Genomic DNA, 144,179 nt, shown 5'->3' with positions numbered 1-144,179 from the left:
CATTGTACCATAACCAATAAATGGCCCATCATGTGGCAGAGTCACTGTTAGTGCAGATCATGGATGCCACAGTGGGACCCTGTAGGAGTATTTAGGACATCACTGACCTTACATGCACTGTGCCAAGGGACACGTTTGCCAAGTAGCTGAGTTCCATCCCATAGCCTGCACTGTTCATGTGTTGACAGTATATATGCTGAATAATGTTTTGGAAGATAGGAGAGACACTTGTAGTAATGTTGATCATCCTGAAACAATGGGATACACACCCTTGGACACCTGATGGCTGGCAGAAACATCAGCTGCCACTCAGGATCATTAAGGGACTTATATAAGAGCCCCCTGTGCCATTGTCATGGCCTGCACCATAGGTACAAGTTGGTGGATGACCACTCTTTTGTGATTTGAAACCACATTGTAAATCAGCCACCTTCCCATGCAGCACTTAGAGTGAAATGGCATGCAATGTGTTTTGCTGCAGGTCTGTCACCACAAGATACATAGCATGATGATGCTGACTCAGATGTAAGTGTCACCTAAAACCTGAGGGAGTGCCAACATCAAACACCACCCCAGGGGTGCCGTTTGCAGGTTGCAATTAGGAAATAGACTGTGATTTGAACTCATATGAATGTGCCATCCAATGCATGCTGCATACTGCTGCACACACAGAAAGAGCCAATTGGCCATCAAAACAGCATATGTATAGGGAGGTGTCCCTTCCTCCACAGATACATTCACCTCCACAGGGCAGTTAGCCAAGCACCCTAGTGCAAGGTTGATAGTGTCGGTGCACAGCTGCATATTAGCCATTGGCGCAGGGGACAACAAGAGGTTGCCTAGTAACATGTCACACATGGTGCATTCCTGCATTGTCAAAATGTTGCAGCACAGTGCTGCCAATGTTGGAGCTGTGTTGTACATTGTCACTTACTAATTTAAATGGGCCTAAGTGTTGCACTTCATCTGTAATGACACATGGCAAAATGGCTGGGATGTCCAGGCTCTGTAGTGCTACCATGTTGCCACCACCTGCTGCCATGGATCCTAAAATGCTGCAGAATCTGCAGAGGGACGTTTCACTTGCAACGCTTGGACATTTTGAAGAAGGAGGTGGCTGCCAATACAAAGAGACTGAAATATATTTAAAAAAACATCAAGAAGGCCAAACTAATAGTATCTTCGGAACTGTCACCTCCCAGTTCTGTCCCCTCCCTCCTCATTTTTATTCATGTTTTATAGTGAGTTTTAGGGGGTTAGTGTTAGGTATGTAGTTTAGACAGGATAAGTGGATTTGGGGTGGGTGGGTTGTTTACTTTTTACATGTTAATTGGTGGGTGGGGGGTCATGTTGGAGTATATACGTGTGTAAAAAAAGATATATATATATTTGTTTAGATTTAGTTAGTATATGTGAAGTATAAGTATATGTTGTCCTGCATGTGTCTCGTAACTTAAGAGGGGGGGGGGGCAATGTTTAGAGTGTGGTTTTAAATGTTAGGTAAGTTTAGCACAGGGTAGTTAGGTTTAGTTGTTGGTTAAGTATAGTTAGAATAGGTTAGGCTAGGTTTTATTGATTCTTTAGTTTAGTTTCATTAATAATAAAAAAAATTGGGTACTCCTTTACTTTTTGTGTCATATGCTTGTGTCTCAGGGTCTTCCATTGAGTGCACAGTGAAAATTGTGTGTTGGCCTAGGGATTCCGTCCAGCCTCCAAATCCCTTTCTTGACATGTTCATCACCTGTTTACAACTGAGCTGTCACACTGGCAGCAACAACACATCTACTTGTCTATGCATCTGCCATCCAGTGTACCCACCACTCAAGGTGACTATGTTTACTTTGTATTGGACAGGTAGGTATGGTAATTCAGCTGTAAGTGTTAGGGTCCTGTGTAGAGATGTTGGGCACTGTGGCACATCTGACAACAGCCTACATTTAAAATCTATCATGCAAAACTGGCCAGTGGCAATTACTGATGAGGTTAAGTGCCTCTGTTTCACATCAATATGCTCTACTGGTACTCCCAGATGATGGTATTGCCCAAGAACTGTTTCACAGCCATTCCTGCCATATTTAGTGAGTGAAGCATACATGTGATCTACATTTTTGACATACTCACTGAATTGTTTGTAGGGGATAGGGCCAGCATTGTCGTTTATCACATAGAAACGTTGTGTGTAGATATGTGCCCCCATATTCCTGCATTCTTTTACTGACACTCTGTGACTAATGACATGGTTACACACATCACAATTCCTAAGTGTAGTAGATGTGTCACAGTACACAAAGACGTGCTGTTTGTGTAGGAGGTGTTTATTTACAAGTGTCGTAGTGCAATATTTACAATGTCCAGGTCAGTGACCCCATTAGTCAGATCCATACAATTGTGACACAATACAAGTCCAGGGTTGAGGGACATGTCATGGGACATGCTTGGGTGAAGTGTTGTTAAGTGCAGAGGAACATCATTTGTCAATTTGTAGGTGAGAGACAATGACAGTCCATAGCAGACAGGTCAACAGTGTGTCTTGGAAGAGTGCACATATCCAACTGTGCTAACACTGTCATGAAATCAAGCACAGGACAAAGGAAAACACTGGCAATGTGGCATGGGCTGGTGCTACCGGTAACTCTTACAGGTGAAGATGATCTGTTCCACATCTTTATCCTCCAATGTGTGTGGTGTCTCCTGTGCCCTTGATGGTGGTGGTGGGGAGGGAGAGGGGACCCACACACACTTCAGTGGTTGGAGATGTGGACTCCCAATTCCTGGCAGCTGCCATCTGTCGAACAACATATGGCATCACTGCAGCAAGAAGGAGCTGCTGATTCTTGAGGATAGCAACAACATCCCTTTGGTAGGCAGCCATGTCTGCCCTGAGGGAGGCTACTTCCCGGTGCATGGATTCCAGCTTGTTCTCAATCACGCTGCTGCCAGTTTGGGAGGACAGTTGTTGTGGCCTCTCCCTCATGGCAGCAGCTATGTTCCTCAGACACTTCTGGACTACATGCATTGGACCGAGTCGTGGGCAGTGCAGGGACCCCCATGTAAGCACACTCGGAATGCGTACTGTCTGCCATGGCAGGCAGTGCTCATTCCAAGTGAGCTGTGTGTGGCAGCACTGGCCTGGGCTCTCTCTGAGAGCTGAAGTTAGTGCTGTTGCACTGTTTCTGCTGATTAACCCAGCAGAAACACCATAATACGGCAGTGGTAAGGTGGCAGGACTCAACTCATAATGAGGCCCATAGCTTTTTCTTTTAGGAAGTCTATGTAAAGAAATAGAAGTTTGAGAGTTTTTGTTAATTATTTGCTATTTTACATTTTTAGGTTTATTAACAAGAATGTTTTAGTTTTAATATAAGTTTCACTTACTAGGTTAGGTAGTTCTTAAGATGTATATATTTTTTTCTTTAACAATCTGGTGAGAGAATCCAGAAGAGTTTGCTCATCTTGCAGTGTTTGCCACTTTTGAAGTATTTAATTGTTTAAATTAGTGTGCCTTTTATATTGTTGAGTTAATTATTTGCCCGATTGCATTGGTTAAAGCTGTTTATACTATCATTGTATTGTTTTGTTCAGATTTTAGTTCGATTTTTTTTTCAGCTATGTCCTATGGTAAACACTAATTTACATTTTGTATGATATATAGTTTGATAGTATTGAATATAAATTTATGTATATATACGTATAGAGATAGATTATTTAGGTTGTTCTTTAGGTATTTGTAGTTAATGGTAACACTTTTCTGGGTTGTTATGATCTTAGGTATGTAATTTATTGGGGTGAATAGTGAAGATTTTGTTGATATAATACATTTATATGTAATTTAAGCATGTATATAAAATGTTTTATGTTTAGTTCTAATAATTGTTTTATGTAAAAAGTGATTTTTGCATATGTATTAACGATTACATATTTTTTTTTTGGCGGTAATATTTTAGTCAATATTGCGTGAACGAATACTTCTGACATTATTATTTAAGGGTTATGATATTTTTGTTTCTGATATGTGTGTTTTTGATAAAAATCAATATTTTAACAAAGATATTAGTGTTCTTCATATCTGTGTTTTACTAGTTAAGTATAGGAAGTCAATATTTTCTTTATTTACATTTAATGTCTGATATTTTTCTATTTCCATATTATATGCTTCAATATTATGTCAGTGATCCAAACATGGAGACTGTAGATTTCACAATATCAAATGTATTTAATATTTATCTATTTCTTTATCATGTAAAGTGCCACATTTGTAGGCCTTCATGTACAAAGATTCCATTTAAGGAATCATAAATTGCGAAAGATGAGGATTCACAATTTGAGATTCCTTAACTGGAATGTACAAAAATGGACTTATTAGACGTGGTTTCAATTTGCACATCGACTTCTAACAAATCTGTTGGTATTTTGAGAACCGACCTATGTATTAATATGTTGGTCCACAAAACACGGATTCGTAGAGGGTCGCAATTCAACCTACCTCATTAATATGCATGGGGTAGTTTGTAAATTGCAGCCCACTACATTTGGCTACAATGACAGGCATGTTGGCCTGCTGGGGTCAGCAGAACACCATGTCTGTGATTGCTTCTAAATAAAGCAATCTCACTTTTTTCAAATGTAGCACATTTTCCTGAAACGTTTAAAAAAGAAAGAAAAATTACACAAACCGTTTTTATGAGCAGGTAGTGATCTCAATGACCAAAGCCTGCTCATGAGAAATGTTTTTGTGAACATCCAAAGAGGGGAAGGGGACCCCTTGGGATCTCTTCTTGTTTGAGGATGGCTTACCTCCTCATTTGAGCAGATGATAAAATATTAATGTTTGTGACCGTATTTTGGTTGCAGAACATTAATACGTGGGGGTCATTCTGACCCTGGCGGTCAGTGTTAAAGCGGCGGCCAACCCGCCAACAGGCTGGCGGTCCAAAAAATGGAATTCTGACCCTAGCGGGAACCGCCAACACAGGCCGCCGCGGTCACCGCCAACAGCCAGGCGGCAGACAATGTACCGCCACCCTATCCCGACTCACCAATCCGCCACCTTTTCCGGGGCGGGAGCCCCGCCGATAAAAACACGGCGGAAACAGACATTTCCAATGGAAAACGCTCACCTCGACACACTCCACGCCGAATCGGGACAGCATGGAACCGGAACTCCACATCCTCCCAGCCATTGCCTTCCCGCTCTTCTTCCAGGATCACGAACGTCGCCGCAGACGACAACGGTGAGTACTGCACCTACGACACAGGGGAGGGGGGAGGAGGAAAGGTTACGGGCACACACATACGCCACACACCCACCCCCACCCTCACCCCCACCGAAATACCTACACACCAATGCAGATTAAAAAGTCAGAGTGACACCCCCAAACCCCCAAAACAAAAATGCAAAGACAAAAGGCAATGATTGTAAAAATAGAACTATATTATAGCAATAATTAAGTATAGCGAACTTAGCAATATATAAAGAATTATTACACATCTAGAACTAAATATATACAAGTAGCAAAAGTCCGGCACAGTTTTGCAAAGTTCAAATGTCCGTGGGCCAATGTGCAGCAACACATGGGCAAAGCCCACACACGAGATCGAGTCCATTGGAGAGAACACTGCTGGGGCATCACAAAAATAAAATACTGGCACCTCAGGGGGAAGGGAAGGGGGGGCACCTCAGCCACATGAGTCCACAACGCCAGATCCACGAAGGGCCTCCATGCCCACTGTGCCATCCTGGGGAGTGCAAAGCCACAGTCTCTCAAGTCTCACAAGTGGGTGGATTGCCCACTGTGCCATCCTGGTGAGTGCAAAGCCACAGTCTCTCAAGTCTCACAAGTGGGTGGATTGCCCACTGTGCCATCCTGGGGGGTGCAAAGCCACAGTCCATCAGGTGGATTACAGAGTCCACTGGTGATGGAGGAGGCATGGTGGGCAGAGTGCCTCGTGAAGCCCTGCCCGACACAGAAACGGGCCTGCCAATGGGCCAGCGGGGCTTGACAGGAGGGCCCAGCGGAGCGGTGCTTGAGATGAGGGCCCAGCGGAGCGGTGCTTGACAGGAGGGCCCAGCGGAGCGGTGCTTGACAGGAGGGCCCAGCGGAGCGGTGCTTGACAGGAGGGCCCAGCGGAGCGGTGCTTGAGATGAGGGCCCAGCGGAGCGGTGCTTGACAGGAGGGCCCAGCGGAGCGGTGCTTGACAGGAGGGCCCAGCGGAGCGGTGCTTGAGATGAGGGCCCAGCGGAGCGGTGCTTGACAGGAGGGCCCAGCGGAGCGGTGCTTGACAGGAGGGCCCTGTTCAGCGGTGCCTGTCTTGGCGGGGCCCTGTTCAGCGGTGCTCCTCACGGCGGGCCCTGTTCAGCGGTGCTCCTCACGGCGGGCCCCTGTTCAGCGGTGCTTCTCACGGCGGGGCCCTGTTCAGCGGTGCTTCTCACGGCGGGCCCTGTTCAGCGGTGCTCCTCACGGCGGGGCCCTGTTCAGCGGTGCTTCTCACGGCGGGGCCCTGTTCAGCGGTGCTTCTCACGGCGGGCCCTGTTCAGCGGTGCTCCTCACGGCGGGGCCCTGTTCAGCGGTGCTCCTCACGGCGGGGCCCTGTTCAGCGGTGCTCCTCACGGCGGGGCCCTGTTCAGCGGTGCTCCTCACGGCGGGCCCCTGTTCAGCGGTGCTCCTCACGGCGGGCCCCTGTTCATCGGTGCTCCTCACGGCGGGGCCCTGTTCAGCGGTGCCTGTCTTGTGTTTCGAGTGAACCACACCTGGCCAATACTTCCCGCTCAGTCAGCATCGGACCTTTCCGTTGCGGGGCCCTCCTGTGATGGAGTCCTGGGGCCCTGGGTCTCCTCCAATACCCCCGGAATGGGGCTGGTGGGGCCCTTATGGCCAGGTCGGCTGCTCCCTGCCTTTTGTGCTTTGCTGCCCTTGCCCTCCTTGGCAGACTCTCCGTGGCCCTTGGCTCCCTTACCCGATGTGGCAGGTGACGGTGCAAGGCTACCCTCCTTGGGGGCAGGCGTATCAGGCCTGTCGCACCTGCCCTTCAGTTTTTTGCTCCTCTTCCCAGGGGGGGGCTGGCTGTGCCTTTGCTGCTGGCCGATGTCCCTGCCCAAGGAAAGGGTGGACTCCAAAAACCAGGCACGACGTTCTTGGGAGTTGCTGGGCTGGTGGTGGCTGAGGTGTTTTGGAACTCTTACGAGATGGAGGGGGTGGGTCAGGTGAGGAAAAGAGGTCCACTTTAGAGAGGAATAGTTTTTTAGGAGCAATGGGAAGGGTAGCTGGAGTGGGTATGGGAGTGGAGGAAGAGGATGTGGTTGTAGGAGAGTCAAGTCTGGTGTCTTTGGGTGCAGGTGCTTGGGCCGGAGGCTGACGTGAGGTGGATGGCTGTTGGTTGGGTGCCTGCCTGCGTTTGTGTGGGTTGGAAGCGGGGGTGACAGACACACTGGGAGAGGACACAGGGGACGTGTACATGGCAGTGGGGGTGGTGTCTGCACGTGTGCGGACTGGTCTGGAGGGTGTGCTGGTGATGGGTGTACGGGCTGATGGTGGTGTGCATGCAGTTGTGAGTGTAGACGTCACAGGGAGGGAGGAGGGAGACGAGGAGGTTAGGGACACAGAGGAGGTAGTGGCTGTTGGCATGTCTGCATCTGTATGTTGCTTGTGTGAATGCTTGTGTGTTCTGTGGTGCTTATGTCTGGATGAGCTTCCCTTGGGTGTTGAGGTGTGTGCAGGCTGGTCTGTAGGTGTGGATGGGATAGGCAGAGGAACAGGGGAGTGGGACTGGGTGGAGGGAGTTAGAAGAGGGAGGCTGGAGACAGGGACAATCGCTGCCGTCAGTGCTGAGGCCAGAGCGTTGAACGATCGCTGATGGGCAGCCTGACCCGAATGAAGGCCCTCCAGGTATGCATTGCTTTGATGCACCTCCCTCTCCACACCCTGGATGGCATTCAAAAGAGTAGACTGCCCAACAATGATGGTCCTCAGGAGGTCAATGACCTCCTCACTGAGGGCAGCAGGGGTGACTGGGGCAGGGCCTGAGGTGCCTGGGGCGAAGGAGATGCCCACCTTCCTGGGTGAGCGGGAACGGGGCAAACGCTGAGGGGCTGCTGGGAGGGCGGAGCTGGTGCGCTGGGTGGCGGCTGTACCTGTAGTATCGGTGGGCACGGATGTTGCCGCCACCGCAAGGGAGCTCCCATCCGAGGACGTGTCGGTGTCACTGATGTCTGCACGGGTCCCCGTGGTGGAGCCCCCCTCGCCCTCCGTCTCACTGGTCATGTCGGAGTCCGTTGCATGGCCCTCCGGGGCCATGTGAGATGCAGCTCCCTCTTGCGCCGATGCCACTTCTCCTCCGCCTGATGATGCTAATGCACACATTCACAGAAAAACAAAGAAAATGGGGGGGGGGTGGAGAAATAAAGACAAGTTGAGTGCATGCATTGGGGACACCGTTGGCGGAGAGGACAGACACAGAAGCCCCCTGCACTACGCTGCGCACTTGGGGTACACTACTCATTCACTGGGACATGCCCTACAAGCCTATGGGCGACAACTGCCCACACAGAATACACAGGTCCATGAATAGCGTTACTAGGCACCCTACAGAGGTGGGGGGCGGGGGCACAGGACCATACCTCACGGAGGGGCCTAGCCTACAGAAATCGCCCTGGCCTAGGGATACCCACAGCCCTCCTCCCCCACCCAGGCACCTCCACTGCGCGCAAATATAGCTGAATGTGCTGGTACTCACCCCCTTGTGTCTGCTGTGATGTCCTCAAGCGCCCATCTAAATCGGGGTAGGCCACCGCCAGGATCCGGGACATCAGGGGGGTCAAGGTACGACTGGCACCCCTCCTAGGTTGGGAGGCCATCCCCAGCAGAGCCTCGGCGGTCTTCCTGCTCCCGCGGCGGATGTCCTCCCACCTCTTGCGGCAGTGGGTGCCCCGTCTGTTGTGGACCCCCAGGGCCCGGACGTCCTTGGCGATGGCACGCCAAATATCGATCTTCTGATGGGCTCTGACCTATGTGAAATGTACGGGGGGGAAAAGAAACATCATCACTTTTCTGCATGCTCGATGTGAGTGGCCCCCCTCCCCAAACTTGCCATGTGGCACATGCTCTCATCTGTCGTGCCATGCATTGGTAATGCGCTCCCCTCCCCTCCATCGTACATCCACCCCACTCATCACAGGCATTGCCCACTATGCATTGGCCCCCGTGTACTCACCTGTTGGTCTGGAGGACCGTAGAGTAGCGCATACTGGGGGAGGACCCCGTCCACGAGCTTCTCCAACTCTTCGGAACTGAAGGCGGGGGCCCTTTCCCCAGTCGCAGCAGCCATTGTCACTTCCAGACCGAGGTCACAGCAGCACTTGCAGTATAGGTCCTCTCCTGTGGATGCTCAGGTCTCGTGTGATTAAGCAGAGAGAAAATGGCGGTCACGCCCGCGGCGGTGCGTACCGCGGCGGTGCGTACCGCGACCGCCGGCGCACATCGTCATTGGCTCCTGAAACCCATAGGGTTCAATGTTAACCAATGCTGCTTTGCGCCGCGGTCTTCGACCGCCTACCGCCACGGCGTGCCACGCCAGCGCAATGACCTCACTTCACATTGTCACACTTCACAGGTCAGGCAGCCGCCATTTCAAGGGCCCACATGGCTTAATTACTACTGCGTCACACATGGCTAGGCCTTGCATCGACACTCATACAAGCTATTCAATCCAGAGAGATTTGTGTACTGTGCAGGCTGTGGGAACTTACCTGTGGGTTGATTGACTCTGTGCTCCATGTTGTCCTTCCTAGGCACCGTCCGCTGGGACTTGCGAGGAGACGGAGGAATGTTCCCGTGTACAGACCGCTGGTGGACCTGTCGACAATGGAAGAACAACATGTCATACTCACCTACAGACTCAACAGTGCCACTATACAGGAACTGTGTGCCCAGCTGGAGCCAGACCTGATGTCACCCATCCGCTAACCCACAGGGATTCCGCCTCTAGTGCAGGTGCTGTCAGTGCTCCATTTTTTGGCTAGTGGATCATTTCAAACTACAGTGGCCATTTCATCTGGGATGTCTCAGCCTATGTTTTCAAGGGTATTGTCCAGAGTGTTGTCTGCCCTGATGAAATACATGCAGAGCTACATCATTTTCCCTGAGGTGGGTGACTTGCCTACAGTGAAGTGTGAGTTCTATGCCCTTGGACACATTCCCAATATCATTGGTGCCATTGATGGTACCCATGTGGCTTTGGTCCCCCCAAAAGACAATGAACAGGTGTACAGGAACCGAAAAAGTTATCATTCGATGAATGTCCAGGTGGTCTGTTTGGCTGACCAGTACATCTCCCATTTAAATGCCAAGTTCTCAGGGTCAGTGCATGACGCGTACGTCATGCGAAATAGCAGCATCCCTTATGTGATGGAACAGCTACAGAGACAGCGTGTGTGGCTAATTGGTGACTCTGGTTACCCCAACCTGCCTTGGCTATTGACCCCAGTGAGGAATCCCAGGACAAGGGCAGAGGAACGGTACAATGAGGCCCATGGGCGTACTAGGAGGGTGATCGAGCGGACCTTCGGCCTCCTGAAGGCCAGGTTTAGGTGCCTGCATATGACAGGTGGATCCCTAATGTACTCACCAAAGAAGGTGTGTCATATCATCGTGGCCTGCTGCATGCTTCACAACCTGGCTTTGCGACGCCAGGTGCCTTTCCTGCAGGAGGATGGTCCAGATGGTGGTGTTGTGGCCGCTGTGGAGCCTGCGGAGAGTGAAGAGGAGGAAGACGAAGAGGACGACACAGACAACAGGGACAGAGTGATGCTGCAGTATTTCCAGTAACACACAGGTAAGAATCTACTCCTGCATTTTGTTATATCTGTAACAGTACTGGCTCTCTACTGTCTGACCTTTCACCCCAATGTATGGTAACTTAGTTGTGAATTTGCCTTCCTATTTCAGTGATCTGGTCCCCACGGAGTGCCCTCTGGTTTATTTCCCCATGGACTACCGCTGTGTGACACTGGTATGTTGTCATCACAATGTAATAGGACATTTTTGGTTGGTTATATCGAATACATTTGGTTTAAAAATATAAATAGCAGACTCCAGATGGTTTTTGTGCAATAATTGTGTTTATTGAAGTGCAAAAATTGGTGTATAGTTCAAAAAGGGTGATGGGTGATGGTGGAGGCATGTCCATGGCAGAGTCCAGACTCTCGTTCGCACAGGTGCATTGTCCATATGCCTGTGGAAGGTGGAGCAGGGGCAGTTCAAGGGGGACAGGGTGAACAAGTGGGACAGTGGGATGACATCCGGGGGGATCCGTGCATGGCGGGGGTCTTGACATCCTACTCTGTCTTCTTCCTAGGTCTCAGGCCTTTCTTGCGGGGTGGTTCATGTTCTGCAGGGGGTGGGGTCCGGGTGGGCCGTTGCTGTTGTGTCGGGGCCTCCTGACCACTAGCGCCGGCGGAGGTGGAGGGCTGTTCTTCCTCCATGCTAGTGGCAGGGGCCATTTGGGGGGCCACATGGTCCCGCAATGTGGTGACAATCTGGTTGAGTGCCACCACGATTGTACCCATTGCGGAACTGATGCTGCGCAGTTCTTCCCGGAACCCCATGTACTGGCCCTCCTGCATGGCCTGGATCTCCTGGAACCTGGCCAGGACCGTCGCCATCGTCTCTTGGGAGTGGTGGTACGCTCCCATGATGGTGGTGAGGGCCTCTTGGACAGTGGGTTCCCTAGGCCTGTCCTCCCTCTGTCGCACAGCAGCCCTCCCAGTTCCCCTTTGTTCCTGGGCCTCTGTCCCCTGGACGGTGTGCCCACTACCACTGCCCCCAGGTCCCTGTTGTTGTTGGGGTGGTGGGTTGCCCTGGGTGCCCTGTAGTGGTAGACACACCGCTGCTTGACCTGTCCTGGAGACAGAGGCATGGGCCCGCTGGGTGGGTGCTGTGCTGGGGTTTCCAAAGGGGGGTAGGTCTGCTGTGGCCTGTGGCTGCCTGAGGGGAACCGACTGTCTAGAGGTCCCCGATGGTCCGGGCTGGTCATCAGGTTCTAGGTCGACAGAGCTGCTGTCATCACTGGGGGCCTGTTCTGGGGGTGGGATGGACATTTCTGGACCCTCCGGGCCGGTGTGTTGGCGTTCGGGCCCTGCAGGGGTAAAAGAGTATGGTTATTGCTTCTGTGTGTGCCATGGCGTGCGATTTGTGGGTGCCCTTGTCCCCCAGTGCTGGCATTCCCTTGTGGGAGGAGTTGTGAGGGTGGTTTGGGGGGAGGGATGGGTATGTGCAGTGGTCATGCTTAGGTGATGGGTGTCCATGGTTTGTGTTGGCATTCAGGGGTTGGTGTTGGTTTGGGTGGGTTGTGCTGGTGAGACATTAGCAGGGAGGATATGTGCTGGGGGGTTGGGGGTGAGGGTGGGGGTGTGGGTTGGCATGCTGGTGGTTGGGGGGGTGAAGTAGTTGAGATTAGACTTACCAGAGTCCATTCCTCCGCCTACTCCAGCGAGGCCCTCAGGATGCAGGATGTTCAAGACCTCTTGCTCCCATGCTGTGAATTCGGGTGGAGTGGGTGGGGGTCCGCCGCCAGTCTTCTGCACAGCGATGTTGTGTCTTGACACCATCGTCCGCACCTTCCCCCGTAGGTCGTTCCAGCGCTTTCGGATGTCTTCCCGATTTCTGGGATGCTGTCCCACAGCGTTGACCCTGTCGACGATCCTTTGCCATAGCTCCGCCTTCCTGGCTATTGTGGTGTGCTGCACCTGTGTGCCGAAGAGCTGGGGCTCTACCCTAATTATTTCCTCCACCATGACCCTGAGTTCTTGGTCCGAGAACCTGGGGTGTCTTTGGGGTGCCATGGGGTGGTGTGGAGGAGGTGTGGGGTGGTGTTTGTGGTGATGAGTGTAGTGGTGTGTGGTGTTTTGTGCGTAGATGTAGTGTGGGGGATGATGTTGGGTTCCTGTGTGTGTTGTGGTTTGCGTTCCCTGTGCTCTCTCTCTGTGTCTTGCACCTTGTCTCTGAATTTCGATTTGTGGGGGTTTGTGGGTGATGTGGGTGTGTGTTTTATATCGTATTGATTGTGTGGGAGTGGTGTTTGTATGTGTATCAGGTGTGTGTATTTGTAATTGTGCAATGTGGCAGTGTTTTGTAGATGTGTGTATTTTGAGTGCAGCGGGGATACCGCGGTTGAAAGACCGCCGCGTGGATTCGTGGGTCGTAATGGCATGGGCGTATTTCTGTTGGCGTGACGGTGGAGGTTTGGTCATCTCCAGTTTATCGCTGACCGCTGATGTGGCGGCCTGCAGTCGAGGTCGGGTTTTTGGCGGTTTGGCAGTTGTGGGTCAGAATGACCCTGGCGGGTTACCGCGGCCGCGGCGGTGTTCTGGCGGTCTTCTGCCCGCGGTAACTGCCTTTTACCGCCAGGGTCAGAATGACCCCCATAGTTTATATATTTAGGCCCTTATTATGAGTCTGGCGGTCCTAAGACCGCCAGACTCACGTGGCGGTCGGTCCAGCCTCCACATTACGACTGTGATGAAAGCGCAATGGTTGCACCGCTGTCACTGCCACATTTGCGCCGGCCAATGGCCAGTCGGTGCTGGAGGTCTGAATCCACCAAGGCAGCACGACTAGCAGCGCTGCCTTGGGATTACAACCCCCATGTCCACCAGCTTTTGCATGGGGGTTCCACTACCATGCAAAGGCGGGCGGAGATGGGGGGCAGTGCAGGGGCCCCCATGGGCAGCCCTGTCGCACTTTTCACTGCCTGATTTAAAGGCAGTGAAAAGAGCGCCAGGTGCTGTCGCACCCAACGGACCGCAATATTGCCAGAGGCTCTATTACGAGCCTGCATCAATGTTGTGGGTAGTTACCCACTGGGCCAGCAGGCGGAAACGCTGTTTCTGCCCTCTGGCCCAGTGGAAAACTCATAACAGAGCCAGGGGGTGAAATACCAAGCTGGTGGTCTTCCGGATGCGCAAGTTTGCCAGGCGGCCTTCACCGCCCGCCAAACTCATAATGACGCCCTCAGCATCTGGAAGGGAAGCCTTTAACACACCTCTTCCAAATACCAAATTTGTATTTATTCTGAAACACAGGTAGCAATTCTGTAAGATTCAGTAACATGTTATCAAGTTGGTATTTGGGTTTGGTGAATAAAAGAAGGCCATTTTGCGGCTAGAAATGGTCTGATTTTACAAAAATCGAAGTCTTACTGACAGTAAAATTGCTTGACACATGAGTGCGGTAGACTTGTAGCTAGAGCAGCATGATGAAAGAAACACATTGAGTCTAATACAGTGGAGGTAGATGAAGGAGGCAGAGTGCAACTGAATACAAGGTGAAGTACCTACTGCTCTTGTTGATGACAAAGATCAGATGAATCATCTTTTTGACATGTTTTATTAAACTTTTCAGAAACTGGTGTTTTCTCACTGGGACAAATTATTTGAAAGGTACTAGGTCATTGTAACTAGCATTAATCACATTGATGACCATTGTTAGTTTAAATTAGAAAAATGCAGATCCTGTGGCAACAATGAGCACTGAAAAGGCTTTAGTTGGAATTGCTGATATTGTGTTTTTGTCAAGTTTGAATCTGGTCCACAAATAGTTAACTTATTTAAGGTGAACTATTCCAGTGTAAAGATAAAGGTTATAAAAAATGGGAATATATCAAAAGGCCTTCATACTTCTTGTCAGGCACGAGTTGCTCACAGTGTCAGATTGTCAGAGACATTTTGTGGGGTGTTGATTAGTAGCAACTTCCTGCTTCCAGCTTAATAGTGACAGATCTCTTTAGTTGATAGGATGGTTAACATGCCAGAAAATGTAAATGGTGGTAGGGGGTAACTGGATAATTTAGGTGAAATATGAATTGAAAGTACCCACTCCTGACAGACCTGAACTCATCACCTTCAGTGACATTGTTAGAAGATTTGAAGGACCAGTGATGCTTTCATCTTAACACAACTACATAAGCGTCACATGACAGATAGCAACACATATGTAAAATGGGCATAGACAAGGCTGAGAAGCCCAGACAAAGCAAATAATAAGTCGGTATAAAGAGACAGTAGGAGGGGACAAAACAAGTGCCCGATGCTAGACATTCAATGTGTGCTGGCTGACCCTTCCCATAAGGAAATAGTCCAAGCTATTCAGAATTCTAGGTCTTGCCTTGAAGCCAAGATAGACTATCTCATTTGAAGGTAATCTACTTAGAGCTGACACAAGAAAGCGTGCTGAGAGAGTACTAGTCACACAGAGAGAGATGGACACCTTGAACATGATACACAAACTCCAAAGTAAGATTAAGTTCCTCTCTAAGCTCACGCACTCTGGGAGCACAGACATAGGATGGAGAGGGATGGCCACACAGAAACCACTTAAGATTTCTGGGATTTCCTGAGCTAGCAGAGGGCCGGTCACCTGTGTGGTTCCTGGAAGAATGGACCTTAAGCACTACAACTATTTGCATTTGTTTCTATAAAAAAAAGCCTTATAGGGCATTGACACCACTTCAAAAGTCAGGGGCGCTGCATAGAACTATCATTGTGAGGTTTGTGAACTTTCATGACAAATCTAGCGACAAATCTGGAACCTCCATGCCCCTCTTTAAAGATCATCACTAGATGATATCCGAGATCCATACGCAAAAATATATTAAAACTTTGCAAATCTTTTCAGGCAGTGAAGCAAAAGCTATGGGAACTTATACTAAAAGTACATTTGTATATATCAACATAGCTGTCATACACAATAGAATGTCACACTTATTTACAGACTCAGAAGTGTTTAGGAAGGGCTGGATGTATGGCAAAATATAAAGTCAACATCCCCTGGGATCCACAAAGCAACATTAAAGGACACACAACCTTCACAAACTGCTGAAGATCCCAATACTTCTGGAAGATAGCGGACGATACACAGGATGGTGGTTGGAAATTAAGGCATGCTGGACACAGAAGAAACATATTGAGCCAAAACCAATAAAAAAAGCTTTGCAGCACTGAAAGAGACTTATCTTTCTTGCAGGACAGAAGTGATGGGGTAGCAAAGCAAGGAATAGCAAGTATGTCCACATTGTGAACCGCTAATTATGGACTGAAGTGCTAAGAAATGACACTTGGAGTACAGTACATTAGCATGGCGATTGGAGAATCATTACCAATTTTATAGTAGCAGCAATATTGTACTTAATGATGAAAGTGAGCCAGGGATGAGCATTGGGAGTGACAAGTGTGTCACACTGGAGTAACACAACATTAACTTTTCTAAGTGGTTTATGTGCATGGCCTTGATGGATTTGTCTCACTCTTGATGGGTTGGGCTACATGGGTTATAGAAAGACTGCCCACTTATAACTAAAATTGCCAACTACTGAGAGAGGTAGAGAAGTCGAGATGCATTGGCTAAAATTGAAGTAACTCATTGTTGACTGACAGCAGGGTTACAGTGAAACTGGGCCAACTTTGGTAAGGTGGGACACCTACTAGCCCGTTGGGCAGATGACCAGAGGGGTAAGGTGGCACAAGAAAGTTGTGTAGTGGGGAGCATGAGCAGGCAAGTAAGGGGAGAGAAAGGCATAACCAACCAATAATGTTTGGATGAACTCACATGAGGTGTGATACTGATGACCACTACTACAAAAGAGGGTAAGGTGGGACACCTGCTTGCTCGCTTGGCAGATGACCAGAGGGGCAATGTGCCACAGGAAAGCTGCGTAATGGAGAGTACAAGCAGGCAAATATTGGGAGAGAAAGGCATAACAAATAAATAATGCTTGGATGAACTCCATGAGGCGTGACACTGATGAGCACTATTATACAAATAGGGTGCACATGAGCCAGACAGCAAAATAAGAAACAAAGCTAGATCTTGAAGGGAGATATGCATCAGTATATGGCCCATTTGTTGTAAAGCAGATATGTCTCATCAATGAGTATATGCCAAATCTGGGTGAAGAATATTTTTCTATGACACACTGAATATTGTGGTACAATACGTTGATGTAACAATGATTATGGCTGGGTTACATGAGCAGTGAGCCAGATGGGATGAAGGATAGCTGCTCTTTCCCCGAACACCAGACTGAATTCAGGAATGACGTAGTCATTTTGTGCAGTAATGGATCAAGAATACAGAAAGCCCACCATCTCAGAGACCAGGGGCCAAATGTATCAAACATTTGCATCGCCCTTGTGCCACACAAGGCGACGCAGGGGGATGCAATACCTTAATTCAGATTTACCAAGCCTCTCAAGGCCATCCTGCATGGCCTTGTGTGACTTGTTAAATCTGGTGTAATCCAAGACAGCACAAGTTGCTGCAGTGCTTTACACTGCATGGTGAGGACCTTACATGGGTAGTGCATAGATGTTCCCACACATCCACCATGTATTCTTTTGCATTCCTAGATTTACCAATACTGGTAGACCTGAGAATGTGTCAGAATTGTCAGGCTTTTTCCACCAGAGGTGCAGCGAAAAGAAATATCTTTATTTCTCCTCATAGTTTCCTCTTTCTAAAGGTACTGCATTCTGTAGCACCCTTAGAAACAGGGAAATGCTGCAGACAATTGTTTGTTTGCAGGTAGGTGCCCCCTCCTAAACAAAAGCAATCCTGCCTACAATGCAAGCATTATTGAACTATGGAGCATGGGTGTCCGCATTGGCGCAAGGCAGCACATTGTGCGCCAGAACAGGGAGAGGATAGAAATGTGCCATATAATGTTAAATATGGCAAATTCCCGCCCTCTCCCTTTCACACATCGCAGTGCAGCAAAGTGTCTTGCTGTGTTACATTGCGTGAAACCTTGATAAATCAGCCTCCAGGTTTACTTCTGCTACTTGGCAGTAAAGGATCCCAGAATTATATTTTGTTTAAAGAGGATGATTATTACAAATATAAGGGTGCAGAGTAGCTTGGCAGAGTAAAAATCAACCATTCCCTTCTGTAGTTAATTTACATTGAAGACCAACTTCTGAGGCTAGAAGCCCTACCTAACCATGCCTTTTGACTCGGCATAAAAGACATTTTGATTTATTTTTAGACTAACTGGGGAACGACACATTGGGTAACAGAATGTGAAGTGTTAAAAATAGTTGTGTAAGGGGAATGCACGGCTAACATATATGAGCTAACATATATGAGACATAAAAGTTCTGCTATATACTCAGCCACTTCAACCAATATCTCCTGAAGGTCCCAACAGTTTTAGTTGTTCATTCTGTTAAAGAAATATTATTTATAAAATGTGCGCCCTAATATAGTCATGGTCTCTCTGATACTTCAAGGCTTATGATTGTTGTACTTGCCGATTAGAGTAGATGTTACAAAATGACTATAGAATCTCTATAGGTACATTTTTTACTCATGCAAGTCTTCTTTGGAATTCAGCTAAAACGCGCCATGGCTTAGCAGACTTCAGCTGCTGTGATACGAAAAGTGGAACTATTGAGTAGCTTGTGTGGTTCCTTGCTCTTTCACTCAATTACCATCTTCATATGTTAAATATTGCAGAAACCACCAGACTGTGTGCATGGTGAGTTTTTAACAAGGATCTTGGACCTTGTACAACATAGGTTGCCATTTTACATAGCAAAAAATAATTCTTTAAAAAATCGCTATCATGAAGCCAGCGCTAATGCTTGTGTTTGTTTTTATAAAAAAAATTAAAAAATGGTGGAGTGGGTTGGGGATGAGGCAACACAAAAGGGAGGGATGAAGTCAGAGAAGGGGGAATCAATCGGACAATAGAGGGCCGGTAGAAGTGCTGGGGCAGCAAGCTGACAATGAAAGATGGGCGGGAGGGGATGGGGAATCAAGCTGACCAAGGGAGGGTGGGCTGAGAGAATGGGGAGGAAAGCTGATAATGGTGGGTGAGAGGCTCTGAGGCAACAAGCTGACAATGGAGGTTGTGGGAGATGCATGGGGAAGCAAGTTGACAACGGAAGGCGGGTGGGAGTGATTGGAGATGCAAGCTGACAACTGAGAGCAGGCAGAAGGGGATGTGGCAACACAAGGACACTGGAGCGTGGGTGGAATGTGCTGGGGAAATATACGGACAATGATGGTGGGCGGGGGGGTCTGTGAAAGCAAATGGACAGTGGAGTGCAGGTCAGAGGGCTGGGAAAGCAAGATGACAATGGAAAGTGGGTGGAAGGGATTGGGACAGCAAGCTGACAATGGAGGGCTTTGGGCAGTAAGCTGACAATGAACGGTGAGCGGGCAGTTGGCGGGTTAATGAGGCATCAAGCTGACAACGCAAGGGCAGGAAGGTGCCGTGGAAGCAATTGGAAGATGTGCGTTTGGGACTGGGTGGAGCCAACAGACAAGAGGGTAGTGGGAAGCAAGAACAGCAAGGGAAGGTCAGCGAGGAGGAAACAATACCTACAACTGAGGAAGGCGAGAAAGTTTAAGGACACAAGTAATGCGTTTATGCTTCAGGGGAGGGACAAACCCAAGAGGAGGAAAGAAATATTACGCCAACTAACAAATAGGAAGCAAGAAAATGAAAGTGGCAATGAAACCAATGGGTGGGCTCCAAGCCCACTGTAAGCTAACAAAAAGCCGTGCAACAGGCAAAGGCTTTCTTAGTTGACCTAAACGCTTATGGTGTCTGTCACAAACTGCACTTTGTAGTATGTAAAGTAGTGCTACAGTAGCACTCTCACTACAAAATGCTATTCACAAAACTCTAGACAGAGATCTCTGCCTCTTCTTTTGTGTGCATAGGTCTCTGTTGCATTTGCAAAGACCTTAGCACATATCGATAAACACTTTAGTAATAAATATAGGAGGGGCCAAGGGGATTGGCTGGAAAATGGGAAGTACTTTCTACTAAATTAGAATAATTTAGGGAAATGTAAGGAGAGGTTTGGGGGTGTTACTGCTAATACAAGCACAAACATACAAATGAGCAAAGATATTACCTATTCACAAACTATACTTCTAAAGTTACCACAGGCCTAACTGTGAGAAAATTGGAGTAAGTCAAGCACCACACTTAAATAATATATGTATTTTTTAAAGAATAATAAACTTTAATAATTTCCCCAATATAGGCAGACAGCCCATGGGTCCACCATGAGGACAGAGTAAATTACTCTGTCCTCTGTCCCCATGGTGGAGAATTTATATATGACTGAGAAGCAGGTGGTCATTTATAAAGGCATTGGCAGAAAAAGCCATCACAGCGGTTCCTGTCAATGCATTTTACTGTTTGCTGCAGAGCTCTATCGAAAGAACGCAGCTCTACAGCAAACAGTATTCTTTTTTTCTTTTCAAAACCATAATCTCAAATGTTAATTTTGAAAAAAAAAGGTTTGCTCCCCTCACCATGGGAGGTTTCTACATTAGAATGGTTTTATTGTCCCTTACCGTCAGGTTTCAGCTGGCGATAAGGAGCAGTAAAATGACTACATGCCCACCCATCTCAATTGGGTGGGCAGACATATTGCCCTGGGGAGTAAGGGCCATCTAAGAAGTATGGCCACAGCAGAGACAGAGTAGTCTCCGCTGTTGCCAAACTTAACGTCCGCTCTCAATTAAGTTTGGCAGGGGACCACTATATTGGCCGTGGCAACAGAGTACCCTCTCCACCAATATATAAATCAGGCCTTAACTGCGCAAAGTTACTAGTAGTAATTTTACACTTGTAAATCCTGTTGTGGGAGGTTCCATCCCCTGCTAACGGGATAGATCCTCCTACAGCTGGAGTCCACAAAGCTGTGGGTCTCTGCAGCTAAGATTGTAAAAAAAAAAACCCTGGTTGGAGTGACATTGACATTTTAATATTTAGGTCTTAGCCATTAGACTTTTGGATACCAAAGAAAATAAAAATGTGTTGATTAAATGCTGACAGTGAATTATATTAGCAAGGTACGGAAAGAAGTGGGGGGTGGAGCTAGCTGCCATGGAGTAAGCAGCTACACTGCACTGCTCCTCTATTGGCCCAGGGCTCTTACCGTTACCTTGTCCTGGTGGCTAGCATCCCACATAGTGGAACTGACCTCCTGATATCCTGGGAGTGACAGGGAGAAGTGGGCAGAGCGAGAGGGGACCTCCGGAGTGATTTTTCCCAGGCAGCGATGAGCCACAGGCCGTGCCCTGCTAAAATGGTGACATAAGACCGCAGTAACGGATTGGCAGCGCACGGTGATTGAGCAGCAGCTGCTGAGGATTGAGGTGGAGCAGCAGTGACCAACCAGCTGCCCTGAGCACTGAATTGTATCCGGGGCAGCCCTTGCAGGAAGTGTGAGCAGAAACTGTCCACCACAGCCGTGACCCGCCTGGCTGCGGTGTGTCTGCCTGCTGTAGCCTGCGGATCATGCTGCCTTCCCTTGCACGGCCCACCTGGATCTATCCCTCCATTTATTGTACACAAGCTGGGCCAAAATATGACGCTCCCCGCTATAGGAGATATGGCAGGAGCGACACAGACCACAAGGTGGGGGACTCCAGCACTGACTGCCGGACAATATACCCCCTTAGGATGCTCACAACGACTGTTGACCCCCCAACTCACATTAGAGTACTCACACACCCTCCACTGCCCACCTGACAACTATTCTCCTGCATGCTGGGGGTCACTGTGGTGCCGGGGCACGAACACTGATGGGCCTTATGAAGGTCTTTGAGTCCAAGAAATTCTGATGAAAGTCCCGGAGACCGCACCTTTGCCACAACAAAGGGAACCATGGAATGTTGCTCCCCTGGACCTTGGGAGAGCACATATTGTGACCGCTCATTGCTGAGTCTCTTGACCAGGACACCTTGTGTACTGGCGAATTGACTGTGGGGACCTAAAGCGCGAGGCTGCCGGGGACACCGATTACCCTTGTTTCTCACTACTGTTTGCTGACTTGGTGGAGTGGGAATTGTTGCACACTTCACCTGACAGCGGGGACTCGGTTACCGGAGAGACCTGCCTGAACCTACTCTTCAGTTTACCTGACATCATCTCTCACAGCATCAGGAGAGGCTGGGGGTGACACCGGCGGGTCTCCACCCCTGCTAGCATGGGGCAGACACACAAAGCCAAAGAGGACCCCTGCAACCTGCCAGCCGAGTGTATTGGGCACTTCACCCTGGCCCACAATGAGAATGCTAACCCTGGAGATAAGCGGGAGAATGCTAATCCTGGCCGCAATTACCTCAACTAGAGAGGCACCGGAAAGCAAAATAGACTCTGTGGTGATGGATCTGGGACTTCTTCAGGATCTCCACAGGAAGTTCACTGTGGCAGACCTGTAACCTGCTGCGAAGGAGCACTGCACCACAGTCCTTGGTGTGATTGACCAAATCCACACGTTGAATTCCAGAATCAAGAACTAGGATGGCAGGGAGTGCCACAATAACATCAGAATTTTGGACTTTCAGAATGCATTGAGGGGAACTCGATGATCTCCTTTCTAGAGTATTGGCTGCAGGATGTGGTGGGTCTGTATGGCTTATCCTTGATTTATGCCATGGAGCAGGCCAATAGGGTGCCAGTCAGATCCCTGTGCTTCGGATGCATTGGAACGGCAATGTTATTTTTTCATACTCTAATGGAGGCATGGGAATCGATCAGCACATGTGACACCTAAGGCAGCCACAGGACTGGACAGCTTGCGGAGCAGAAACAACGAAAAAGCCCTCACCATCTCAGCAACAGGTCTGGGCGGGCAGAGACCAGGCTTTGGGCGTGTCGGCAATGGTGAGACACCGCAGAGGGGACTGCATGAGTATAGCTACATCCAGAAACAATACAGGATCTGGTACAGACAGTGTTCCCTTTCCGAATGAGCCCTCGTGATGTAGTCATGATAATCATATGTGCAAAGGCATTCAATCAATTCAAAGAACTCCCCCACTCTTGTTGTCCTAACTTTCCATGGCTCTGAGGCACCTTCAGTATGGAATTCCAATCATATCAGGGGGGTTTTGTGAGTCAGGATCTCTGCATGGGTCTGAGTGCGGATCCCTAAAATAGTTGAGATACAGTTTTAAATGTCTCACTCTCCACTAACAGGAAAGAGGCCATGTCTGTGTTCTCCCTGAAAAAAATCCCAATTGCGCACCCAGTGCTGTGTTATAGTTGTGGTCATCCAAGTCTGCTACATTAAGCTTCATGTCCAGGATAATGGGTTTAGTGTTCCTCCAAGCTAGAGATAATGAAGAAATAATGTGATTCCTCTCTGAATTTCATCCTCATAATCGCTGCATGTTTTGCCAAAAAAAAAAAGGACATTGTCGACTTTAGCTCACTTGAGGCCAAGCTCACTATGGAACCCAAAGAGAGAAAGGGAATCTCCTTTTAGTTACAAATCACAGGTGGTGAACAGTCGAAATGTCTGAGAGAGAATTGGTAAAGGACGCAGAGAGCTGGAGGATTAGTGGGTCGAGGCAGGGATAGAGCCAAAAGTGCTGGTGCCAGTGACTGGTGCAAACCAGATACCTGCATAGAGTGAACTACACACCCAGATAATTGGATCAATGTAGATTGGCCAGAGAAAGGACTGACCCCAATGCAGGATGCAGATACGCAAAATGATGCACATGATTTAGGATTATCCTATTTTAAAGATTTACTGGTCGCAGGACTATAAGACATTGGGCAAAGTGGTCATAAGGTCAACTGATATGGATCCCAAAACATACATTCCTTAGTCTGATGGACTATATTGCTAATATATAAGGAAAACGTTTATGCACTGTGACACCATATATATATAGTTAAGGTGTTTGTATAGCACATCTCCTCGACTGAATTATTTCATGGTCTTTGTAATTATGACCATTCAAGGACAAAACAGCCCACCAAAGCAAATATATTTGATGAGAATCACACATTTCCTCAAATGGGAAAGCTGGAATTGGAGCCACTCCTTCCTGATTACACATTGCAAAATTCAGCTACAGGATGGTTATCACCTTTTGTGGTTGTATGTCACATTATCGAGGTCAGTAATATCAACCTACATATATATCAGCTCCAGAATTTCAACAACTTCATATCTTCTAGGTAAGCATTTATAGGGAAGTGTAGATTTACTGCTCTTAACTCCACGTCTCCTTATATTGGCAATGTGTTGGCACTTGACATTGTGGGGTTGATATAAATGTAGGTCAATATTAATACTTTGCTACAAAGAGCTGTGCTGCAAATGTTGCATTTAGACAGTTGCAGCTTGCGGGGCTTAAAAGGGGCAGCGCGTGGCGGGGGAGGGTGGGTTGCAGGGATAATAATAAAATAGTAAACAATAAAAACGTACCTGCCTAGCTGCTTCTTCTTCCTGGTCACAGGAGTCACTGGCTCCCACCCTGCACTGTGGCCAATCCTCACGCTGCTCAAAGCAGTGTTAGGATTGGCTGGAGTGCCCAGCCAGGGCGCTCCCAGGCAGACTGGGAGCCTGTGCCTGCTCTCTCCAGCCTGGCATCAAAGTGCCAGGCTGGAGAGAGCACAGTGCACATGTGTGTTTGGCTGGCCCGTGACAGCCAGCCAAACACATATGCGCACTGATGGGAGTGCACAGCACTCTCCCCTCGACCCCGTCATCCCCCATGGCCCGCCCCTTTAACAACTAAACAATAATAAACATAGTTTATCATCATGTCTTTGTTGAAGGTTTGCAGCAGCTGCTGCTGGCGGGAGGGAGACGCTCCTCCACTGTAGCGGAGGAGCCACCGCTGCTTACAGACAGGCTGCCATAGTGGCACTGAGACCCAGACAGCAGTGTGGCACTTACCAAGGCTGCAAGATGGCACAGAGAGCCAATATGTCCAGGTGGCACTAACAGACAGTCTGCCAATGTGGCTCTGAGCCAGACTGTTTATGAGGCACGGAGTTTGACTTCCAAAGTACCAGTCAACAGAAGTGAAACTGACAGACTACCAAGGTGGCACAGACGGCCAGAATGTGAAGTGACACTGAGAGCAACACTGCTACATGGCACTGAGAGTCAGGGTGCCATGGTGGTACTGGCAGCTAGATTAGTTCACTCAGTAAGCAATAGGGACTTCAACTACAAAATTTGCATTTGCATGGAGTGGATCACAAATTGCGCACCAACCTTTTGCAAATGGGAAACAAGTGCTAACCAACCTATGTATTAATAGGTATATTTATGAAATTGTGAATTGTAATGGTTTGCAATCCGACCTACCTCACCAATATCCATGAGGTAAGTTACAAATTGTGACTCACTACGATTGAATGCAATCACAGGAATTGTCGTGTTCTGTAGTCGGAAGAGCAACATGTCTGTGATCGCGTTTAAATAAAGTATTTTTAATGCAGCCCTTGTTAAAGGAACAGGGCTACATTTAAAAAGAAAAGTGTGTTTTGTTTAAAAAGTTTGTTTGAAAGCTGGCAGTCATCCTCATGACCACTGCCTACTCCTCAACAACTTTTTTTCCATTCATAAAAGGGAAGGGGGGTCGCAGAAGAACCCTTTTCCTTTGTGAATGTGTTACAAACCCAACTTGAGAGTAAATAGTGTTTCAATGTTTTGCAACTGGATTTTGGTTGCACAACATTTATAAATACCACAATGAAACATTATTTGGAAGGGATGCCCTGAACATGCCCTTTCAAAATAGGAATTTGGTATGCCTTTCTAAAGGCATTTTCCAATTCGGAAAGATGATACCAAATTGCAAAATGGGTTTAGTAGATTTTAAAAAGCCATTTTGTGGTCGCAAACACTGTGAATTCGTGAATCTAAGACCTTGCGACCGTAAAATGGGTTTGTATCTTAGGCCCTCGTTTCGGAATATATAGAAACATGTAATAATGTCTCTTTTCAGTCCTTTCGCGTTTGAACTTGACAAACTTACTTGTGCTCGTCTTTATACACGAAAGGAGAAAATAAAGAATCGCACACTTGTGAGTTATCCATGGTAATACCAGATTCTTGTTACCATCTCTATTAATTAACCAGCAGAAACACTGCTACTTTTCAAAATACCAAGCAGAAGGTTTTGTATATGCCTTCTATTGTCTGTGTCAGTGTTCAAAACGATATCAAGCAAATGCATTTTGGGAAATGTAGTGCTGAGTACAACAGCCTGTTATTTTACTAACAGCATTAAAAATGCCACCCATTTGGTCTTCCCTTAGCAATGGTTGCGCCGATACAAACCTGGACTATGGGTTTGGTCAAAAATGGTGCACTTGCATCACAAGCCTTCTCCCACCTCCCCACATACACAACACACAAAGACCCTTGAGCGTGGAGGAGGGATTGTGCAGTTGTTGTAACTGTGATGTTCTAACAGCAGTCCATCAGAGCTGTGCACAAAAAACGGAGCAAATTTGTCAAAGTTGATTTTGCTTTACCAACTCCAAAATAGCCTTTTCCACCAAAAATAGTAACACATTAAAATCATCCAGAAAAAAATGAAATGGAGGAAACACAACAACTCCAATTATGATAAATATCTCCACTTTTGAACTTCCACAAAAATCAGCACCTGAGTTTTGAAAGTAGAAATTGTCAGCTAAAGGCCTGTTGACATAAACTGCCTGGGAAGGTGCTTGTCATTTTGAGGACTACACTGGTGGGAAGGCACGGGAATCTAGGACCCAGGGTGCACAGGTGACCAGCTAGTCACTGAACACTGCTTCCCATTTGGCGATGGGAAGGCAGAAAGCAGAGAGGGCGAAGGATATTCGGGGACAGAGCAGCACAGCGATTGTATGAACTAATGCAATGCTTCTCAAAATTTTGAGTTCTGTGGACCCCCACTTTATCATTACTAGAACCCAGGGACCCCCACTGGATCATTATTGGAATCTGGTGACACCCCACTGAGTCATTACTGGAAGCCAAGGACCCCGGCTTATACATTGCAGATGAGTTGAACTGCAAAACAATACACAAAATAATACAGAAAGAAGCATTCATAAAACAAATAGACAAATGATAACACATTTTACTTAATTTGCAAACAAATATAAATACAAAACTAAAAAATGTAATTTTAAGAAGAAGGTTGGGCATTTTCTAAATTCTGTTGAAGCCACACATCATCCATGCTGTATTCTCTTCGATGCACCTGCACTGCTCCCACGAATCAATCTTAGGATAATAATTACATTTTTTGCTCTCCAATTTCAACATTCCTTTGCATTTACAGTATGTTTTAAAATTTTCAATTGTATATTTAGCCACTTTATTAATCTGTTAATAATATTAAATTTTCTAAGTAGTTGAGGACCCCCTGAGGAAGCTTCGTGGGTTTCATCACCATATTGCGTAGTCAAAAAATATGTTATTTGGTTCATACTTTACAGCAGTCAGTACCATTTTGCAGCTGAAAACTTAACGTTCACATTTTGTCTATACAGATTAAATTAAAATACACACAATATATATATATATATGTATATATATACTATTGCATAACAGCAATTACTACCTCAAAAAGAAAGTAGATGAATAGTATGATTAACTTGTGTAATATGGTGTCAACAAGCCCCTCAGTGCAAGTCATGGAAGTTTACATTAGTCCAGCTTCAGGAGTGCTCAGCTCTTTGTGATGGGACAAAGCCAGCACCATGAAAAATGCACGGTTTATCCCACTGGAAAGGAATAATTCAGCACTATAGAAATGATCACAGATTGTAATGTTTATGTGTGTTTTCCAATATCTCCAACAGTTGTTGAGAATGCTTAGCAGCCATAAAAAAGATGAATACGTACTGATTCCTTTGACGTTACACTCAACTAATAAAAATCATGTGTCCCGTAAGCAGGCCTCTGCTGGTGCTTCTGGGTGGAGGGGACAGGTCAGTAACAGTAGCAGGACAATTTACTGCTTCCCTGATCCTACAGGATAGCATGGCACAAACAGGCACTTTTGTGAACAGCTGGACCTACACAGTGAAAGGGAACATTACTACGGTCACCAGAATGCCACCAAACTACAGCTATTCCAATCCCAGGCTGTCCTTTCTCACATCATTGTTTTCAGGTGTGTGTTGTACAATGTGTCCAGCTAAACTGAGCCAAGAATACTGATTTGTTAAATGAAATTCCATCTATGTGATAGGGAAGTCAACTTCACAATTTCCCATCTGGGGTAGAAGGCATGACCTGACATTGCCGGAAGCTGGTAACTGGAAGTGGTATTTCCGGAAGTGACATCGCTATTCAGAAGTGATACCAAAGTAACGAGGAATGACAAAAACAAGTATATGGGTATACAGACACCATATCAGACAATTGTCAAAGATTTGATATAAGATAAGGAATGTATGGGAACCTACCAGGGAGAGCTCTCTTTCCAGGACTATCCCAAACTCTAATTATTGGTTGGCGTTGTTTATATCTGTTTGCATTTCTTAAATTCATGGGAAATCCTTGATTAATTACTTGAGGTGCTAACAAGGAGAATTACTCAAATACCCAACATATTTCAACCCAGCATTTCCTGCATTACATTTCTCAAAGGTGGGCATGAGCTCACACACAGATGAATTTATATTTGCATGAAGATTGTATTTCAACCACCTGAAGATTGTTGACTATGCTCACCGGTAATAGCATACAGAGTCCGATTAGAAGGGCAAAAAATGTTGTCTCACTTGGTCCGTGGCTAATCATAGACAGAACTTGATCCGGCAAAGCGAAGAACTGAACGCTTGGATGCACACAAGCAAACTGGGATAATCACTGTCACTCTCCTAAGACGTGCCATCTCAGGAAGAAGAATGCACAAATGGTGACTTTGTTCACCCAACAGTGCTTCAGCTATCTGCTGAAAAGAAGTAACATCATGTCTTTCCTGTTTTACAATGTTTAGAAACATGTCACCATGGTGCTTCACTCTGTTTTTGTTAAAAATCGATCAGCATTGCGCTATACAAATACTACGTATCTACATATATATATATAAATATATATATATATATATATAGAGAGAGAGAGAGAGAGAGAGAAAGAGAGAGAGAGAGAGAGAGAGAGAGAGAGAGAGAGAGAGAGAGAAATCCCACATATTTGCAGCTGGCTTTTCTCATTATAAAAACTTCTCCGTTTTGGAGGTAGGATCGCACATATTTGTACTGAGGAGTTCCAATAAGTATGCTAAGTGTGCTGCCTATCACTTCCTAAAAATTCTGTCTTATTCTTGAGAATGGAATACTTGTAGCCACTCAGGTTCGCTAAATTAAACTTTCAAACAACACACTCAAATAATGCTATGTCATAACAAAAATAATATTTTTCCATATCTCCCAACGGCCACTACTGACTAAGGTACAAATAATACATTCATATATTCATTGTAAGTGGAATTTGAGAACAGAAAAACAATTCACTCAATACTGTTAAAAAGTTATCCTTATTTCTGAATATTCAGTTGCAAAACAGAATATATATTATCAGATTTTTTTACAAATGAAATGGACTTCTGTTTTGCTTGCAACTTCCTTATTTGTTTTACATACAAATATTCAATATATTCAATTCGTAGGACTGTTCTTAGTTATTCACACCTTTTTCAGTAATGGAAGCTGTGCTTTCTAAATAAATGTATATTCACTGATTAAAATAATTACTTGTAATATTGCCAATGATGTTCAGCCTCCCTATCAAGGGTGTGCTATTGGAAGATAAATTGATGCATACATATGGACCACATGACTCATATAGTGTGATGGCTAATTTGCTAGTGGTGTGTGCCCTGAATATTGAAACGCAGTATCAGTGGACACAATATTGAAGACAGAATATCAAAAATATAATATTAACAAGTAAGTAGGCATACCTTGTCTATACTAAACTCCACATATATATATATACATACACCTAAGCAACGCATATATTTCAAGGCACGTAGCTGAGGAGTTAGGAATAGAAAATCTATATTTTTTTTCCTTTAGGTACTTACCTTTCGATATTTTGTTATCCAATTTTCGGTCCTCAATATTCTTTTACCAAGATATTATTGCTATTGATATTCAGTGGTACAATCTTACCAGCTCCAATCTTATAGTTTCTATCTCATATTTCCACACCTATGATTGTTCCAGTGTGTGTGTTGCATGGCTGCTGCAATTGAGTTTGGGATTTTGCTTCTGTAAATCCAAACATATGCTGAATGCATTCGGTACATTTTTCTAAATGTCTATATATCTTCTGAACTACAAAACTGTCCCCAGAGCGTTTCTTTCTTTCTTAAAACGACTAAACCAGAGATCAGTGCATAGATGTTGGGAAGGGAGCCTGTGATCATCCACTTGGACCTACGTCACTTAAACTTTCCACTGGTGCAAAAAAGAGGAAACAACTTTTTATACACCATTATTTTTTTTCATATTGAATAGGGCTAATTATGCTACAGACGTACAGTACTTTACAGAAGGATGTTTGCATCAGAGAATAATGTGAAAACACTTATTAAATACAACTAACACATGCACTGCACAATAATCATTTAAACGTGTAAACTAGAATTTGACAGAGCAATACAAAGTGGAACAGTGCCCAAAAACTCGGCATTGATTAATGCTGTTTTCCATGATTTTCTGACATTATGGCATTTGGCCCTAGTATTGTCAACCATAAACAATACCAGTTTATCTCTCTTGCTCTATTATCGGCTGCAATGTCTCGAGGACTCGTCTGCCCACCTTGCTCCAAGTTAGAAGGCAAAGACCGCATCTCACCTTACTTTTATTGTGCAAAAATTCAAAATTAGATTTCTATTTCACCAATGTCTAGTTTAAGATTCAAACCATATTTTATTCGAAAATTTCACAAAGGTTTTTTTAGGCCTAAGTGTAGATCATTGTTACGCTGACTCATACATTGAATTTACTTTCCTACCCTGAATCCGTGAATGTTTGTTTTAGGTTGTATTTTTGTTTGGTGCTATTTGTAAAGTATAAGTTGTTCTTTTAATGTTTTTTGTTAATTCTATTTCATTGTTTGATATTGTTATGTTGGATATCGCTTAAGCTTTATAAATATAAATGAATTAAATAATAAAAATAGTGCAGCATGCTACATCCTTTGTTTTTCTTCTGTCTTACTGCTGAGTACTGTTTCATTCAAAAACAAACAAATGAGTGACGGGTTAGCCGGTACTCAGGGTGTCACATGCCGGAACTTCTTGCCCATGGGCATCAGAGTCACACTGAAGCACTTTTAATTCAGGAATTTGTTGAAAAATAACTTATCATAACTCTAAACAATGGAACAAAAACCAAACCAATCAACAAATCTAATAATGGCATATATGTTCCTCGGCACAGGTATCAAAATTCTGGGGAATTAAAACTCTATAAAACATTCATAAAATCAAAACAAGAATGGCTACACACTCAGCCATAGGAGAGAAAGTAGCATGAGTGTTGCAATTGTCTTTACAACAAACACAAAGAATTCACTGCATTACTGCAGAGTCGGGAAGTCAACAACATATGTGTTGAGCAAATTAGCCAGGTGTCCAAGATCTTGAAGATTTCTGTAGTATGTTCCTTCCTGTGCCTCCTCCAGGTAACAAACTTTCTTTGCTGTAAAAATGCACAGTTGTATCCAAAACATTAAATCCGATTGGTTGCTGAGTCACTACTGGCATCTCAACAAACAGCGTATATCTTTACCCAGGTTCTGCCGCAGTCAGCTGACATCCAGGTAATATCACAAGGCGTGATCAGGGTCTTACGTGCAGTGAGGAGGGACCTAGTGGTGGCTGCACAGTGCCCCTTTATGTTACACCACAAAAATGTTAGACTATGAACTTGGTCAGTAAATATGACTAACATAATCCCCAATAACTTTAGGGTAATGTTAAGCGTGAAAGTCTCCCTATATGTGGTAGATCACTTCAATTAGTAGTTCAAAACCTCACTTCAATTTGTAAACGTACAATATTTGATGAAAAAGAAATACTCCAGTTCTCAAGTCGGAATACACTTTTTCTTTACACGTATAAACATGACACTGTGCCCCTTTATAATACTGGTTCATTTCACATAGACAAACAACATTTCACAAATAAAAAAGTATTAAAATATTAGACTGCTCACATGGCCACACTATGGTATTCCGAGGTAGTTCAGAAGCAAAATGTGCTCACAACATGGAGGTTTTGTATACTCTGCCATTAACTAATGGATATTGTTTCCCTCCAGCCTTCCTTCAACTAGACATGTTTTTAACATTTTTTTAATGTTTCTTTTTGCTATTGTGTTTCCTTTTTAGAAACGTTTGTTATTTTTTCAAATGTCTATATTAGGAAGAAATTGTTTCATGGATTGAGGTTTTCACTGGTGTCCCAAAATCATCCTCTCGTTCCTGGGGTTGTGAGTCTTACAACACCTTCTCCAAGTGATATAAAATGAACTTGAACTATGTTTGAGAAGGTGGTAAATTATAAATAACACAAATGACCTTGTTATTCTTGCATGTTTGTCAGTTTGAAATTCTGTTTGATTATGATACTCTCCACATCGAAGTCCATATTTTCATTGAAGATTTGTCCTTTCAAGATTGTGGAATATAGAACTTCCAAATACTGCCTTTCGAACCTGACCTTGCTTCGTACCACCATCTGCTCTGGAGATCTGGGTCTTCATAGAACATTTCCATCTTGTTCTCTCCTTTCACGGATCCAATATGATTGGCTCCCATTGAAATCTGAAGGAATATAAGATAGGAGTATTATCAATTGTTCTCAATACCATTTTAATAAAGTATACTTTTTCCGTGGAATAACATAAACATAGTTGGCCTCTCACTTACTTTCTGGTACCTTCACCAACTTTGTCTATGACTTTGTAGTCAGTTTGCCAGGCTTGACATTTTGTGCACCACACAGGAAAACTGAAAATGTCATTGTTGCACTATTACCAAATGGTTCATTCAGGCTTGAGTAAGTGGGCAGTGAATCTGGGAAACTACAGTCTTTTGTCATGTTTCAAAATGTATAAAACCTTTAGGTTCTTCAAAGTAGTATTTAGAGACACATCTTACAAAACACTGTAACCAAAGTGTACCCACTTTAATTTATAATTTAGGTGAAGTATGGTATGCAGCAGTTAGGTTCTGGCTACTTCTCTGGGCCTATGATGGCTATGCAAAGGGCACTATCAATGGGAGTTGTGGGACCAAGAAGAAGACAGTAGGGTCAAGAGAGCATACCAGTGCAGTGGGTCCCATGGGGCAGGAACCAAGAGGAAAAAAAATAATGTTAGTCCTAGTATAAAAGTAGATCAGAAATGAAAGACGACTGGACTTTTTCTCTCCAAGGAGAGTGCTAAATGACACAAGATTACAAGACATATCCGCTTACATAAAAAAAGTCTTCTGACAGTGCTCCACAAATACAATGGATCATATAGTATCTAAGTAAGAAGTTTAAAAAATGTCAAAACCCTGTTGTGAGAATCGAGAAGAAATAGGAGCGGCAGAGAGGAAATATGGTCTAGCAAAAACTGTGGCATCTTCGAAAACTGACAAAAGCAGTAATGCAAAAATAAAAAGGTTGATAGAGAGACAGAAGTATGCATTCCAAAAAATATGATCACTGGAACAAAAAGTGAGGTCTAAGCATTACATTCTATGTGAAGACCAAGCACAGGCCAGCAAGGACAGATGGACAACTGTACTGGCCATCATAAAAAATAAATAAAATCAGAAAATGGGCAGCTTGGTTCTGTAGCAGGAAATAACAGGCTGAAAGAGAAGTTTCAAACAAGCCTCCTTCTAGATATCAACCAAGAAACTGAAATCATGACGACAGCCCTCGAAACGAGTATGTAAGTCAGCATCATTTGCCTGGGAATACTAAAGGTGACAGTAGGGAGTAAACGTACAAGTTACTTACCTTCGGTTACAAAATATCTGGTACAGACATATTCTAGTTGCAGATTCCTTACCTTAGAATTTCCCCCAGGCTTCAGACTGGATCCGGCGATTTTTCTTCCAGCAATACCCGTGCGCGTTGGTAGGTGGCGTCGGTCGACTCTGTGGGCATCGTAGTCACTGTGATGACATCGGGATTAGTACATAAACGCCGCCTCAGCGCAGTGACGTCAGTTTCTTTTAACGGCTTTCCATGGCAAAGCGCAGAGCTGCTAAGAACACTGGGATTGGTGCGCCAGAGCTAAGGACCTCAAGGGGGAATCCCTATCCCTAGGGATCAGTCTGCAAGCGGGGAGGATGGGTGGGTGGGTAAGGAATCTGCATCTAGAATAATTCTCTACCAGATATTTTGTTACCGAAGTTAAGTAACTTGTACATCTGATAGAGACTTCTAGTTGCAGATTCCTTACCTTAGAATAGATACCCAAGCAATGCCATCCTCGGAGGTGGGCTGCGAACCAAGATCATACTAGAAAGTCCTGCAGGACTGAACAACCAAAGTAGCCATCCCGACGGATCTGACTGTCCAGGCAGTAGTGTTTAGTAAACGTGTGCAGGGATGCCCACGTACTTGCCTAGCAAATATCCAGGACAGGAACTCCAAGTGCTAACGCAGTGGAAGCAGCAGCACACAAACCCTCAGGGGGCTGCTTCTTGGCCAAAGCGTAGCACATCTTGATGCAAAGAACTACCCATCGAGAGATGGTACATTTTTGCACCACTTTCCCTTTCTTCGCACCCACATACCTGATAAAGAGTTGATCATCCACCCAGAAATCTTTAGTACAATTAAGAAAGAACACCAAGGCTCTTTTTGGGTCCAGACAGTGGAGTCTCTCCTCCTCATGTGAAGGATGTGGGGGTGCATAAAAAGTAGGCAGGGTTATGAACTGGCCTACATGAAAAGGCGTAACAACCTTGGGAAGGAAGCAAGCCTTAGTGCGCAACACCACTTTGTCAGGGTGCACAGACAAGAATGGAAGTTTGGACGAAAGGGCCTGAAGCTCACTCACCCTGGAGCAGAAGTGATGGCAACAAGACAGTCTTGAAAGTGAGGAGCCGTAAAGGGCAATTGTGCATCGACTCAAAGGGAGTACACAATAAGTAAGTAAGGTCAGGATTGAGGTCCCACTGAGGCATGATAAATGGAGTGGGAGGAAATAAATAGGTGAGACCTTTTAGAAATCTATTCACAATAGGAGATTTAAAGAGTGAGGACTGATCGGGTACCTAAGAGCAGCCGAAATTGCAGATAAATACCCTTTAAGAATCCCTAAAGCAGAGCCCTGTTGGGCCAAATAAAGAATGAACAAAAGAAAATCAGATAGAGGGGCAGAGAGGGGATCAACAGATTTGTTGGTGCGCCATGCTACAAATTTATGCCAACAACAGGCGTATATCGGTTTGGTGGAGAGACGCCTGGCTTCCAAGAAAACATCACAGACTTCGGGTGGAAGATCAAAAGTTGTCAACTGTCGCCGCTCAATCTCCATGCATGAAGGCGGACATTGGACCGGTTCGGGTGGAGAACCATCCCCTGCTGCTGCGACAGAAGATCCGCCCGAAGAGGCAGTCTGAGTGGAGGATCGATGGCCATACTCAATAGCTCTGGATACCATACTCTCCGTTCTCAGTCCGGAGCCACCAAGATGACTTGGGCCCGGTCATTCCTGATCTTCTTGAGAACTCTAGGCAGAAGTGGTATAGGCGTAAAGGAGGCCCGAGTTCCACTTGAGACAAAAAACGTCTCTGAGCGAGTGCCGCCTTGGAAACTCCAACACGCAAAACAGCTGACATTGCACATTCTCTACAGAGGCAAATACATCTAACCAAGGGTCTCCCCACCGCTGAAAGAGATCTTGCGCCACCTCCGGATGGAGATGCCATTCGTGATTGGCTGTGCATCAACGGCTGAGTTTGTATGCTCTGGCGTTGAAAGAACCCGCCAGATGTTGAACCACCAGGGTAATGCCTTGATGTTCCAGCCATGTCCAGAGGCGTAGTGCTTCCTGACAAAGGGTCCAGGACCCTTCTCCACCCTGTTTGTTACAGTACCACATGGCGGTAGTATTGTCCATGAACACCTGCGGTACTTTCCCTTTGAGAGAGTGAAGAAATGCTTTCAACGCAAGCCTGATCACCCGGAGCTCCACAAGATTGATATGGAGCCCTGACTCCGCTGGAGGCCAGAGGCCTCTGATCTCCGCCTCTCCCATGTGGCCGCCCCAACCCAGAAGCGACACAGCTGTCACTATAGATAGATCTGGCTGGGGAAGGAAGAGGGATCTGCCGTGGACCCAATGCCGATTCCAAAGCCACCACTGCAGGTCTTTCACAGTCCCCTCCGAGATCTGGACCATGTCAGAGAGATTCCCCTGATGCTGCGCCCACTGGAACTTCAAGTCCCACTGCAGAGCCCACATATGCCATCTAGCATGTGTCATTAGCAGCATGCAGGAGGCCATGAGGCCCAGCAGCCTCAGAGTCAGTCTCACTGAAACCCAAGACAGAGGCTGAAAGATCAGAATCATAGCCTGAATATATTGGAATCGCTTTTCGGGAGGATAACCCCAAAACTGCACTGTGTCCAGAACAGCTCCAATGAAAGGAAGCGTCTGAGAGGGACTCAGGTGTGACTTCAGCACGTTGATAGTGAACCCCAGCGTGTGCAGGAGGCTCGTCGTAGTCTGAAGGTGGGAGATAACTTTCTGGGGTGAGTCCGTCTTCAACAGCCAGTCGTAGTGGTAGGGAAAGACTGAGACCCTTAACCTGCGCAGATGAGCTGCAACCACCGCCATCACCTTCGTGAACACCCGAGGGGCGCTGGTAAGGCCGAAGGGGAGCACGGTAAACTGATAGTGCTTGTGACCTACCACGAATCGTAGGTAACGTCTGTGGGTAGGCAGGATGGGAATGTGGAAATAAGCGTCCTGCAAGTCCAACGCTACCATCCAGTCTCCTGGGTCTAAGGCTGACAGAACCTGAGCCAGGGTGAGCATTTTGAATTTTTCCTTCTTGAGGAAGTAGTTGAGGTCCTGAAGGTCTAGGATAAGACGTAAGCCCTTGTCCTTTTTCGGCACCAGAAAGTAGTGGGAATAACAACCACGACCTACTTCTGACACAGAGACCTTCTCTATAGCTCCCTTGGCCAAGAGACCCACGACTTCCTGGCGGAGAAGTGCCAAATGACCCTCTGGAAGTTGGTTGATTGATGGAGGCATGGTCAGTGGGGCAGATTCAAAAGGGAGGGAATAGCCCTTTCGAACTATCTGCAAAAACCACCTGTCTGTAGTGATGGATTCCCAGTGGGGCAAGTGATGGCGAATCCTGCCGCCAACTGGATCAGAGTGAGGGGACGGACTTAGAGGGTTTGGAAGCTGCAGGGGGAACAGGGGTGGACTGGGCAGACCTCTGGTTCCCTGTCTCACGCCCACGTGGGATTACATGTCCCTGGCCAGGCAGTGGTTAAACAGCATGGGTGGCACGGTGGATGGGTGGGGGACGTGACAGGAAGCTCCTTCCATGGCCACAAAAGGGGCGCAAGGTGAACTGCTGGAGGTGAGGAGCAGTGGAAAGACCGAGGAACCGAGCCGTAGCCCGGGAGTCCTTGAATCTCCCCAAGGATGAGTCCGCCTTTTCTCCAAAGAGACAGGAGCCATCAAAGGGCATGTTTTTAAGAGACTGTTGGACATCCCCCGAAAAACCAGAAGTACGCAACCAAGTGTGGCGTCTCAAGACCGATCTGCCCAGAGAGTCGGTTGTGTCGAGCCCACATCGGATTGTGAACTTTGCTGCATCTCTCCCATCGTTGACAGCTTGGGAGACAATAGCACGGGCCTCCTCCGGTATCTGCGGCAGAACTTGCGCAACCATATCCCACAGAGAGTGGGTATAGCGGCCCAAAGGGCATGCGGTGTTCACAGACCGCAGCCCGAGACTGGAGGAAGAAAACATCTTCTTCCCAAATTGTTCCAGCCTTTTTGATGCCCTATCTGAGGGTGCAGAAGGGAATGTGCCTGAGGAAGAGGAAGCCTGGATGACAAGACTCTAAGGGGTGAGGTGTTGGAACAGGAATTTAGGGTCGTTTGGGGTGGGCCAATGGCAGCATGCGATAGTCCTATTCACAGGAGCCCCTGTGTTGGGTTTGGTCCAAGTACCCAAAGGGACATCGGTGAGGGCTTCATTGAATGGCAAAAGGGGCTCAGATGTGGAAGCCCCTGGTTGAAGCACCTCCATCAGGAGATTGGACCTGACCTCTACAGTAGGTAGCTCAAGGCCAAGGACCTCAGCCGTCCTACTGACCACCATAGCATAAGTCGCTCCCTACGACGTAGCCACAGTAGGAGGAGACAGCATGCCAGCGTCTGTAGAAGTGTCCAGTCATCCAAACTGACCAAATGAAATCTTTCATGCCTAGGATATTCCCTATAGATGTGAAGGTGGATTAATGGATGCAACCATTGTGCTGTTTGAGGAAGAAAATAAATACCTTGGACACAACACTGCACATAGGCCCTCATTATGACCTTGACCGCCGGCGGGTGCCCATGCAGCCGCACTCCCGCCGCGGTCATTATGAGATCCCTGCTGGGCTGGTGGGCAGAAACCTGGTTTCCGCCCGCCGGCCCAGCAGGGATCTCGGCTGCAACACAGGAGCCGGTGGTGTTGCGGCCGTGCGACGGGTGCAGTTGCACCCGTCGCGCTTTTCACTGTCTGCCATGCAGACAGTGAAAAGCTGCATGGGGCCCTGTCAGGGGGCCCCACGACTCCCCGTACCGCCAGCCTTTTCCTGGCAGTTCAAACCGCCAGGAAAAGGCTGGCGGTCAGGGACTCGTAATCCCCTGGGCAGCGCTGCCCAGGTGAATTATCACCGACGGGGCAATTGTGGTGGGAAACCGGTGCTACTGCGGCGCTTCCACCGAGGTCATAATTCCCGGGATTGCACTGCCAGCCTGTTGGCGGTGCAATCGCCACAACAGCCCTGGCGGTCTTTGACCGCCAGGGTTGTAATGACCCCCATAGTGTTCTATCTAATGCTCCTTAATTAGAGCTCCATCAGCTTGGAGATCAGAGCCTCAAGATGAAAAAACTATCACAGAATGAGGTACTGAATGAGACACTGACAAAGAAAAGGAAGAGAGTACCCTTTTCTGTTTGAGCTCCAGGTTCAAATGCTCATTGGCTCAATTCCTCCCTGCCTATGCAATATTCCTCAGTTATACTCCCTCAGGGGAAAAGCGCTGGAAGAACACCTATCAAGAGGGATGACTATAGGGCTAAAAAGGATGAAATCAAAGCCCTCTGAGGTCCTGAATATAAAGCCCTATATCTCAATTGCTGAAACAATGAAAACAACTTTGGTGAAGCAAACACCCATTATGAGTATCCCAAATCAACATTTTTCAAACTCCAAAATGTTTCTGCCAAACTAGGGCATGACCATCAATTTCCAGTGGGTGCATGGAGTGATATGTTACACTTACAAGTTTGCTGTGGTCTCAAGACGTCATCACCACTAGTAGTAGTTCTTTCCAACATATCACTATTTCTTACCACACTTTGATTATCCAAGACTCCTCAGGCTTATCCTGGACCAAAACCCAAGATGACCTTGTGGTTGTTTATCTGTGCGCGCCCCTCATGTCTAGGTCTTGTTTCTGCTCTACGCGCTTGCTTACAGTAGCACCCATGCATGCATTGGCCGCCACCTATAGCAACAGCAGCAAGACTTATGTCAGTGTCCCTCTTAATGGATGCACCTTGTTGATCATTCCCATAGCCCACTGCTGCAACTGTTCCACGGTTCTTTTTTTCCGTTTGATGCTGAGCAGTCATACGAGATCCATGAGTGGCTGGCACTGAACAGTGGGAATGGGAAGCAAGCAGCTAAAGCAGAACAGCAAGTAACACGCATTGGCACAGGCAGGGTGCAAACACTGGACAGCCACAGAAGGTGGACAGCAAAGCGCCAGTCTTTCCGGTTGGAATTTGTTGCTGATACCAGGACTGGCGCTGCTGTTGCGACCACTCAGACTACCCAGACTATGAAACGATGCAACTTTGAGGCACATCCCCCTTCTGTCTGTGGATTATTTTTCCCATGTATTGCATTGAAAGTCAGAAGTAGGTCCCGCAAGATTTGAAATCCTGAGGAGACGGTTAATGATGCTGAGAGGAACGTGGTTACTCCAACCAGCCCCTGAGACAGGCACAGCCTCGAGGATGAAAAGAAACTATAAAGAGGCAACGACTGCTGCTGACAGGTCAGACTCCCGAGGGGTGATGAGGACTCTATACAAGACTAGTAGTAATAGATATGAAAACCTAGTAGAGCCGCTGTGAGCAGCAGGTATCTAGATGGACGTCTGCAGTGGACAACATGGAAGGTGGCGCAGTACATGATAATATCAGAACGGAGAGTTTCAGGAATATTATAAAGCTCTCTATACAAAATAAACCTCTCTAGCCTATCTCCTTCATCCCTGAGTCTGACGTCTTCGGGATCAGGATGACTTCTTGAGAGATTTATCCCTGCCCATACTATGTTATTCAAAAATACAAGACTGGAGAAGATCTTACACTGGAAGTAAGTCAAACAGCTATTGGTGTTCTTCTTTCTAGTAAATTCTTGGCTCTAATGGTCTCCCAGAGGAATTATTTAAGTGTTTATGGGACAATATTGGTCCTAAGCTTTTATTGCTGTTTCAAGCAGTGCGGGTTGGGGGATATTTGCCATCACTGTGTTAGAACACAAGCAGGGTAACCCATCTGTTTCCTAACAGTCAAACAGACTTATCTCCCTTTTCATAATGGAAGGGCAACATTCTTGCTACAGCATGCCTCATTTTGGGCCTTTGGAAATATGATTACATCACCTACTTACTAATAAACCTCCAGTGGTTGCCTTTGCTGGAAAGTATACCTTGAAAACTGGCTGCAAATCTGTCACGTCCAACACCCATGCCTATCTGTCTCACACACTTACCATCTCTGGTAACCTGAGACAAAGAAGTGTAAAAAAGAAAACAAACAAGACAACAGGACATTTCTATCCATCCAGCCAGGATCTAAAGCAATATGCCAGCATCAATCAGGACTGCTCCAACCCTGCTCCAATATAGCAAACAGTTAAATAACACTACTTCACAAAGCAGTAACCGAACACTACTGTTTCCAGAAACCTGCTACCTCTCCAATCACGCGTTGACTGTATCCTTGCCTCTGGCCAAAAATAACACATACATAGATGCATATAATAGGGACTACAGACAGCTGCATGGGTTGGCCAGACCCAACCACTGGCAATGCCAATTGATCTGGCACTGTCCACCAGCCTTTTGACTTTGTCAGTGTTTGTTTTATTTCATCATTGTGTCGACGAAACTTTGAAAGGTACTTTGTGCGTGGACATACGCCTTGTGCAAGGGGAGAATGCTGTTACTCACAAAAAATGTAGCCAGTGGCTGAAGTGAGCTGACCCTTTGACCCATTCTGCAACGGACAGAAGACAAATATGAGTGACACAATAACAGACCAAAGTTTGAAGAGAACTAACTGAATGCCATTATATGTAAGTATATTGTATATATAACATTAGTGTGATCAAAAGGTCGTGCTCGGGCCAGACTTAAAAAAAACATTAATAAGGAAAGCAAGCATTAGCATGACAGCAAACAAATAAGGCTACCTATAGCCAGATGCTCAGAAGCAGCTTTGAGGAAATTCCCCTTCAAACAAGCATTTGCAATGCAATGGGCACGAGTTTGCTCAAGTTAGAGTTATTAGTGTTGTAAATTCCTACCTGGACTTTTCTTGCACTTAATTTGAAAATGAAAAGTAAAACAGTTGACATAAGGGAGCCGAGTCAAAGCGCCACGGCCAGCATGAGCGCGAAGGAGAGACACAAAAGGAAAAAGAGGTTCGCTCGCAGTCAAACTTATCAGCAAAGGTGCAATCATCCATGTAACAGGGTCAATGGCCAAGGCTGTAACCTAACTGCCCCAAGTAAGGACAAACGTAAAGTATTTATCAATAATAAAGGATTTTTGAAAGGCAAGCCCACGAGTACCAGTGATAGTGAAGGGCATGCTGTGCCCATTGTTAAAATGCCACCGAGATTACAACATGTCAGAGCGCTTGCGCGCCCCACCTAATACAAACGAAAGAAAAAAAAAATCAACTAAGTGGAATAGGTGATGCAACACTGCCACCTACTGGGAAAATGGAATACAATATTAATATTGGATAAAACCAAACTTGTACGACACTAGAGCATAAATTGAAACAAATGATGGGTTCCAAAAATGAATCACTATGGAATTAATCGTGTGAGATTAATGTCAGGGTAACGACTGGATAGAAAATAGGCACACAGAGGCCTCCTTACTTTCTTGTATCTTTTTCAGGCAACCCCTCACATTCCCTCTCAATTCTTTAAAACGAATAAATCAATAACAGCTTTCTTTATTTGGAAGTTTCAGACCCCCCAAGGCGCCTTAGCTTGTCTTAAATGGGGTTATATTAGGCTCTAACAGATAAGCAGCCTAGCTAGTTCCACCCTGAACTTTGTGAGATGTCACATTGATGCCAATCTCTCTCCTTTATGTAATGGAAACCCTATCAGAAAACCACGTCTGCATAAGTTTCATCAGCGGGAGTGTTTAAACAAATATCAGTCTCAAGGCCAGTTACTTCTTGGTTTTGAATTACTTACACAAGGAGTTGTAGACGCCATATCTTAATTCCCTTTCACCTTTAAAGCAAGCCCTTGCGCTCAAAGATTATAACTGGCCCTGTGGCGCAGCAACGTAAATGGAGAGGTCTCGCGACACCTTCACTTGATCTTCCATAGCAGTCACTTTGTCAAACTTAAGAGACTTTAAAGTAAAGTTAATATCCCACAGGTGTTTTTAAAAATATTTATAACTTTGCTTTTTTATCCTATCACGCATTGTTGGGTCGGCCGCATTTGTAGCTGTCTAGCAAGCTGAAATCTTGAGCTGTCAGTTCATAGTAACTGATTACTTCGAGTTATTGCAAGAACATTCTCTTGGCGATGAAAGCCTTCGCTACAGCACAAGGGCTACATTTCGCTCAGATCTGAATTAAACGTTGTGTGATAATTAGCACACCCATGCCGTTTTCCCTTAATTAAATTATTGGGAAAAAGGCATGGAAAAATAGAAAGTATAATTTGGTGTATAAAAAACTGATTCTGCATGTTATGTCACTTTTTCCTGTTGAAAACTCTTAATAGGAGGTATTTACCACATGTGGGAAATAACTTACCCTGGCATAACGGTATGTACCATATGTGGTAAATTCACCCTTCTATCGCTGGAATAGTGGTATGTACCAAATGTGGCAAACTCACCAAACTATTCAATCCAACTTGTAATGAGGGCCTTAGATTACCTTGCAAACGGTCTGCTCATTTAGGTATCAATGTGGATTGAGAAAGTTAGTTTAATGCACAGATTCCCAACCCCACTAATGTATGCCTGCCACAACCTTATGTGGTCTCTACCATACTCATAGGAGATGCAGTGGAGCGCAACTATAGACAAATGCCCAGAATAGGTACGACCTTGACGAAACCAGTCTACCATATATATTAATTTATAACAAAATAACTTCGGTGGTGGAGTAATAAGAAAAGTAATATTTACAAGGCAGCTACTCCTGTAACACTTGATTCCCTGGGTCTGGGCAGTCCTTATGGGAATATAGGATATCCTGAACCATAAATCGTCTACGACTGACCGTCATTTGCTTACATTAGCAATAGGGTTGACAGGAAACAATGCACCTCGGATCGACAGCAGCGTTGGTTTGTTTCATGACTCCAACAGATAAGATGACTTACGAGATTTTTGTAACTATTCGGAAACGTGTCTACATTTCTGCTGCAGATAAACACAACACGTGCGGGGTGAGGGGGCACGCTGCATGGCACACAGTAGACGTGCAGAATTCACACCGGAGCACACCTGATCCTAACAACAGGTAAGAGGCCCATACTGTGAGTGTGGCGGCTGGGATTGCAAGAGGGGAGCGATGGGAATGTGTATGCCGTAGTTAAATAGCCCGCTGTTATCAAAGATAACCTCCTCTTCTCTGCCATGAGACAATGTGTCCCGTGTTCGAGCGTACTAATGCATGGAAGCGAGAGCTTCTCTCCAGACCAGTGAGCTCTACCCTGAAGAACGTGAAGGATTCCTCCTGTTCGGCACATAACTCTGCCCTGTTCCACTGTCCATCCGTATCCCTGTTCTACAGTCCCACCGGCCCCGGAGCACGACTGTGTCTGTCTTCACTGTCCCACCGCGGTCTATGCGCTTCACCGTCCCCTGTACCTGAGCCACGACCGACTGCTGACTGCCCCTGACGCTTCATTGTCCCACACCCTTCTATGCGCTGTCCCGTGTATCTGAGCCCAGACAGTCTGGGAGCCCCGGATGCTTCATGGTCCCACAACCATCCATACATGCACCAGCCCCTGTGTCTAAACCCCGACTGACTGCAGACTGCCCCTGACGCTTCACTGCCCCACATCCTCTGTACCTAACCCCTGACTGTCCCAGAGAATTGACTGCCTCTCATTCATCACTGTCCCACATCCTTCCATGCACTGAGCCCTGACTGTCCAGAAGCCCCGACTGCCCCTGATGCTTCACTGCCCCACATCCTTTCACGTCCTGCACCAACCCATGCACTTTTGCCCTAACTGCCCCAACACCGTAACCGCCCCTCATTCTTAACCCACCCACACAGTTCCAAGTGCCAGGGGTGTAACTTAGGGCCCTGCAGCCCCTGCGGTGCAAGGAGCAAGCAACACTTCAGAGGGGGCCCCAAACCTTCACGCAGCCCCCTTTAAGCCCAAACCCAGTGAATGTCTGTGAGATATGGGAGACTCGGGGGTCCCTCATCACATTCTGCAGGGGGGGGGGGGGGGGGGAGATTTAGCGTTATGCCACTGCCAAGTGCTCTACTATCCCCAAGACGTCAGCCAGCTGTCAGAGAACCCCAGCTGTCTTCCACCCTGGACAGCCCGTAACTCACCGCCCTAAGGCTGCCCTAAAGCTCAGACTGTCCCAGAGACCTGATTATCCTCATCCTCCACGTTGACCCAGCACCAGAGTCCAAAGTCTCTCACATCCACCCCATACTCACTCAGCAGCCTCATACCCTTTCATACCCCTAAACTCCACCTCTCTTACACCCAACAACGCCTCACACCCTCTGCCACCAGCATATTGACTATACACACATCTACCTCAGCCCTGCCAAGTGTCATGCATCTCTTGGTAGAATAACGCATGTCGGCCATTTTCCCGCATTACCTGAGATTGTCACGCAAAAGAACCGTGTCCTGAAGTGCGTCAAAACCTTCTTGTTACAGTTTCTCACTTTGGTAGGTAAGTTCCGAGTAGTGTTGTTCAAAGACCACAAGGTGGCGCTGGTGTACGATGGGTGGGTAGTGGGTGTATAGGACTCTCTATAAATTACGATATTTCTGTGGTTTCCTCATCTTCATAGCTTCATTTCGCTTGCCAGAAAGTGTTACTCATAGTCGTTGAAATGTCACTCATAATTACACTGACATTATAAAAGTGTCATACACTGCAATCTGAAACCTTGGCAACTATGCTACCTACAGGACCTGCGGACACCGAATGTACTCGAAACTGAGTAAGAGAAGGGGCAGCAGTATGTACCTAAATAAAAAACATTAGTCAATTGATGTAAACTCACACATAGTACTGGGGGAATAGAAGGGGGTGGCCATATCACATAGGACGTCATTTATTTCTACAAGCCTGCTCACCTAGTGACCTGTTTCTGACTGTATAATGTATTTCGAATTATAAAAAATATCAATAAACATAATTTATTACACCCTTTCCTGTATTTTCTTTTGCTTGGCTAGATGGGGGTACCTTCTTTCCTACACAGAGGTGTGCCCCCTCCCACACCCCCTTTCACACAGATTTGTGTTCTAGCCATAGAACCCCTGGTGAAATGAATTAAGCGAGATACCCCGGCTTCAGGTGGCACATGACCACCACAAGTCAGGTGAAGCAGGGCTTTAAGCATGGCATGTCCTACCAGTGCTCAGCATCAGCAATTATTAACAAGCATTTGCAATGCAATGGGTCTCGTGTTTGCTCCAGTTAGAGCTATTAGAGTTGTAAATTCCTAACAGGACTTTCCTTGCCACATAAATTGAAAATGAAAAGTAGAACAGTAGACGGCCACGACCGCAGTGAGTGCAAGAGGTATTGGCTCCCTGTGTGACTATCTAGAAAGGGTCGCAGCTCAGATGTAAGGCAAGCTGAAACTAGAGGAGGGGCCATCACAAGCTGTAACAGGAGGATGCGTGACATAGTCTGATGGCCAATAAAAATGTTCACTTAGTGAAATCGCCTGGGAGGAAATTCAGCACACAAAGGAGGGACATTTCTCAAAATGCACCAATAAAAATTAAGCATTTAAGACCAGCACAAGAAAGAATGAATAGCAAGAGTGGGCGTGATAAAAGCCCAGAGAGAGATTACAACAGGCCAGAACACTTGCGCTAGACCCTAAAAACAGGTGATGACATAGGTTCCTTCTGGCCCTATATTCACATCCTTAACTTTACAAATAAAAATACATTCTTGCTTGATAACGTATGCAAGTACCCTCAAGGTAATCCACGTCAATGATGCAGTCCCTGCTACATTTCATAAGTTTTACTTCATATTGCTTAGTATTTGTGTCTGTCCATGTCTCCGAGGACGACTGCATTTTTCAAATGCATTTCTATAATTTTGTTTTTTTATGTAACATAAGAGTCTTGTAAAGAGAATTCTGCAAACTTGGCTGTTGCCGGTGGAGATCCTTCAGAGAGAAGTGTAAAGAAAAAGAGTTTAAGTGACTAACACGGGGAAGAGATGCAGAGGAAAGTGCTTTGAATAGGAGAGTGGGAGTTGTGACACGTGTCTGTCAGTGAAGAAAAATCAATGCTAATGAGCATTGGTAAAATCAACAATTCGGGATGATTTTTGGTGTAGGTGTGATACATTTAGGTACACTAACAGAATCTACACATTAAAGTGTCAAATACTGGTCAGCGGGGGTGCTGTGTCAAGCACAGTATTCTATAGGCCACGCCCACAATTATATGGCCACTCCTCTTGGAAAGGATTTCTTGATGCACTACTGTGGGCACCACTTTTTATCCCACTTAAAGTACTGCTGGGTGGCCCCATATGAGGACAGCATAAATAGAAGTTAAAGATTTTGGTAAGATAGTTGGTGTGTTCCAAATTAAGTTGAGCATCAAAGAATACAAAAAGTATTTTGATCTTTCGAGAAATGTTGATGCGCGTGTCCCCTAGCATCATGTAATTATACTTCACCTTAAGCTCAATTAGTACCTTTTGTGAACCCACCATAAGGAGCTCAGTTTTGCCTTTATTTGAAGCAAGCCAGTTTTCTGCCATCCACACCTGGACCTGATAGATAATTTGTTAGAAATGGGGTTTCTAGTTGGCAGTGGTTTGCACCCTCTCCAATTAGGGACCTTCACTCTAGTCAGGGTAAGGGAACCACACAGCTAAGATAAACCCTGTTCACCCCCTTGGTAGTTTGGCTCAAGCAGTCACACTTATCTCAGAGGCAATGTGTAAAGTATTTGAACACACACACAGTAACACAGATGATGATGCAGACCGCAAGGGAGGCGATGCATCGAAAGAGCCAGAGATGCGTTGGTTTCTTACAGTTGCAGGGTAGGTGATGCGTTGGTTTCTTAATGATAGGCAGAGGAAGTAATGCGTCAATTCCCTACTGCCACAAGGGAAATGATGCATCGTTTGAGGCACAAAGCTTCAGTTGCTTACTCCGGTGCAGTGTCGGTGAAGAAAATGGCAGCTAGGAACAATGCGTTGGAACTCAAGCCACGATGCATCAATCTCACAGCAATAAAGCAGGAGCTGCATCAGAGTCAGGGCGGTGTGTCATGGACTCGAGTGATGCAGTGCTAGAAACTCACAGAGCAGTGGCACTTCTGACGTTCCCTCGATGGAAAGCCGAGGCCTGAGTGGAAAACCGTGGTAGTTGCACCAAGCAGGGACCACACTCCGTTTCATTCTTACAGCGTGCATCAGTTCAGTATGACGCAGTGGGTCGAAGCATGGACTTTCACCTTGTAGCACAAAAAAAAAACCTTCAAGGGCCCAGTGTGGATTTGGCACCACAATGCAGGACAGGGCTCTCAGCAGAGGAGCCCAGGTGCTGGCAGAGGATGTCTATGATGTCCCTGAGATTTCTTACCAGGAGGAAAGCTCAACTCAAGCCCTTGGAGAACCTTGGAAAGCAGGATGTAGAAAGCAAAGTCCAGTCCTTTCACTCCCAGGACAGAAGCATCAACCACGCCAAGAACTGACAGGTCTAGGATAATGTAATTTAGATAAATGGTATCCAGTTCGAAGCTCTTATAGAGGTAAAATGATTTGGGTATCATCCACATATGAATGGAAACCCAAACCCCTTGGGCTTAAAAGATCATGTAAATGTTAACATACACATTAAACACTATTGGTGAAAGAGGCAAGTTCTAGGGAACCCCATAAAACCCATATCGCAAATTCATAGAAAAGGCCACCCTATCTCTGCTCTTAACCTGTGAACCCCTATTATTGAAGAAAAATACAAACCAAAGATGGACTATTTCATCAATCTCCACTACCGATTCCAATCTCTCCGATAACATATAATTATCAATTGTGTCTAAGGCAACGGAAAGGTCCAGCAGCACAAACATTGAAGTTTTATGACATCTGTTCCCTCCATCAGATGCTCCCAAACTTTGAGCAGGGTGGTTTTGGTACCCATTTGGGGTCTAAAACATGATTGCCTGAAGTTCATGAAACTCAGTGTAAAAGGTGATTTGGGTGGAGTAGGCTGGAGGGTAAATATAGATAGGGACATCATCCTTTAATGGCGGAAATTGTTCACTCTTGGGGACTTTTTCTGGTGGTTTGATGTTGCCTAATCAAATAGCCTGTCTGACCTTAATGACTTTTGGCCTTATTTAGTGTTTGGAGACTAAGGGCCAGATGTAGGTAAGTATATTTTTGCGACTTGCAATTTGCGAGTCATAGTGACTCGCAAATTGCAACTAGCAAAACCAAATGCAGAAAGGTGTCTCAGACACCTTCTGTGACTCGCTATGGGGTCGCAAAAACCCACCTCATGAATATTAATGAGGTGGGTCGCAGTTTGCGACCCCATAGCAAGTCCATGCACTCACAGGGATGGTGGCCTGCTGTAGTCAGCAGACCTCCATGTCTGTGACTGCTTTTTTAAAGCAGTTTATTTTTTTCTTTTTGCAGCCCTTTTTCCTTAAAGGAAAACGAGATGCAAAACGAAAAACTTCCGAAACCATTTGGTTTCGGTTTTTTCAGAGTAGGCAGTGGTCCATAGGACCACTGCCTGCTCTGAAAAAACATTTTTTTCGACATTCACAAAGGGGAAGGGGCCCCATGGGGACCCCTTCCCTTTTGCGTATGAGTTACCACCTACTTCAAGTGGATGGTAACTGCGAGTTGGTTTGCAACCGCATTCACGGTCACAAAGCAACTCAGCATGGCGATGCGGTCGCAAATAGGAAGGGAACACCCCTTCCTATTTGCGAGTCGCAGCCTCAAATTGCAAGTCAGTACCGACTCGCAATTTGAGGCTGTGCATCGCGTTTGGCCTTTTTGTACGTCACAAACTGCGTTTTTTGCAGTTTGCGACGTGCAAAAGGCTACCTACATCTGGCCCTTAGACACTGCATCGCAAATGTGGTGGCAATCTCATTCACCTCCTTACAAGTGCATTATAGCCTTTGGGTCTTAAAAAAAAAAAAAAAAAAACAGCTGATGGGATATCGGCCATGTTTTTGTCCAGTATGGCAAATCCTAAAATGTCTTGAAAAACGTCTTGTAGCATTTTGGATCTTTCCTCAGCAGGCTCCATTGAGTCTATACAAAGATTCATTTTACCAGCTTCTTTGAGAAAACAGAAAAATTCCTTTGTACAATTACCTGCTTCCAATATTCTGCTAACAAAGTACTTTTTTTTTTTTAGAGATCTCTGTGGCTGATCTATATTGCTCACTGATCTTAATGGCTAGCATTCTGCTATATTCCTGTTTGGTTTTCGGCCACTTAGTCGTGGTGGCTCTGAGCTTCCCTTTAAGATCTGCTAAATATCGGTTTTGAGAAGCCCTAGCTCTGTCCCTGGGTAAACATTTTTCCAGGGAACTAATGAATCAACCAAGGCATTTGACAAGAGAACACCAACATAAGTTCTGTAGCTTTTCGTGATAACTGCCCTTAACAGCCTGTCGGATAGTGGTAGATTCCCAATTCTTGACACTTTATTAGAAGCTATGGTCACATAGCCCTGCGAAATGTATCAGATCCACAGTCTGTGGTCAGATTTACCAGAAACTCTCTCCCTGTGCTCCACTGCCCTGCTGGGCCAGCACTGAGGGGAAGTCTTTGTGTTGTAGTAGTTCACTGCTGAACTTAAAAAAAAAAAAAAAACACTTCAATATCTTGATCATTGCAACATAATTCATTCTGCTAAGAACACGCTTGGTTTACATAGATGCCATCTTCTATACCAGTTCTCGGCAAGGGGATGAATGCTCCCACCTTTATTTCTACTGTTTACTCACCACAGGTTCTGATATCATTACTCTCCGATTTGAGACCACTGTTCTGTCCGAAAGTAACAGGACTGGACCTAGATAGAGCAGGTGATATGCCAGAGCCCAAAAGGGAAATTCAAGATCATAATCCTAGTAAGCTCCATTTCTCTGGTAGAGGTTTCATGTTGGTTAACACAGTGCCACTTGGTTGTCAGGTTGATGTGATGTATGATGTGGCTTAAGTTGGAATTTAATTTCTCCTACATTGAGGAAACATACCAATGATCAATTTTTTCATACTCCACCTAGTATTTCCTCTTTCCGTTCTTCAAAACTGACATAGAGGTCCGGGGTATTAATTATCAGAGTCCTGTAGCTCTGATGAACTTATAAAACAGTCTGTTGTGAGTTTTGCATCGAAAGGGCTAAAATCCTGCAGCACCACCAGGGCACTCTGACAAGTCCAGAATGATCACCAGAGCCACAGAAACATATAACATTTAGCCTTTGTGAAGCTCTAACCCAGCACTGAACTTGGTTATGGATTTAATCTGACTTTCCATCCCACACATTTTCAGTTTAATCCCATCCCCAGAAATGCCCAACAACCGACATGTGGCATAAAACTATGTTTACGCCCACAGTGGGATTTGCAATGAGAGTTTACCGTCCCATTCAATCAGTCTCAAAGATGAGTGGGGTTACTGATAGTAATGGCACTGCAAGTGATGCTTCTGGTTTTGAAGATGGTGCGAGCCAGCCACTGAAGTTCCATTAGGTTGGAGATGATGTGATCAGCTTGTAGGATGCTCGCAATGGATGCCAGTATGGAGTCTGCAAGGCCATGGAATAGGGCATTACTAGCATCCAGGGACAAAAGTTTGTGGGCTTGAATAGCGGTTCTGAAGCTGATACCAAGTGTCTGATTTTTTGCTCACGTGTTCCTTCAGGATGGGGTAGGTCCCAGGTTGAATCCATGTGACTTTGCATTCATTTAAAGTTGAGGTTCGAAGTCCTCAAGGTTCATGATTTTAACCAGTTTGTTCTCTTTGTACTGTTCCTTGGTTGTTGTTCTTGGCGAGTAACAGAAATTCCATCTTGTTTGTGTTGAGCTTTAGTTAGGCGCTGGACATCCAGATCTGGATTATGTGCAAGCAGCATTTGAGGTGTTAGATGTCTGAAGAACAGGAGACTTTCAAGTAGAGTTGTGTATTATCGACATAGTGGTGAATCTTGATGGTGTTTTCTGTGAGTAAAGTACCAAGAGGCTCCATGTAGAGTTTCAAGATAACGGGAACGTATGGCCTCCGCAGGTGGTATGGATCTTTTGGGTCTTGAGATACCCACGTGAACAAACTGGTGTCAGTTTAAAAGGAAATAGGAGAGCCAGTGAAGGACACTGCTGGTGACTAGTGAATCCCCTTCAAGACTTCATGGTGCGTACATAAGGCTGCGGCCTCCTTGCTGTAACGTAATTTGAAGCCAGACTGGTAGCCATGCAGGAGATGGTTGATATTAATGTGTCTCGGTGTTGAACATAGGCTGCTTTTCACAGACTATCTGCTGCTGCAGGGAAGACTGGAAAAAGTTTGAGAACCCACAAAATCAGGATGTAAGGAGCTGCAGGCAGGGGACGTTTATATCCATTCTCCAAGGGCCACTAATGCCACCCTAATTAGCTGCCTCGTGTAACCACCACTAGAGGCCACAGTAGAACAGCATAAAGCTACCTCAAAAACAGCAAGCTGTCATTCTGCCTTTATTTCTGAAAATCCTTGAAATTAAGCTGGCTAAGTACCACTGGGAAAGTACACAACACATGTACACCATCTGTAAGAACCCGAGACAGAATATGTGGCACAACGGTCTCTCAAGGGTGATTAATGATCCAGAAAGAAGTTGGAAAAGTTGGTACTGGCGTACACTCCGGCTGTGGGCAAATATATCTAAGAAAGTTCTAAAAATTCTGTAACTTTGGTCAAAGGCTCACCCCGCCACCACCATCACCAAAAGCAGGTGAGCTTCCAAACAACACAACCTACTTGTGGAGGGATAGGGCTGTACCCCCTCAAAATACAAGCCCCCTACGCAAAAAGATTCTGCCACATTGGTGGTCTAGCAGGTTTGAAGTATATATTTTTGCAGTGCAAGTGTACAAAAGTCAAAGTGAATTTGTTACTTCGTGCGTTAGAGCGCTCGAACCATCAAAACTGTTAAATCGTGTTTCGCACATCGACAAACCATGTTTTATTTTGAGTCCAGAAAGAGAGAAGGGACTACTAGAGCCAAGAATGGCACCAGAACGCAACTAACTTCCTTGAGGCAGTGCATCGGGTGAAGCTCCTTTGCAGAAAAGGTTGTTTCTAGACAGGTACTGAGGCACTATGCCGTGGAAATTTCCCCGTTTTAAAACTGGATAGCTGCGCTCCTCTTAATTGCCGACAGCAATGCAGCCAGTGTGGTGCCCTGTGTAGGGCAGCACCAAAGATGCCGCATGCCAGTCCTAAGAGCTAATTATGCTCATTTAAAGTGCAGTTCCCAACCTCGCCTCCTGCGCCACACATAACTGCTGCCAGGTCCCAGGGAGGACTGATGTTCAGTGCTGTGCGTTCCAGGCTGGAGATGGACAACCTTATCTCTATTAGACCACCCAAAGTATGCACTGAAATGTAAACCGTCAAATTACAATCCCTCACAATAACAGACATTCCAAACAACAAATGCCTTCCTTGTGGGTGATCCAAATGGTGACTGACAATTCAAGCAAACCAATGGCTGCAGGAGACTACACATTGTTACATTCTATGTATGCTGTTTTTGGGCCGAACCAGAATGTGAATGACACACACAAAGCACACACTGAAGGGGGCTGACCCAAGACTCTTTTAGGTATTTTTAGGCCTGGCTACAGACTACTTCTGCTGTTTGGCTTGACCAGAAGGCAGCACGCAACTACACAGACACAGAGCGGGGTTTTGGGTCAGCATCCTTCAGCCAATAAATGCCTTGGACAAACCTGCTTGGGTCCCTGGCTTTTTGATCATCCCACAGCATTCCACGGATATGTATATTTATTTTTCCAGCCGTATCTGAAAGTGGTGATGGTTGAAAGTAGTGTGGCATACACCTCTGCATACCCACTTCTTGGTGTCTCCATGGAGCTATCAGATCTTACACAGGATAGTCTGCAGGGGGTAGTGGAGCAGCGAGACCAAAGACCATGTGTTGTCAGAATGCTTCTCAGTCAATCATTGTCTATCTGTAAGGTGTGTTTACCTTAAGCAATGGCTTAGGTCAGGCTCAGCCACTCTCGCTGTGCACGCCCATCATTGTCCTCGGACAGCAAGAGATCACCCTAGTGGTCCAGAAGACACTGCTTAAGCCACCAGAAGCCAGCACGTATGCTGTGCACGCGAAACAATACTAGCCTGAATCCACTCTTCTGCCTCTCAGCTGTGATGCGAGCCTGTCTGTGTTTAGCTGATGATTTCTGGGCCATCCAACAACGCCCCTCATTTGATGACATCAACAGTCTGCCCACAAGCAGCTAGTACGAAAAATGAAAAGTGAGCACAAATCAAGTCGTCAGGTCAGAGAGAGTGCAGAACTCCTGTGGACTCCTTCTTCTCATTTATCTCATGTTCAGCTGGGGTCCAGGATGGGTGTCCTCCCAGGGCAGGGTGCTGCGCTGTACGTAGTTTAGTGTTCATCCCATCTCACTCTTCTTGAGGCTTAAGGACCGCTTTCTTCCCTTAGCTACAATGAGAAGCGGTTTAGCATCACCCGGTACAGAGCATCATCACAGATTTTCCTGTGGTCCTTCCAACCCTTGTCATTGCATCTTGACTCACTCCTGAATCCTTTTCAGATATAAGCCAAACCTCTCCGGTTATGATTTAGTATCCGAAAGGGAAATCTGGGGGGCAATGGAGAGCAGGAATCCCTCCAGGTTTCCATGTGAAAACAGCTTGCGTCATGGCGGGAGGCAGATGCCCAAAATGTTTCTTAGGAGGCCACCAACCATTTACTGCCACTGCCTGCAAGGAGAATGCCAAAGCTAGGTTGCAGCGAGTGAGACAGTTTCCCACAAGGGGGTTTGATACAGGGATCTGCTCTCTATAAAATATTTCCTTGTCACTTTCCATAGTTTAAAAGCTATTGAATTGATTTACAACAGAGCCGTAATTAAAGTTGGCACATTTGTGGTCATTGCTCTCTAAAGGTGCCAGTGACTGGGCGAGCATATAGTAATAACAACTTTATGACACCGTGACTGGAATGGTCAGGAACTCACACTGTCTTCACCCTCAGATCTAGAGCTTTCAGTCGTTCCACCATGGCCATCCACTTCATGAGCCCAACCAGTCACTTGGAGACAACTAACTTTACAGTAGGTTCTATAAGGTGATAAAGATCTAGTCAAATAAAATAATCTGTGGAAATAGGAACACATATACCTTGCTATCTGAAGGAAAACGTGAACTGTGATAGTGAATGCTTCACGTATTTCAATTACCGTCAGGGTTCTTGCACACAAGGTCGAGAAAGAAATCATTGCGTTTGCTTGTAACATCAAGGACTTGAAAGACAGGGCATGGTAAAGCCTGCTTCAAAGTCAGTTTTCAGATAATGCTGGGACTAAAAGCCACACCACAAAGTCCTGATGGTCACACATTCACACTCACTGTCCCAGGCAGCAATGACAAACATGTCATTATGTGAAAATTGATCAGGATCAGTCTCACACTGTTTACACAACACTAACTGAATGCCAGTGGGGCACATCATCACAAATTAAACACGGTGAAACGTTTGCAAACCTCTGATCGTGTTTCGGCTCGATCCTTCTACAGCAGAGGTCTTCAATCTGGGGGTCGGGACCCCCAGGGGGGCCGTGGAGACCTGGAAAGGGGGCCGCACATTCCCCCAGCTGATCCTTAAAATGCCTCAGCTGAACTTTAATTTGAGTCTCCTGTGCTGTGAAAGCCGCACAGACTGCTAAGTAGACTTTCAGCCCAGGGCTTCTGCTTCCTGAATGAAAAGCAAATGTGCTCCACGAGCTCATCTGCAAATGTAAAGGGTGCTTGGGAGCAGCTTTCAATGATCAAAGCTTTGGGAGGACAAACATTTTTTTTTTTTGAGGGGTAGTGCGAAGAGTTAACAACTGAGTTGTAAAGTGCATGCTTTTAATTGTAATTGTATTTACACAGCGCTTACTTCACCTGGAGGTGTTGAAGGGACAGCTATTAAAACAAAAAAGGTATTGCATATGCTCTGATATTACCTAAATCCACATTCTGGAAGCACAGTTTTATAATAAACATTTTTGTAGTGGCCTATATTATACTGTGTGCAATGCAAGTATAAAATAATGCCTTTTTATATATTCACAGTGCTTTCTGTCACAGGCTGTGACCTCATGGCACAAAAAATACACAAGTCACTATTCTCAACTGTACTAACAAAGATTTAGTTCTGTTGCTCTCCGGTTAAACACAGACCTCTGCAGTGCATTAACTAATAGAGGTTTCATAATGCACTACAGTGTATTTCCCAATGAGTAACAACTTTATTTTATTTATTTTTCATTTCAGCTGGCTATTATTTTATATGTAGCTACCTGGCGGGGAAAGACTTAAAAAAATGTAGAGAATATTTTGGGTTTATTTATGAGAGGCTTGCGCTGCTGGAGCATCACTTTTTTTGATGCTCCAGCATCACAAGCCTCTCAATCGTACCTATGAGCTGACTCAGAGCCACCCTGAGTGGATTGAATTGGCCTTGTAGACATGGAGTAAGGCAAGGCAGTGCAAGTCGCTGCATTGCCTTACTTTGCGTCAAGGAGGTTTTCCATGGGCGTAGTGGTGGGTGTTCCTATGCAACACAGATGGATTTTGACGCTGCCCCAGATTTACAAAATCATGTAAACTGGAGCAGTACCAAAACCTTACGTCTCCCCAGAGCATGCATAATGAGGAGAAATGCTTTAATTTCTCCTTGTTTTTTTCTCTTTCCATGTGTGCTGCTATCTGCCACACATGTAGAAAGAGGTACAATGCCTTTCTGGATTGTTTTTGTGCAGGAAGGAGCCCCTTCCTGCACAAATACAATCCTGCCTATGTTGGCACTAGGCAACAATTGTGCGCCAGCGCAGGGGGAAAGGACAGAAATGTACTGTATTTCATAAATACGGTCCATTCCTGCCCTTTTGTATTGGAGTGTAGCAGTGTAGCAAGAAGACTTGCAGCTCTGCCCCATGTCAATTCCTAATAAATGAGGACCTTTGCTTTTAGCCACACCCTTGACCACGCCCCCACACTCACTGATCTTTGATTTGCTAAACACTGTTTTATATTATTTCCTCACAGTAAAAATGATTTGCTGTGTGAAATGGGGATGTTTATTATTGTTGATGATGAGGAGTACCAGGTTCTAGAAATGTTTATCAGGAGGGGGTCCCGGCCTCAATAAGTTTGAAGACCTCTTTCTACAGTTTTGATGACCGTCCACTTGAAACCCCATGTCATTTGGTCACCCGCCCTGCCAAGTGTGATTGATCCTAGTTACACGAGTGCATTTTGATGAAACCCCTGCAGCAGTCTTCAGTCACTCAAATCAGCTCCGATAACTGATAGCATGTTCTCACGGTGCCCATTTCAAAGCTGCCGATCACCTCACAGAAGCCCACATGCAACCCATCATGACATAGTCCAGCTACGGTTATGCTAGTTAAGCTCATGCATCATTCCCAACAAACGAGAAACCTGCTTCATCAAGTGCATCATGAAGAACAAAACCTAGAAGCAACAGTCTCAGCCAATGACCGACCAATCTCCGATGGATCGTTGTAAACAAGCCTCTTAAAAAAGCGCCCTTTGGTCAGTCAGGTTACCGTTTTTTATGGAAAAAAAATAACATTCTTTGCATTACCACAATGGTGGCTGACCTGGCCAAAGAGCAAAATTCACTCTGATCTCCATCTAGGATAATTAAGCCAGCAGAAATGGAGCCCCACCATATAAACACTGGACCTCTGGGTTGCCTTTGATATAGCCTTTCACCCAATGCTACTTTAGAGGCAGAAATATTTTTGCAGCAAGGGACCCTCCTAGACTGGATCCCCTTCTACCTTACTCATTATTTAATCATCATCTTACTCCACTGGGACAGACGGAAGGGCCAGCACTTTACGGACTAAGATGCCCCTGGAGTAAAGATTTATAAATAGACTTTACTGATGCCGACTGGCGTTGGGTTTTTAGCCGTATGCTGTAAATTTCAAGAAATAGGTGTCTGAAATTGTTAGTTTATTTATGTCTACCGCATATACTTGACCCCTTAGCTGTTACACAGGATGTATGGCACTGTGTGACACAGATAACAAGGCGGGACGTAATATTGCTGGTGATGGAGTCAGTCTCTAGAGTGACTCCGCGGTGATCCCCTGGCGCTTAACCTTGCCTTTAGGAGCTCCCTCACGGGCCTGCCAAGGTGGCACCTCCTGCCTGTAATGCTGCACCTTGGACACCAACTATCTGGAGCCCACCATCACTTGATTGTTGACTGTGACACGTGCTGTACCCATCACAAATCCCATACATCATGATCATTGGTTAGCCACTCTATTTCTTCCATGTTGTTTTGTACATGTGTTAAACTCATGTTACCTGTGAACCCTGCTGACTGCATATATGGTTCACTACTGTATGAAACAGTATACTGCATAGGCACATGATCCTACCTGCTGTCATTCCTGGTATGCAAAACATACAATAAAGAGCATTTTTATTTTTTAAAGTATCATCTAACTCCTACCCTGCTCTTCAACTCCTCTGCACACCAATTTTGGTGTCCAAACCAGGTTCAAATATATCTCCATTCTTTCAATCTAAGCTGTTACAATTATGCAGGCACCAAGACTGCCCTCAAGATTGATAGCCTAACAGTCCTACACACTCTTCTGACTAATCTATTGCCTCCAAGAGCTCCACCTGTGAATACTGTGAAAAGTACCATTCTGCGACCAAATGGCTTCAAGAACTTGGAGACATCAACCAAAGAAAGACATTTGTCAGTGATCATGTAATCCAACCCATCACTAGTGCCACAAGTGAATCAAATCAAGTTACCAGAAGTGCCTTCACTATGAAAACCCTTTGCTATATTTTATCCCATGCCTTTTTGCCTCAGAGGGTCTAAGGCAATCATGACTGTTGATCTGTTGCATCTGGACAATGAAAATGGACTTACTTTGGAATCATACACTATCCTTTATGTCGTTCAGTCTCTTCTTCAAGAGATTCTGCTTTGCCCACAGGGTAATTCAAAGCATAACTTTCCATTAACCAAACGAAACATTGCTTTTACCTGCAACATAAGACACTACAATTAAGACTGTTGCCATAGATTGGTGGTACTCCTTTCTATTTTCAGATAGCCAAACTCTGCAATCTACTGCCTACAAAAAAATGGAACATCCAGGATTACCCGGAATTTAGAAGGTGGTAAAGACCCGTCTATTTCCCAAACAAGTGACTCATTTTCTATAAAAACGTCTGAAACAGTGCCAGATTCTGACTACCCCTGCAAATGAAGAATTTGTCACAGACACACTGATGGTAAGGAGCACACCTCTGGTCCTCACCTTAGACCCTCATGCAGGACTCCATATCTCCACCCACAATCTACCAACCAGGAGTGGCCTCCTACCAGTCTACAGAGAAGCACTTCAAGGCCTCAAAAGGCTAGGAGTCCCTATACAATTACTACAATGCAATATTAAAAAGTCCCACAATATGGAAACCAAAGAAGCTCCTGCAGTACAACAGCTTGTATATACACATCTATGTTTGATCCATTTGGTTACTTCACGGTTATTAAAAAAAAACTTTAAAAAGTTAATCAGTTTGGCCATGAATCTGCCATTACTGCAGAACTCAGATGCTAAACCCACAATAATTAAACTCTACTTGCAAGGGCAATTTGTCATAAAAGTGAAATAATTAGCCAGAAGCTTTATTAGGTTTGGCAAGGACTAATACTACATGCAAAAGAATGGTGCTGCTAACAAATCCATTCTTCCTTTACAAAAGGCTGAAATTGCCAGTCATTTAGAACACAGCTTATGCTGCATGGTCAAGCCCCTCTCCTACTCTGTACCTTTCAATGTCTCCGAAAGCAAAGGTGTTACGTCCACGTAGTGAGTTTTCAGGGAGAGACAATGCAATCATCGCAGCCAGACAGCCTGTAGCATGACACCATGAGGCGAGATGTTCTTGTAACCTAGCCCACTATGGTATATCCAGAGTTGTGGCAATCCAGTGGGGTACTCCACAACCTGGGAGGGTCAAGCAGGAAGAGCAGCAGCAAAATTTGGGAGATGTGCATCGCATCAAAGATGTCAAACCTGGGCTTCTTCCTTGCACGTCTGGTCAATGACTTGTGTTAAAAGATAGAGCATTGTTATAACTTTATGAGTTGCCTTTCAAAGATGATAGTTATTCCAGAGATTTCTGCCTGAGGATCCCAGTCGAAGATGAAGTTAAGTCTATTTCTGTGATGTCAGTTCTTGTTAGAACTACATATGAAAGAAGCAGTAATGAAATAACAACATAACACGTTTGCTCCCTTTTTTTCCCCATCGCCTGCTTGCTCCTATTTGTGCCCCAGATATTTGTTCATTTCAGCGTGAATTCCCTTTGTATTTTGTATCTGATATTTTAGCTTTGCTCTCTCTTTCCTGATATCAGGAAGAGTTTGGTGTCTTATTTATGTAGTTCTGCATAATGATCATCTTCATTCAGGAGCTACAAAATTGCCAAGGAGTTTTTTTTTTCCTCTGTGTTTTTCCCTCCTAACTGGGACCATCTTAAGGAGACACTTGACATCTTGCAATTTATCTTGCACTATATATGTTTAAGAAGCTAAAGACATTTTTCACTTTGAGTAAGACATGGCTTTGCTAGGAATTGAATTTCACTTGCAACTAACTAAATTTGGTCTCTATAAATATTTAGCCATATCTGAAAGATAGACTTTTAAGCTATGCCCTCCCAAAACTAACTTTGTTTTACCCTTTCTTTATACCTAGAGCTCCCATTCTGCTTGCTACTTGTGCTACTGGAATGAGTAAGAATAATTAGCACATTAAGAGCTTTGTACTCCGCACCTGACGGCTGAAAATATGACCAAGATATTGCTCCTTATAATGTACTCAGTGTGCCGAACAAAAGAGAAAGAAGTTGAAGGGTTTAGGAAAAGTGACTGGGCAGACAGCCCTGGTGTGGTTAAGATACATATCACACTCCTAGAAGAACTGCACTACAGTGATCACTGCTTTTGTGGCACAGAGTAGCTGAAGATGTATGGCACTGAAATGGTGACTCAGAAGATGGCAAAGATTTTAGTAACCTATAGCCAAGGGCAACACAACATGAGCATTCCAGATTAGGAGCTATATTATTGAGTACCACAACTCTGAAAGGCCGTGTGTTGGTTCAGTGAGACTCCTAGAGCAGACAAGGATTTTCTGACATATGGATCAAAAACTAAGACACTGCACAAAAGTGATGAGGAAAAGAGAAATGGAACCTTCTTTACCTAGAGTCATTTATTTGTTAATTATGTAGGGAGATGGTAACGCGGCTGCGTCCTTATTACTCCATACACTCCTTGATGTCTGAAAATGTTCCCTGGAAGGGTTTAGGGAAAAATAGGAAAACAACATTGGGAGTGGACTGGAACATATGTGTCCTATCTAGAGTGTCTAGGAATACCCTATTTAAAGTAGGGGAGCGTGGTCAAGCCCAAGATGGGCTGGATACCTAAGCCTGGAGGTCCCACCCTGGCAAAAACTGAACTAATCCCCCACTGCACCATCCAACACCATTGGAGTCTCAGGAACAGAAACTTCCTGAGGAGCTAGGGGTACGCTCAGAGAAGATTTAAATACAGCAGAGGTGCATGCTGTCCCCAAAATGACAGCAGGCCATGAGGCTGATCGGTAGACCAGTGGGAGACTCAGCAGACAAGGAGTGCTTCTGTGTTGGGGGCTGGCGGATGGATGTGACGCCCTTCCGTTAGGGTAGAACCGTAGAATTCAAGCTCCCTCAATACACCCTAGTATGCTTTCACCACTTTGAAGACAAGGAGGCTATCCTCCAGGCGGAAAGTTGCATTGTTTGATCAGTGTTTAACAGTGAAAAGTACTGAAAGATCTGGAGCTCACTGCTGCTGTAGCAGACAGCAGTGAGCTCCAGATCTTTCAGTACTTTTCACTGTTAAACATTGATCAAACAATGCAACTTTTGTTCTATCACTTTGTTCCCCGAAGACCATAATATTAGGGACAGATAGGGTCACCCCTTCCAACTGCTTTTAAGTGACAAGGCAAAAGACGGACCATCAAATCATTGAGGGAGGTGTGACCGCTGTGAGAGAAACTGTGAATGATCTCATAAGGACTGAACAAATTCAAAAGAAGACTCACGCATAAAAGGTTTGGAGAAAATATTCATGGCCCGTGACTAAATGAAAAAACAGGAAACAGGGCCATATATCTCCTGTCTAAGCTAGACAACAAGTATATGAATTGGGAAACTAGTCAGGCAAATAACTTCTGAACCTGCTTTGGGCACGCCAGGCTAGGAACTCCATCTCAGAGGTTAAAGTTCTAGATGGGCAGACACGTATACAGGATATAGAACATGCATACAAAGTAACCCACAGATTCCCAAGCCCGCTACACTTATCTGGATAGGGCAGTCCTGCCCCGGTTACAAGAAGGCAGAGATAATCTAGAAAAACCTGTAGCAAAATAAAATATTCTTACAGTTATTTCCAAATTACATCACCCCCTTGCCCCTGGTCTGGATGACTTAATGGGTGTCTCTATAAATGTTTTGCTCCTGTGCTTTTCCCCCTGCTCCATACGGTTCAGGAGAGACGGGTGATCCCCACAATGATCCAGTCTACTATTTTCCTGGTTCTCAAGCCTGACAGACTAGTGAGTTGGACTTTAACTAACGGATTTTCCTCCTCAATGTTGACGTCGATAACAGGCCTTAATGGGAAAGTTAATACATTCTTGTCAGTCAGGTTTTATTCAAGAATGGCAGGAGGGATATAACACGAAAGTGGGCCTCCATTTCCTAGACATAAGTACCAACAGAGTCAAACAGTGTTTCCTAGTCACCCGAATGCTGAAAAAGAATCTGACAGGATGGCATGGGATTTAATGACTGAAACGCTTTGGGCGGTGGGAATTGGCAATAATTTTCTATGTTGGTGTGGTAATTCAGAGCCTGTGATCTGCTCCATAAACCTCAAGATTGAGCTCCAGAATGGTTTTAATCTGGGTGTAAGACCAGAGTTTGAGAGTCAAGTTCCCATCTTCCCTACACTTCTGACAGCAAAGTGAGCTTCTTCCACACCTCAATCTTCCCAAGCGAACTTATTGTAATGCCATCGATATAGAATTGTCAGCATTGTTTCCTTATTATTAGCATGGGAGGCAAAGTTATTTGTCGTCACTAGGATATCATTCCATTGTTCTTGATCTAGAGTAACATGCAACTTTTTTTCAGGTGCACAGAAAAGCACATTTCTGGTCTTCTTGTCTAGTGTTCTATAAGTTATAGATGTCACGTGCTCATCACTCATACAGGTTAGTAGATATTTTTCAAAAAGAGTCAGGTTTCTGGTGGCTGCCTGTTTGATTGTGGGGTTGAGCAACTAGTGGCAACGTTAAAGATAACTGAAGAGCTTGGCTTCTTGAAGAGCAAATTCTTCCTTCAATTGTTCAAAGGACTTAATACCAAGGTCAAACTGGTTCTGGGAGTCTTACACCCCCTCTAACCATTTACCCACTTTTTTAACCTTGTGCCCACCCATAATGGAGCCCTCATGGGGAGTCACCCTTTCCATCCCAGCACTTCGTGGAGCTCATGTGATAGAGCTACTGTCACCTTCATAGTGGAAGAGGCCGCATTTCTTACACCTCTTCCCCCCTAAATAGAGAACATAGAGATATCTGTTTTCTCCCACCATCTCCCTCTTCATTTGAAATGGTGGGCAGTCCAATGGCGCGTAAGCCCAATCATTAATTATGCTCCGGTGTGCCGCCTCAATGTCACTGTATACTTGCAGCTCTATCCTTCTCTCATAGGTGGAGCACTGTAGTGTGCTATTCTCAAGGCACTCACCTGCCACAACAAGTTCTAAATTATACCTACTTCCCCGAAAAACTGTTTAGGGATTTCATAGGGGCTATTTTGCAATACGTAAGTGAAGTGTGGGAGGGCTACCATGTTGAACAATACCATCTTCCCCATTAAGGAGAGACATAATGCTTCTCAATGTCTCATATCCATTTCCAAGTTCAACCAGCAAGGGTGCAAGATTATCCTTGTAATGCAAGGTTGCAGTTTGAGACACCCACATTACCAGATATTTAAACATCAATACACCAAGGCACTGAGAGGGGAGTTCTCACCACCCATGTACTTATAGGGAAAGTTAGGGATTTCTCCCAATAGATATGCAGCCTGGAATATTCCCCATACAGTGCAAATATTTCTCCTACTTTTAGGGTTAGCAAAGTATACTAGCACGTCATCCACGTATAACAAGATACGACCTTCTCACCCACTCCACTAATGGCTCTATAGCTAATGCAAACAATAATGGTGACGGGGGCAGCCCTCTCGCATGCTTCTCCCAATTGGTAATACCTCCAAGAGGGTCCTGTTCACATTCAATCGCGCTTGAGGTTGTGTATGCAGTTATTGAACCCAGTTCAGGAATTTTGGTCCAAAACCCTCCCCCCCCCCCCCCCCAAAACTGCCAACATAGGGCGATCCCACTGAGCCAAACGCTTTATGGGCATCTAGGGAGGCCACACACCAGTGGTATCTGTACTCCTCCAGCAGCGGCTAATTATTGTGTAACCTCCTAAGATTACATTGTGTTGGCTTGTGTGGCATAAACCCATTTTGATCTGGGTGTTTCAACTCCAATATCACTCCATTCAACCTATTCACAAGGGCTTTTGCCAATGTTTTCGCAACTACATTCAAACGTCTGTGAGTCCCTTCTTTCTGGGGGCTTTCTTGGTTTTAGGAGGCACTTTTTTGTTTCATTATCACTTCTTATGCTTTGCAATTGTCACCGTCTTCCTCTCTGAATGTTAGGCAATGTGGCTTCAAATATTTTCCTTTGTACTCTTGGGAAACGGTGTTCCACCCGCTGGACACTTTTTGAATCATGCTTTAACTATTCCCTATTCACTCTGACATTCACCATTAGTATTCTATTTGGATTGCCAGATAGCCTCAAACCTTTTATTGTAAAATCTTGGATTTGACCTAGGTTTTCACCTGTTACTATCGCTTCAGCCCTTTTTCCTACCGATATTTGCTCTTCTGCTGTACTTAGTACACTCAATACTCTTGATCCTGCTTGTCCAAGTAAACCTGCATGAAAGCCCAGCTATCATAGGTTACTTTCTCTCCGTCTACTCAGCTACACTTGTTTTTCTTCAGTCCTTTCTTCTATTTCATGCTTCTTACAATCAAGCCTTAACAGTTGGAAAGGAGGATTATTTTCATTCCTTTATTATTTTTCTAGTTCTTGTCTATTTTTCACTTTAAAACATCTTGACTCCTTCCCCGGATAATAATCTTTTCTATAGCTTCTCTAATTATTTCCCTCTTTACTGTGTCTCTACAATTGCCCTTGTTTTTGTCTCATTTATTTCCTTTTCTTATGTATCTATTCTGAGTTAATTTAAATGGATTTTAGTTCAAGAAAATGTAGATTCAAAATATTGTACTCAAATAACTCCTGCTTTTACTTAGTTTGCTCACATTGAGGGGCACCAGAGTGCCACGACCAAATATTGCTGCAACCGTGTGAAAGTCACCAAACCAGATTCATCATCCAACATAATCCTGAGTAGCTGTGCCATACTGTCCAGTCAATAGCACTTTTATAGAAGAGGCAAAGTGAGTGTGGGCTCTCATAGATTGCACTCGCTGTAACCACAGCCAGAGAACGCCTTCGCCTTCCCTTGCAAGGTCATCTTGGGAACACATTCAAAGAAATACTGGCAGCAACTGGGGCTGCTGGCAAGCCTGTGGTCCACCCAGCTGCTTCCATTAACAGGCCGAGTGTTGCCTGGAATAAGAAGCCTAAATGATGCGCCTGTGCTCAGTGGGTAGGGTGCAGTTGATGGTGGGTCATTTAAGGGGGTGGATGCCTGATCGTGGCCTGGAGCTGGATCAACGCAGCTTGTTCAGTACAGATGGCTGTTGATGCCACACAAATGGTGGTGGAGCAGATTAATTTCTGGGGATCTTATTGAGACCAAAGCCATCTTTCTGCCAAGCTGTGAGAATTAGTTTGTTTCAAGACATCTGCTGAGTGATACCAGGTGGAAACAACCTCTGCTACCACATTTGCTTCATTGGATACTGCTTTAAACCAATGTTAGAAGAGAAATGGGGATAATCAATGGATTAAAGTCTAACTGAATCCTCTGCTTTCTTGAACTACCTCACTATCTGGTGTGTTGTGTCCTACAAATATCCAAGTGGGACCCGTTGGTCAATATATCTGTAGAGGAATCTACCAGACGCTACAATCCTGCTGTGGGTTCCCTAGTACTGCTGGCACTAGTCTAGCATTGTTCGATATGGTGGCCACTCTCCATGAAGTGAGCCTATCTCTGTCTAAGTTGGATAAGTCCTGTGGAGCCACTGAAAATAGAATGCGACCATGGACAGATGAAACCCGTTGCCAAGAGACTCACAAGGGCCACAATCAATGTCCGGGTTTACATAGACAAGCATCATCACTGGAGATATGTAAAGTAGCCATTGTGCATTCTCCTTTTCCGAGAATAAAACAGCGCCTGATCACTAACAACAACACAACGTCCTCTCTATTGTTGCAAATGGGTCACATAAATGTAAGGTGCGATGAACAGAGTGCTCAAACATACATGGCGGGGCACAGTTTACAATGAAAAGCGACTGAAGATAGAAAAGGTTCTAGAGCTTATCATCAAAACAAAGAACGCTAAGATCCTGGCACAACAATATTTGAATAGTCCTGGTTCTACGAACTACGGACACGTGTTGCATAGGCACTTTTGGAGAGAACTTGCAAGTAACTTTTTTTTTTTGACAAAGCAGGTTTCTCACTTATATTCACTGTAGAGCGTTTGCAGCAATCATTGGGTCCAGTCGCTTTGGCGAAGCCAATCATTGTGCCCATGCTAAACTACATGTACCGAGATATTGCTGTTCGACTAGCCTGGCAGAAGAGAGAACTTATTCTGTTACCTCCATGTTCTACCAGCCAGACCGTCCAGGAGAGCTTTCAGAAATATCAAGAAAAAGCTCCAGCAGATCATGATTCCATATGCTGTGCTCTACCTGGTCACTCTACAGGGAAAACGGCATCTTAAGTGATGCTCGACATTTCGGGAGAAGGTGGGAATAGGGAGGGCACCCTTAGATGCTAGCAGTGTGCCCAACCAGAAACACAGTGCCAGGGAGTGTGCCTAACAAGAAGAACAGCGCCAGGGATTGGAATTCACCAGAAGATCTGACCCTAAAGTATTGCTCGTTTGTAACTACTATTTATTGTCCTATATGATGCTTCATATGTTCATGTCCACGTTGCTTCTACAGTAGGTATTGTTTCCAAGTGGGAAATGTAGTCACAGTGCTGCATGGCTGAGAGTTCCTTTTACGAACGTTAAAGGTAGATCTCAGACTGAATGGTATAAGCAGACTTTCCTGTTTTCAGTTTCTTTTCATTGTGATTACCAGTGGGGTGTTTTCCGGTATTTTTATAACTTGTAAAAATCAGTTATTAGTGTTTACTTTATCTGAACTACCATAAAAAATATATATAAATAAAAATAAATCAAGGGGCAGTGTTTTCCAGTGTACCAGGAATTTTGCTTTTAATTACGTCCTTCCTTCTCCTTACCCCCTCAATTCGATGCCTTCCTTGAATATCCTCTTCCATATATTTTTTTCATAATTTCTCCCATCTCCCTACCCGTCTCCCACTACTCAGTTTTCTGAACAAACAAGTCCACCCAAAGCCAAGGACGTGCACGACTAGGGATACGCTTGCACCTCATTAAGATATGGTTGCTGCAGATAAAGGGTGACAGATGAGCATTAAACACTCATTCCTGCTCTTTTCTTTAGTCAAATGGCGTCGATCAGCTGCTGAAAGACGATTTCCCCGTGCAACATGACCTATATCTTGTGAGATGTTCCGTGCACCATTATTTCAAGCCACTGTTAAGTTTACTTCCCTTTGTCTCAAAACAAGAGAAAGAAAAGTGCTAATAAATGTAATATACTGTTCGATCTGGCCCTGTACATGCTTTCCGTCGACACAGTAGGAATGATTGCTAATGATTTATTATGCATAGTGTTTGCTATATACATTGTAGTGACAGTGAACTGTGCTGTTGTAAGAAAAAACAAATGATTTCTGAACTGGAAGAGGTGCTACGGCGTCCACTTTATCCACATTTGTGAGACTTACACTGGCCATTTTATCTTTGTCTTCAGGGCAGATGTTGTGCGGCATGTAATTTGTCTTGGGTGGAAAGAACAAGCACACCTAGATAAGCAGTCATTAAATGCAGATCATCAACTTGTAGGGAGCTGAAGCAAGGTAGGGTGGGTCACGCGCCCAAAATAAAAGTGGCGGCGTTGGTAGAAGGAAGGACCCGGGGCCTAGAGAACTTGAGCAGGATCTCAATGGCATATTAAGAGATGTACCATGGGCCTCAGTGCAGTATCCATCACAGAGAAGTGCTTAGAGGTAGGGACTCCACCTATACTACTTTGCGGCAAAGTAATATAATTACAACAACATTCTGTAATTTCTCCTTACCACAAAAAAGCAAATATGTGCCTTGATGTGGTTTTATCGGTTATAATCGAAAACTGGAAACCCTACATATAAAACTTAGCAAGTAGGAAATTAGTTTAGAACCCTGTTACTGACCTTTATTCGCCAAGGTGAGATGACCTCCTACTCCCTAATAGTATGGTGCTTGCATCTCATTAGCATACCACTACTTTTACCTTTGCCCCTTGTGTTGGGTGTCAACTTGCTCAGGGAGTGCAGCATGACCATGTGACTTCAACATGCCACCCCCACTATTGCGTACATAGTTTGGGACCAATACTGTCTGCCTCACACGTTCACCCCCAGTTTAGATAGTTCTGAATACTCTGTCTGTGAAACCATAGGAGAGTCTCATGCATTTTCCACCCAGAGTATGGAAGGTAATGCGAGGAGGAAAATGCAGACCGGTATAAAGGGGGCTCTCTCAGTTGGAATGTCTGGCCTAAACAATCTGAAGGAATCTAGGCCTCTCAGGTAGGCGCAGTGAAGCCCCCTCTGCTTCAGAAGGCTCATCCGTTCGAGGCAAATGAAGGCAGTATGGTGAGCAGATTGAGCTCCCGGGTGTATTTTGCTCTTTATTCCATCAGTGCTAAAGAGGCAGCTCAGCATGCCATGATGGGTATTCAATTGAGCATCTGAAAACAATGACCGACGAGGAGAGCTGCTATTCACAAGTGCAAGGTGTCCTCTGCAACAAGGACATTACAACAGCTGACACTTATGGTTGTAACTCTGATTGTCCATCTTTTCAGTTCAAGAGTTCATGACCACATGCTCCAACCAGGGTCCTCACTCTGTACTCAGGTGTAGAGATTTCAACTTAATCCTGGATCCTAAACTAGGTAGATCAGGTAATGTTTATGCCTTAAACAGCAGCCAGAAAAATGTTTGTTCAGTTGATGTCAGTTGTACAAATTGGTGAACATAAGCAGTAGTATCCTTCATGTTCTGTTCCTCAGTGCATCACTCTTCATCTAAATGAGGACCAAGAACCTAAATTGGGTATTAGGCTTTGAGCATCTGGCAACAACATACTCTGACCCCTCCACTAGTGGTACAAATGTAGATGCTCCCAGTCTGCCTGCTGCTGACAGGACTGACCTAGAGATTTCCTAGTTAGGCTCTTCTGGATGCAGCATTCCAGAAGGACTTCAGAGTGGTTACCGGAGAATTTTAAGAATAAATAAAGCTGTCTCAGTAGCTAACTTTGCTGTAGGTTGGGGTGCCTTTAAAGTGTTCATCCAGAACAGTTATCTGTTTAAGCATTCTGTGATTCTGAGACAGGCAGTCTGGTTCTCAGCATGCATAAAGGACACAGGTAAGCAGGTTTATGATGGAGGCAGAATCATCAGCAAGCATTATTTTTTACTTTCAAATTTGTGCCTCCAGCTGCCATTAACAATTTAATAAGATCTGAAAGCACCACACCTGCATGGCTGGTAAATAAGAACTAAAAGAAATTAGGATCACTATTGCAGAACTTAAGGCTGCAGTAGGCAGCATGTCAAATGGATACACTCCTGGCAGTGATGTACAATTGTACAAGCCATACACAGATATCCTGCCCTGGCCCCCACTCCTGCATCCAGATGTACAAGGAAACAGTTCATCAGACCATCACCTGAAATGGGATGAGCGGACTACATCTGATGACTCAAACTGATGTGCCTCATCAATATGGACAAAAATATGGTCAAAAGCATTGCCTAGTTCTACTGGATCACTCGGGCTTTATATCAGGCCACACCACATGTAAACGTACGCACTTTTTTCTATCCTTCGAACATTAATGCTTAATAAGGTCTTCCTGGACGCAACTAAAGCGTTCAACTCAGTGAAATTGAACTTTCTATTTAGGACACTTAATAGGAAACGCATAAGGCTTTGAAACAGAAGAAACTGGTACATTTGCAGCCCACTGGCGTCTGTTAGGGTGAATAACCTAGACGCTATTCCGATACAAAAGGATACATGACAGGGATGCCCCTTGTTGCAGATTATTTGCCTTGGCCATTGAGCCGCTGGCCATCTTACTCCACAAGTTTCATACTCACCATGTACATTGATTATATGTGGATAACATTGTGCTTTATGTTAAACTTTTCTCCCCCAGGAGTTCCTTATATTTGAAACTGTGCGCAGCCTAGGTATAAACTGGCATAAATCTGAGACATTCCCATTTCACTATGGCAACAAAGCCGCTTTGGACAACCTTTTGCTATAATGTGGAGTTGCTAATTGTTCAGTGTGTCCAGAGGCACCAGGATGTGCGAGTTTTAATTAAGGAAAGCTATAAAGTAGCAAACAATTAAATTACTGATCAGGTAAATCAGTTGTTTATGCTTCCTTGCAGGATGCGTTATTCCTAATGAAGATGGCCCTTTTGCCGCAATTCCCGTATCTCTTCTAGACTATTCAGATTGCATTATCCCACACTTTCTTTGGGAATCTCCGTTCCAGAAAGAGCAAACTGCCTTGGGGAGGAAACCACCTTGTACTGATTCGCAGACAGTAACCTAGCTGTCAGAGGCTTCTCAACTCAGAATTGGAGCTGTATTAATATGTTCAAGCACAATTTGCAACTTTTGGAACCACCTCCCACCTTTTGTTTTACATTTGGCAGCCAAAACGTGTGCAGCATTACCTGAAATCTGTACGGGCTCTCATTCCTGCAGATCTTCAATTTAAATAACCAGTCACATTCGCTAACTGGGCTTGGCATAGATGATTAATCCAGACAGGTAATGAGCTGCTGTATTGTTCATTGCCCTTCACAATGGAGCTCTATGTGGCCCATGAACCCATTAGTGAGAGCTTGGAGTGCTGGGTAATGTTTACTCTAGTCTCAGTTAATGTCTCTATAGACTCTGCGGGATAGAGCATCTTGTACCACCTCGACATTTGTCTGGGCTGATTAAACAATACATTTTGAAGCAAATAACCATGTTTTCCTGGTCAGTCAACGTCACTACCTTCTCTAGCAGTTACTAAGAGGTCCTATTCTTCATCAGCAAGCATGTCATGTATGAAAGGAATTTTGCTATACTCAAACTAACAGCATCTCTCTTAATAATAGGCATAGCGTTTCATATTTCAAAACCCTTTAAAAGAATCATCTACACATCTAAGGGTTTCAGTGATATGGTGTTAGAAGTTCAGAAAGCTTGCAAAAGGCTTTCTTTGAAGCAGATTTTTTTCGTCCATCTTGGGGGGTGGGGGTTAATCTACAAATATTGCCAGTGGTGCACGATTTTGGCCAATTTTATCATTGTAAAGCTGAATTTACAACCTTCCACCATACAAGTGTTGCTGGGATATGAAATGAGGCCCTTACAAATGTGAATGTTCTTTGCCCTTGCTCTTCAACTGGACGTGAAGCTATGTAGGGACATGAAGCAAGTCCCACACTGCGTCTGGCTAAGTTATCTCATCTTCTGTACTGGTGCTGCAGATACATAGACATCCCTGATTCCATCATCTTCCAGACCAAAAGCCTTTTGACAGCCTTTGGATGTGTAACTTTCACGGCGTGATGACATGGCAAATGCTCAGCAACCCCCGATGTTACTGCTCCTGGAGGAGCACAATGGGGGCTGCAGGGCTTACGGGCAGTCCGATTGCTTCTTAAGTGCTGTTGCCGGTGTAGCACCATGAATCATGGTGTGTGCCTATTTTAAATGGCTTGTTTTATTGTATTAAAGAGCTATTACTTACTATCTTATCTCTGAATACTATCTGATGGCCAAGAAGACCTCTATTTGTTGAACTGGGTTTTATTTTTTCATATTAAGTTTGGGGGGGAAACAAAAATCTTAGGTCAGGTTTCAAACACGGACGTTTCCAGTTTCATTTCAGATCCTTAACTAGTTGCTTTAGTTAATATCTCCTCATCACATTTTGTTTTCTCTACCTACTCCTTACCTTTAGTTCATCACATCATTTTGTTTTCTCAGTCTACTGGTATTTTACCCTTTTTTTAAACAGCTTACTTGTTGGAAATTACCATTCTTTGTGTAATTTCACTTGACTGTTTTTGCTGGTTGCAGGACTCTGTGCACCTTACCCCTGCTAAAAGTGGTAAAGTGCTTGTGTGCTCCCCCTTTCAACATGATGAAATCGGCATACCCCTAATTGGCAAATTTAACTTACCTGTAAGTCCCTAGTATATGGTACCAAACGTACCCAATGTCTGTAAGTTACTTGTCACCAGTCAGCAGCGACACTCATAGTGCCACATGCTGCAGTGACAATGAAACCAACTGCAGGACTATTAAGTCTAGCCTGGCTGTGCAGGTTTTAACTGCAAATTCGGCCTGTTTAAATAAACAACAGGCCTCATCCTTCCTTTTAAATATTAATAAGTAACCCCTAAGTAGGCCTTACAGGCTATATGGCAGAGTGCATGGTACTAAAAAGTAGGACATGTAGAAAATTAATGTTAAACATGTCCTTAAAGTGAAAAGGCCCATAGAGCCATTTTCACTGTAGCAACATTGTTGTTTCATAGGAAAGCACTGGGATACAATATTAAATGTAATATTGCTGTCTCTGGCTAGGAAACACCTAGAAAATTCATGTTGAAGCTTTTGGAAATGTTTATTGCAAACTTTGTAATAAATATTTCAGAAATATATTTTTGGAAAGGTTACTCTTCCCCCTTCCTAAAGCCTATAGAGCACTGGTTATTAACATGGTCCAGGGGTCCACAAAGCCTACTCAGGGTGTGCGCAACTGCTTAAGAATGAAATATTATTAACAGATTGATAATGTGTATATCAATAAATAATCAACATATAAATTGAAAATTTCAAAACGTTCTATAAAATGTGAACAAATTTGAAACAGGAGTCTAAAAATTAAGATGGTATCCTCAGATTGATTAGGGGGAAAGTGCAAGTGCATCAATTGAATATAGTATGGACAATTGATTGCCTTAATGGAATTTAGAGAAGCTCCAACCTTCCCATTAAAATTGATTTGTTCAAATATTTGTTTGTGAATAAAATAAAATATTTAATTATTTGTTTGTTTTCTTGTTCAAATCATCAAAATTGCTTAGGCCAGGGTGCCTGGCTTCCAGTATTGACTCAGTGGTGGTCCCCGGACTTCAACAATTATTCATTGTGTGTCCCCCGTTTCCAGTAGTGATTAACTGGGTGCCCACAGAAGTCAAAAGGTTAAGAACGACTGCTATAGAGGCTCACTTGCATGAAATGCAACCCCCCCATGGGCAGAATAGCTCCTTTAATGAGGTGTTAACTTGCTCCAAGTGCCGAGACAAATGCATTGGATTTGGGGAGATGCTCTGTTCTCTAGCAGACTGACCATCCGTGCTGTGCCCAGGAACTTAACTTCAAACAGGCCTATCCGGTCCTGTCCGGTCACAGACAGGTGCTATTATCACCTGGGACTGCCCCTTCCTTTGTCCTTTCAGTCAGCCAGGCACCAATCCCAATAGGAGAGGAGATGCCCAGCAAACCAGTTTTGAGTGACCACAGATGAGGTGTTGCACATGTCTCTGGTCACACCTCTAGGATGAGCAGAGGAACTCTTCAAAAGGGAACAAATGTCCTGCCATCTTGGATTTAGGTAGAGAGGGACACTGTGGGATTGTCCAAAGAACAGCACATAGGAAATGCTGGAAAAAGTGGGTAAGGTTACCTAGGAAACTTGTACTCCCCCACTGGTAAGGGAGTGGACAGGAGCTGCCCACACTCTTAAGCTGGTGCCAACCATAAATGTGGCACCCACAGTACTCTCCTCACAAAACAGTTTAAACTTGTGAGACGACAGAAAAGGACTGGATCTGCTGTCTGGGATCAGAGGAGAGCCCTGAAAACTGAACCTGATCACCCCCTCGCACTCAGAACAAAGAAGTAGACTCCAAGCGCCATCAGGGTGACCTCCTGTTCAAGCTACAGGGGCACAAAAAACTACCACTGTCTAGCTGACCATTTCCAACTGTACCTACACAGGGCCCTTATGCACGAGTCAGTCTTGACCCCTAAGTGCTGTTCCCAAGACCCTTTCCCCCGTTCATCCTCCCTCCTCCCCCACCCACCAAAGCTGGTGTCAGCATGTACTCTTCCTACAGTTTCCTGGGACTTGAAAACTGTTTAGCTTCCAAGACCTACATAGGACCAGGATCAACCAGCTAAGTCAATCTGACAAAGATGCACTGTTGTTGGGCCAAAGATCCAGGTTGCTCCCGCTTGGAGCTTTTCCACAGTAGCAAATCTGATTCAGAAGAAACTCACAGAGACCGTATTCGACCCCACGGAGGCCTCTTCAGCTACAGCCTTACCCCACTGGAAGAAACCAAGCTTAAAAAAAAAAAAGTTACCAAGTCCGAAGGCATAAATCTGCACTGGACAAAGGCATGAAAAGTATCTGGCTGGCAAAGGACATTCTATCCACACAAATTTCAAAATTCTTCACTGCGAGCTTTCCCACCAAGAAACGTCACCAAGACCTCATTCAGCGCTATCTGAACATTTGGTGCACCTCTTCGCTGCCTTGCCCTCAGAGGATTTTTTATTTCTATTTTAGAGACTAAGGGGCTCATTACGAGTCTGACAGTCAACTCGCAGTCATGTCCGCTGCCAGTTTGGCAGTCTGACTGCCAAATTAAGAGTTCAGCAGTCGGAGCGCCAAATGATTGCCGGCTCCACCAGGAACAATTTACCCAGCAGGCTGACTGTGGTGCAGGTTGCAATCAGCCAGGGCGGCACCCTGCTTATTATGACCTAGTTCTCTGCCAGTTACCGCCATGAAAAGGCTGGCGTAGAACAGGTGCAGGGGGCACAGGGGAGGCCCCTGCACTTCCCATGTCCATGATCTGCCCAGCACCCTCGTAATGCTCACTATCTGCTGTACAGACAGTACACATTAGGAGGGTGCTAGTGCCCCCTGCGGGCAGCAGCACTGCCGCCGATTCGTAATCGAGCCGGTGACAGTGCTGCCACCACTTTCCCGCTGGGCTGACACGTGGGAAACTTGGTTTCCGCCCATCAGCCTAGTGGGAAAGTCATAATAGAATCGGCGGGGATGTCGCCAATAAGGCGGAACCTCCCTTTCTGAAGTTCAGCAGACAGGTGTTCCCATCCGCCGAACTCGTAATGAGGCCCTAAGTCTTAAGGTCAACATCCAGCCGGGCAAACATGGTTTCTGGACCCAACCCGCACACCACTGTGGTCCATCTTAACTTGTGCCTAGGTACCAGTCAAGATCAACCAAACGACTGAAGCTATTTAAACCTTAAACTTTAAAATTGTTAAAAGTTGTCGCATTCATGGGATTGTATTTATTAAAAAATATTCAATTTCTGAACTGGTATGGGATTTTTATTGTGTTGTTTTGCCTTTATTATACCATAAATACTTTACACATTGCCTCAAAGTTAATGCTACCTGGTTTGTTCCATAGCTACTAGGGGAATTCAGCTTAGGTTAATTTAGTGTTTTTAGGGGTTCATCCTGACCAGGACTGCGTTTGTTTTTGGAAGTGGCTACTCACCATTCTCAACTAAAACTCCACTTGGGGCAATATTGTAATTATTTCATTGAAAAAAACCTTCTATGAAGCCTACACACTCCCTTCTTACAAGTACCCCTTTTCTCCATTGTGAATCTGTCTAAAACGTTATGATCATAGTTGGCTGTCCCGCTTTTTAACCAACCATAATTTACGATTTCAGCTTGAGTCTTTCTCCCAGGACACTCCACAGACTGCCATGCTTTCTGTGAATTTTTTTTATTACTGAATCTTGTCATCACTACTTTATTCTATATACTGCCGTTTTTGTATCTTTCCACTTCTTTTGACTGTGCTGGTCACCCTACTTTTCTGTCCTATTTAGATGTGTTAAGCATTACGAATTCAGTTTCCTCTTTTTCTTTCTACTTTTTCAGTCATCCTTTACGGCTGTACTGTACTGAGTCGGCATCTGCCTTAGTGATGCATGTGTACTTCACAGTTCTGTATTTATCCCTACTTCTCACACTGACTTACAGCAGGTCCTCGTTCTATGTATATGTAGATGACAGACATCTACTCTTCAATTCCCCAAAAAAAACCTCACCTTCCAACTATCTGTAATCCAATGTAACACATACAGCCCCTCATATTGTGTCTAAACATTCCTAAGCGTGAAATCTAGTTTGCCCCTGCACCAATTCCCTTCTTCCCCACTTATGATTTCTTTTCCTGCTTCCCTTACATTACTTCACCTACCTCCACCCGCAACTTGGGCATCATTTTTGACTGTACCATAAATTAAAAAAAAAAAAAAAAAAAAAAAATCTTTGTTGTGCTGTTTTCGAGTATAGAATAATGAAGAAAATGCATACGCTCCGGTAAAATGGCTTAGCCAATCTTCGGTTCTACCTCAGATGGACTACTGCTCTCTAAATGTAGGTTTTCCTCTATGGGCCTTGCTTCTTCTTTAACCCTTTCTGTATTATGTCCATAAACAATTAAACCTTAATTATTGTACATAAGCAACCAATATAAACAAGAGAAGGTGTATTATGTTGTATCAGTTTCAATTTCACTATGATTTTTTTCAAGTGTATTGTTTGTTCTTACTTGTGCTGTTGTTCTATTTAGTCTATCAACTAGCTCAGAATTTATATTCAGCGGGACAAGGATTCTCCTTCCCGCTTCAGATCCTTCTCATGGCTGTGGAATGCTGTTATCTAGTTACTGATTGTGTTAAAAACATATCCTAACAGTCACCTGTTTAGGCCAGCATTTCCAGCTTAGAGTAATTGAGTGTCCTGCGTTCTTACTGTTGTGCTCAGTGTGCCTTGTCTGACATTTTATACACTTTGTTTGTACCAGTGCTTGATAGATTCAATAAATAAAATACTTGCCTGAAAAGTTAAATGAGGAGAGAGGCACACAGAAGATTTATGGGTGAGGTAATGGACGTTTCATTTAAGACCTCATTACATGTAGCTTATTTTTCTGCTCTTATGTGCAGTGGAGGGATGATGCAACCAATCAGAGTTGCTACCCCAAAACCTCTGGGTGCTCACAAAAAAAGCAAATAGTAAGTTCAACATCCTGATGCACAGATCGGAATACTGTGGAATTTCAGAATCACGACTGCACGTTAGTTTCCCCACTCTGAACACATGTGTAAACCTACTACAGAACAAGTGACTTTACAGGGCGAGAGTCAACTCGCCCACATTTCTCAGTGGTCTAGTGTATATACTCATTGCCACCTGCTTTCCTCGTTTTAAGTTTTCACCTACTGGAGTACATTTTGCCCACAAAATTTCCAAGAATGCTTCTGAAAATCCAAAAGATCTGGTATCTACTACACACACAGAAGTTACCCCCTACAGGTTTCTTAAATCAGGCCCTATGTGAATATATTGCTGAGTGAGCTGGAATTTCAGAGATGCACTATAATATCCAAAACAAATAAAGGAATTGGTGGATATTCTTAATTTAGGTGAAGAGTAATCAGTCAAACACTACATGTATCATTATATTGTTGACACTGCACAAAGATACCATTGTTGAACTCCACATGGTTCTTGTAAAAGGAAAGAGAAATGTGTTGCAATACAACAGCCACCCTTTAGTAAACTGCACGCGACCGAGCAAGAGCACCATACCTCATATCTATATAATCACAAATGAATGACCAGATTTAGGTGATCTCACTTTTGCCTATAAGTAAGTTACTTTCAGGTAGAGATTGGATGCAGGCTTTGTTTTATCTCCAAAACATAAAGTGAATCCAAAAAAAACTTGTCGAAAGTAAGCAAATCTTAATCACCCAACTACAGTGATAGGTTTGGCAAATGAGTATGACCTAACAGTAGTACATTGTGTTTTGATCAAAGGTGCTCACAGTCTTTCCATAGCACACTCATTACACGAATCGGTCTCTTGGAGCTACTGACACACTCATATGCAGTTGCAACACTGTCAAATATTCTGACATAAGTTGTACAGTAGCAATAAGTGCAGAACACCTCATAAGAAATAAGGGAAGAGATGATTACTATAACAGCCATGTGCCCCTACCACTTATAAGTGTATGGTATACAGAGCATGAAAATTACACAGCTTTTATGGTCATGTAACTGGTCTTCCTCTGAAGAAATATTCATAGAAAGGTCAGTTTCATTTCAACCATATTAAAAACAGCACTCACTTTCAAGGCCACTACGGATCTACCAGAGGGGAGTACATAATATACAGGCTGGTGCATACAGCCCTGGTGAATAGAGCTCGCTATTAAGGGCCAAATAATTAAAACTCACAAACTGTAAAAAATCACAACTGGCACTGGCTGTTACTTACCTGCACAGTTTTTGATATAAAAATAACAATAATTAGCAAGTTAACTATATACCCGTTCAGTAATGCAAATCAACATTGTAAACCCCATTACAGAACAAGAAGCTTGGTAAAGCGGGCACTCACACTGGTGCTCACAAAATACCCAGTTGCCTTACTTATTCGATATACACTATTTCAAGCTACAAAATTGATGAGTAGGCAATAGAACAAACACTTTGACAATCTTTTATTGTGAAATATTTGATATAGAAAAAAATGTACAAAAAGTAAATAGATGTTTGCAAGTACAGTATTTTAGGAATCTATACATATGGTAAAATTAACAGCTTTCTTGTACAATGTGTTCGGAGACAAATATACATGTGATCTAGAAATTACTGAAATGTACATTAGCATAAAATACACAAACAACTTGAGCGTTAACAGCTCACTAGCCAATGCAAACTAAAATTCCTAAGCAAACATGAATATGATACAGCGCAACCATCTGCTTTCATGTACACAAAAACATCTTGTCGGTTTGATGCCCTTAAGCATCAAGAGACCATAATGTTCAGAGTCAAAGTTACAACTTTATAAAATTCAAGTGGAAACAAATGAAGACTGGGGGTTAAAGATCTGATCATTAAGACTGAATACTGTGAAGCCCCTAAAAGATTTTAGTTTTGGGATTGTGGTGCTCAAAAACAATTTAAAACCTCTTGATGTAGCAATTTTAAATACATGTGACATTATAAGTTACAAAGCAAAGGCATTCTATTATTTTACAAAATTAAAAAATATATATATTTTTTCAACATGACTGATTTGTTAAACTGAACTCCAAATGTTATTGTGCTGTCATCAAGACAGCAATGCAAGACCCAGAGGACTAAAATATAAAGGTCGGCAAATAAAAATAAAAAAAAGACCAGCATTTAACAAACAGTTGCCAGTATGCACCAGTTTTAATTCAAACACTGCATTAGGAGACAACAACTAGTGGTGTATACGATACTAAAATCAACTTAAGCAGATACTACCATGATATTGCATAAAAAAAATACAAAACTGAGGCGGGTAAAGAAACAACTCCAACAACGGCTCTAGAAAAGCCACAAGAGTTTGTTCAACTTCTGGCTTCTTCTAACTGCCATGAAAGTGTAAGAAACTGTCATTTAAACCAGGGTGCAATTACACGGAAAATCTAAGTATTTAAACAATTGATAAAATAAAAGAACTTGCATACGTTATTTCAGTAAACCAAAGAATATAAAATTAGACAATGCAACTTTCTTTCGACATTTTAAGAATGTACTTTAATTGTCAAACCAAATATTCTTTGGAACAGATAGGCGGTATGTCATGTGAAATAACACGACATTCGTAGCAATGACGACAACAAGGAACAACCACATTTCAAATATGTTAGGTCGGTTAGGTAAGAAGTATACTAGTGAGGCAGAAAGGAGCACTAAACCAATGGTGATCTTTTATAGCACCCACCATCAATTCTGCAACACTAATAGATTACATTGCAAACGCATGTGCAGTAAAACATACAGGCCAGCCAGTCAATTCCGACGAGGAAGTGTAAAGAAAAAAAATATTATCTCCTCTATGAAATATACTCCGCTTTTTAGCATAAAATGGTCTCAAGGACATGCCCAGCAAACCAAATCTAAAAGTTTGAAGCCTTATTAAATAAAAATTACAATGATATGGGCTACAGAGTGCTAATGGATGGTAACAAAAACAGCTAGTGTAAACATAGCTATTTTAAAAGGAAACTGACAGTCTGGTGTTGAGATGTCAGTTATGGGTGAGCTGATAAATTACTTGTTTTTGTCTGAAAGGCTCTCAGATTAACTAGGCTACAAACCAACAACTTAAGTGTGGATCAGCGGGCTAACACGTGCCTATACTTTAATAAAACCTTTTTGTTGTTTTAAGAAAAGTACTGGGAAAAATCAGCTTGTGGCACTTCAGATTAAGTATGAAACATAATGGTATCATATATATCCCAATCAGAGATAAATGAGTCGGTCTGACTAGCAAGGAAGGGCCATCTGGTCTGTAGAATATGATTGGTTTGCTAGGAAAGCACTACTGCAGCATCTAAATAACTGGGGAAGTCACTTACATGGATCACCTATTTCCTGTTTTAAAGCACTCCTCAAGAGATCATCAACGCCATTAGGTTTCCCTGGATGTGCTAGTCCCAGATGGAAGCTATTGACTCAGTAAATACAAGTAATACGTGAAAGTTTCAAAAGGGCAGATGTTTCTAGTCTATGTGAAAGCTTGCCTAAAGGGGCGGTTTAATGGTTCAGAACCAAATGAAAGAAACCCCTAATGTGATTAGTTGACAGCAAAATTTGAAAGCATGAAAAAAAAATAGAGTATAGCTACTCGGTTTTGAAGATACAGCACCTTATGCATGTGAAAGCTAGCTGCATTGGTTAACGCTTGCTGAAACTAGAGTGGATGGGCCTTGTCTACATTCAGAGGCGATGGGACTGCATTTTCCTCACCCGAGAATCACATTTTTACTGTAGTAGAAACTAGTTGATGCAGAATGTCACTGCTCATGTTATACTGTACTGGTTTCTCTGAGCACCAAACGAGCCATGATGGTATATAGAACATAGCATGTAAATATTTGCAGGAAAAAGACAGATTCCCACATAGGTGGAACTTGCAACTTCTAATACTCCACTTTCTTTCACTAGAATGAGTCATTTAAAATTGGGTGTGAAGGGCTCTTAATTGTTGCTTCAAAGCTGGAGTCTTATACCTCAAGGGGCTCTGAATAGAAAATGTTCTGCGCTTTGATTCCAAATGCAAATTACATTGTTTCAGCTTATTCCAGCCTCCGTGCATACTTTATGTTGTGCCAACTATGTTCATTATAGTGCCATCTTATTACTGCTTAAAGTTTTAATGCAAAGGACTGTCGATTAACCAGTTGATGGAAGCCAGTGTTGTTGACGGAGAAGTAAAGCGGTGTGCCTTAAAGACCAGGGATACAGCCTGGCAAAGTACATCTAAGAACATGAAAAATGGTGAGTTTGGGAAGGACGAACCACTAGCTAAACACATCTCATACATACATCCACACAGAAAGCATATGTCTGGCACTGGGCATGAACGGAATGCACAACCAACTAGCATATTTACAAAACAAGGCCCAACTAAACTGCTCATTCGGCAGTACCAGGAAAGAAAGACTAGCTATAAAAGAGCGGCCCAACAGTATATGGAGTTCTTCAACCTTTGTTCACCCACACTGCATGTTTATCTAAGCACAACAGAAAAGCCTTTGCAGGTGCTCATGTGGTCGTGTAAAACTCTTTAAAGCAGAGGATCAAATAAGAGTAACTCGGTTATCTAAAATCAATCTTAAGGGAATAAAATATGCATGTCTGAAATGACGGCGTTCTAACTCTACACTAGGCAACGAGCAGACTCCAGCACATAAGTCATCTTTCAATGTTTACTTTGCGAAACAGAAAGTTGCTAATAAATTGGAAAGACGTATGTTCCAATAAGCAACAGACAACTACTAATACGGAGTTGAAATGCACAGTGGTAAGAATTGCACAAACTAACATTAGTACGCATTCACGTTTCTCAGTCAAAGGCGTCATGATATTGATAGCAAACAACTATCCTTGCATCATTTGGAAATGGTTGCTACGAAAACCAACACTGTATGTAAACATAGGATAACAAAAAAAAAAAAAAAAAAAAATCTACTTGAAGACTTGTAGAGAAACTAAAATGTCCACAATTTTTAACATACTGCAGGTCCCTACATTACAGAAAAAACCTGAATCTGAAGCAGCCTTCATACATGTATAATCATCAGTGTATTCTCAGATCACCTGAAAACGAACACTTGATCACCATTTTCAAACAAATTAATCAGTAACAGCAACCAGTCATCAAGCACTTTAAATGGTAAACCTAAGTCAAATATCAGTAAGATTCAAACTGCAGCAGTAATCTTCTGAGTACATTGTGCATTGAGAAGCCCTGCCCCCGGTACTGGTTCAACATGATGACAGCTAAACATAACCAAACCAGCAATCTGTATTGCATTGGAAGTATTCAATCATAATTCAAAACAAACAGGCTCAACACTTTATAGTAGGTTTGATCGTTTGCTCAGATACATGCTTCATTTACTTAAAAACAGAATAAATCCCTATGTTTTTAAACACAAAATATTTACATTTGGATTAAAAGCCAATAAATAAAAGATACACTGAGAAAAAGGCACTTGCAAGTAAAAACCTACAGCTGCTTTTACATAAAACCTTTTACCCACAGGCTCTGTACAACACAGATCAAATCCCCCAGTAACTGATACGAACGAACATGCTAAAACCTTCATTAGTTTATAGCTATACATAGGTTCTGAAGTTTGGCTCCTTAACACAAAAGCACAGTCATCCGACTCATACATGTATAATATCGTAATAAATGATAACAAATATGTATCTTTTGTTAAAGAGCGACATGAAAATGCAAATCATTAAACAAGTCATTTTATAATCCTAAAAGCTTTGTTGCACTTTTTGAACATGCCAAAAATTGGACTACAACTATCGTATTTTTTTAATAGAATATTATTTTAGTATGTTTGCTCTCAAATGGTTTAATACAGTTTCAGGAACAAGTGTTCCTGATGTAAAAACGTTTATAACCTCCAAGCCAGCTGAAGTTTTGTCCTTAAAAAGTTGCATATTACTGGGAGTGCAGGACAGGGTGCAGACTAAATCCAGGATGCAAGACTTTTTTCCCCACAGTCTTCACAAAACAATTTAAGGGCTTCACAGAATCTCTCAACTTACACTGAACAAACACTAGTGAAAGTGAATGTTGTGGTTTCTCAAGTCAGTATGCTTCCACTTTTATCAAACTTCTTGCCCTTTGACAACCCTGCAACCTGTTTCAGAAGTTCTCGGATTTTGACCTGCAACGAAAAAAAAAGAAAAAAAGGAAAAAAACAATTTAAACATGTTTGACGATATTATTGCAATAAAATTAAAACACTATCCAACATATATTCTGAGATATCAAGTAAATGTAAATTTGAAAATTGGTTATGAGATTTAAAAAAAAAGAGATAATGTTTCACAACTGATAATTATTTCACCTGTAGGTGGCAAAAAGTTGTTAACATATGAGGGAGCCAGCCATTACACTGCTACTGATAGTATGCAACACCGATAAAAAATGTTTTAAGACAGCAGAAACTAGAGACGTTCTCGAGTTAGTTTGAAAACAAGAAAAAAAATACAAATGGATTTTATATGAAACAAGCTACTAACTATAATAATGACATATCTAGTCCTCCAGGATAACTCCTTTAACTATTCATGCAACACTCTTGCTTCCTCCTTTGAGGAGGATCTGTTGAATGCAAAATGCACGCATGACCTCAATTGCACACACAGCCTCATTAGTAATCTTGAGGTTTACTACTAGTGTTAGACAAAGGAATGCAATATATCAAGTTTTCACAAGATATAGGCCTGGCTCTGTTGAATCTCTCTGGGTGTCAAATAGTCAATTCAGAGGATTCCAAATTAATTGGCAGAGTAGCTAGTAAAACCTACCAAACTGCTGCAGTTACTGTCTCAAATAAAACTGCTGCTAGGCAGTAAACGCCAAGAAGTGGCTTGTTTGATCAATGGGTATGCAGACCTCAAAATTCTCTTTTGCGTAAATCTTTGGACAGTATATATAAAAATGCTATGCAAAAGACACTTTAATTTAGAAAAACTGTTGCCAGCAGCAAATATATCCACAGGTAGTCAAAAACAAATAAATGTGCACGCAAAATATGTTGCATATGGTTTATGATACCAAATGGATTAAATGGAAATTGAAGATGGCACAATGTGGTCATCTAGAGATCCGTTCCGCACTCGGAGCTACTACCAGGTCAAGACTATTTGTAAAAAGATACTAGGTGACATTTAGATGATAACGGGTTATATCCTCACATGGATAAAAATTATAGGAGTAAAATTCGAACATAAAAGTCAACACATTGCTATGATTTCGGGAAGCTGATTTTACCATCAACATTTGAGAAGATTTCAATAGTGCATCATGTGCTGCTCCTCTTTCCTATTATCTGGTGCATTAACTGTACAACACAGCCAGCATGGAAGACATCTGCAGAACAAAAGCTGAATGTGTAGGACATTATATGGCAATCCCTGCTACTGAGCCCACGCTAGCTCGGCATTAGGTTGGTAGCTTTAAACATTCTGGACATTTACAACTCTTGATTACAAACACACAAGCTTGAACTCTCTTAACGAACCATTTCATTTGAAGACCAGTTGTTGGTACAAAAGTAGTCTACACTCCTTTAACCAGCTGTTGTACCCTCCCCCATATAGGTGTTTTATGGTTTGCGATGCTTTTTCATGAAGGCATAAACACACTCATGACTGGATTTGGAAGACTAGAAGGCCAATTGTCAGCTGCCATGCTTATTTTTAATAAATTCTCCCATTTGCATTTTGTTGCAATTATTCACACAATTTACACTAAACAGTTAATAAATTAAGCAAAACAAACCGGAAAAGGCACAGATTGTCTTCAAATTCAATGGGGACTAATTCCATGCATTTAGAAGAAAGCACTTGTTGAAAGTGTTATTTGACAAATCTAATTGATTCAAGCAAGCCACAAAAATGTACCAATAATGTGCTCCATCTATAAAACTGGAAAGAAGGTCAAACTGAGATTTTGCCAGATTCAGATCACTTACCTGAAGTTGTCCAACAGCTTCCTTGTGAGCCTTTTCCATGGTGTTCATCTTTGTCCTCAGATTAGATTCCTGATATTGAAAGTCTGCCTTTAACTCCGTCAGCTGTGAACAAACAAAACATCCCCCAATGAAACACCTCAAAATAATTATTGTACTTCTTCGAGGACTGTGACGTTTTACATCACTTCATCTCCCAGCATATATAATTCCTTTGTCACTGCCTTTTGTTATGCAGGTCTTCCCACTGCAGTATTGGAGAGGCTGTCTAATCTAAACAATCCAGCAAGATATAGTTAATCAGTTGTGATAACTGTGTATTCAGGAACTTTGTTCCTTCCAAAGGTTGGCTATTTTCATGAAGTGGTGTGGTGGATTCAGGAAAACATTTTGGCTCTTCCAGGGCAGGACAAATAAGAGCCTTCCCTCTTCAATCACGTAATACTGGCTCTGGCTTTTATAAATCCCTCACTGGCATCTTGCAGATGGCCTTTTTGTCTGATGTTTCATTATATTTCAGGGTACACTACCTGTTTTCTTTTTTAGCTGGTAAATGTAGGAAATCCATTGAGGACGTATTCTTAGGAGCACTTAATTAAAAACATCATTTTTTTCTGCCTAATTCAATCGGAAACACTTCCTGAGAAGGTAAAAAGGCTGAAGGTTTGGTCCCTATAAACTTTACACCTCCACTTATAAAAGACTCCCCTTTTAGAACTCTAATAGAAGAAAGAGTTCCTGCACCATATAAGAGTTTTGAATTAGCGTGATTAGTAGTCAATCACTGGAGTAGAAAGAACTTTGAGTGTTGTATTCCCTGTAGGCACAATCTGCTTAGAAGCAATAGACTCAACAATTGGGATTTGGTGGGAAATTATAGGTACATAGTAAGTGTGGAGAATGAATCTAGGCAGAGTGTACCAGGTTAAAGACAATGATCTGGTCAATGCGTCATTTCTAGTGGTAGTGGGTTTCTGAGAGAGGAAGTGCACTGCTACTGCATCGTAATGCAGTACACATTACACACGTGTCTCATTAGCACTTTCCTAAGTTTTTCCAGGAAAGGAGCAGTCCTGACTGTCATGGAAATATCCAGATCTTGGGTGCACAGATGAAGGAGTTCTATTGAGTTGCAAACTTATTCAGAATCATCTGAATACATAGCCATGAACCCAGCATAAGCAAATGTCAACACTTCTGCCAACGGAAATAACGAAGGGTCTAGAGTCTCAGCTTGCCAAGCGGATATCAATTCAGGACAGAATTCATCACCCTTCATGAAACCCACCTACCCTGGCTACCCTTGCCACATCTTCTCTTTTTTTGTTCAGTTGTCAGACTGAGGACTACAAGCTTGCCATTACTTGTTGACCTTTGCCCGGTCAACCAATTTTCAAGGAACTAGTGATCCATCCACCAACCTCAATGGAATCATGAACCATCACTAACCCTTTTACTCAAGGGGAAAAGTACTCTGATGGTCTGAAAAAAACGGGGGGAAAAAACTAACATACCAAGGCTACCACCTTCATGACAATGTTTTAGCTGCATTTGAAACAGTTTGTGACTAACCCATCCTCTGCTACGTGAAGGTTGAGGGTAAAGCACTGGATTGGATCATGTTGCTCTCAATGAGTCTCCACACTCAGATTATTTTTTTCTCACCTTGTCCTCTCAAACTTGTGTGTACCACAAGGATATGCCATAAAGTCTAACCCTATTCAAAATCCACTAAAGACCATTTCACAATCGAAATTGAATCTTTTAGCCTACAGGGCTACAACTATACCAAAAGTACAAAGATATTGCTAAAAGTGGGACAACAATCATATGATAACCTAACAGCGATTAGGTCTTGGCTTGTTGCCATCTATGACAGGATGCTAAGTGCAAACAAAATTGAAACTATGGCATGAGGATAGGGGTCATATGTTATGCACTCATCTTGGCAATCTTTTCAGTCCATCAGTGAGTGAGAAAAGCCTGTGAATGACACCTCAGCTCAAAAAGGGTGGCAGGTTTACCTTTTATTGTTTGATGTGGAAAATATTTCCTTCCATTGACTTCCCTGTTAAGGATATTAAGACTTTGGACACAAAAGTCTGAATGCAACAAAAAAAAGAAATGCTCAGGCCTGTCATTAAGCTGGCCAGGTATGGTGTTCTATCAATTTGTATGACTTACAAAAAGCATGACAGGTAAGGAAAAGTGAATATGACTCATGCTGTATGCTTGTGTTCTACACCACAAATCTCAATACTCAAGCCGTATAATGTAGGCAATGGGGTTGCAAGACAGGGTACTACTCAACACCACGTAACAAAAGAAAGTGAAGCACAAACTGATATATATATATATACATACATATATATGGAAAATGTCACTTACCCAGTGTACATCTGTTCGTGGCATGAGACGTTGCAGATTCACATGCTGTGCATATCCCGCCATCTAGTGTTGGGCTCGGAGTGTTACAAGTTGTTTTTCTTCGAAGAAGTCTTTCAGTCACAAGATCGAGGGACTCTTCTCATTTCGGCTCCATTGCGCATGGGCGTCGACTCCATCTTAGATTGCTTTCCCCGCAGAGGATGAGGTAGGAGTTGTGTATATAGTAATAATGCCCATGCAATGGAGTAAGCATGTACATAATGTGCTTAAAAGTTATATTAACAATATTTCAAATGTACAAGTTTAATTTCAGTCGACTTAAAATGGCCACAGGCTTCCGGGGAGGTGGGAGGGCACATGTGAATCTGCAGCGTCTCATGCCACGAACAGATGTACACTGGGTAAGTGACATTTTCCGTTCGATGGCATGTGTAGCTGCAGATACACATGCTGTGCATAGACTAATAAGCAGTTATCTCCCCCAAAGCGGTGGTTTAGCCTGTAGGAGTTGAAGTTGTCTGAAATAATGTTCTTAGTACTGCTTGACCTACTGTGGCTTGTTGTGTTGTTAACACATCCACACAGTAATGTTTAGTAAATGTATGAGGCGTAGACCATGTGGCTGCCTTACATATTTCTGTCATTGGTATATTTCCTAGAAAGGCCATTGTGGCGCCTTTCTTTCTAGTGGAGTGTGCCTTTGGTGTTAAAGGCAGTTCTCTTTTAGCTTTAACGTAACAGGTTTGAATACATTTAACTATCCATCTGGCAATGCCCTGTTTGGATATTGGATTCCCTGTATGAGGTTTTTGGTAAGCTACAAACAATTGTTTTGTTTGACGAAACTGTTTAGTTCTATCGATGTAGTACATTAGAGCTCTTTTTATGTCTAATGTATGTAATGCTCTTTCAGCTACGGAGTCTGGTTGTGGAAAAAACACTGGGAGTTCCACAATTTGGTTCAAGTGGAACGGTGATATAACTTTTGGCAAAAACTTTGGAATTGTGCGTAGAACCACTTTATGTTTGTGTATTTGTATAAAGGGTTCCTGTATGGTAAAGGCTCGTATTTCACTCACTCTTCTGAGTGATGTGATAGCTATTAGAAAGGCTACTTTCCAGATTAAGTATTGCATTTCACAAGAGTGCATGGGTTCGAATGGTGGACCCATGAGTCGCGTTAATACAATATTGAGGTTCCACGAAGGAACTGGTGGTGTTCTTGGTGGAATGATCCTTTTTAGACCCTCCATAAATGCTTTTATGACTGGGATTCTAAATAGTGAAGTTGAATGTGTAATTTGCAGATATGCTGAAATTGCTGTGAGATGTATTTTAATGGACGAAAAAGCTAAGTTTGATTTTTGTAAGTGTAGTAAGTAGCTTACAATGTCTCTTGCGGACGCGTGTAATGGTTGAATTTGATTATTTTGACAGTAATAAACAAATCGTTTCCATTTATTTGCGTAGTAATGTCTTGTAGTAGGTTTTCTAGCCTGTTTGATGACCTCCATACATTCTTGTGTTAGGTCTAGGTGTCCGAATTCTAAGACTTCAGGAGCCAGATCGCTAGGTTGAGCGATGCTGGACTCGGATGTCTGATCTGCTGTTTGTGTTGAGTTAACAGATCTGGTCTGTTTGGTAGTTTGATATGAGGCACTACTGACAGGTCTAGTAATGTTGTGTACCAAGGTTGTAGTGCCCAAGTTGGTGCTATTAGTATTAGTTTGAGTTTGTTTTGACTTAATTTGTTTACAAGATACGGAAGGAGTGGGAGAGGGGGAAAAGCGTAAGCAAATATCCCTGACCAACTCATCCATAACGCATTGCCTTTGGAGTGAGGCTGTGGGTACCTGGATGCGAAGTTTTGGCATTTTGCGTTTTCTTTTGTTGCGAATAGGTCTATTTGCGGTGTTCCCCACTTTTGAAAGTAGGCCTGTAGTATCTGTGGATGAATCTCCCATTCGTGGATCTGTTGGTGATCTCGACTGAAATTGTCTGCCAATTGGTTTTGAATTCCTGGTATGTATTACGCTATTAGGCGAATGTGATTGTGATTTGCCCAATACCAATTTTTTGGTGCTAAGAGACACAGTTGTGATGAGTGTGTGCCTCCCTGTTTGTTTAAGTAATACATTGTTGTCATGTTGTCTGTTTTGACAAGAATGTATTTGTGGGTTATCATCAGTTGAAATGCTTTCAACGCTCGAAACACTGCTAGTAGTTCTAGCTGATTTATGTGAAGTTGTTTCTGCTGAGTGTCCCATTGTCCCTGGATGCTGTGTTGGTTGAGATGTGCTCCCCACCCTACCAGGGAAGCATCTGTTGTGATTACGTATTGAGGCACTGGGTCTTCGAAAGGCCGCCCTTGGTTTAAATTTACAGGATTCCACCATTTAAGCGAGGTATGTGTTTGGCGGTCTATCAACACTAGATCTTGAAGTTGACTCTGTGCTTGTGTCCATTGTGTTGCTAGGCACTGTTGTAAGGGCTGCATGTGTAATCTTGTGTTTGGGACAATGGCTATGCATGAGGACATCATGCCTAGCAGTTTCATCACCAATTTTACCTGATACTTTTGGTTTGGGTGCATGCTTTGTAGTACGTTTTGGAATGCTTGTACCCTTTGTGGACTTGGAGTGGCAATTCCATTTTTTTGCGTTGATTGTTGCTCCTAAGTATTGTTGTATTTGACACGGCTGTAAGTGTGATTTTTGGTAGTTTAGTGAGAACCCTAGTTTGTGAAGGGTTTCTATGACGTATTTTGTGTGTTGAAGACACTGTTTCTGGGTGTTGGTTTTGATGAACCAATCGTCTAGATACGGGAATACGTGTATGTGCTGTCTTCTGATATGTGCCGCTACTACTGCAAGGCATTTTGTAAATACCCTTAGTGCTGTTGTTATTCCGAATGGTAACACTTTGAACTGGTAATGTATTCCTTGGAATACAAACCTTAAGTATTTCCTGTGTGAAGGATGTATGGGTATATGGAAGTACGCATCTTTGAGATCTAATGTCGTCATGTAATCTTGTTGTTTGAGCAAGGGGATTACGTTTTGAAGTGTTACCATGTGAAAGTGATCTGATTTGATGTAAAGATTTAGTGTTCTGAGATCTAATATAGGTCTTAGAGATTTGTCCTTTTTGGGTATGAGAAAGTACAGGGAGTAAACCCCTGTCCCTTTTTGATGACTGGGTACTAGTTCTATTGCCTCTTTTTGTAACAACGGTTGGACTTCTATTTGTAATAGATCCATGTGTTGTTTGGACATGTGTGTTTTTGGTGCCACATTTGGTGGTAATTGTAGGAATTCTATGCAATAGCCATGTTGGATGATGGCTAGGACCCACGAGTCCGTTGTTATTTCCTCCCAATTTTGGTAAAACTCTGTTAGTCTCCCCCCCCCCACCCCAACTGGTGTTACGTGTTGGGGATTTGTGACACTGAAGTCACTGTTTGTTTTGAGGGGTTTTGGGACTTTGGAACTTCCCTCTAGTCTTAGGGAACTGTCTCCCTCTGTACTGTCCCCGAAAGCCTCCTCTCCGATACTGCCTCTGGTATGTGGGCCTGGTTTGTGAAGTTGAGGGTCTGTTTGTGCCCGAAACCCCCCTCTAAATTGTGTCTTCCTAAAAGTGCCTCTGCTCTGTGGGGGAGTAGAGCGCGCCCATGGCCTTGGCCGTATCTGTATCTTTTTTCAACTTCTCGATAGCAGTGTCCACTTCCGGCCCTAACAACTGCTGTCCATTAAAAGGCATATTAAGCACAGCCTGTTGGATTTTGGGCTTGAATCCTGAGGTGCGCAGCCATGCATGTCTCCGAATTGTCACCGCTGTATTTACAGTTCTTGCAGCTGTGTCTGCAGCGTCCATTGCTGAACGCATCTGGTTATTTGAGATACTTTGGCCTTCTTCTACCACCTGTTGTGCACGTTTTTGGAATTCTTTGGGCAGATGTTCAATGAAGTGTTGCATTTCATCCCAGTGGGCTCTGTCATATCTTGACAGCAAAGCCTGTGAATTCGCAATGCGCCATTGATTGGCTGCTTGTGCTGCCACTCTTTCCCGCTGCGTCGAACTTGCGACTTTATCGGGTGGTGGTGCATCCCCAGAGGTGTGTGAATTCGCCCTTTTCCGTGCTGCGCCAACTACTACAGGGTCCGGTGTCAGTTGCTGCGTAATGTACATAGGGTCTGTTGGTGGAGGCTTGTACTTTTTCTCCACCCTAGGAGTAATAGCCCTGGCCTTTCACGGGTTCTTGAAATATTTCCTTTGTGTGTTTTAACATTCCCGGTAGCATTGGAAGACTCTGGTACTGACTATGTGTGGATGACAGTATTAAATAAAAAGTCATCCTCGATTGGTTCAGCATGCAGTGTGACGACGTGAAATGCAGCTGCTCTGGACACCACCTGCGTGTAAGCAGTACTGTCTTCAGGTGGTGATGGTCTTGTTGGGTAACATTCAGGGCTGTTATCTAACACAGGCACATCATAAAGATCCCATGCATCTGGGTCATCTTGGCTCATGCTTGTGTGTGTTGGAGACTGCACCATCTGTGGGCTAGCGACTGGTGATGATTGCGGTGAGGTGATGGTGGCGGAGTTACTTGTTTTGCCATCTTTGCTTGTGGTGGTTTATCCTTCTCTTGGAAAGCCAGTTTCCTTTTCATACTTATAGGAGGGAGAGATCTTATCTTCCCTGTCTCCTTTTGGATATGGAGCTTTCTCGGTGTATAATCTGGCTCCCCTGCCTCTAGTTCCTGTCCGAAGCTATGACTTTGCATTTGTTTTGAAAGTCCTTGCTCTTCAGTGTATGAGCTTGTTTTCGGCTCCGAAGCCGGATGTTTCGGGATCTAAACCTTTTCCACCATCTTTTTTGGCTCCAAAGCCACTTTTTTGTGTTTCAGTGTTCCGATCTCTCAGTGCCGAGTAGTCTTGGTGCCGTTATCTCGATGTGGAGATTATTCTGACCCAGTGTCTTGGGGTCGAGTCTTTTCTGTGCCGGAATCTCGACCGGAGACGGATGACTTCGACACATGCATGCCCTTTTTCGGTGCCGTTGGACGGTCACCGAGTTTTTGGGTTAAGCCATGGCCTGCCGGCGGTGGCGTCCCCTGGGCTCTGATGAATTTTCCGTGAGTTTTGGCTGGGGCGGTTTTACTCACGGTTTACGGCGTCTGTTCTGTTTCGGCCTCGTCCGAGTCAGCAATGGAGAAGGTTTCTTCTTCCCCAAGTCTTGGTGCCCTGACGGCGGCTGCGCCATTTGAAGTCTTCTCGCTCTCCGGTCCCTCAGCGTTTTCCTCGATCGAAACGCTTGACAGGCCTCACAGGTAACCTCCTTGTGTTCTGGGGACCAACACAAGTTACAGACCAAATGTTGATCTGTATAAGGATACTTGTTGTGGTATTTGGGGCAGAAGCGGAATGGGGTCCGTGCCATTAGTCTTGTCGACGCACGTGGTCGGGCCGACCAGGCCCCGCCGGGGTACCGAAACCACAAAGGGCCACCGGAGCTCTTCACAATTCGGTGTCGATCTGTGTTAACTAACCCGATACCGAACGCAAACAATACCGTCAAATTTTTCCGATATCTAACTAATTTTCCGAACCGAAACACGGAGCGTAGAGGAACACGTCCGAACCCGATGGCGGAAAGAAAACAATCTAAGATGGAGTCGACGCCCATGCGCAATGGAGATGAAATGGGAGGAGTCCCTCGATCTCGTGACTCGAAAAGACTTCTTCGAAGAAAAACAACTTGTAACACTCTGAGCCCAACACTAGATGGCGGGATATGCACAGCATGTGTATCTGCAGCTACACATGCCATCGAACATATATATATTTATATATATACACACATGCCATTGAACATATATATATATATTTTTTTAATGTATTTATTTATTTCTGTTCACAGTGAAGAGCTCATTAGCTTTTTATTTATTGGATACGTTTTGGCTTAGAATACTTACAAGCAATCAATATTCTTTTAATAGCAGTGGAAAGATTATGAAGTACCTGAGATGGAGCTGATGATTAATATTAAAGAAACAAAATCCAAACACTATAAAGCATATGAGGTTTTGATCACATTACGTGCAAAAGAACCAAAAATATTCAAAAACACCAACCATGTGACCGGCAGGGTTGATGAAATAGGAATTTCGGAACTACTAAGAAACTAATGTAGCCCTGTAGCTTACTTAAGAGAAAAACAATGCTGAAACTGTGCATTTGAAATTAGGCACGGAATTTAGTTCCAAATAAAATCTGTTATTACATCAGGCTCTAAAAATAGTGACCTGTTTAGTTGTTTTTCTGATTCTTTCAGTTATGAGGGTGAACTGAGTAGGTAATATATGTGGAACACTATGATATTTCAGCAATATTATTTTGGTTTGTTTTGCATTTCAGATATTAATGCTTTGCTATGTATTTTATAATTGTATCGGTCCATCATGCTTGATGAAAGATTGTGTTCTTACATTTTTTAATACAACAGTAATGCAAACAATCAGCAGCTTTGAATAAAGCTTATGACAACAGGCCAATCAGAAAATTACCACTCACTGGGTGTAAGGATAAAAATTCTTTCCATCTGGCTCTCCCATTCACCCACCTACGGAAACGAATACTACAGCTAAGCCTGCATTCAATTCTTTCAACATGTAAGCATGCAATATAAACATTAAAATAAATCCACATATACCTTTTTATCCTTTTCTAAAATGGTTAAATCTCTTTGTTGCAAAAGGCGCTTCAAGGATAGCACTTCTTCCTTCAACTGACTTATAAGAACAAAGTTGTCGGTTCCACCAGTATCCGTTGATTGATTCACTGAGCTACTAATGAGAAAAATTGATTTCAGGGACCAATACCAATAGGTTGCATATGAACACAATACAGTCATTTTTACTTTCAAGAATTAAAATCTCCTCCCTATATAGGTCACATTTAAGAGACTGTGCCAATAAAAACTAGCATTGGCAAAGCCAATAAGTTTCACCTATGCGAATTCTATTGACTTTTTTTAAACAAATTGCAGAGCAGTTGAGCTGCTTTGCAATATAGATAATATTTAGTAAACAAAAAGGTGCCATTACAAGGACAATAAGCAAAACCTATTGGCTTTGCCAATGCCTTTTTTTTTTTTTAAGGGCGTACCATTTTGACTTCCGACTCTTAAAAGTTCAGCTGGAAAGTTCATGCCAATGAAAAAAGTGCAATCAGCATACACATTCAAAAAGACGCTTTTTTGGACTCATGTATGGAAGCACTGGCAAAGTAGCCACTACATAAGTAACAGTAAGGAACAGAAAGCCTACTTTAACACATTTTTTAAGTACTCTAAATAGTGAAATTTGAGCAGAGAGGGTTAAACAGGTGCAGTAGGATTCAATCTCAGTACAGAAGTGCAGGTTCAGGTGCAGTAAACCAGCGTCCAGGTGAACGTGAGTGATTTTACAGTGCTTTACGCCTTAACGTGAAACAGGATTTGTGGTGTGTTCTCTGGACATCTGATATAGTGAGTTGTGTACCAACGTGTTACAGCGTATTGACTTGCTCACCACTTACTGATTAACATAGGAGTATTTGTTTTTGAAGCAACACTGTTCCTTTGAGTATGCAGGCCTTTTCTCCCCTGGCACAACTTTTCAGCTTTCATCATGGAAGTGCATAGGTCAGTTTTTTTGGTGAATATTTAAAGAAAATATATATATATTTTTTTGGGTAAAATCAACTACAGCGGTTATTTTCTTACTACACGTTTTCTCGGTGGGAAAGATGCAACCTTTTCTGTTCAAAGTAGTTAAAAGCAACATTTTGTTTCTTAATAATTCCAGGGAGATATAAGTGGTGACATACCGCTAGGTGTTTCCTAATCTGGTGCTGATGTAGTCGTGGTGGTGGTGATTGAGGGCGCTGCTGGCGCCCAGATCATCTGTACCAGAGCATCATTGTAATCATCTTTGTTGTCAACTGTTACCAACACAACCTGAAACAATTCTTTTGTGACAGCTGATATTTGCAAACTGGAGATAGAGTAACTGTGCCAGGACATTGATGCAATCATTTCTATGCAATATTAAGGTGATTGATGTAAACAAAAATACCATGCAGCCCCCGGACTCTTCAAGCACAGGGGAGGAGAGCAGACAGCCTGCATATGAATGAAGTACTAGCTAGCGAAATAAAAACAAGCATTTTCAATGCAACGGGGCTCGCATTTGCTCGAGTTGGAGCGGTTTGCGTTGTAAACTCCTAACCTAACTTTTTCTTGCCACACAAATTAAAAGGGAGAAAAAAAAAAACAGCGCGATCACTATGTAAAATGCAGCGCGATCGCGCTGCGGGGAAAATGAACAGATAAGGTAGTCCAGACCCCAGGCTCAAAATATCGAGCCTCGTATGTTTTTGGTAGTTTACCGGTGCTGTGTAGGTGGGCTAAACACCGGAAAAGGCATGGCGTATGCATGCCTTTCACAAATGAAAGCAAGCAGATTTTAAAGAGCAAGCCCAGGAACCAATGAAAGAGACTGACGTGACCTGGGTGTGGTTTGAAGCCCAAAGAGAGATTACTTTATGGACAGAGCGCTTTGCGCTAGCCCATAACAAGCATTTGCAATGCAATCAGTCTCGCATTTGTGAAAGTTAGAGCTTTTGGTGTTGAAAATGACAATGTTTTTTACTTTTGTTTTTTTGTATGCAGTGGAGTGATGATATCTGCATAGAGCTATTGCCATTCGTATGAACTTGCAACACTGGAGAACCAGAAAATTGGCAAAAGTTTATGAGGGAGGGAAGACTAGAGTAATATGCTGGTTGAAAAAAAAAAACTAAGTAACATCCTGGAAAACGCAAACACCCATAGGAAATGCAAGATTAAGTAAAGTAAGTGAAATGTAAGTAGGAACAACATGGTTACCTTAATGATTTTACACTTCCGAAATCAATGAGCATTTATGCCTGAAACGTTAAGGACAAGACTATAGGGCCCGGAAGGGACAAAACATAAGCAGTAAAGACCACATCCCTGAATACAGAGCCATGGTAGACGTTTTATAAACTAAAATAAGGGAAACTGCTGATAAGGATCATGTTAATCGTTTTCCACTCTACACATCAACCAGGTATTGCAGTACCTCCAGGAACTGTGCTCTTCCCCACCTGGGGAAAACAATGGGTTTATTTACAAGCCCCTTGCTCCACCAGTGCTTCACTTTTAAAATGAGAAAAAGTGACGTACCGCTGGTACAAGGGGCTTGTGAGTAAGCTCCAATGTTGTTCTAAGAAAGAGGAGAAAACTAAAGTAGCGCTTCATTGGAAAACTCTGTAAAGTGCTGCTAATTTGTGTGGTTGTGAATAAAACTAATCTGCCCACTTTGCGACGACTCGGCCTTGCTATGTTTAGTTTTGTTTTCCGTATTTTGAACCTTTTGTTTTTTCTCTCTCCATCTCGAGGCTGCACTTTGGAATAGAAAAATGTTTTTAAAAAAAAAGACGACATTTGCAAGGTGTTTTTATTTTTTTTATCCATTTCACAGGGGAACAAATAAAGGAAAGGAGAGGAGAGGAAAGAGAGGGTAAGAGCAGTTTGTTTAAGTTATGGTTGTCAGCAAGTGAGGAGTAATAATGCAGTCAGCTAAGCATGGAATTGCACGACATGCTGATACACGAGGCAAGGAGCAAACCTAAAAGAGCGCGCAGGAAGGAACATACATAAAACAAGCAGTGTTGTGGGAGAGGTGAGGTGGCGAAAATGAAAGCGAGCATGTTGTCAAAATGAGCAAAAGCCGTGATGCAAATGCTGACTGAAACATGAGACATGGAACAAAGAGCAGGCTGCCACGAGCAGAAACAACCTGCGATGGTGAGAATGAGAGCAGGAGCGTCGTTAAAAAGCACACAGCCTCCAAAGTAAGACAATAATTAAACCTGCAATGTAAACAAATGAATAAGACAGCATGGAGGAGGGAGGAAATGCCCAGCAAATGTGACCGGATAAGATTTACAACCCTGTTTACAGCAGAGCTCAGAAAGCCAAGTATTCCTATCCAGTGCTCCAGATGAAAGATCAAAGTAGTCCCTGAACACATCTCAAAATGGTAAGCAGTGTATTTAGATAGTAGTCACTCAGATCCCCTTGGGAGGACACCAAAAGATTACCCAGCAGCAAGCAAAGATTTTTAAAGGACACTGGCATACCCAAATCACATTGACTGGGTGGAGCTGAACCTCACAAACCATCTACAAGAGGTCGCTAAGCGAAAGTGCAAGCACTGTCTAGGCTTGATCCAACAAAAAAAAAAAAAAAGGACTGAGTTTGCGAGTACCAGTGAAAGCACACTGGCCAGTAGACAATGGCAAGTGACCGGAAGGATAACTTGGTCCAGAGTCCACCCAACAGCATGGACGGAAGAATGATGGCAAAGCAGACAGCAGTGTGAAAGCAGACGACGTGCTGGCCAATCAAAAGGATGTAAATTAGAGTAACTTTAGACTAAGTAAATGATAAGTTCAGGTAAGTAAGGGGTGGGTTCTCAGCCCCTTTTAACAGTTTAAAAAATAGACAAAAGATTTTGCAAGTGTAGCACGCAAGCATGCGCATGCAGGTAAAAACTAATTTTTTTTTTAAAAAGAGGAGGCTGAATGAGTGGCCAACAGACAGTGCCCCAATGTGAACTATTTACTGTGAAAGAACAGGTTGAGAAAGCATCAGTCAAAGATGGAACAAAACAACTCCTCTCCCACACAGAAACAAAAATCCAAGTAAAAGGTCAGATTTCACTTGTCCTTGGGAACTTGCGTCACTGATCTCAAATCAAGACCAATGGCCAGTGTTTCTTCTTTAACTATGTGGCTTTTTCAACAGAGAAACTCACCCATTCATTCAGTTATATTCTCTGCCAATTGCTAAACCTATCCTGCGTATTTTGTCTGCTAACTAAGTCATACATATCTTAAAAGGACCTGAAGGTTTAACACCTGCCAGGCCTTTGGCATACTCTCCACTGTAATAAGTGAAAAAGCTTTGTGATGGTATGAAAGGCTGACTGCTTTGAAAAGATGATGGCACTAAAGATCAGGAATAAGAAGTGAGTGACTGTGGACAAAACTCAATCCCTAGAATAATTAAGAGTTCCAAGGTCACCACCAACTATGGCCTGCAGAGAAAGTTTATTTGCTTTTGCGAAGTATACTTTAAGCACCGGATCACCAGTGGTGGCACAGAGGACACCTGCTTTCCTGCAAACATTCCAACAGCAGAACCCCAAAGATCAAATAGGCCAGGAACATAAGCTTTGGATAATGAAGTGATTAATCCTCAAGGAGTACATATCAATAAGCTAATGGAAAACACCTTTCTCTCCCTCCATAGAACACTGTGTCAGAAGTACTGCAGTATCTTTATTCTTAGCATAGGGCACTTATTCAATTTTTATTTCCCTAACAGTTTGGGACCATCTCTACTTTAAAGGTAACTGAATACTTCATGGTAGCAATGCTTCTGCAATTTAGGACACTTGGTGGCAAGTGCAGAATGATCAAGGATGTGGTTTATCATGGTTTCACTAAGGTTTCAGGAACTAGTTAGTAACACAGATAGCCAGCTGACTGGGATTTAGAGAATCCCTGAAGCAAAGATCTGGTTTTAGCCCATAATGTCAGTGAGAGTAACCCCCAGGCTAGGCTGTGACCTCCAGATTGAGCCACTCTTTCACTGCGAACATTGGTTTTATTTACGGAGAAAAATAAGCTGGTGGAAATTTGTTCTGGAGAAGCTTTTTCCAAACCATAATTTCCTTTTAATTATTAAAAATGTATGACATTCAAAGTTAACGAACCTAAATGGTTGAAAGCTTTTCATTGTGAAACAATCCTCTGAAGCTGTATTCTGTTATCACACATATTCAGTTTGTCATTTCCACTGATGATAGGGGAAGAAGATAATGGAAACTCATACCCTACCCACCTGCTCCACTATTTCCAGCTTAGTTGGAGGATACTGGAAGACCCTTCCCCACCTTTCTTTTCCTTCTCTCATTCTTGCATCATCCCTCTGCCTAGTACTCAGTATTCCTACTTTTACTTTCCTCCATACCCAAACGCCTAGCACCTCTTTCCCCTTCATGCTTATTAGTCTTGCACCTACTCCCGAGCAGTATTTTACTGATGCCACTTGCCAGTCCCCAAGCCTTTGACCACCTCTTCATCTTGCTATTAGAGTCACCAACATAGCAAACACTTCTCTGATCTTTTTTTCTTTACCCATTGCCCAAAAATGCTTCTCCCAATTTTTGTTGTTGTTGTTTTAAACGCAGAATACAATGACAATTCAAAACTATTTAAAAACAACGTTCATTTTCAAGATTTTTTCTACTTCCAAACAAGAGATTCTATGCAGGGTACAAGTTAGTTTGTTAAAAAATTGATTTGCCAAAAAAGATTTGGTTTCTTTTTGGTAACAATATTTATTGGAAAAAAAAAAAAAAGGAGATATTCCCCTCCCTTGCCACCACCCATGTTCTCCATTTTTGTTTTTCATGATATCAAAACTGTTCACCTGTGTATAGCACAATCATCATATGTGATTGATGAAAGGAAAAACAGCTCACCACTTGCTACCTTCGTCACCCTCATTATGAAAACAAACAACAAATGGAGCAGGGATTCCGGATTTAAGGGCAGGGACATTACCCTAACCCTAAGTTGGGGAGGGTGGGGAAGCTCCTGAACATTATGAAAAGCAGGACAAAAAAAAAAATGTATTCTGGTGACTTACTGCAGTAGATGCAGGTCTACAAAAATCAGTCCATGGTAACCTTCCAACATTGGGATGAAAACCTAGCCAGTAAGTGGTGTGGTACGAATAATTTATGCTGCAAGCAAAATCCACAGGTGTGGTTGCCTGTTCCCTTAGGATGGGGAAAATTGAATGAAGCTACTTACATGTGTGTTAGATTGTCACTAATGTCTTCAGCTGGGAGAACATACCATCAGCATAGACTAATGGTCTTCAAACCCTGGCAGGCAGAACTCCCCACCTTGAGAGAAAATGTTTACCTGCAAGGCTCCCCTCAACCTCAGAAGTGTGAGGGAGGCACAGGGTGAGTAAGAGAATTAAATTATGTCAAGCACAGATTGTACTAAGGAGAGAAGCTTATGAAAGGGAGTATAATGGGAATTGCACTGGGACATACAGTAGACAAGGGAGGCCTTCTTCTTGTCTTACCTTCTATGCACTGTTCTATTCTCTTGCAACTATCTTTCTCCTGTTAATAAAGCCATGGTTTCTCTCCTGTCACAGCTCCCACCAGCATCCTAATACACTCATTTCCCTGCCCAGGTCTCCCATAATTGCCCCTCAGATCACTATCCACTTCTCCCATCAATGACCACCTCTTCCTGTTGGTGTGTCCTTCTCCTCAGTTTCCCATCATTGTCCACTACTCTCCACTCTTATGGCCACCTCTCTCATCAGTGCACACCAGTCAATTTTGTCTTCTTCCATCACTGTTCACCTATGTCATGCTTTTTATTCTTAAACCTAAACCACAATTCTACTTAGACCTATGTATTATTCAGTATACATCATACCTACACTTGTGTCGCAAGTCAGTACCCACCTCCATGTTCTTCTCTTCGGTCAATGCCCAATTTTTATTACCACTCACTTCTCCAGTCGTTAACTACTTACCTATTTTATCTCCTTCTAATATTACTGCCTTCTTGTGTGTAGCTATGAAATGTGGTGGGGCGAAAAGCTCAACAAATTGTTAACTCTACAGCATTACCACCCCATCAGATGTCTCATGTGGGACTATGCTTCCCCAGTGTCTCTCTAACGTCTTAAACCCCAGATTCACGAGCTGCAGACTATGCACTTACTTGAAACGTTATCCCCTCTTGCTATCACAATTCAATCCTTGCCACTGAAATCTGCTCTGTGAGTAAAACTGTTTGCAGTACAAGCACAATTTCCTATGAAAAAAAACCTGAAACAAGTTTAACCCATAAAACTATAACACAGTTATCAATATCTTTGTCTGGTTCTTTTGGTTTGCATTAATGTGTTGCCCAGTTCCCCCTTTAACACTAAGCAGTTGTGCTTAATATTTACAGCCAAACTAAACCAGTGTCAAACAAGCAATTTAAATACAGGAAACTGTTTTCTATTCTTACACCCATGCTGCCTCTACGGTTATCACATGATTGTTTCTCAGCTCATTTTGCATGATGTGCTCAAAATTAAAGTGGAAAAATCCTGCTTCGCAAGCTCATTTATAAAATTTTACTTTCAGGCATAAGATGTCATTTTTCACACATACGGTTAACTTCCAACCCACCCTCTCTCCCCCTACCGAAAATTGCAATTTATTTATAAAAAGGTCTTAGTAGGCTTTGGCTGCCCGAGATCAAAGTAACAGCTACTCAGAGCTAACTGGGGTTTTAAATGTAGTGAATAGCAGTTATACATTGGACAGTATCCCCCCCATTTTTAAATCTGGATTGCCAATTTGGAAAACAATAAAAGAAGACGTTGATAATAGAGTTGATTTACAAATAAACAGTTTGTTATTGTGGCTAAACACTAGGGAATGAACAATGTCAAAAGCAAAGTTAAAAATGGATATCACTGTAGCAGAACAAGCGCCAAATACAAACATGCATTTGCAATGCAATGGGTCTCGTGTTTGCTCAAGCTAGAGCCATTAGCATTGTAAACTCCTAACCTGACTTTTCTTGCCACAAACTGAAAAGTACAACAGTTTCACATAAGCGAGCCTACAGCCGCCATGAGCGCAAAGCAGATACACAAAGGGAAACAGAAGATCACGCGGAGTGAAATTTAGCGGCAAAAGTGCAATTATCCATGCAACCGACAGAAGTGCAAATATCCATGTAACAGGGTTGATGTCATGCAAAGTGCTCGACTATGGTCCAGCGAGATTGCGCTGCCTATGAAATAAATAGAAAAAGTAGTCCAGAAACCATACGGACACATGGAGCCTCATATGTTTTCAGTAGTTGGCTGGTGCGCTCGAGGAATGCTAAACACCGGAAAAGGCATGACGTATGCATGCCTTTCAGTAATGAAATCAAGCAAATTTTTAAAGGCAAGCCCACGAACCAACCAAACTGATGGGCGTGGTTAAAAGCCCACAGAAAGATTACACCAGGGACAGAGCACTTTGCGCGCTCGACCCTAAAAAAATGCACAAACAACATGGTCTCTTGACAGTGTGTTCTCCACAGAAACAAAACTCCATTACTGACACAGTTAAGAAAAAAAGGCCAAATAGTTACCTATCTCCATTTGATGGCTTTGTTTCCAATTTCGGTTTTTTCTTTGGAGTTTCATTCTGAACAGAAGATGATATGTGGCTTAAGGAAGAAAGAAAACTAATTTACTTGCAATAAGACACTTTATTTTATGTTATTCACATCAAAATAATGATCTAATTGACGAGCAAACAAATGCACAAGTATCAATTAAGAACTAGAGTAACTATTTCACAGCACAAAAAGAAAGGAAATTGGCAGCTTAGGTGCATGTGCAAAATGCAAACCACACCAATAACCTTCACACAATAAAAGACGTGGCTTTCCTTGAACTGTAAAATTAGGACTAGGACTACAGGAGTTGCTGCTAAATAGCTTCCAACCTAAATCTAGTTCCCTTCTCCTCCCCTCCAAGAAAGGTCACAAAACAACTAAAAAGCCAATAAGGCTGAGACGGTGATTAGGAAATGCAAGGAATCAGACACTGTTCTCAGCCAACTACTGGTATGGTATGGTATGGTATGGTATGGTTAAACAGCTCCCACTTGTGTTGGGGAAGGGAGTCAGTCTTCTGAATCTGTCCGTCAAAATACCTTGAACTTTAAGCTTCAGACCAGTAGTGTATTTTATAAAAATAATAAATAAATAAAAAAATAAAAAAACAACAACATTTTACTCCCTTTTAATTGCTGCCGACTATGCAACGGCACCAAGCCACCTGCATTCTCTGCCTGCTTGGCCCACCCCTTCCATGTTAATAGTAAGCACCAGTGCTGACTCTGGGTGGGTTGGCTGGCAGGCCCTGTTGGCAACCACCCTGCACAGTGTGGGGTTGGTTTCCTGTGCGGGCTTTGCTGCAGGGCCTTTACAAAGGCCATGCCTGGCAGAGGTGGTGGGGGGAGGGATGGTGCAGCGGGTTGGCTTTACATATGGTAATAAAATATTGCTTTTCGTTAAGAAAACCCTAGAAATTCACTAGGAAAAGAAACAAAGGTTAAGGTAACGTTGTATTTAGGTGAATAGTATGGGTGGGACTGGTAGACAGTGGTGATTATGTACAGTCTTAGCAAGGTATACCGACGAGACAAGTAATCTAGCATATGGAGTAAAATCATCATATGAGGGGAATATCTTAACTACTTCATGAGGTTTCTATAAAAGTCTAAAGTCAGTCAACATCAGAAAGAAAAACATTCATAGTTGTTAATCCACCCTCGAGTACATAGGAGCCTAGCAATTTCACATAAACTGGTTCCTGTGTCCACAGCAAATACTTTCTACAGACATTTAAGCAGGAGGGAAACATAAATGAAAATTCAGCAGTGACACTTTCAATTGGCTCTGTTTTCTTTTTCTTTTGCTTGTGTCCTATGTGACAACTGATCAGTGACATAGCCTTTACCACAGTTTCAGGCCATGATAATTTGGAGAAAAAAAAAGCACTTGTCCAAAGTAAGCAAGAATAGCATATAGCCTCCATACAAAGATATAGCTTTAAAACAAATCAAGATTCTGACTCAAACACTTGCTCTGGAAGGAATAAAAAATAAAGCTTGCTAAACAGGAAGAACATCTGCAAGAAAAAAAGTTTCAAGCTTTTTTTGTTTTTTTTTAAAACCCCTGGCAGGACAAAAAGGCAAGGATATCTGTGCCCCGATACATTTCTATGATTGCAGAGAAAATAATATGAAATATCAGAAGTAGGAATAAAGGATTATAATAATTTTACAAACTCATTAGGCTCTGAGCAAAATAGCTGCTACCCTATAATAGTAAAAAGTTTTTAAAAACATGCAAAGTCACAAAACAGTGTTAGAGAAGATTTAGCGAGTAGGATGGAAATCTTTTTGCACCACAGCATTTCACTCATGCAAGCAAAAAGTGTTTTAGTATACAGGAAATGGTCACACTTAACAGTTTTCTCATTCAAAAAAGTAGTTATTTCGGACCCTAAAAAAATGGTAAAAGCATATGCTACTTTCCCCAAAGAGAGGTAGGAATATAAATCCCCACCAAGAATTTTAACATCTCCCACAACAAGTTATAACAATTATTACTGAGCAGTCTTTGTGGTGCGTGTGCCATCAATCGGGAGGTTAATCAAATAAAAAGAAGATTGATATCTCCTGTAATCACAATTTCTTAAGAAAACATTTTGGCTTTGTCATACACTATGGAGACGGATTCCGAGAAATACTTTATTTTTTTGCAAGGACTGGTCATAGAGCTTCCTTCTAAATCAGATGGCCAAATTAGCACAAAACAATTGGTTTCAATTAAAAAATTAAAATGATACAAAAAGTTTCCATTCAAGACTCAGCAAATGAGAACACCCTGTCCAGTGACTTATGCATGCTCTCTAGACCAATTGGGTTATGTGCCACATTAGGCCTAGATATCAGTATCCCACTTTGCGGAGATACTGAGGTCACCTTGGGCAGACTGCTATCCCTTAAGACCGTGAGCCGGGTCTGGCACGGAGCCTTCATTTTTCTCCCCTTGCAACTAAAACAAAGGCCAACCTGCAAAAATGGACACTGTTGCCACTCAACGTACTCGGCAGGTGGCCCTATATAAAATGATACGCCCAGAATTATTCTACATCCTCCAAAACTACTTTCTAATGTTCCACAATCAGTGGTTTAGGTACCTGGCGTCCACGATTCGCTCCCTCTTACGGGCAGGCCGCCAGACCCATACTGCTCTGGATAAAGGCTGTCAAACGGTATGAAAGGGAGGGATGAGTATGCAACCCTACAGCTCTACTTGCAAACCCGGGCCATCAATGACTGGCTGTATGCATTTGTTTTGGGGGGCACTTTGCTCGATCGGATGGAGCAATTAACTGACACAACAAACTCCACTATGGCAGGGGTGACGACTATCAAAACTGAACAACCCGAGGGCTTTGCCAAGTTGAACAGAATTGTCATCACGGACTTGAGGGCCGTACGATAAGGGAAAAGCATGTGCACATTACAAGACTTGCAATCCAACTTTCAGTTGTCATGAACCCAATTCCATAAATATTTACAACTCTGATGCGCTCTCCAGCTAAAAGACTGACTTGATGGACGTTCCTAAACACAACCCACTTGAAGCTAAGTTGCTTGGGGAAAGGAAGTATATCTAGGATATACCACACCCTGGTATTAATGCCCCTGAACTATATGCATCCTTTAGGAAGAAATGGAACGGACAGATGGCTCCTCTTGATGACTGCAATAGGCAAAATGCACAAATTGCCCCCAGGAAGCATGCTTTAGCCTTTTGCCTTTTATTGGTCCAACTGAACAACTTGCACACCACCAACCTTACTTCCCGCCGCGTACGGTATACAGAAGAAATCCCTGATCCTGCCTGCTTGTATTGCAGCTACACAGCAATGTCCTAAGATCTCCAAGTGCTGGAGCTGGTTTGAAGGAGTTCTGCCCCGGGTTGTGGAACAGCTGATTGACCTGACACCCAAGATTGCCCTTTTGGGAATCCTGGATGGACTTATGGTACTCTGTAAGAATACAACACGGTGGGCATGGGCCTGAAGGTGGCAAAGACATTGCACATGGTTGGAAGTCCTCCGACCACCACTCCCCCCCAACCACACTCAAACTAGCAGAATGGTGCAAGGGTCTGGACTGGTTCACCAAACGAGAGGAACCTGTTTAAAGAGTCTGAGGATGCTCCCAGAAACACACTAAGATCTGGAGTAAACAGTGGGAGTATCTCCGATTGAGGTTATGTGATTTAGGTAACTGAATATGTGATGAGGGGGTGTAATCTGGATGTGCACTGCTACAATTGTAAGATGATGCTTGAACAAATTTTGTTTGTTTACTTACATAAAATAAATAATATTTATTATTAAAAAAAAAGACTAGATATCAAGTATAGATATCAAAATGTTTACTACAAAATGACACGCTTCGGACAAAGCAACAAGTTAGAACGATGCTAGTCTTCATTTTAACAATAACGAAATGCATGATATAATCAATCTTTTATCCAAAAAAGGAAGTAAGTTTCTACACTGTACAAGTCAAAGTCTTTGTCGGCCAAGAGGTTCACAAGGAACCATAAACTTCTTTGAGAAACCAATCGCGTCACAGGCCATATAACAAAAAAACTGCCACCTATAGAGGTTTCCATCCTTCCAACACACAAAATGCATTAAGCAGTTATTGTACAACTGTCATTACCAACTGAACAGAAGCTAGAGGCATAACCACAACCACACAACATAGTATTTGGGTGTTAGGATAATGTCACTACTATTTCCTTCGTCACAAGCCTGCACTACTACTAAACCGTAACTATCACTGCCTGTTTTCAGACACCTTAAAGTGTAGCTTGTTTATTTCAACTGCCTGAAATTGAAACATGTATTTAAAAAAATGGGAGAAACAATGTAACTCGGACTGCACATGCTGATTAGCACCATAATGAGTATAACAAATGAGAAATGATCTCCTAAAACGAAGACATTTCTTTAAACTACCTGGACCTATTGTAGCAAATGTCATTCACTATACGAAATACAGCGTAGTAGGAAAATACTCGACATTGGCTGTGATTTCTGTAAATGGTAACACATCCTGTCCTTAATGCGCACAGAGAACAAAAACTCCCAAGGCAAATAACAAAGCACATAAAATGAAAAGCATGGGAACGTCATCAATCATTGGAAATCCTCGCCAGGATCAAGGAAGGTTAAGTTCCAAGTCCTGTGCCTGGGGGTAGGAAAAAAGATAAGACAAAACATAATGGCAGAAGACACATTAAAAGGTCGTAGGTAGGGCTACAGAACATTGTCAGCATGATTTGCAATACTGTTCAGGGCCCATGAGTAACTTAAGAGGAGACTGTCGTTGAGAAAACCAAGAAAATGAGTGAATTCAACTAATCCAACAGCCAGCCTCAAAGGCAAAGACAATGAATTGTGTGTGTGTGGTACAATAAATCATTAATAGGAAAGCTGGGTTGCGAGCACTGCTTTGTTTTCATAGGAAGGTAGTATGTCCATTAACTTATATCACACGCTTCACGTTTGTTTATAAATTTGGTCGCTGTGTTTACCTTTGTTTCCATTCCGGTTCGGGGCTTAGGCTGCTCCTAAAAAAGAATCAGAATTTGTAACGTTAGTTTTTTTTTTTTGTGGCTACTTTGATGCTTAATAAAAATATATAGGGATATGGTACCCCCTAACATACATTAAAAGGCTGTAGCAAGTCTTCAAGCTCTTCAAAGACCATTTAGAGGAATGAGACAAAAGATTTAAAAACTGCGGCAGCATTCTATTGTTCTTTTAATGGCCTATATGATAAAAAAAATGAACATATTTCCATTAAATATTTCCTTTCTGATATATTCTTTCTGCTGTTTACTGTTCATTTTAGAAGGCAGATCAGAAGAACAAAAAGCCAATTCCCATTTCGTTTGTTTAAACTATAGCTTTAATAATTAAGATCCTGGACTTGCCAGTAAGCTTGCCTGCTGGCTCTGGCAGGCGGTATTATGGTAGCATAACTCAACTGTAATAGATTATTACAGATAAAGTGAAGCTATGTGATCTCATTATCACAAGTCACTATTACAAAGGTTGCAGTCTCCTGTGCATTACATACAAATATTGAAAGCCAGAAATAAACTTTACATCTGGGAAACACCTGCTAACAAATTAAACCTCTGAACTGCTAATTACTGTATTGTTGGGAAGTTAAATTTTGAGAGTTAGGCACTGTTCTACAAAGCAGGGTAAGAAATTATATAGGTTCGGGGTCAGCCAAGGCCTTTTGATTTTATTACAATTATATGTATAATAATAATAATATACTCACCCTAAAACAAAAGGCTGTCAGCAAGACCACTTGGTCAGTTATTGTGTCATTAAGATTTTACTCCTACCCACTAGAGCAAACAGTAAAGGCCAGTAGGTCCGCCTGCTTTTGCTACTGGCATTCTTCCCTTTCACAGGGACCACATCCACAAATAAAGTAATTTGCTTAAGTGCCAGGGACTACTATGCCAATGTGTGCTTTTTGAGACCAAATACATAAATAAGGAAATAGCTATTGCTTTTCACAATTGGTATTTAGACTGATGAAGGTCCAGCAGCTGCCCCAACAGCCTTTAAAAACCATCACAAAACGAAGCCAAAAGCCTGGATGACAACACCAACCTATTTGCGTTGTGAATGCTGGTTTTAAACTATTTTCCACCATGAGCGTTGGAACTCATTTTAGAAAAGAAAGTCACAACTACACACTATTTCTTTTCAGATCATCCCTACATGGGAGGTGTGTCAACGTTATCTCGCAGACTCACCATAACTTCTTTCAATACTAGTACCATGAGTAGAAAATGAACTGTAGTTTTTTTTTTCTAAACCAACAAACGGCTGCGAAGAGGCCCTTGCTGCATAGTTTTGAAGGCTAGATCTAGGGAACCAGAAGAGAAAATGTCCTCCGACATCACTTGATTCAGTCCCTCTTTCATGCATAAGTAAAGGCTTTTTTTTTTCTTTAAACTTAATTCCATACAGTAAACCGTAGATTATTTAATGATTTCCCCAGTGTCTTGGCTTAAACTTTAGCACACACAAAAGCCCGGCTATGCAGCAGCTCTGCTGACTAACCTTAGTTTGGAACACTGTCAGAGCATGTATACCTTCTCAGCTGAACTGATCTAATGTCATCCCATCACATTAGTGATATCAGAACTATTTTGTGCTGCATCTCATTTTCTGGTCTTTGGAAGGAGAGGAAAAGGGTTGCAAGCGTTCAGAAACAATTGCACTATGTCAAAGCCGAGGAGGCTTCTCATCTTGTAAACGTTCGGTCTCATTACCCGATTTTCTGTTCATGTGCAGGAAGTCTACAATTACCTTTTCACACTAGCAGTGTTATCTGGTGCCCAATGGCCTTTCAATGACAATCACGAAGATCTTGTTTTGCTTTGTGGATCGATAATATGGCCCACAGGCTAGTCAAATGGTATTAAGCTTAAAGATGGACATGCTGAATCCTGTAAAGTCTTGTAAAGAGAACTGCAAAGTTCATTTGCCTTTGGATTACCAAGATGGGTGGTCCACCTCTTCATGGCTGAAACTATAACAATTGCCAAGGCAAAAGTAGGACCAGGAATTAAAGCCGTAGGCCAAGATGACATCATTTGGCCATCGCCTGACGCTTTGGTTCATTTTTTATATCTGGTCAATCATCCACACATTTGATCCATTTTTACTGAAAGCTTCCGGGGAGGGGTCAGCACCCTCACAATGATACATGAAGTCCTAATGGAGCTTTCGGTTGTAGAACTGGGGTTTCATGAACTTGCACAAATTGAGATTTGCATGTCCTGGATTCAGCCCCTCTAGTTTTTCCCTGTTGAGATTAGCCCACGACTCATTCTTGCTTGCCTTAGAACATACTTTTCAGTTTTGGATGATAAACCTAATAGATGAACCAAAGGCCACATAGGTGAACCAACATTATGCTTTTCATAAGTATATTTTGCAGCTAGTGCAGATTAGGTGATCAGCCAATGTGGCAAATATGGGCCATAGTGACCATTACCCAAAAAGGATTTTGATGGAGAACAGTGTTAGGGTCTTCCTTGTGATGAACATGTTGCTTTCTCTTAGCCATGGCATTTGAAAATATGCACCTTGGAACTCACTGAAAAAAAACAGCTTTTTGAAGAGTAGCAATGACATCTTGAAAAGCTGTCATCTTTCGTGTGATATACATGTTGATTGCCTTGTGACTGGTCTGTGACTTAGAAGGTTTTCATTGAAGGTGGCTCAATTTCAGAATTGTAAAACAAGCCAGAGACTCTGCAAATTTCATAAAGAATCAGCTTACTAAGTCATCTCTAGATTAAGGTTTGTGGGAGGTCACGTTTCAGGTGCCCATTTATATGCATTACGTTCCTTAGATTGTGAAAGTTTCTTTGGATTTTCTGTCTGATTTCTAAAGAACAGGACAGCTACGAGGTAGAAATAAATTAGCTGACGAGGCCAAAACTCTGAAATCCATGGTGTCAAGGCCTCAAAACATGAAGGCTGGCATCCTCAGAAGAACAAGAAATGTTACCTCACTGACAGCTAAAACAGACAGAGCTTTATTTTTCACCACTGAGAACTTTTCATTAGCAGGAATAAAAATCTGGGAAAGCACCATAATGAGATCTTCCGAGGATATTTCACATTACACAAAAGGAAAACAAATCCATATCCAACTCTCATAATGAGTCCTTCAGAGGATCTCGCAAATCACAAAAGGAAAAAATATCCAAAATGATTGACGGAAAGGTGTAAGCGGCTCTCCATTGACTCGCAAGCAGGACCCAAAATGGGTAGCCTACTGAAGAAAGACATTACGGGGGGATTTAGACTTTGACTGAGGAAGTACACCGTTAAAAAAAAGGTGTACCCTTTCCTTCAAAGTGAAGTTTTAACCGCCTTATTTAGAGACAGACATTACTTGGGTATGTAGACGGTTGAGATTACTATAACTCCTCAGCCAACATAGAGCTCAGATGGCTCGGAGTAAGGGCAGTCAGAGGTTTGGTCATGTGTTTGCCCACCCTATTTAGAGCGGGTGAACACATGGCCAGTTTTCACTGCCTGTTACCACCAGGTGGTGGTGGTGGTAACAGGCAGTGAAAACCTCTAAATGACCCCTGTGCCATGGAAGAACTCTCCCTTTGGCAAAGTGGGTCACTGTTCACAGTCTCTCCCCACCCCCTTCCCCTCCCCCCCAGATAGAAAATCCAAGTTTGTGATTTGCATTGTGAATTTAAACAAAAAATTGGAAGTGAGACTGCGGCTCAATCATGGATAGGTCAGACAAACTTTTCAATGCATTTACAGCAACTACTGTGGCTTTGGTTTCTGTAAATGTAAGATGTGTCCGCTGGATGATGGATGTCTCGTAATTTAACAGGTGGAGTACCCACTCCACGGCGGGAATAAAATATTCTGCCATGACGATGGTAGCAAATCCCTCTGCCAAACTCACAATCAGGCTGTATGTGAGACTAACAGTTTTGAAAAAGAAATCCCAGCCAAACGCAAGGAAGAGTTAAAGTGGGTAAATCTAAGAATGATTCAATGCGGTAGAAGTACAAATTTAAACAGTTCAACCTTTGAATGCCACTGCTGTTATTAGTCACCATTAAGACTGAGGGGGTCATTCTGGGTTTGGCGGGCGGCCGCCAAGCTCAACCCCACCACCTGACTGCTGGTGCCGTCAGGACTCCACTGGCCCCATTACGACTTCACCGCAGGGGCGGCGGGCGGAAAGCAACCTGGCAGTGTCGGCGGTTTGACCGCAGCATTTCAGCCACAGTCAGGATGTGGCTGATCAGGCCACCACTACCGCAGTGGTCCGATGGCCACCCCCGAGCCTGACGGTCTCAAGACCGCCAGACTTGGAATGACCCCCTAAGTCAGAAAAAAGTAATCAGACTACCTTAATTTCAATAGTTTTTAATGAGAAAAATCAACAGTATATTTTAATTTAAATCACCCAACCATTTTACTCTGCATTTATCTCATAAGTGCAGTGCCTGCCTTCTCATTGCTTCCAACTCATTCAGCAGATTCATATCAACTGTTTTCTTGTCTCACTTCAAGATTTATCCCAAAAAAGCTGAAGGATCAACAGAGGAAGGTGGTGCTATTTATTTAATAGTGAACACTCATTAAAAACCTATTTATATATGTTTAACCCACTCAGTTTGAAAATATAGTGCTACATAAAGCTCTTTGGACTGAAGTAACCAAAGCTCATCAGCACCTGTGTATAATCTACAAGAGTTTCATTAGCTGAACAGAAATTGTTGGCATGACCTATATATAGCTTGCCACAGCAACAGTTGCCACCAAAATAACTGAACAAACTATGCCAAATTAAAGGCAGAATCTTGAGCAAATAAAGAATGGTGCACGCAATTTAGCACAGACCCGGTTTCTAAATTAGATTACATGCGTGACGGCTGTGTTAAACCCAGAGCTGAATACCTTGAATTAACCACTTTAGCACCTCACATGAGTAAATATTCATATCTTTGTCAGGCTTTGTGTATATATTTTTTACAGCATAGGCAACAGTAAAGACAGTAGATTATCATAGGAAAACTGTTTTGGTCGGCAAACTGGTCTTGTTTAAAGTCTTCACATGCTGTTTTTCAAAAGTATTTATGCTCCTTGGAATTTATTGACAGTTTTTTGTTTTTTTTTTACTTCTGTAGACTGGTTGTCAATAGATAAGGAACAGAATTGGGATGCTAAGATTACAAGTAAAGGGACCCAACAGCTGTGCTTCCCATTTGAAATTCCATAGGAAAATCTGAGCGAGGGAACAGCAAAAATTACTCAACAGATTCACAAACGTTTTGGTAGGAAAGCAGAACTCAGTCAATCTTAAAATCCTACTGTGGCTTGACGTAAATAAGTAAATTACTTCTTGAAATAGTATCACAAAAATAAAAAAAGTGCAGTAGTTTAACAGCTGGTTTTTCAAACCAGGTCTAGGACTAGAAAAAAATAAATCCCTTCACCTTTGCAAGTTTTGAGAACTGTGTGTTTTTAAAAGCACTGCGTTCTTATTCCATCTTTGAATGACCAAACATTTAGGATACATTTGCCATTACAAGGCTGGAGAGCCAGCTGTATCTGCCTAGTTCTTGAACAACGAGTAAGCATGCTCCAGCGGGTGCAGGAGAAAGGGCAATCTGGAACAGATCTTGATAAGCTTAACCAATAACATATCAAGTACTATGGAAACATACCCAGGTCATTGACATGTTCAGACACAGCAATTGTGAGGCTAGTGACCCCCACAGTAGATCTGTAAAAACTCAACCAGTTGAGTTAACCCACAAAATTTCAGAATCAATCTTCGAACAATGCAGCTATGTGATTAGGGTCTGAGTGGGGACAGTCTCTACTCATTTTAAAGCAGGATTTCTTACAAATGTGTCTAGCTGAATTTACATTTTAAAGTGATGTCTTGACGTATCAATTCTGTGGATTTTAAATATTTTTGTATTGTATGGCTTATATTTCCTAGATGAAACAATAAATTACAATTACTAAAAAATAAAGCCCTTCTTAAATTACTTCTACTCCCATTCTAACTAACAACCAAGATTTCAGCCTTTCTTCATGATGTCCAACTGCTCACTACTGTGTGCTGTAATTAGCCCAACTGTCTTGCTACAGATAAGTGTTCCTTGCTCTTTCCCACCAACACTATGAATTTCACTAGAACCATAATATCCAAATACGCATGGTGATAAAGGACTTAAAAAGCTCTTTTTCGGCCAATTATTGGATGGTAGTAAGGTTATGCTTTGGATAATCACCCATCTTTTGCATCTTTTGGTAGCAAATCTTTAGCCAGCGAACAGGTTTATTTGCTCCTTGCCTTACATCTTTTACTGTTCTACTCCAACAGCCTTTCATCTGTTCTCACATCACCCTCTCAAGTGGACATATACCAATGAATTTCCTCACTACTGTGAATAAATCCCTATGTATTACCATAGCTTTTAGAAATTGGGTCTCTAGTTGGCAGAGGTATACACCCATGTCCAAGTAGAGACCACAATCCTAGTCGGGGTAAGTCACAACACAACCCAAATTATCCTGTACTCACTCTTTGGTGGCTTGGCACAGAGCAGGTAGGCAGTTTTAACTTAAAAGGAAATGTATAAAGTATTTGTGCAATAACTCATACAGTAACTGTAAAAACACCACATAAATACACCACACAGGTTTAGAAACCTAGATATTTATCTGAATAAAATATAGTAAAAATTTCGAAAATCTAATGCACACAAGCGAAGTTATGACTTTTTAAAGATTAAATCCCACTAAAGTGCTTAGAAACACAATAGCTTCAACTGGGGCTATCACGGCGTTGCTGACGGAGCTGTTCCCAATAGTTCAATGCCACAGGTGCCAGTCGGAGTTGCATTGACTGCCAGACACAGTACCTTAAAAACGAAAAAAACTGACAACACAGAGTTGTAGAGGTGGTTACTGGAGTTGGTGTGGCGTCAGACCCTTACACCGTCCGGGGAAAGTGAGGCATCGGTCCTGTCCAGTTGCAGTTGCAAGCTGGTATGATGTCAGTGGCAAGGTGCCAGTCCCTTGTGACCCGGCGGGGCTGATGGATCCAGTTGGTCAAGGCGTGATGTGTGGACTTCAGTGTCGCGATCACACTGCAGGATGGCAGACTTGAATTGTGGGTCACGGTCATTACGTGCAGAGAGGACCACAGAGCCGGAGTAGTTCAGCATCGGAGCCGCTGAAGTCGGTGAACTAGCTAGTAGATGAAGTCTGTTGACCCTGAGACTTCAGAACAGGAGGAAAGCTCAATCCAAGCCCTTGGAGAGCACTTTTAGGGAAGGCAGAGTCCTTCCAGCAGAGTAGGAGGCCAGGAGGCAGCAGGGCAACAAGCAGGGTAGCAGTCCTTCTCAGCAAAGCAGTCCAAATGAGTCCTTTGGGCAGCCAGGCAGTTCCCTTGACAGAGTTCAGGTGTAGATCCAGAAGTGTCCGATTTGGTGGGGTCAGAGAACCAAAATAAATTATATATATATATATATATATATATATATATATATATATATATATATATATATATACACATACATACATACACACACACACACACACACAAAAATGTCTTTGAAGTGGGGGAAACTTCAAAGAGTGGTTTTGAAGTGCACAAGTTCCCCTTTCAGCCCAGTCCGGTCTGCCTTGATCCCTTTGAGGGGTTATCATTCCTATGTATGAGGGCAGGCCAATGGCCTTTGAAGTGCAAAAGAGACCCTCCACCCTTCCTGCCCAGGGAGACCCATTCAGCATGCAGATTAATGCAGATGCGACTGAGTGTCCTGTGTTTATGGTTGTCTGGGTGGAAGACACAGGGGGGGAACTATCAACCAGCACAAAACAGATGTGGATTGGAGACAGGCTGTAAGGCACAGATGGCAGTAAGTGCAGAGAAATGCCCACTTTCTAAAAATGGCATTTCTAAAATAAAAATAATAAATACAACTTCACTGGTAAGCAGGATTTTTTATTACCATTCTTGCAAAACTAAACATTACAGCACTACTCTTTCCATATCAGAATCTACCACTTATAAGTATATGAGGGCAGTTCTAATGCTAGTCTATGAGAGGAGCAGGCCTCACAGTAGTGGAAAACAAATTTGTGGGTTTTTCACTATCAGGACAAAAAGGTGAGTTTAAGGCTTAACAGGTAGTTTTAAATGCCAAGTCAAAATGGCAGTGAAATTGCACACACAGGCCTAGAAATGGAAGACCTGGGGGGCTACTTATGTGGGTGGCACAATCAGTGCTGCAGGCCCACTAATTGCATGGTGTGTCCCTTCAGAGAAGGCCATTTTCCAACAATAGCCATCATACCACAGTAGTCTGCTATGGAATTAACTGTCTTGTTACCCATTTGTCCAGTTAATCCCAACCTGTTAGTCACCCAAACATACACAGTGGTCCATGTATCAAATCTAGTATTTTCATTCTAACGGGCGGTTCCAGTGGCTGTTCACCTCTCATTTCCAGTGCCTATGCCTCAAAAACCACAAGCCTCAGCCCCTCCAACTAAGTCCTGAGTAGTGTACAAATACAAAGAATGCAGCAAATGCTCTAAAACTACCACACAAAGGGGAGAGTACATGCTAAACCCAGGCCTTTTCCTTAATCAGGTAGCATTGACACTATATATTCTAGATTTTTTTCCTGACCATCTGATCAAGATTAACTGTCCTCAGAACTCCGCCAACTATTACCTTTTCTTCCATATCATTTTCTTTCATACATCTGACTGGATCGCGTTTCATACTCTCAGTTCTTATTCTATCCCCAGCACTTGTTTGACCATGTGAAACAGGGTTATTTGGCTTGGGTGAAACTACTGTGCCAACTTGAAAACTTGGTGTATTTTTTCTATCTAATCTCAGCCATTTTCCTACAACCAGAGATCTACTTTGTCAGTCAATTACTTTGACTAATGGGGTTGGCATCCAATTGTGAGGTTGCAGCCCCATTAGTCTATTTTTAATACTTAACAGGTCTATCTGCTTTTTGGACTCTGCCTGTATTATCCAGGAACATGTCCGCTCAAGTGACCTTATTAATCAGATCCTTATTTCGATACCCATGCTGTTCACCTGCTTAGAAAATGCCTTAACTGTCTAGAATAGCAAAGAGGTGCCCACACTAGTGCAAAAGTACCCAATTTCATCACACACGAAATGAAATCAGAGCAACAGTAGAAACCGTATGGGTAATTAAATATACCCAAACTTCACCAAAGCCAACATAAGTCGTCACTGGTATCGAAACTTAAATATAAAAAAATATAAAAAAAATAAAAGTACAATTTTGATTTTTTAACTGACCCCTGTAATGCACAGAAATAGAAGGGGAAAAAAACAATGGCTTTGCGAAATTTCCAGATTCAAGAATGGCATGAGAGAAACAAAAACAGCAATGTAACATTTAAGTCATAGGTACAAAACCAACATCTCACTTTAATAACTGAAAATACATGTTCAAAAAACCTCCAAATGGTGAAATGTTATCATATTAAACCAGTACCCTAGCCCACCGGTGCTTTTAGAGAACAATCCACAGCCAGCACAAAACAAGCCACAGGGTGTTTGCTTCACAAGGGTCCTCTTATTATGAGGCTGTCTCTTACACTCTTGTCTTTAATGTCACTACTATGAAGCACATCACAGTACATGTTAAATACAGAGATGTGGTTGTGACAACAACAGATGTCACACATTATTCAAGTAGCCAGACTAGAATGTGTACAGAAAGAAAACCTGTTCACAGACTGGTGCTAGCACAGTACATGCCCCTGCTACCTGCAAGGGAAAGATGGTGTTATTCCAAAGAAAAAAAGCCACAATATCATAAAACAATATACTAAAGCACTCCAAACATTTGTACAAATGTTTGAGGATGAATAACCAGAAACATCAGTTCAAAGCTTCACGGTCATGTGGTGTATTTTTGTGACCTTTATTGTGTTTGTAATCTTCCAACTAAGTTCATAATCATCAGCCGACATGTGTTTAATCCCCAATGGGACTTTTTCAAGGCGTGTGATTACAAAGTGTATTCCTTAATAATACATGAAGTAGGACAATACAGGGGCCGGAGCTCGAGTTTATTATAGGTGATCTCTCCTATGGCCTAATCAACTGTTAAATTCTTCCTAATAACAAAATTTAGCTGTCCTCATTCGTTTGTCCACAATATTTGTGGGCCCACCTTTCATTTTGCAAAGGACATGGCTTATCATGGCTCTCTACGTCGGAATAGCTCATAACTTAACTACACCACTTCACTGTGAGCTTCAAAATATTGACTACATTTGTTAATAGGAAGAATTTAACAGTGGTCTTGAAAAAGTTCCTTCGAGGACGAAACACGCCACTGTTTATGCAAACTGTTTGAGTGCTCTAGTACATAATTTTAACATCACCAAATACATATAGATAGGGGAAGGAATAAATATGGTAAATGCATTTAAGGAATGAGTTCCAATATGAAATGAGAAAATATGTGTCCGGTAGGAAGTAAAATATTAGTCTTGTCGAGCAAAAAAAAAAAAAATCCCTCACTCTTTACTATTAACAAAGTTATTGAAAATGGGCAGCTCAGCCTGCAGTCACAGCATCTCCTTACTGGGAGAGCAATAATTGGTCTAATTGTGTTTAAATCAGTAAAATTCATCTGATCTAGGAAAAATAGATTCAGGTTGCTCAATAAAGATGCCTTTAACACCAGGTGTTCTTGGTGGGTGGTAGCGACCATTGGGACACTGCCATCAGATAACCGGTTTAATGAAGTTGTTTGCGATACAAGACCTGGTGTGTCATGGCCAAGGAGGTCATTAATTTGTAACAAAACGTTACTACCACACACAAAGACCACAACCAAAATAAATCACTTGATATATATAAATGCAGTAACATATATTTACCAGGCAATACCTTGTTTGTATTACTGTTTAACCCATCCCCGCATTCAGTGAGGAATATACAAGCAAGGAAAGGAAAACATCAGAATGCATAAATCCACATTCCCTTTTGATATTTTATGTGGACACTCACAAGACAAACACAACAAAATAGTGTACTTACTTGTGGTGGTGGCTGCCGCTGTGTCGGTGGTGGTGGTGATGGTGGTGATGGTGATGTTTGTGATGGGGCGGATCTTTTTCAGGTAGCGAAGAGGCAGTTGAATTTGAATGGGCAGAACCTAAGCTCTTACGTTGATCTTTAGTCTTCTGAAGAACTCGTTTGTAAGACAGCGTACAAAGCCAACATAATAACTTTCCATCAACCTTTTCAAGAGAGAATACAGAAATAAGTTACACGCACAAAAAACAAGGGTAAAAAGGACAGGGTCCTTCATGTCATTTAAAATCTACTGTTGAAATGTAGCCACTAATTGACTTTGCTCTCTGCTGAATGTTAAAGAAAGAAAAGCAACAACTGAAAATAATCGGTGCCCCTCAACAATGACTCCACATAAGAAACAGGGGCAAAAGCAGCTCCCTTCTGGGATGCTGTACTCTCAAGACCCTGTAAATATACACCTACAATGTAAACAACAAACCCCCGCATATGCAGGTTACTCATGAATGTTTAGGCTGACCAAGCATGTGGGAGGTTGTAAAACGCCTTTTTATTAGTACTATCAAAGCAGTATATTTATATAAATTGCTTTTCTACATGACAATATGCTAAGAATTAGTTTAACTATTTATATGGTGCACAATGAAGCCATCTTTGGCATTTGTTCAGTAAATTCAAATTCTGAAAAAGTACAAACTGTCCATGCAAGCTACAAACAAAAGTAACTTACCTTCCTTCTACCCTCCTCTTTGCGATCAAAGGCGCACTGTTGCTTGCACTGCTCACAAGTCTGAGGGGGACCATATTTTTTCTCTGAATTGGTGCAACGCTGGCACTTGGTGCCAATAAAGGCTGCTATTATGTTACAATACTGACATGGCTTGGGCTGGAAAATATAAATAAAAAGAACAATTTAGCATAGTACCACCAGATTGAAAAAGGATACAGCTTTGCAAAATTAGCTTTTATACATTGGATCAATGTCATTACACAGCCCAAGTGTGTTAGAAAAGTGCAATTTGTCATGTAACTGCAAACAATGAAAGAATGAAAGGATCACAGGTCAACTGCTACAAAGATTACACTAAAGAAGAGGGCTTAAGATTCCAACTGTGGCCATCTTTTGCATTAGAACGATTTACATTTCCACAGGAAAACATGGTCAGAATGCCTCAAAGGGAGTAAAAACTGAATGCCATTTCTTTGTGGCCACTTTTTTATAGTGTTGGAAACGCAAAAAACATATTTGCGTAGGGAAGGTGTAAAATGAGAGATCCTTTCACCAAATGCTTAAGACCATTAAGTGTGAGAACAGGGAGATGAACACTCATTACATAAAAATACCATCTGTCTGAGAGGACAGCATTTTCTCCATGTAATCCTTCAGCATTTTTCTGAACGGAAAAAGAGCAAGTGTTTAACCAAACAGAAAAGGTTTGGTCGACCACAGAAGAGCTGTGTGGCGTGTACACAAGGGGGGAAGGCAGGTCAATAACTGGGGTGGTCCCTCCATCCCATTATTTTGTAGCGGTCATGGGCTACCTGTCCAGGCTTGTATATTCTATTGCCATATATGATATGATTTTTCTGCCACAGTACTTAGATAAAACAATAAAGTTGATTGGTACATACACTAACACAGAGAATAAAGTTATCATTCAGCAATAACTTATGATGCGACACGTAGGACATAGCCGTGTTCATTTTGTACAACTAGGATCCCAAAGTTTCACACTGAGCTGCATCCCTTTGGACAGAAATGTAGGTCCAGAACGCAGTCTGTTTCAAAGTCTAGCTAAAAAATAAAAAAATAAACACTATCCATGGTTCAAATATTTTCTGGAATTTGTGGGGGCACAGGTCTTCCTGCATTTGCCCCTAGATGTAAGCAGTCATGTGTGTTTTCTACTAGTCTTACATATGGACATATGGCTCCCTTAGTCAGTCTTTCTGTTAGGACTATTTTCTAGGGGATTAGCTTCAGGTATTTCCCTCCAGTCAACAGAGGGAATTGCCATAGTGGTGTTCTTGGGTCGGGGACAGTCACCTTTGTCCTGCATTTGGGCAAACATTTACCAAAGGTTGAGAGGCCCAGTAACATTGTTGAATGTCTACATTCTAGATAGTCCTACAGTAAGGCTAACAATATTGGGAAGGATCAACCTTTTCATAATAGGGACCTCAATAACCCTTCCAGTATCTTAACAAAAGAATTCAGGCGCCACATATAGGGTATTTGTAGAACATATAGGAACTTGGGCAGAGATCACTTTGAAGATGGCTGCTCTTCCCATAAGGTAGAACTGTAGTTTTCACCACTGTTTAGCATCTTCCTGAAACTGTCAATTCTACGCTTAGGTTAGTCAGGTCATGCCTCAGTTACCTCTAAACTGAAATGCCTGAATCCATCTCTTTTTAGCTCAGTCGGTGCTTTAGCCACCAGAGAGGAGTTCCGGAAGTAGGGAGAAGAGCTTCCCGGAACTTACTGATTACCAAGGAAAGCTGTGAGAAAGGAGAACTGTGCCTTTAGGTGCAACTGCAGAGAAGCACAGACTCTGGTAATGCTCACCATGGTGCTTTCGATTTCACTCCCCAAGCTGCCGGTTTGCAAGGTGCTAGAGGTGGCTACCTTATTTGCAGACCCTTTAATGTGCAAGCCCTTTCTAGACCATAGAAGGTCAGACAAGATCAACTGAAGTGTCTAAATATGAAATGGCAGGATTATCTACATACGTAGATAAACCTGTCCCAAAGTCCAGAGAAAGTGGGGTGGCGCAACAAAAACAAGATTTTTACTTACCCCCAGTTACCATGATTTTGCCATATCAATGGAGGAGACATGTGGATGATGGAGCATGTGTGATCTGGTCGGGTGTCCATGAGCGGTTATACAGTCTCAGTGAGACTGACATACTGTGTACTATAGATTAATTACTAAGCATTAATTTTTGAAGCAAGAACTTTAACAGATACAGGAACAGTGATCTTTCAGCAGAGCAACAAACTTGAAATTTTGTCAGATGGAGAAATTCCAAACACTACTTCTTTAAATCAACAGTTCCTTAGTGCAAGAGCCACGGGGACCCAGCACTTGCAGCTATAGAATGCTCAGTGATTGCTTAGCATAATGCCCTATATAATAGAGTGACTACAAAAAACTGGCAACATCTACAGTGGCACAGGCCAATGAGTCAATGCCATGGACTGCGTTAAGGAAGAGAGGCTCCTGCCTAAAAACACAAGGAGATTTCAAACATGGTGTGGTGCAGTGTTCAGCGACTGGATGCCAGACTGCTTGACAACTTACAATGAGGTGCCCAGCTAAGAGTTCTGGAGTTCCCTGTGGACATCAGTTGTTTTGCCTCGCATTAAGAAATGAAGGAGGTGATCTGAATGTTGATGGACCATGGTGAGACATCTGGGAGCACCAGGAAAACCAGGTATAGATACCCCACAAAATGGCAGGAAGAGGTATGAAGGACTGTGTAACAGAGGTTCTGAAAATCATCAGATCAGAGGGCATGTATACTAAGAGGATCCTATTCATGTTCTTGCCTGTACCCTGGTGTGCTGGCATCGGGGGTGGGAGATTAAAAAAAAAAAAAAAAAACCACACACATTTTACATACCAAAAGAATAGTAGAAACTCACCGTGCCAAACTGCTTTACGTTTTGTGCACACTTTTTGCATATTGTGTTTGTTTTGCTAGGAGGTAAAAGAAAAAATATGATTAGCCAGTCAAACTATACGATTAGCACATCAATAAAAACAAACCTTGGCAAAAAAACAATTTGTCTGGCCTTGGCAGGCTGGTTTGATAAATTTATTTTTTATTGAAAAATGGTGCCACAACAAAAAATAAACAAGACACATGGCCATCATATGCTTGCGTTCAAAATTTGAAATACATAAGAAGTCACTGATGTGGCTGTATTATGAAGTTTTTTTAATATAAAAATATTTCAGTTATGCCATGCTTTTATTGTTATTTGTGAGGAAGACAAGAAGATAACAAGCTAACCAAGCAGTCAAATCACAGGTAGCTACAATCTCATATAAACACTTTGGAAAGTTAAAAATTCAATTCAATATAAAAAAAAGACTAAAAGGAAAAAGCAAACTCGATCAAAGCTATGGTGATATGGGTCTTGTGAATCATTTGATCAGGAGTGGATAATGGAACAAGAAGATTTGACCTAAGTGACTGTGAAGGACTTTAAAATGTAGGCGTGTTTGTTCCTGGTGTATCTCCCTTGTCATGCAAGTCACATTGATCACTTAAGAGAAAGGAACTATTGTGGGTTAGGTACAGGCTATGTGCACTCCTTTAAAGTGAAAAGAGCCAACGGGTAAAGTGGGCTGACCTACTGCCCCATTCTGTATGCTGCGGTGGACGCAAGCAACATCTGAACAACAGTTTTTAAAAGACGAACAAATGAAGCATGCTAACCAAAAACCCCTCTGTATTAAATATGACATTTTTGAAAAGTAACAGTCTGGTGAGACGGCTAAAGTGGTCTCATTGGGTGAGAAATAAAAAAAATGGCATTCACACCACCTCCGGCTTGCTTGAAATGGAAACTAGCCAGGTAGACTAGTCCAATTTACTTTAAAATCAAGGAACTGAACTTGTGCACACTTGTCCTACAAGGAAAAATAGTACCTTGCAACTGACGAAATGGTAAGATACATCAAGAAACAGTCAGAAATGCCCCTTGCTGTCTTCAAAAAGAAAGGGGATTTTCCAGTGCTCTAATCACAGCTTTGTTGCTTCACTCTGAAGGTATCATTTAGCTAACAGAGGCAGAGGCAAGCAATCTAGAAAGTAAGCCACAGGAAAGTGGCTCCAATATGGTTAACTTCAGTTACTAGTGAGGTAGGCCAATCCTAATAAGTACCTTATGATATATAAGGACAGTAAAATAATCCGTTTTCAAGCAGTAGCTCAAAAGTGCAACAGGTTAGTAATGGTTGCACCGTTATGTGGATGTGACTGTTAAGAAGGTAACAGCTCAAGTAAGGCCTTCATAGGAAAGAGACCACTCCATAATAAAATTCTTTAACATGAATAGTGTACTCTGATTTCTACACACAGATATCGCATGAATTAAGCATATGTGCACCTCTCACAGACTCAAACTCCCCATCAGAATCATACACACATTATTATATATATATATATGTATATATACACACACACACACACTAAATGACTAATGCCTGCTTTCCTTACATGCGAGACAGATCACTGTACAAGTGTATGCACTGACAGACAAGTCAAGTTCCGCATTTCTGTATCACGCATTTCCAAATACTGTAGTACAATCATTTAGTTTTGGAGAGATAAATATTTAAAATGCCTCGAGAAATGGGAAGCTCTAGAAAAGATTTGAGCTTTGTGACAGTAAACATCAATGTACCATGGAAATCTGTGCACCCGAGGGGGAACTTAAGTCTAGTGATGCTTCCTATCAGGAAGCCTTACCTCTCCTGCTGAAACTCTGATCTGCAGTATGTACACTTCACCATAGGATGCGCTATACGGCATTCCTGAGTAAAATAAAAAGAAGAAAACATCAGTACTCGTTCTTGGTTTATTTGCACTGATGGCATCCTTACAGGAAACACCTTAAAATAGTAACTGTTCAGTACATAAGCATTCATCTGCTGGTGGTTACACAAACTAATCAGGAGAGGAGAATTAAACACTTGAGTGTTGGCGGATAATGAATATTTAGCCCAATAATGTCTTACAGACTGCTTCACTGACTGATGAATGGTTCAGCGAAATTCATCACTTGGGGGGGAGGCAATGGCGCCTTACTAAAGAACTGTAGAGATTGGTGGTGTAAGCATGCAAATGCAGGCCAGTAAGGAAGCACGAGGGAGCACAAGCAGACTGTAGTGGCTGGGGAGGCTGGAAAGTTAAAGACTATCAGGCAGGGTAGTGAATTCCAGTCTACCAGGGTTTAAGGAATCAAATGATCGCTTGTTTTTGGCAGACAGCCATCCTAACTTCATAGCAGTACAGCGAGGAGGATCATATGGAGAAAGTTAAAAGACTGGTGGATGAGGTCATTAACTTTGCCAAGGTAAAATGAAAGCATGCTGCAGAAAGCATTCCTTTATTTACCTTGCAGTATTCTACTAAGTTAATCTAAATACCACCATCAAGGGATAGAATACAAGTAATAGGACAGGAAATCATGTAGATTGAACAAATACAAGCAAGCATAAGTAATAAGCACTGGCAGAGCCAACAGGTCTCATCCATGTAAGAGCTATTGACTTTGGAAATATGTTTTATCCATGTTGATCACCAGTGCGGCTGCTGTTCAGCATGGTTAAAGGTTAGTGACAGAGGACAGTGATGTGGAGTGTCAAGGAGAGGAATGGCAAAAGGGGAGTGTTGTAGAGTGGATTGGCAGAGTGCTGTAGAGCAGTGTGGTATAGTGTGGAGTGGGATTCACTGGAGTGGTATAGAGCAGGGTGGACTGGTTTAGAGTGCACTGGCGTAGAGTGCTGCAGAATATAGTGGTGTGGAGTGCAGTGGCATTGAATGCCGTGTCGTAGATTAGAGTGGTGCATAGTAGTGTGCAGAGTAGAGTGGCACAGAGTGCAGTCGAGTGAGTCTACAGTAGCGTAGAGTGCAGAGCAGAGCCAAGTGGCAGAGTGCAGTGGCACTGAGTGGTGCAGAGTAGAGTATAGTGCCAGAGTGCAGTGGCATAGAATGGAGTAGTGCAGAGTAGAGTGACAGAGTGCAGTGTTGCAGAGTAGAGTGTAAGATTGCAGTGGCGTAGAGAGCAGTGGCATGGAGTATAGTGACGCAGAGTAGAGTACATATTGGCACGGAGTGCAATAGTTAAGAGCAGAGTAGTGTAGAGTACAGTGGCGTAGAGTGCAGTGGCACAGAGTGAGTAGAATGGCATAGAGTGGATTGTTTCAGAGTAGAGTGAAGTGGCGTAGAGTGGAGAGGTGTAGGGTAGAGTGCGGTTACGTAGAGTGACAGAGTATAATGGCACAGAGTAAAACAGTGTAGGGTGGGTGCAGTGGCACAGTGCAGAGTAGATTAGAGTGCATACAGTAAAATGGAGTAGAGCGCAGGGGTACAGAGTTGAGTGTCAGAGTAAAGTGCACTGCAATAAAGTGTATTAGCATAAAGTGCAGTGGCGTGAAGTGTAGAGCAGAGTAGATTGGTGTGGCCTAAACTGGAGTGGTGTATAGTGCAGTGGCAAAGAGTTCAGTGGTGTAGAGTGGCCGAAGAGTACACTTGCATTGGGTAGAGTGGTACAGGGTAGAGTAGAAAGGCATAGCATGAAGTGGCGTAGAGGGGAGTAGTGCAGTGGTGTGGTGTAATGTGGAGTGGTGCAGAGTAGAGTGCAGTGGTGTGGAGTGGTGCAGAGTAGAGGGGAGTGGAGTATTCATGGTGTGGTAGCACACTGCCATTACAGACAATACATTTTCAATCAAAATGGCCATTACATTTGCACAGACATTTCATTTTACTAATAAAACTATACAGTACACAGATAAGTGTGGAAATTGCATCACCTGGTTTAATGATTTGTTTAGTTCATATTAAAGTATTTGTTTCCAAATCACTTCAGATTTTTTTTTTTAAGTGCTTTATTTGTAATTCTGATATATTCTGAAATATTTACAGTCCATTTAAATGTTGTTGTGTAGTAAAAAACTCTTTCTTACCCCCAGCAAGATGGACTTAAGTGAGAGGATTTATGTGACAGAGGAAGAAAGGTAAACAAGCACCCCTTGAAAAATAGTGCCTGGCATTTGACCTCTGTCTTTGAATGCACAGCAAATGTGACGAGGTAAGAACATGATTTAAAGGCCTGTTAACAGAAAGCGAGTTTGTAGAAGAATACAGAAAACATGGTTTAGGCACGGGGAGGGGCAAACTGAACCCGAAGAACAGAAAGCAAATAAGGCAAGTGAATGGAAAGCTAGAAATTGTGAGTTACAAACCACAAAGCCAATGGTAATCAACCGGAATGCATTCCTAGGTTAACTTTCTGTAAGTCCCCAAGATGTCTTTAGGAAAATAGACAGCTGTAATGTCTGGTAGGCTGCGACCAAAAAATTGGGTAACACTAATCGGCTCCGGACTGTTAATTTTGTGCAGAAATAGTTTTTCCATCACGAATGCCAAGTGCAAACATCAGCACTAGCAGTAGCAATCCGTTTATTTGCCCAGTCAGCCAGCGAATGGCTTTTTTCAGGTTATTTTCATTTGACAGAAGTGAAAGTGGTTTCACCTAAAGTAAAAGAACATTTAAATTGCTACTTGTCCATGGGACAGGTTGCTTTATAAATCTACTTGTCCTGTATAAAAAAATAAAGTAATCTACTTGTCCCTTTGGTGTTATGTAGTGTGACGACAAATTATTGTTGCATGAGCAAATCTACACATGCGTATTTGTTCATGCTAAATCTATTCACAAGTATTTTCTAGTAGTACGATTTCTGAACCACTTTTGTAAATTCCTGTGAATCTATGAAATAAGTAAATCTGCATTAATGCTAAAACATATAATGGGTGCACTTTTGTGACTTTCTATAAGAATTGGGCCCCTAATTAGGTACGGCATTAACCAAGATCTTTTGTTTTTATTAAAATTCTATCTCTCTCTCCATCAATTGGCTGGGATCACTGAGAGTGATAGCATTGTGCGTTCACAAGGAGCATATCGGCACACAAAGTTGTTTTGTTGAGTGCCAGGAACTATTGTGGCAATGTGTGCTTTTTGAGACCGAAAAATATTTTTGCCATTGTTTGTTACAATGGTGAGGGCCCAGCAGTTTCCGCCACAATAAAGTTTTACAAAAGCCATATCAAAACATGCACTGACCATTGTCAGATCTATTGGTTTTGCCAAAGCTGGTTTATTCTCATGTTTCCCCATAATCTTATTGAAAGTGGTTACACTGATTCTCCAATATGAAGATGTTTGGGAATACTAGCTTGTAGCAAAACATTTTACTAAATGATCCATCAAAGAAATGATAGTTGAGCAAAACGTTTTTTTGACATAGTTACATCAATGTTTTATTTTGAAAGCATAGAAACAATCTTGCTTTCAAGCTTCTGTAAATTCTGGGAGCATTATATGTAGCCTAATTTTGTTAAATTTGGAAACGTGTGTACACATTTACTGGAACCACTGTCAGTACTGCAGTCCGACCTTACAATAATTATTTAGAGAGCTCATCCTAAAAATAAAGGCTTTTCATTAATAAACCATAAATACAAGTTTGAACAGCATTAACATATGGACCCAAACATTGCCTCAACTGCAGACAATTCCCTTGCCTGCTCCATGGTACTGTAAACTGGCAGCCAAAGGGTTTGTGCAGCAGGGTGTTGGGCCTTCTTCTCCCAAGGACATAACATTAAAACTTGTTGTCCTTCACCCCCAAACAATATGTCCTGGGCCTTGGGCTATAGGAATTCCACACCCAGAGTCTATTGTGACAATATTTTACAATGAACACACTTATCTTTTGATCAGCAATTGTGCTATAGGACGTGCAAGAAAACATTGATCTTCACTTATGAACTCTCAACTTCGATTATGGGGAATCAGCTAAACTTCATATACTTGCTATGTACTGTCCAGGAAAGTACAAAACAATCCAAACCCTTTAAATGAAAACAGTTTGCAGTGACACAAAGAGCATTTTAAATGGTGCAGGCAGTTTCAGAAATTACAGACATTATGTAGCAATGCAGTTCCCCATAGACATCAAATGTGTAAAACCGTTTGATACATTAGACCTTTTGATTCCTGGTCCTTTGGGCTTAAGTGTACAAAAATTATTTTTGGGAAAAGTGTTGTATCTTGAACTTTAACCACTGCAGGTCAGCACAGCATAACAAATCATCAGGAAAAGTGGTTAGCTCTGGGAACACACACTCATTTGAGGGCTTAAAATGAGGCTTACCAATATGGATAGCATCACTGAAGGAATATAGTGCCTCCAACCCCCCCCAAAAAAAGTCTGGTTACCCAGAGCTTGCAGATGCAGACCTATCCTAAATGTAACTTTGACGGACAGGGCCTGGTTTTAGAGCACAGATAAATCACACAGCAAACAGAACTTATAGGTTCTGGTCTTGCAAGCCTTGAAATTACAATAAAAAAATAACATACATAAAAAGCTTTGGCTTTAGAGCAGTGCTTTCCAAACTTTTTAAAACCACAAAACACCTAAAGCGACAAACTTTCACGGCCCACCTAGCTTTCAGACATGAGATGGGTGATTTTTTTAATGTAAAAAAAAAAAAAACATTGTGTAGCAGTGTCCTGTCATTTACAGGCTGGACTTTTCCATTGAAATGCAACTAAGTTTGCACAGACATACAGTTTAAATGATAAAACCATATTGAGCACAATTTAAAATGTGTGGAAATCTGATTTCAGTGCATCACTAAGTAAAGAGTTCTGATTTGTTTTGTTCCTATTAAATTTTTGCTTCCATCACAATTCAGAGCTACAAAACAGAAGTGCTTAATTTTTTGCTTTCATGGTTGCCGATTAACTACAGGTCATTTACAAGTATTTACATTTTGGTGTATGCTCCAAAAAATTAAATCCCACAGCCTCTCATTCCATATTCCCTGTACCCCAGCAAGATTGTTACATAATTTACCTTACTTTTCCTTCTCTGATTGCAAAGTGAGAGGGGTTTGTAAACACCAATCCCGTGTTTAAAAAAAAAAAAACTAAATACTCACCAATTTGTCAGAAGACAGAGCCTTACAAATGACCTCTGTCTCTAAAGAGCAGCAAATATTAGATGAGAAATACAGAATTCCAATGCATCTTAATTTATTGTTTGAACTTTACAGAAAAAAAGAAAATTCACCTTGTGAGCCACCAGTGGGTCGCAACCCACAGGTTGGTAACGACTGCTTTAGAAAGCAGAACTATCTAAAGTTACAGAAGGACATCTATCCCTCAAGAGACATAGCTTACAGAGTTTAACAACAAAGTAATTTCTCAGGCTAAACAAACTGAACACGCTCAGGAAAACAGACATCAGACTCTACACTACACGCTCAGGTTTCCTACAGGAGTCACACCACATTTCACAGGTCAGGCAGACCGAGGTCTTAAAGAAAAACCATGCTTAGTGCAAGTCTTTTGCATATTTAGGTTAGAGCACTTTCGTGCTGGACATGTTGTAATCTATCAGTGGGCTTTTAGCCGTGCCCACTGCACGCCCATCACTATCACTCATCGATGGAATTGCCTTTCAAAAATCCTTTCTTATCATTGGTAAATGCTTTAGGTTTGTCCCTCCTTGGGGCAGTTTTGTTACCGCCCTGGCCAGAGCTAATAGCTCTAACTGGAGCAAACGCGAGACCCATTGCACTGCAAATGCTTGTTTAACTTTCTGTTCTTACTGGTGTACGAAACTTTAGGGGGCTCACTGCAAAGTACATAAAAAAAACCACCCGGCTCCCTGTGGAGCTCTCAGCCAGGATTCTGTGCTGAGTGGGCCTTTGTTACACCACTGTCCGTTCCACAGATAGGAATTCTGGTGAATACACCTTTAATTTTTTGTTGTACCCCGTTTTAAAATTTGGAGTAAAAATTTACGGAATTCAAAATAAATATGTTGTGTGACCATATCTGTGAGTCTCTTTTTGGTGGTTTGACGGTCTAGCAGGTGTTTTTTAAACAAAGCTGGTTTTTCAAATGAACGGCATTGGGAGAGACCGATATTTTAATTGAGGTGATGAAGTGATCTGCGTTTTTCACTCTGAGGGGACGCCAGACATGTATTAAGGTGTTTCTGCCTGACAGAGTTTCCGCATATGCGTTAAGTCCAGACTTAAATGTATTATTCTTTCGTATTGATTAATGGGTCAATTTTCTTCCTTTTTTTAGGTTGAAGTCTATCAGACAGCGCAGCTGTCTGGTTTGCTAACAACATTCTAGAGACAAAAATAAGTACAATAAGTGGCCGGGTATACAGAGGCGCAATCCAGGTGTACCACATAAATATTAAACAACAAATTTCAGTACATGGTGCTCTAGGGAGGGCGGAAGGGCCACTTAAAATTCAAAAGAGAATCTGAGGCTCCTTATTTTAACATCACTAAGACCTCTCAGCAACCCAAACAGTGTTGAAATTTCAAAAGATCATGATTTTAATTAGTCTGTTTTCTTCAAACATATAGGGTATACACAAATGTCGTATTATAAATATTCAATGTACCCAACACGTGTTTCGTGGTTCAGGATTATTGACCTACAACTTCACCAGGGCTACAAACAAAAACATAAATTAACTCTGCATTAGCATCATATACTCAATCTCCTAATACCACCACCATAACCACGTCGGTGGGAGTCTTAAGAAAGAGTTTGCCTGCTGATCAGTGTGCTTCCCAGGCTGTACATGTTGTAAGAACAGTGGTCTGGTTGCACCCTGAGTGATAATCTGCACGATTTTTGCGGCGATTGAGGTGAGAGGGCTCCGGTTTGTAATAAGGTGGGTGGCTGCCCACACGCAGAGCTAACTAAAGAAAAGAAAGCGCGCAATTAATTACCCTGCAAAAATCTATGGATTCCAAACCCCAGCAACAACCAGTTATCATCCTTCGACTACTTCCTGTGGGCGGGGCTTGAATCTGCCAATAGTGCACACCAGCCGGCTCGTGAAGTTACCAAACCCTAAGCTTCCGCAAGAAGGGCTGCCCTGCGTATGCTTTTGGGGAGCAGGCAGCTCGGACTGTAGCCAGCAGGTTAGCCTCTGAATTGCCCCTCAAGATGAGAAGCGCTCCAGGGTCCCTCCCACACGGCCGGTCCGCTCAGATGCTGAGGAGGCTGTTGCTCAACGCCAGCAGCGAGCCCAGTGACTCAGCGGCAGCTCGGGAGGGGTCAACCCAGATGAAGCAATTCTTTAGGCCTTAACAAAGGCAGTACACCCAGATAAGTGTTAGCGATCTGGATTCTCAACATAACATCCCACCACAGGCCTGCGCTGTCCAGTCCCGTAAACACGCACCTTACAGAGCTGTTGCCCTTGGGATAGCTCCTCGAAGGGGTAGCGTTGATGACACTTGGTGCACGCGTACAGGGCAGAGGCCATCCTGCGGCTGAGGAGAGCCGGCACAACTCGGGTGCTGGACACCGGCGATGCTTGTAGTCCGCACACCAGCGCGTCTAAGGGTCTCTTCGCTTGCCGGCCTTTAGCGTTCTCGGAGTCCCAACCCTTGGCCGGTCAGAGGTCTCGCTGTGGCCTACGAGCGGCTCTGGGGTGTCGAGGCTCAGAGGAGACCGTACGTCTGTTCCCGGTGTTTTGCGACGGTATCCCCTACTCTTGCTCTGGTGTCCCTGCTGCCGTCACTCTGCCTCGCCATGAAACCCGGATGCAAACAGACCGCGACCGACCAGCACAAAGGCTGCGCGTAACCACCCAATAGGGTTTGTCGCACGCCTGGCGCGAAAAGGGGTTTGAATCCGCTCCGCCAATGGAAAGGTGTGCAGGCGGCTCGGCTACCATTGGAGCAGGGATGGGGTCAATGCGAGCCCGTGCCTCCTTGCAGCCACAGCGACGCCTCGCGCGTCATTAGAAGCTAAGTACGTCACAACAGGCGCAGCCGTTCTAATTTGTTTGTAGCTGGTTGCGTAACAGTATGGTAGCCTTCGTGGAGAATCTTATTGAGAACATGGCACGCGAGAGGGCCAGCTTGCAAGGCTCTAGGAAACAATGCGCCTACCTTCTGGCACTACGGCAGTGCATATTTTTGTACGTTATGTAAATATGTATGATTCTACTTTGGAATTAACACGTTGCTGTAAAAAACCTGCGGGGAAGTGCGTTAAGATCTGTAGAAATATTTGCTGCTGGAGTAAGGAGTCGTTTGGTATTGGCAGGCTCAACAGTGACTCGGACACTAACTAGAAAAAAGTAAACTGCACTCCCTGTTTATTTGCACCGGTTCTCAATGGTTAGAAAACAAGCTGTTAGCAATATGCTCGACCTCCGTTCTCGCACACCTCTCTTCATCTCCGTTTTGAGAGCCCTGCTTTCCCGTGTCACCACCATACGACGGATCTTCGTTTAGCATTTCAATTGGAAGATACTGCCTGTGTGAACTGCGTGATATGTCATAATATTCTACTTATCTCCCAAACCAGTGGCGTGATTGAAGAGAAGATTCAAGGTTGTTCGAGGATATTGGGTTATTGAACTACTTTCTCCTGTTGGGAAAAGTGCACATTTTGGATGGCTCAAGGTGTCAAGCGCTGTCGCAAATTGACACTGCAGTAAGCTTTGCCTTTTCTTTTACTATTTTGTACCAATAATCCCAAAGCAGAAAAAATACACATTCTCAACTGTGGAAGCTCAAATGCTCACTTCAGCTTATTATAGTAAGGTTCCCAGCTGCTTCAAAGAGTTCTCCACGCGGTTGCTGCAGCACGTTACAGCGATCTCGGATGAAGCAGTCGCATTCACCAAAACGTTGTAGAGGAACACGTAGTATCCGCTGCCTTCTCCACAAGTAATAATCAGTCTAAAGGGTAGATGAGATTTAAAGTACGTTTCTTTAATGCCAAAGATCCACCACAGTCATCAGCACTTGTTCAGGTTCAGGACGAGTCTCCAATTGCCGTTCCATGCAGACTCCAGAACCTGTCCAGGTGCTGATGTAATACGATTCTAACTCCCACAGATAAGGATATAAATAACACACTACAGGAAAGTAAATAGTTGCAATACTAAGAAGCAACATTAAAAAACCACGCTGTAATATATGTATACATATATATTACAGCACATATTACAAAAGTGTTCTAGCTATTGCGAGACTTCATGATCTTTATTGTAATTTGTGAAGTGCGTCCACCAGGAAGAAGTCGGTTCCACCATTGCATACTCGTGATAGCAGTTTTATTGCCCTTCCAAACCAAACGAGCAAGTGCATTTTTCTTAAACCAGACTCGAGAATGCCCCTGGCTTGTTGCCTCTGCTTCTTTTATGGAAGTTGTACACGTCATTGGCACATGCCTCACCTAGCCCTAGAATTTGAAACAGCAAGTATAATGAGGACATGAGCGTTACCACTTTTAATCTGCCAATTTTAATCGTGTAGTTACAACTCTTGGTGAGCCTCCGGATCACCCGTCTGTGTTCCTCAGATGTCCGCGTTCCTTAAGCAGCAACACTACATGGAAAGTCAAGCTTTTGCCTTTGTACATCTTAAAGTTAGCCTGTAGCTAGCTCTGTGAGGTAATGCTCATGCTGCAGACATGTTTGACTCCTACAGCTGGCCACAAGTTGTAAACTGGAAAGCAAGGGGAAAAGAAGGTGTAAGGTTCGGTTGCAAATGATAAAAAGTTTATACTTGGCTCGTATGAAATTACTTCAGAACATGTTTGGGCCTTTCCTCCTTTCACTTGTCTTTTTCAGGCTGCTGTTCCAGACACAGCCTTTGTGTATTGATGCCCCTTACAGCCGTGTTTGTTTCCAGCGGGAGCACCCACAACAGACACACAAAGAGTTGTGAGGTTTGTCATCACCACAACTGCAAATGTGAGTACAGAAGACAAAAGACTGGGCCTCACCTAAAGGGCCTCCTCAGTTTGCGAATCAGAATAAAAACAATTCTGACTAACGTGTCAAAAATTATTCTAAATTCTATTAAGGACATGGAGACCAGGATTATGCTTCTCCTTCTTTGCTGTTTATTAATACCAATTCCAACAGCAACCAATCAAATATAATATACTGCATTTCCCATAAATCATAGCATGACATCACATCTCCTGCACCTATAAATTGCCTTGTCGCCATATTGGCATCCTGTTTTTTTTGTCCCCATCAGCTCTTTTAACTTTGTATCCAAAAAAAACCAATGTCCATCAAATGGAATCCACTGCATCATCTTAATCATATTGGCGAGTCGAGGATAAGACTCGGGAACTAGGGACATCCAAGAGACCGACATGATCTCCAAGAAAACTGAACTTCGGAACTTCATGTTCAATTATTCGGATTTCTGCTCGGAATCCTGGAAGAATAAAGAAAGAAAACACTAATACCCAATGCCAGATAGGGTAAAAAAAAAAGCACTACATGTGTACATCTCAGTACACAATATAATTGTAATTTAGGTAAAAAAAAAAAAAAACACATAAGAGTATGTCAGCACTTAATAACCAAAACAATATAGGACAAAGGACACCACATATGAATACGTTAGTACCTGTGGGTGGGATAATAGAAACAAACTGCTAACACTTCAGTATGATAAACAACCTTATTCAGCAGTTGCAGATTGGATAATCCTTGCCTCAGTGTCCTTAATGGAACTGAAAATTCTTGACGTGTTAGCTAGAAAATGTTTTATTCTGTGTCGGGACCGGAGGCTTTGGATTATGCTTGTTTAAAGCTGTTGTAACATAATTTAAACCACATCAAGAATAGTTCTAATAAAATGAAGAAATACTGAAAGATAAAAGCAAGACATTCTGAAAGTACGATCAGTAATCCAAGACACTGCTCTAATGATATCTTGACTCAGAGTACCTAGATTGTAGTATTTTTAATTTGTTTTCTTCTTACTGAGTAAGCACTAAAATCGGAGTTATCATCACTTGCTTTGGAGAAAAAAACCATATATTTGGTGTGGTAAAGTATCAGAAAGTTGAAAGGAAGGATATCTAAAGAGCCAGGAAGACGGAACCACCATTAGGATGCTGAAACTCCTAATATTGTCATTGTGACTCCCCTCACATTGCACCACACTTAACCTGGAGTTGTCTGGAAATGAAGTACGTAGTCTGAATAGGAATCCTCTTTGACCCTCTTGTAATGGTGATAGACATCATGCCTAGGAAACAAACCCAACCTACCTCAAGATACTGGGGCTTATACATCCAAACGTTCTGCAGGCATAACTAAATATAATAGAATGGTCAGTTACGTTAAAAAATTGTTCTAGTTGAAATATGGTTGGGATGCTATCTGTGAAGGAACCTGATGATGACATTGCCAACTCCGAGAACAGAGATGTCAGAAGGGAAGGAAATAACCCACAGATTCAGCTGACTAGAGGAAGTCTATCCACTGGTCTACCATAAAGGAGGGGACATTTTTGTCTGAAATTGTATACCAATAAAGTTTCACAGAAATCATAATAATCCAATGGAAACAAATTATTGTAGGAATTTGACGAAAAAGACAACTGGGACTCTGAGGGAACAAAACCCTGTCCATTGTACCCGAACCTCCACCTCTTCCAGGCAGGGTATAGTGTTAGAAGGGAAGGGAAATTTTAGATCTGAAAGAGCTGAGAGGAAAAAACAAACTCTTCTGGTCTGTATTAGGACATGAAACAGAGGTGGTCCTGGAGGGAAAAATGGGGTTGTAGAATCACAGAATCCAAAACAAAATCAGGGGGAGAACAAAAATTGACTTAATTGTCCCATGTTATTTTAAATGGATCGGAAGCCAGTTTGAGCTTTCCTTATGGGGTAACTAGAACAGTTCTATTTGGGGATGGACAGTGTATGCTGATATGCTCAGGATGATCAGAAATGGGGCAGAAGCCTAATGCAGGGAAATTCTCCACATTTGACGAAAGACGTCTGTGTCTAGGGCCATTGGACCTGATCTCTAAAAGAAATCATCTCTTCAAATGAGTGGACAGGAGTATGCAATTTTGACCTTTTGGCACTGATCTCAGCTATACTAGTGTCTGAAATGCGTGAGGAGGAGCCTACCTCTGCTGGGATTTCAGAGGAATGTTGGGAAATAGTCAGTTCTTATTTTGCTCTGTCCTGGCAGATGGACTTTTGGCACTTCGATACAAAATGTGAAGACCATAATGACAGATCGGCCAACGAACTGGTAAAGTTGGGATCTTGTCCTTCTCAGTGAGGTTATGTAATGGAAACATTTAGATATTGTCTATTCTCATTCGAACGTCTCACTGGAGGGAACAAAAAACGAGAACTCTCACACAGGATCTCCAACACCTCCAAGCTGTTCACCGGAAAAAGGAGGTTAGCCCTGCGGGCCACTGAATTCTGGTAAAAAAATCTTTCCATATTAGGACATTCATTCTCAAACCGATGTCTGAAAGTTGAACTGAAGACCGACAGAAGCAGCAAAATGGCCCTGTCATTCCAGGCAGACGAGTGCTATACCTCTCATTGCAGTCTGCACCTAGACTATGGAATCAGCTCGAATCAAGTTCCTCCTTCAGAGAGGGTTGAAGAGAAAGAGTTGGTGCTGGCCCGCAGGCATGCAATCCTGACCAAAATTGATGAGGATACCTTGGAATTGTAAAAGTGTGAGTGAACTACCTTCAAGACAGTGCATAAACCATTGTGACATGAGGGGTAAGTGGGCTGACCTGAACTCAGTCTAAGGCCAAGAAAAAAAACGATTAAGAGGATGAGAAAAAAGCTTCTGTTGGCTAAACCAGAAAATCTAGGTTCTGAAGGAGATAGACGGGTCAGCTCCAATGGCGGAGCATTAGTTGCTTGTCTTGTGCCATAAGGGGAGTATCAAGTTAGATGGGCAGACAAGCATTTCTGGTGCTAAGACTCTTGACTGACGGGCCAAGGAATAAGGAATGCCGCAGGGAAGTGTTATGACCCTGTGCCACTGGTTATCTCGAGGGGAAAATCATGGAAGAGAGAGAGGAATCCCTATAGTCTGTGTACTCTCTCAAGTATGTCCCACGAGAGATCTCAGGAAGAGAATTCCCTCTAACGAGGAACCTAATCTGATATCCTGTCACTGTGTCTAGGACCCATGGGTCGGCAAGCAGCAGAATTTCAGTAGAAAGAAAATACTGTGTTCTATCTCAGAAGGCAACATGGAAGAATGAGTCATTCTTACTCTGGCAGTTTTAATCCAACAGTACTGTTGTCTTGGGATCCAAAGGAACTTCTCTATAGCAATAGGAGGTTTCTCAAATGCAGGACGAATGACTCCAGTCTTTGGGCAAAAGTTATGATTGGGAACTACTTACGTGTATGGGGCTGGTTGGTGTCCCCGAATACGGGTGTCCCTGCTGGATATTTCGAGGCAGGATAACTTGGACCTGCCAAGCGTTGTAGATGGGTGGCCTGGCTTGCCCTGGTCTTTGGCGCACTTGTTGCTCGATAACATGCCGCCAACCAAATGGATTGCGGTAGAAAGCTCTGTTGTTAGGAATCGCTTTGGTTGGACACTGGCTGATGGTGTTTTACAAACAGTACACAGTGTTGTTGTCTAGTATACAACACGTTTTGGAGCAACCTTGTAAGGATGTCAAAGTTAATCAGCTTATATGTGTCTTTGGCAAGAGCCGCCATGTCAAGTATCTTCTACAGCAGGAGCTTTTAATAAAGGTGGCGAAAATGGGTTAAACATTACAATATCGGGGTTGTCTCGTAAAAAGCAGTCCGAGTGGGATAGCTTACTGATGTCTCTGTCGTAGGCATTGGCAATAGGAGTGGTAGTCCCCTTTGAGGAATGAGGATGTCGGAACACGTCAAAGTCATGGGTGTCAGGGACCCAGGGCGGTTTCTCCTCTAGGGCTAAGGGGCTGTGCTCCTCTGAAATTCCTGCACATCAACATTAAAAAATATTAAATAGATCAGTTTGTTTAGAGATACAGTCGTATCTCTAAACAAATCCATGCCTTTAAGTCTAGGCTGTCTGTCCCATGGTGCCTTCCCCGCCTCGCTTTGAAGTAGGAGACGGAAGCCAGGCAGTAAATCAACTTTCTACACTGACGCACAACACAGGGCGTAGCTTTTTAAAGCCCTTCATTTCCATTGTGGTCTATGGCAGTATACACTATAGGCAAGTGACACTTTTAGCGTCAAGGTTTCGGGCATTGGAGTCTTCATCCCTGCGTGAGGGTAGCCATCCGTCATTTATAGGCATAGATCCCACCCTTTCTCCATTCGTCACGCAGTAGGAGTGAATGCAACCACATGCAACTTGGTACTTTGGCTTCGGTAATGGTAAGCAATATAATACTAACTTTGGGTTATTTATATTGTGTTGAGACTCCTTGTCACCTTAACCTCTCCCACTGTGACACCCCAGGCCCTGGCTGCAGATCGCTGGCCCCTTCAGTAGTGGAGCTGCTGTATTTGTTCCGCCACTAAATTGTTCCAAAAGATGAGCAGGTTCTGATTTAACTTGCAAAGTTTATCTACATATCCGAGTTAAGGTCAAAGTGAGAAATATGTGCTTACAGGAAAAGCAGTTATCTGCTGTATGGGTTTAAACCAGCCCTATCTTCATGCCCTTAACATTAATGCCAAAAACATGGATTGCTTTGCTAACAATGAATGTTAGACGTTAAGGTAATATGTGCCAGTGATTTAGTTCCTCTCTTTTTTCACATTTTACTTAATGTTGCATTCGCCAAAAGAGTTAGCTGTTTCATCATGCTCTGTTTATGTATGTCTTTTTGGTGCATTTTATTACTCTTGCATAGTGCGTACCTTGACTTGTGCCAGGTGTTTATGAGGGGCTTTGATTGAGAGAGCTGGTATTGAGGCTTAAGGCAGCTCAAAGTCTCTGTCAGTGAGTTGGTGACTCTGCAGAGCTCACAGAACAATGGTCATGCATTCCAGCTACAATTGAAATTCAGTGCAAATGTGTGCGAGGTTGTGAAAGAGGTCAAATATTTGGAAGGCAAAAGCAAATAAAGCGCTCAAATGTGTATGGGTGCAGTGTATTTTGAGATGGTAAAATGAGGGAGAAGCGAGGAAGTGCATTCAGGGGACAGTGAAAAGAGGGTGCTAAAGAGGAAAGAGAGGAAATTGAAAACATGCAGATGGATGGGATGTGCAGAGAAAAAGGGCATACATAGCTAAGATAATGCACACATAACTGAAGGCCAGACTCCTTTCACAGACCTCAATAATATTTAATTCATAGTCTCAGAATTGAAACATTTCCAATGTTAATTATATATAAGAAATCATTGTTGTTACTCTTTTATCCTAAACAGATGACAATCATTGACAAAGCCAGTAGGACTGTCAAGTTTATATGTATCCGTTGTGTTATATTTTTGGATCGAATAACATCTCGGAAAGAAACCAAAATACAGGTTTGGTGGCACACTAAGGGAATCAAAGAAATTGATTTTACATGTCCCTTTTAAAGAGCCCCCAACTTTTATCATCCCATTTAAAGACCTGTCTGCACATATTTCTGTTTGACTGATTGCAGCCAGTAGCTGTGGGTGCATCCCGATGCCTGGTTAAAACAATTTCTTGCAAAGTCAATGCCACATGCAATACAAGACACTGCACAAGCACACACTTTAAAGGGCCTGAAGTTGTCATGCCATACAATTTTCACATAAAATAACTGTTGAACTTATTGCAGTAAGACATGGAGCAGTTTTTAATGTGTTTAATATTTCAAGGCTATACATTCACACTGCTTTATAAACCTTGCTTTCTCACTAAATTCATTTGCTTTCAAATGCACCATTTGTAAAAAAAAATTATTTGGAGGAGGACCGATCCTGGATCCCACATTTGTCTATTAGGCTTGCTCGCTTCACTCGCTACAAAAAAGTCATACCCAACTTTTACGCCCTACCACTTTCAAATGTCACCAGCCACCACTGTCAGAGATGGAAGTGGCATGAGAGGTTGCAGACTGGGACAGATCTTGAGATTTTCAGCAATATTGTTTTGACCTAGGTGGAGGCATCACCTGACTCAGGTGGAAATAAATGCAAACCATCAAAGTCGGTGGTTGGAGGAGTGATAGAGCGAAAATCTGCTAGTGGAAAGCGTTCTGACTGTGAGGTAAGGGGGGGTCATAATGGAGGTCTTGAGACCTAGGAGCTGTAGCTGTCATGTGGGATCAAACATCATCCCTATGGTCTGTAGTGTCCTGTCTGGCTAGGGTTGGCGTCGCTGGGGTGGAAAATAAAAATTGTTATGACCTGGCCTACTGCCTTAGATATCGGGACAACAGTTTGAAAACCTCCATCAAGGCCACGTGGCGGGTTGGGCCCCGCAAGTGTTGACGGCTTCTACAATATTAACTGCCTGTCTGAGTACCTGCTAGAGGTCATGGAGTATTTCTGAAACATCATGGTGGCTGGCCATGAGGGAGAACAATGTGGCGGTACACCAAAGTGTAAGAAAGAACCAGTTGAACAGAAAACAGCAATATGTGTGTGCTGGGGAGGTGGACCGTAAAAGAAATTCCTCAGGAGAACCTGTGTATCCAATTGACTTGCCCTGGCATGTGGGCGGCGATTATTGCTCTACTGCGTGTACTGTGCAAGAGCCAGCTTACTCTTGCAGAACTACCTGTGTACTCGCTTGGCCAGATACAATCCAGAAAATCCAGAGTGCTCAAATCATGCTTGCAGGAAAACAAGGTAAAACATGACACAAACTTTCTGCGCCGCAGCACACTGCCTCTCTGCCTCCAAGCACCCCTTTTGGGTGCCAATATTAAATGGGCTGAAGCAGAATAACAAACTGAAATAAATATTTAGGGTGAATTCGAAGTCTGCTTATCTTGTGCGAAAGCAGCAAAGAAAGAGGACGTCAATATGGTGACAAGGCAATTTATAGGTGCAGACGTTAGGATTGGTGCAGGAGCTGTGATTCATGGGAAATATAGTTTTTTTTTTTTTAAAGTAGATTTTGATTGGCTGCTGTTGGAATTGGTATTAATAAACAGCAAAGAAGGAGAAGCATAATCTGAAGCCTCCAGTTGGGACATGGACTCTGCAATTCCGCCTCACCCCTACCACATACCAAGCCTGATCAGCAACCTGCTTCCTATCAAAGTCTTCATTAATTTTTAAAAAGACCACTAGTCACCATCCTGGTCACCTCTGTATCTGGATCTCCACCCTCAAACCACAGAAATGCAGACAATACACTTCCATTATTCTCTGGAAGCTGTCTTCGCCCTCCATAACGTGACATGCAGATCAAAAACACCTCCAAATGTATCCCTCTTTCCTTTTGTTTGTAATTAATACTGTGAGCCAAACTGGAGAGTAAGCATCGGGTGACATCTACTCCAGCATTTTCAATGTTTTCAGCTGTTGCCCCTATGTTTTTTGTATATATAGTTTGCTTCCCCTTTTTAGGTCTTGGCCAGATAGTACTTGCTCTGTTTCTTCGAGACATGTTGTTTACTGATCAGTAGGCTTGGAAGCTGCCCATTATTTACAATTGGTTGGCATGATCCTTCTTCTCATTTGCTTGCATCCTGTTGCTCAGCGATGCAGTTATCATGTCTTCTTCTTGTGTATTGCCCTCCCCTAGAGCATTGCCCTATTACTTGTGTCCTTACACTGATTGCGCTTTTGGGAACTATTTCTTCCTTTTTGCTGAAACGGAGTGCATCTTTTGTAGTTGGCTCTGTTCTGTATTACTCCCATGTCTGTCTGCTCCCTCTCTCGTTTTCTGTGTTCCCTCACTCCTGTTGCCATCCTGGCCTCCACCCACAATAAAAAAAAAAAGAAAAGCGCTATTACAAGTCTCCACTGGCTGCGTCTCAGCACTTTTTTTTTTACCTTCTACACACCTACTCTCTACCCTTCTCGTGTTTTGTTTTGCTTGCGCATCTTCCATCCCGTTTTGCTTATTTTTTTTGTTCCTTCCTTCTCTGCGTTGCTTCCTTGATACGTACATCTCAGCACATGCTTGCACAATGCCCTTATTTCAGTGTAAAATTATCAGTGTTTGTGATCATATAAAGATGGGTCCGCAGCACATATACCATTTGCTGTTCTCATCAGCATCACAAAGTGGCTGCCTGCGGCCCACAGCGTTACACATTTGGTGATTATTGCAGCCCAGGTGTCGCCAGGTAACCACCCCCAGGCGCTGAAAATCTCTTTAACTAGATTAGACCAAGTGGGCGACGGGGCAAAGTGCGTCCTGGGCAGATGCGTGAGGAAAATCGAAATTTCCCTGACTACTTCGATGGCCAGATCAGTACATTCTGTGCCTCGAAGCTGTCCTGAAGCCCGCACACACCCAAGGGGATGAAAGGCACCCAGGGACCCAGCAAGTCAAAAGGCAGTTGCTATGTATTCATCAAATCATATCGGATGTGATTGGGCAGGACTGACATGGCTGCGGAATGCTTCCCTTATGTTATACAGTTTCTAGTTATTTACAATTTGTACACATAAGGGAATGGGGCACATAGTTGTGAGCCGTACTGCTCAGGATCACACATTGTGAGCAAGCAGTGAAGCCTGCATTAGAGTTCCATTATCTTGATCGAAAGCCTACACATGGAGGTTTTTGAAACTTTGTTGCTTGTGTGCGAGATTCTTTCCGTGGTATAGCATCACTCGGGCTAAATATGCTATCTGCTTTTCTTTAACTTCTGTGTTCTTTGCCTCATTTAATTTGGCGTTTGTCCGCGTTTTATGTACTAGTAAGAGTTAGCGAGTTGCAGTGTGCTCCCAGTTTTGGCATTTATTGAATATAAGGTGCAGAAGGGATGACATGATTTACCTAGGATGACACAGTTCTACCAACTGCGGAAAGCAGTGATTCAAATTCAAGTCTAGTTAGTCTATGTCTTCTCCATATGCTTTGTGCCTATGGAAGTTTTACTGTCACACCACCTCTGCTTTTTTTTTTTTACCGAATAACATCTCTACAAAAATATACTGTTCCACGTTTCAAATTCCTAATGTGCTATTTACCAAATGTTGGTTCGGTGGGTTTATTGTTGTAATTCTTTCTTTCA

At 43.1% G+C, this 144,179-nt stretch overlaps 1 protein-coding gene across 3 annotated transcripts; it reads right to left on the bottom strand.

The window, feature by feature from the left end:
- Positions 1-30,691: 30,691 nt before the first annotated feature.
- On the bottom strand, positions 30,692-132,835 carry FAM76B (family with sequence similarity 76 member B). Of its 3 annotated transcripts, XM_069202404.1 has the most exons (11): positions 132,468-132,835; positions 124,918-124,982; positions 123,083-123,137; positions 120,162-120,317; positions 119,435-119,637; positions 108,315-108,350; positions 103,266-103,343; positions 94,666-94,801; positions 85,567-85,668; positions 83,630-83,751; positions 30,692-32,611 (listed from the first exon to the last, which is right to left on the bottom strand). In XM_069202404.1, the coding sequence occupies exons 1-10, from the start codon at positions 132,549-132,551 to the stop codon at positions 83,668-83,670; spliced, it is 999 nt and encodes a 332-aa protein (XP_069058505.1). In that variant the 5' UTR covers positions 132,552-132,835; the 3' UTR covers positions 30,692-32,611; positions 83,630-83,667. The 3 variants fall into 3 exon arrangements, with proteins under 3 accessions (XP_069058505.1, XP_069058506.1, XP_069058508.1); XM_069202405.1 differs by lacking the exon at positions 30,692-32,611 and having other exon boundaries at positions 79,001-83,751; positions 94,666-94,798; positions 132,468-132,692; XM_069202407.1 differs by lacking the exons at positions 30,692-32,611; positions 132,468-132,835 and adding an exon at positions 132,010-132,100 and having other exon boundaries at positions 79,001-83,751.
- Between the last annotated feature and the right edge of the window lie 11,344 nt (positions 132,836-144,179).

This window comes from Pleurodeles waltl, chromosome 8 (genome assembly GCF_031143425.1).
Source record: "Pleurodeles waltl isolate 20211129_DDA chromosome 8, aPleWal1.hap1.20221129, whole genome shotgun sequence".
NCBI classification, from domain to species: Eukaryota; Metazoa; Chordata; class Amphibia; order Caudata; family Salamandridae; genus Pleurodeles; species Pleurodeles waltl.
This window is presented reverse-complemented; position numbering and strand designations above follow the sequence as displayed.

Excerpts from the sequence above, each read along its gene's own strand:
- FAM76B (XM_069202404.1), bottom strand. The coding sequence starts at position 132,551 with ATGGCCTCTGCCCTGTACGCGTGCACCAAGTGTCATCAACGCTACCCC. Across the intron at positions 124,983-132,467 it reads AAGGGCAACAGCTCTGTAAG|GAATGCCGTATAGCGCATCC; the intron begins GTGCGTGTTTAC and ends TATTTTACTCAG. Across the intron at positions 119,638-120,161 it reads AAGAGGAGGGTAGAAGGAAG|GTTGATGGAAAGTTATTATG; the intron begins GTAAGTTACTTT and ends TCTCTTGAAAAG.